We start from the raw sequence: 104,376 nt of genomic DNA, 5'->3' as shown, positions 1-104,376 counted from the left end.
TGAGTCAAGGGAATTGCAGGAAATATAAATAATCAAGGGAATAAAAGTGTGACAATTACAAAGAAATGACAAGCGGAGGAGGAAAAGTGAAGATCAGGAAAAAGAAAAAGTTAGTTGGAGATGAATCTGATGTTTAGCAGGTTTTAATATCCTGCTGTAACATGTCAGCATTTCCTAATTAATACTAAATACAAAGTAAAGCTGAGGCTTATGTGAATGTTATTAGTTTGGAAAGTTTTTTTGTTTTTTGGGGGGGGAGGGGTTTGTGAATCAACAGTCTTGGGCAAATTACGATTCTGACCTGGTGATGGTGCTTGATGAAATGTTACAGGATACCAAACTTTAATCATAATTCATCCTGGGGTGAAAATGATTGTTTGTGATAATACATCTAATAGTTGTCATGACATTTGTTCAGACACTCTAAAAAGCAAATGTCAACATTGTGGTGATGCAAGAAGAAAAGACAGAGGATCAGAAAAGTCATTAGGATTCTGCACAGTTTCATGGTAATCTATCCAGCAGTTGAGATATTCCAGTGTGGAATAAAATGGTGGAACGGCTTAGCAAAACAACACAGCGTAATTACCCTAAAGCTATGCTGCTAGTGTGCATACGTACAGTCTACAATAAGTGCATTGTAATCTTGTGCATATCTTTTCAAGCAATGTGACTCCTTTGCCTTCATTTGAGCTGTGTTGAAAGTGTTACAGAAATGTTAACAGGTCCTCAGTAGGCAGACTGCCAGAGTGACCTTACCAGAAAAATGACTCGAGGGTCCTTCTTGAACCTGACACCAGCATATTAAATTGACAGAGCATTTTATGAATTACATACAGTGCATATCTGAAAGAGGCTTAATGTAGAGAGACAGACTAGCATAAAGGGGAGGGTGGACCTCATAGAAACAGAGAAACTGCTCCTACAGTAAATCAGGCCTGACGGATTGACCTTTGATACCCTCAGACAGAAAAGGTTACATGAACAGTGGAGAAAAGGGGTTTATTTGTCAGCTATCAGCTGTCAGCTAGCTATAAATTATGTTTTGTGCGTATATATGTGTCTGTTTGAAGTAATGCTAACAAAGAAAAATTGGTGTATCTTTCTTTTACCCACAAAACATTGACAATAAATTGCTCTCTACAAAAAAATCACTTTTTCTACTTTCTCTTTCAAGCTTACTAAAGAATACTGAGAATGTTTTCCCTGTAGTTCTGCACACTAGCACAGGTAGATCTGTTAAATGGACTGGACTAATGCATAAGTCACCATATAAGAAAAACAGACAGTATTTTGTACACTGGGGACCATGAAATAAACATAAAGTATATAAGTAGCCTAGATGCTAGTCTTCACTTTACTTTGTGTGTTATATAGTGATACTACCCTTTTCCCAAGTCATCAAAACTTTTGTTACATTTGCTTTTCAAAACATCCAGTCTATGTCTTGGAGCACAACTCTGGTTCTTGGAAAGTGAATAATTCTGCAGATTTTGAACAGCAGACTAAGTTGTTTGCAGATAATAAACAATCACTCCATAATAGAATATGCAAGAAAAAACACATTTTGGTGTTGATGATCCTGTTTGACTGCAGAAGGTTCAATGCCATGACCACAGCCAAGAATAAGGCAAAGGCAGATTAACACCTCTAGAGCTGTAGCAAAATATTAAGCAGCATTTGTCAGGTGGTTCAAATCCTGGTTACACATAATCATATTCACAGTCATTAGCAACTCTAAAGCAGTTTAATAAATAAATGCTTTGTTGAAGTGTATTATGGTTGTGCTCAACAGTTGACCTATTATTCCTGGCATCACTAATTTATATCCCAGGCTATGCCAGTTGTCCATGCCCTTGTTACTCCCTGAAGTCCCCTATGCCCCTGTGGTGCCGAATGTGCTAAATTAAGCTTAGTGTATATGACAAATCTCAGCAGCCAATGCTAGCTAATAAACTACTAATGGAAGGAAACAGGCATCTCATTAGGAGGTTGCCAAAAGACACACACACACACGACTCAGAGCAACTTTCCTCTGGCCCAGAGCCGGACATTAATGATGTTCCAGCTGGTTTTAACAACTATTTATTTATCGGGGGAGACATTTTGCAGTGTAGGGAACCTGATGAAGGTATTTGGGGAATTCTTATGTATTTATCAACCTGCTGTGTTTGTCTTTTTTCTGGAAAGAGAAGAAAAGAGGAGACAAGAGGCACAAGGGCAGGGCTATCCCATTATTCACTCATGTACACACACACACGCATGCAATGGCGCACACACACACACAAATTTCTTGGGTAAACAGAGGAGAAAGGGCTATTTAAATGGTGGCTTGTGACAATGTGCTGTGATTGACAGCAAAAGGAGGGGGTTAATGGGAGGATTCTGTCAGCGACTGATAACAGCTGTCTGCTTCACTCACTGCAGAGACAGAGACAGAAAGTGAGAGACAGAGAGAGAGGAAGAGACACACACACCTAAACAGATGCACAGTAATGCACACTTGCATATATTTCCAATTAGTATTGTCGCTTGCGTCATTCCTGAGTTACGTAATGCATATGGAAAAAGGTAGATTACAGAGCCCATCATGTAAATTTCCATCAGTGAGCATCACTGCTCTGTACCCCAGATGACAAACAGAGATGCAAAGTCTTTCTCTCGCACGCACATGCACCAACACACACACACACACACACACACACACACACACGCACGTACACACATACACACACACACACATGCGTACACACACACACGGACCTATTAAACATTCAGCGGAGTGAGTTTGGGGTAATGAACGGGAGTCAACAATGAATTATGGATCATATTCTAATGGTTGACTTACCCCTCTCATTACTGGCATGCTAATGTGATTGGGAAACAAATGATTATCTTATCTTTTTTTAGAAAGGGTAAAAGAGCAGAAGTGAGCAGGTGCTCATCCTCAAGACACCCCTTGACCGAGGAGGAGGAAAAAAAGATGTTGAGATATATGACGGGAAGGGGTTTACTTTAAGACTCTGGACACCATCCTAAGCCTTCAAATTGTTATATATATTTATTACGTGTATTAACATTATTCCCATTGCCATCTGTATGTAGCTCAGAACATAAAGTACAACACAGATCAGTGGTAATGAACATATTTAACTGCTCTATTTTCCATTAGGTTTGTCCTAATGCAAAAGTGGCTTATAAGATTTTTTTCTGCAAATGTGTTGAAAATAGCAAGTTTCACATAATGAATTCTCTGCAACACCAGTTTCATTTACTAACAGTGGTTCTGCATCAGTCTACACAGCCTCATGGTTCCCAACTGATGTAATACATTGGAGCATGTGCATACGCACCCACAGACATTTATCACAGCACCGGTCAAGGTGGAGACATCGCTTGCAATCCATTTCTCAGCTTATTGGCACCGAAAGACTTGCTTTTATGCTTAGCCCAAAGATTTATGAGCAACTACGTGTGTGCGTGCGTGAATGCATACATTAGCAGCATATGCACACCTCACAGCCTGAAAGTGATCAAGCTGATGTGCTTATTGACACCTCACCTCTCTCTCACTCCTTCCCCTCCCTGTGTCCCGTCTACCCTCCCTCCATCCATCTATCCCTCAATCCATCACCTTCTTTTAAAAGCCTGTTAGGAAACCCAATACCTTTCATTAGCACAAAAAGATTAGCTTTTTAGCAGGAGGGGTGTGAGTGTGTGTGTGTGTGTGTGTGTGTGTGTGCTTGAGACAGAAAGAGTGCAGAAAAACAGTGTGTGGGAGGGATAAATAAAGATAATCAAAGATGTCTGTGCCAGACAGTCACTTAGCTTAACCTACAGCGAGCTGAGCATGTTCACATGTTCACACAGTCACACACACAGTTATCAGACGTTACACACACACACACACACCTGACAACACAGATATTGAGAGGTTTGGAACAAGAATTTTATCCACTATGAGGGTACATTGACAGATTAGTACAAAATGATTGCTGGCATGAAAGTACAGCTTATGGTGAATTATAATTAAAGAGTCATCTTAAATGCTTTCCTTGTTAACTAGTTGCAGTGATGCCAGTTATCTCTGAGTAATCCAATCATTTAGGTGGTTGAGTGACAAGTGATGAATTTCAGATAGCATGTAATCGGCGCCATCATATCATCTTTGATTGAGAAGGAACTTTTATTGTACTTTATGTATTTGCAGCAATATTTTTGTTGAATTACACATCGTATGTAAAAAGACAGCTAATCTTTAATGTTCCAACGCAACCCAGGTTCATTATCGACCCCCAGCTTTCTTTACTGAACTGTTTGTGTGATGTCAGTAAACATCAAAGAAGCCTATACCTTATTCCTGCAGTAAAAGCAGGTGGATATTGCTGCACAAACCCTCACAAGCTCGACTGAGATCTGGCACTTTTTATTTAATTACTGCAGGACTCAAATTATGTTTCCTTTGATGTTTTTATTGAACATTAAACATATAGTTTATGTGATGTGACTATGCAGCATTACTCAAAATGTGCCTCACACTTTATGAATGAAAAAAAAAAGCTTTATTGCCCCTGGGAGAATTGACATTTTACAGTGGGCCCTGAAAACACTGAATACACATAACAACCCAGACATGTCATATGTCATATATATTGACATTTTCTTTTGATTATACATTAAACATATTAAGTACATCTTATTACATAAATCCATACACTAATTCTATATAAAGTTGTTGATAGACAAAGGTAGGAAGACAATTTAGTTACCTGTATTACATGCATTTGCTTCAGAATCAATTCAGGCCCCTTCACTTTTCCCCACTTCACTGTGTTGTAGATTTAATTTTAAACTGATACAATTGTCATTTTTCCCCATCTATTTATAGTCAATAGCCCATAATGACATGAAGTGAAAACATTCTGAGTAATCTTGAAGGACTTGCCACCAGTAAAAACAATACCACTGTATTTCCCCTGGTATAAGACAGTGGTCCTATTAATCTAATCAGACAAATACACCTTACAGCACAGACACAAAGACACACACGCATAAGCAAAAAAAAATACAGTCGTTTAACCCACTATTTCCCTGGAGAGAGGGTCTTTAACAGTAACAAAGCAGTGTCCAATCACTTACATGCTTTTCCCAGGTGCCTCGTCTTTCCATACAAAACAATCTGGAGAACAAGATCACACACAGACACACACATAAAAGCATACAAGCACACATTCACTCACATACACACACGTCTTTACCTAATACCCATCAGTTTTTTTGGGGGGACAGGGAAAAATCTATATTTCATCTGAGAAGCTGAGGTGTTTGTGCACACGCTGAGTTTGTTTGTCATTGCGCCTAACCCCTGTGGCTCACCTAATCAGGTTGCTGTGTATGTGTGTGTGTGTGTTTAATTCGGTGAGGCTTTGAGAAAAGAGACAATATGTGTGTGTGTGTGTGTGTGTGTGTGTGTGTGTGTGCGCGCGCGCGCGTGCATGTAGTTGACAAATGTAGAGGAGTGGAAGGTGTGGGACCCAGAATCGTGCAAGCACACGTTCGAGACCGAATTAAAGATATCGATCGGCCATGGCATGCTCTTACACAGAGATCAAAGCTTAACCCTGATCAATGACTAATCTATTTGTTTATTTGTGTCCGTGTGTTTTTATGCATCATCTCAATTTCCATCTTTCTAGACAGCTGCATTAATATTCTTAGACCTCACCATTATGCTTTGATGTAGACTGAAAGTCTACAGCCTTGCTAGAGGCTCAAAATGAGGCTGCACTTACAGCATCACATACTCACACTGACAATACTAACAAGCTCATGTTTAGCATTTGTAATGTTTACTGTCTTCACTATCTCAAATTAGCATGTTACATGCCTAACATAAAACTGTGGGTGAGGCTGATGTGATTCCAGTTTTGCAGGCATGTGGTCTTACACCAGAGTGATGAAAATTGAAGGGATCACCAAAAATAAAACAGTTCATTAGACACGTGTGTTTGTTCTAAATGTCACAGCAATCCAGCCAATGTTTTACTCAAAATCACAAATGCCAACTTCACGGTGCCACCAGAAGAAACATGAAGGGATCACCAATGTCATGAGGATTCATCCTCTGTTGATAAAATTTTATGGCAATTTGTCTCGTAATTCTTCATTTCTGCCACACAAATGAACAAATTGCTTTCCCTATAACCCTGCCATAGCTTAAAGTGACAGGGTGCAGGTTGCTCTGCTGAGCAGAAAGAACTTCTATCACACAGATGGGCTTTTGGCTACTGTTACAAAAAGCAACCCTCCTGCTGAGGTGTCTTTGAGCAAATTTTGTTCTGTGGCTGAGACAATTCCCTCTCCGATAGTAAAACATCCCAAGAACAAAAAAAATCAAAAAAAATCAACATGTGAGTGAACCCTCTAGCAGACTACACACACCACATGGTAACTGTGTGGAAAGCAGCTTGAAGCCCTTGTGTCATGACCAACCAACCCTGCCTGTGGCCTAAACTCTGCACTCAGCTAACAATTACTCAAAGTTTCCTCAGAGCATTTCAGTACAAAGCTTGTCTACTTTTGTACAATAACAATGGAAGAACGAGTGCTTTTTGCTAACAAGGAAATCAGAAAGCACCACAGTTAACTTATATGCAACATTAAGCTAATTGCTGGCCACTGCAGTAATTGCGAATGAATGGCATCAAAATGACCAACAATCAGACTCTGTGCCCTGTGATTTTATTCATCAGACTAAAACCTCAGTCTATCATTTCCCCACTGCCTACCTTCATTAGCACGACTTCACATGTAATAACACAGTACAGAGGGAGCCAATCAGACAGGTAGTGTAGTCATTTGAAAGGATGATGGTGGTACAGTGAGTGAGTCAGTGTGTGCTTTGTTCTCAGACATGTTTTAATGGTCCCATGGAAAAGCTTCTATCCTTCCACCTCATGCGTCTAGTATGAAATGGATTTGGGTTCCAGTATGGTATTACTCTCAACCTAGCGGAGCTTCTTAAGGAAAGTAGATGTCTTTGAGATGAGACAGCTCTGCACAAGAGCTTCAACTTTGCTCAAAGAGGAATTTTCATTCACTTTTCCCCATCATCTCTCCAAACCTAAAACGCTATTAACCACCTGAGATGACCAAGTATGTGTAATTTGTATTTGTTCAGATGTTACACGGGTGTATTTCAGTCCTCCTTTATTGTTTTATGGTCTTAATATCTCTGAGGTGAGCAGATGAGGATCAAAATCAATAGAAATAATACTTTCTATGTCAAAGACCAAGGGAACACTCAGCGTGTGTGTATCTGAGTCCAAATCTGTGCGAACATGCTCTTCCTGGTTTGTGTGTCCTAGTATCTGTAGGAATGCCTATAGCAGTATGTTTACTACATGTTTGTAGTAGAGTTATATACCAAACTAAGTTCCGCTATTGACAAGGAGCACACATAATACACATGTCTCCAGAGCCCATATGGGCATTAATGGTAGGCATGGGAGAAATTTTGGATTAATCCGGGGGAGTTTCTCTGAGGCCTGATAGAGAAACAGCCCCATCTACAGGATTTAGGCATGGCTTGAAACCAACACTTACTGTACCTCCTTTTTCATACAGGGAAGGTTTTGTACCTAAGTTTAAATTCCAGTGCATCTTTTTGTTTCAGCAAAGCTTAATGAGCCTCCTGAGAGCACGCCCAGGTGAACTTGCTGTAAGATGAAACTATCTACAGTATGTCTACCACAGCACAGTACAATGCTCTCTTTTTTTTAAGAGAAAATACTATATCTGCAAATTTTGGAGGGGACACTGCAGTACTGAATCTAAGGGTGTTCTCTTACACAGAGTGTTGATTTAGTGAACATTATCCTGGAAGTGGTCAGCATGGACTCAGCGTTTCTCAACACAAGTTGCCCTGGCCCCCCTCAGCTAGAAAGTAAAAACATGCATGTGTGCACATGCACACACTTGATATACTCAGAGGAGAGCAGGCTCAGGGCTTATATACACAGACACACACATCCTGGGAGATTGGCCATGGTCTCTAACAACTTCCTGTGTACTCGGAATTGCCTCTCAAATATCACCGAGTCCAGACAGGGGAGAAAGCCCTTTGCAGAACAAAGGAAAGGTCTGATAAGAAAGAGCTCGCTGGTGACACTCTGCCTTTTTGTCCTGACTACAAAGAGACTGCCTGCCCCTGGTGGCTCATCCGAAGTTTCCCTCTTTTTTTGACTCATTTCTGGTTGCAGAAAAAAAACATAGAAACAGAAAAAAAAACATAATGACAGGAGAAGGAGTGATTTTGATGTTGGTCAGATTGGAGTGAAAGTTGAAGTGGAGTGGGGATGGTGAGTCAGGAAATACTAACAGAGGGTTACTGTAGGTTGAGGAGCTGACAAGCATTAAGCAAAGCAGCCATGGCAGAAGGGTCACATTTCATCCGACTGACCACTTTTGTATGTGTCACCTGGCTGCTTGCAATTTTCCTTTTCCTTTTTTCTCAAAACAATAAAACGGCAAGCTTCATAAACGTACAAAATATAAGCATTAGATAAAATTCACATTTATAATGGGGTTTACATGCTCTTACTAGCTTCACAGATCTCAGCCAGCAGTACTTTTGGATGAGTGTGTATGTCCAAAAGAGCTGGCAGCCATGAAGAACTATGAGACAGATGTGTGTGTCGGTCATTACCGTAATCGCTCCATTTACTTCAACTTCCATGGGAGGGACGGCTGGTCAGCACCATCTGGACACAGACAGCACATACATGGAAATCGCCAGCAATGGTGGGTTTTCATAGATAGCCAGCCAGCAACAGGAGGGAAGATTTGAAATGATCATTATGTGTGTGTGTGTGAGTGTGTGTGTGTGTGTGTGTGTGTGTGTGTGTGTGTGTGTGTCTGTGGCAGTGTCTGTGGACTTGCCATCTTTGTCACTGTTTCCATTTCACTATTTCCCTGATGACATTTTCCTCTCAGATTTCTCTTTCTGCTTTACCCCTCTCGTCTATCCTTTTTCATCCATTTCTTTGCCTTCAGAGTCCAGCTGTTTCAGAAATACATGAATCTGTCGCTTCCCCCTGGAGACTACAAGACAAAAATGAAAAAGGCCATGGTGAGTTGGACCAAAGTGTGGACTCTTTAGAGACACCCCAGTGCCCGAGGAGATGATGGTCATCAGGGTGTGGTGGTGTCTGTGCAGACAAAAGATACAGAGACCTTGAGCTCATCTACATGCAATTTCCTCCCCTGACTGAGGACAGGGAACGGGTAGTGAGGAGAGTACAGGAGTGGAGGAGGGAGAGGGGTAGAGAGCCAGGCCGAAGCTCCAAACTCAAGAGCGGCAGACTGATCGTCAAGCAACATGTAGTCATGGCAACGGCAAATGGAGAGAGAGACAAGGAGAAGTGGCAAGCGAGAGAAAAGAAATGAGGGAGACGCTTCAGGTTAAAGCAAAACAGAGATTAAGAACAAATTTAGCACATGCTTTGCAATGTTACACTGGAGACAAATATTACATCCACTTACAGGTGCTATTTCAGTTGCAGAGCCAGGAGTTTAAATATTACCTGAGAATATTTTTTTCCATTTACCAGTTTACTTCTGTTTATATTATTCAGCAATGGCTCTGCTCAGAATTACACTTGAAGCTTTAAAACTAACAGCTGATCAGGTGCATATTTCTATTTTTCTGTTGCTCCCATCCTCCTTCATCACTACTCTGGCTCGTTTGTATTCTGTAAGCTCATCGCCACTCCTCATTCTCCACCCCAACACACACCCTCTTATTTTCCCCTTTGTCTCTCTATCAGCTCCTGCTCCAGCTCCTCTCGTAACTCCATCGTCCTAAGATCTTTTTTTCTGGCCTCCATCCCTCTATCCCAGCAGAACAGAGCTGACATTGGGCATGAGGTCATAGAGATGGGAAGTCATGCTGCTGCTGTCAGAAGGCTCAAATGGGCTAAATACAGTATGCACTGAGACACCCAAGAGACACCCTAAACTAGCTGTGGGCAGCAGACAGCCATACACACAAACCTCACAGCTTCAATCACATGCTTTTGTAGGCACATAACAAAAGGAACACACACACACATGAACCTATTGATATCAACAAAACTGCACTGCAGCATGACGCACACACACACACAAGATGAATGTGTATAAAGCGTATACATGCAAACACACGCATTCATTCCCTTATGCAAACACAGCGAGATGTGGCATTACAGATTCCAGAAAGGACAAATTCCCTTGGAGAAGTGCCATGGATTATTGGCTGGTATTGTCAATGTTGTGAACAATGGAAACGTTCACTGTAGATGAATGCTGAGAACTTACAACATGTTAAAAATAAAGGAACAAAAGCCTCAAAGGTCATGTCAATCCTTCAAGCATATATACAGTATGTCATGTGAGGTGAAAAATCCCAGCCATCAATGCAAACATCGATTGTAGCAAATTTTTAATAATGAACATTAAGCCAAAGAAGAGTGATTATAGAAAGTACAGTGGATGTGTGAAAAAGAAAATCTAGTGTAATGTAATGAGGAACACTTAAACTGCATTTATACATTAAATCATTTTGGTTTGACAAGCTTGTGTTTAGGCAATGTTTAATATTTGTAGATATTGCTTAACCCTGAAAAATATATGATTTAAGTATTTGACCATAAGGTTAGCAATACATTCAAATGTCAGATGCCATACGACCTCTGCACTCTCCAGTTAGCCCGTTTTTAAACTGCGATGTGATTACATCCAGTGTATTGAGGTTAAACTTTGAAAGTCGAGGATCTTTAAAAGGGTAATCATTGCTGTGGTATTTTAAGTAACACAGTTATAGAAATGTCCCATTTTTCCATGTTTTTACATAAATGGCATAACATGTGTAATTGGATGTCATGGCTAGGGTCACTTTGGATTACAGTTGATGGATGCTGTCCAAAACACTGTACCACACTGCCCCCATGTGGTAACGATACACACTGCAGAAGAAGATAAACCATAGACATCTTACAGCTGGGTGAACAGGAATGAACAACATGTTTATCTTTTCAGTAACAAGGGAACATTTGTTTCTATATCAAAATAAGGCAGTGCTAGGAGTAAAACATAACTAAATATACTGCTCCTGAACACACATACAATTAATAATTTCTCAAACTATCAGTGTCTACCAAGTCACAAATTCTGAAAACTATATTGTAGGTGCAATAGCATTAACTGCTCTGGAGGTGACACTGTAGTTAGTTCTCCTCTGAAGACTCAGGTTACAGGATTGGGTTCCAGGCCATGCAGGTTACACAAATAGCTCCCGCCATGCAGGAAAATGAAGCCACCCCCCACTGCGTTGTCACAGTGACAAGGCCACCTGTCCATTAAAGTGTGTATCACTTTTCCAGCTGACAATCCTCAGACTTGGAGAAGAGAGTAAAAACATGACGTTAGCACAATAGAAAGAGGGAATCATTGTTATGCTTGGGGAATGGTTTTGAGGTTTTGATCTTGACAAGAAGGATCAAGGTGAGTCTGTACTATTTATTGCTATCCATGTTTTTCTCTTTCATGGTGTTACATCCCCTACACAGTGAATCAAAAAGTAGCAGCCTTGATATCTTTCTTCTTACCATCAGCGAACTCTACATGGCTGAAGCCACTGGGATGAGCAGTAACAGTGGTGGTTTAGTTAGCGGAGGGGCTGGAGGAGCACGTGGCCCCCAGGAACCCTCTTTCAAAGCTGGGGTGATGTTGTCAGATGAGAGGGTGGACTTCCTCCGCGAGCAGGCCTTTTGTGTGCTGCGAGTAAAGACAGACAAGTGGAACCGCTTCATCGGAGCAGAGGAGAACCAGAAGGCCATAGTGGATTTCCTGGACCACATCTGGACAAACAGACTGCTGCTATTCACTGGACCTGGAGGGACACTGCATGCAGGTGATGCTCAGGTAAAAAATATATACACATCCAAAAATGAATACACACAGTTATAAAGTGAGTGTATAAAAACTGCAGGCACTTGCTTTCATAAATGTCATTTTATTTTTCCATCTTGGCTAAAGTCAATTTTGAAGGCACATTCAGTTATGGTTATATAGCCTTGAGTAAATATTTAATAGTTTAGTTCATCTATTGTCTATGCAGTGTATGTCGGATGTTTTTGATACCAACATCCCTGAGGTAAAGGTACTGCGGAACAGACTGATGATGAGCCACATTTCATCTGTTTGCCTGCGTGGCATAAACACACAGTTCATTAAAAATACATAGCTGCGCAATTGTTCACATCCTGAAAAATTTTATATAAACACCACCATGCATGCATGCATAATTATAAAATGAAAAGTTAATGGAGTTCTCAACCAGGACTATAAGCTGACATCTAGGCATTTTAGGTTTTAAATTCTCTCAATCTAACCTACACATTTTTTGAAATAAGTCACTACTTATTTCTGGTGCTTTCAATGCGGTTGAAAGCATTCCTACTGTTTTTGCCCCTTTGAAGACTTCTCCACCATGGAAGACCAAGCTGCTGTGTGTACTAAAGAAGGGCGTAAAAAGAATCTCCCGACAAGGATTCAGACACCAACTCCGACTTGGAGAAGTGCCTGGATACCCCATGGAGCATCTACCTGTTGTCATCTCAGAGGTGTGTATGTGTATGTGTGTGTGTGTGTGTGTGTGTGTGTGTGTGTGTGTCCAATTCCCACATTTTCTGCTTGTGGCATAATGTTTCTGTATATCATAAGTTCAAGGTTTTCCATTTAGAGCACCGGTTGCATGTCCACTCCATGCACAGGTCCTGGTCTGTGTGCTGTCCAATGGTCTGAACCATGAGGACTGGCCACAGGTGGTGTCTGATGACATCCGAAGGCACCTGGAGAAGCTGAGGAGCAGAGTTGTGACTCTGAGAGGCTGCGCAGAAGGTCGCACACTGCTGCCACTGCCTCTGTGTGTGGAGAGAGCACGTCCTCAGGACATCATACTCAGGTCTGTGTGTATTAATGTGTATAAAAACCCTGTGTATTGTATTTATAATAACTAGCCTATTATTATATTGTCAAGATTAGCCAGTAATCCTAGTTTTAAAAGTAGTGGAAAATCCCCACTTACGATTTATACTTGAATAGACAAAGTCAAATGTTGTAACTGACCCCATAACAGGGGGCAGTTGCAACATTCATTAAAAAGTAATTATAAAATTACTTTACAAAGTTTTTTGCAATTTTTAAATTTCATTTAAGCAAAATGTCTTCATTAAATTTTAAGTCAGCAAACTCAGCATCTCAGCATCTTGGAAGATTTCCCAATTATATTATATGGCCAAAAAACAGTGCACGTAAAGCCTGACTGCTGCCAAAGGGAGGGCCAACCTAACAATGCCAGCAATATCATAAATTGACATTGTCAGGTCTGTTTGGCTCTCCATCTAAGAGTCACAGAAAGAGTTCACTGCCCGTTTCTCAATGCTCACCTATATCTCTCCTGTATTCTATGGACGCCATAATAAAACATTTTTTGTACCTATTTAAAGAAGAAGTTATTTTAGTGAGGAGACTACAGGCATCTGTGGAGGCAACTATGGCAGCAGGCAACTAATATCACACACATCCTTTAGTAAAATAATTGAGAAATAAAAGCAAAAGAACATGTTATTATCAGTCACACGTGTATTCATTACATCTTATTGTATTTTTCATATTTGTCTGTCGGGTTTGACTTAGACTTTGGCTCAGCAGTTTGCTGTCTGAACGCAAGCATACCAAACATGAGCTCAAAATGAACCACAGCAAACTAATACTTCAGTGCTGCTTGTATCGTTTGTCTCTTGTATACAAGAAGAAGAATCTGTGCATTTTGGACACAATGAATTTGACTGCGGTGCAGGAGGCTATCAGGTCACACAATACGTAGGCTACATCCTGTCAACACGCCTGTTATTCCCGGGAGTCTCCCACAGTTTGTATGGCCCAAACCTCATTATATAAATAATTACATCAATGTATTATTACGAGGTCGCTCAGTTGCCAGATCTTGTATGAAAAGTATCATACTCACACAATCGACACATCATCCAAACTTCAACCCATTTGTGGCCTCTACCTGGCAACCTGCGACCCAGTTGCGCTGTTGATACCTGAGCAGGTAGTAGGCCTGGACGCGGGAAGTTGAATTAGCCGTCAGTAAATGGGAGAAGACTCAGGTGGGAAAGAATAAAATATACATGCTCATTTAAAAACAGCTGGATGGAAGAATTTATTCTCATATCTCAGAGTCAAACTGACAATGTCTCCGCCTTTTGCAAAGTGTATCGCACTATATCGACTTTAATCTCGGACACGGTGGAACAAACATGTTAATCAGCACATGAAATCAAAACGGCACAATCGCGCAGCGGAGCGACGGAGGGGCACACCGGCCACTTCCACCTTCATCACTAAAGGCAAAAACCGTGTTCCAGACGGTTTATGTTTTAAAACTTGTAATAGTAAGTAAAAAATAAACATAGGTCACCTTATTATCATGTCCTCTCTCTGTTTCCCTCAGCTCCACTGGTTGGCCACTTGACTATGGCTTGTTATACTCTATAGAGACTCTGATAGTCCAGTGGTCTGCTCAGATATGGAATGTGCTGAAGAAAGACTCTGGGATGATGCTGGTCCAGGGAGAGCATCCAGGCCCCAGTGTGGAGCTTCAGTTCTGGGCCTCTCAGAGAAAGAACCTGCTTGGCATCCAGTCACAGGTATGAGAGCTGGTAATTAAAGGGGCTTTTTTCATGTGTACACTGGATATAAGACAGTGTTATTCCTAAAGACCAGATATTTGGGACTCCACTGTGCTGGAGAATAGCTCAATGTTGAAATATTTAATGTCAGCTGAACCTAAATGTGTTGCATGACAGGGCATAAATTCCACTGAAGGAGTATTTATTTTATTTTATTTATTTATAGATTCAGAGCCCCAAAGTGGGGCAGATCATGGAGATCCTGAGAAGAGTCAAGAGCAGCTACTACTTCTCCTTTATGGATGTCTGCTGCAAAGTCAATGAAGGTCGATCAGCATAACTCATCATTTGTTAGTGCTAATTAATACACTGTCATTTAGTCTTAACTAATCTGATTAAGCAATTATTGTCCTAATAAATACTGCTCTTACATTAAAAAGTTTACAGCGAGAGTCTAATTGCAGCACAAGTTCTTCTTTCTTCAAATATACAAAAAACTTTTTGTATATTATCTGTTCAAAGTGCAAAAATAACTTTTTCTATTGCAGATTTAACTTCCCAACTTGTTTCTCATCATGCTCCATTCAAAATCGATGCCAACGTAGCAATTACATCGCTGTTTTTTTCTAGAAAATATCATTTTGGGAGCACAGCTGTTAATCTACGGTGTGCTGTAATTTCTGTCCCTGTTAGGGCCATGTTATAAAGTGATATTTCTGTATGTGGTTTTTATAGCGGTGCTGGAAGCAGAGGACATAGACCTGTACCTGCGCCCACTGAGGAGAGTGATCAGCAGCCTAGAAGAGAGGAGTTTCCCACAGGTGGACGCTCTGCTGCCTCCGCTCTTCCACACACTCTGTCTCATTTGGAGCCATTCCCAGTACTACTGCAGTCCAAAGCGCATGGTGGTCCTCCTGCAGGAGTTCTGCAACCTGATCATTGAGAAGGTACAGCGATGCATCTATATCTACATGTGAGGAGAGGATTAACTAAGTAACTTAAATTTCTAAGTTACTGTGTTTGTCTCCAGGCCTTTGGGTACCTTATCCCAGAAGAACTATTTAAGATGGAGCTTGAGGAAGGGGTGGAAAGAGTCCAGATAACCATCTCAGTTCTGCGCACCTTAAAGCAGTTGTTTCACACTCACCGCCAGCAGATCCCCAAATACTACAAATGTGGCCAGACCATCAAACTGTGGGACTTTCCAGCCACACTTGTGTTTCAGCGTTCAGACTGTATAATGGAAAGGCTGCTCATGATTGAGGTGCATGGGTTAACAAGCATAGCTCTGGTGTGTGTTGGTCTTAGAGAAAAACTAAAAATGTGTATATATTGACTCTTATTCTTAAAATAACATGCCAGAACAATTTCGCCTCAAGATCACATCATTTTTGACATATTTACATCATGTAAACTGCTGTACATTTATTAACATTTATATTGTGGATTTTTCAATGTATCCAAACTCACACCTCCAAGAAATAGTTTTTAATTCTCCGTGTCTGCATGTTGTCACCATGACCCATCAGTGGCTTTTCTCCACTCACATACAGGAACTTTTTGCCACAGCGTTGGACTTTCTGAAGTTGGAAAAGGTTGAACTTGGTGGATCCAGAGGGAAAGTCCTCAGTGAGATGGTCTTCAGCATGAGTGAGGAGTTTCATGACCGCTGGCGGGCCCTCAGAGAAAGCAAATATGACCCTTTGGATTATACGAAAGATGTAAGTTTATATTGCCCTGCTTTTTAATAAATATACCCCAACATGCTGTGATTCAACACAGACATTTGAAAGTGGCATTGACAGGCAAAGCTGAATAAGCTGAGAAGTAGCAAAGGAAAATTTTTTTTAACACACATGAACCACTAGCAACAGTCATTATTAGTCTGTGCATCTAACTTACTACATATTTTACAGATATTTTATGTCTTCAGGTGTGACTTATATGATTAAACCTCAATCAAAAAATCTGGTTTTTGTGCAAAGTTTTTGTTATTCTACCCAATAATGATCAACTCAGCTGAGGAGAAGTTGACGTACTTTACTAATGGAATAAAATTGTCTAATAAAAAAAGTAGACTCAAAGCTTTATAATCAGGACAAAGACTGGAAATATCCACCATGTCCAGTCACATGTCATCTTGCGTCCAGGATTTTGTGCATCACTACAGACATTTCATGGAGCAGAACAGAGATTTTGACCAGAGGCTTGGGACTATCATTAATCTGGCTTTTCAGCACTCCAAAAACCTACAGTCTTCCTTTAAGGTGTGTCTTACTCCTTAAGAAATCCCCTTACTTTTTATCAGTATATGTTATTTCATTATCCTTTAATTAAAAGGCAGGGAATCTCTGCTACATACTACATCAAGGCCTAAAATGAAGACTATTAAAACTATGTTATTCCTCTTCTAGTTGTTGAAGATTTTCGGCATGCTCCTTGAGAGACCCAGAGTCCACCAGCTGTTCTCTCCCAACTACAAAGTATTGTTGGCCATGTTCAACCAGGAAGTAGAGCACTGTCAGTTTATACTGGATCAACACAGAGATGCGGTGAGACACCTAGAACATAGCTATCACCCTAAATATACATGGTGATATAACTCACAGACCTAACTAAGCCTGTGTCACAAATATTTTTGGAAGACGTGTGAGTACAACCCCTTTGTGTTTTAGCTGTGGTCAGGCCATGCGTTCCTGGGGAAGAATATGCCATCAGTAGCTGGCAACCTCAAATGGTCACAGGAGCTTCGGAATCGCATCCTCACTAACAGAAGCAACCTTTGCCAGCTGGCCCATATGTATGGTCCAGTCCTATTCATTCATTGGTCCTATTTAGACAGAAATTATAGCATAGACACTGCCAGAATGCTGTTTACCTATTAAATATGTAGAGGCTTCTTCCATTCCCCTCTCACTTCCAGGCCTCTGGGCTGTGCTGAGGCAGATGATGTCCTCCAGAAGTGTGAGCATGTTTTGGAGGCTCTGGACCAGCATGATGAGGAACTGTTCTCAGAGTGGACTGAGGGCCTGGAGGAAATCTGTCAAACCCACTTGAAGGAACCACTGCTCACACTTGACACTGACACAGGCGTGTTCCAGGTCAACTTCAGTCCTGCTGTAAGCACAAAAAGGATGCAGTCCCCAGTAGACATTTTAAGGATATGAACCAGAATTAAAACATGTCATGTCTATTTATGTCAAGTGTACAGAGTTTAGTCTTGTTTAGTGTGCTGGTGCTGAACCATGCCTGCAGTTATTCCTCCTAGTCATACCACCTCTTTCTTTTTCTTTTTTCCCTAATGTTCTGTATGTGTATGCATGTAGTTAAAACAATCACAGTGAGGCATATTGCCTCCTAATGTGCTATCCAGTTTAAGATACGGATCCTTTCTATTCACATTTTTGCTGCCAAGGTAAACAAAAATAAAATTATAAACATCAAATTTATACTGACATTTAGAATGACATTTTGCCTCCTCTCCTTTTTCCAGTTGACATCAGTACTAAGGGAGGTGAAGTATCTGAGCATGTTGAAGAATCAAAACATTCCTCAGGCAGCTCTTCATCTCTACTCCAAACAGGAGAGACTCTATATGGTGGGTACTGTAAATAGGCTTCTAGGGTTGCTCTGGGTATAGTGTCAAACAGCTACATTTGCAGGAAGTGTAGCTGTAAATGGTTCATTGATTTGTGAATTATGCTGAAAGGTTGTTAGTTAGAAGTGTTAACACTGTGTTATGTCTTGTAGCACACACAGACACTGACCTTGGTGACTCAGTGGTACAACCAGCTCCACAGTACCATCCTGGCTGTAGAGCTGGGATTGGTAAAAGATGAGATGGATGGGATGAAACAACAGCTACATCCAGCCCTTGAAGAGCTTACCTGGGCTCAGGATGACCTATGGGACTACATTCAGAGCACACAAGATCTGGTAAAGGTACTGAAAATTTCTTGCATATTTAAAAGAAATCCCTTGTCTGTCTCATCAACAGACTTCAAACTTTTTAATGTCACTACAAGGCTACCTGAATTTCCCTTAGGGGATTAATAAAGCTTGTCTCATCTCAGACAAAAGGTGCAACGTAATACCAGAGAATGAGTTTTTGTTTTTTTTTTTTGTTTTTTTTCAGTACACTTGTTAACACATTTTCCAGCATAGTCAGACCCTTCTGCTATATTTAAAGCCTGTCTCAGCTGCATGTTGAGCTGAAACACACTGGTGATTTATTATAGAGCTTGCTAAATAGCAACATTAAAAGCTGCTGTGAAACCATCGCCTGCCAGTGTGGCATGAAACCTGGCATCCCCCCTGTGTGATTCAAACCAGTTTTTCTGTTATAGCGAACACTATAACTAAAAGCAACATCCAGCTGTTAACCAAAGAGAATGTAATTATTGGTAATAGCTGCTCTTTCTTGATCTCACCAGAGCATTTCTAGTCGTGTTCAGAAGAGCAAAGCTAATGTGGAAGCCATCCAGGCCCTTATGGGTAAATTTAGCCACCAGGCCTTTATCACCAGAAAGAGCCAGGATTCTTCTCTCCTTGTCTTTTCTGAAATTGAAGAGTGTGTTGCCAAACAGCATGCTCTCATCACCAGTACAGGGGAGCAGATACACAAACTCCTGCAGGTATATGCACGCCAACACTGCAGAGCTCATTCATATCTATGGTTATCCACTTTTTTCTTAACTCCTTCCAACACGTTATTATTCCGCTCTACTCCAGGAGAACCAGTCTTTGCTAGGTGTGGCAGACCTGGGCAGTAGTGAGTGGCAGGCGTACACAGACTATGTGGATAGGATGGTCCTGTCAGGCTTCTCCAGTGCAGTACGTTGTTCCCTGCAGTACCTCATAGACAACACAGATCCATCCCAACGCATTGCACCACTGTTTGAAGTCCAACTGGTACTCAACAGCAGTGAGATGACCTTTGACCCCTCACTGGACTTCAGTCACAGTGGGAACTTCTGTGATATTGTGGATAAGACGGTGACCAACATCAGAAATATGGCATCCTTCATTCCCAGAGTGGCCAGTCATAAACAGCTGGATAACTATCAGGTGCTGTACAGATCAGGTTTTAGGCTTCAGCATGCATGTTGTACATATACAGAAATAAGTGTCTGGGGATACAGACGTTATTACTACCACATCATATGTTGTGTTTGCTCATCTTATAGTGTGACATAAATGAAATGGAGGATTTGTCAGAAATGTGCCATGTGATCCTCGCACGAACACGTGCAGCTATCTCTAAGGTAAGTTTTTGTTTTCTGTCCATACATAAAGGTTCATTCATTACGCTATCGAGCACTCAAATGGAATGAGTGTTTTCATTTTCAGGTTAAGGAGTACCAGGGATCATTTGACAGCTACCGCTATCTCTGGACGGATGACCGGTCAGATGCAGCTTTCTGTTGTCTTCCTAGTTATCATTTTCATCACTTAAAAAATTCTAAGTACAGTTTGAAGAAAAAAAGTAAAGTCTTCTTTTCTTATCTTCTCACAGGTCTGAATTTATGAGGCAGTTTCTGCTTTATGGCCATGTGTTGAGTACAGAAGAAGCTGAGCTGTATGCTGACTATGAGCTGAAAAAGAATCCACCGACCCTGGATCACTTCAAAGAACAGGTGTCCTTCACCAGCCTTTGATCTGCCATGTATATAATCATATTTTTCTGGATTTGGACAATAGTCATAGTCTGTGGTCCTGTCAAATCATCATTACTCTAGATCAACCTGTTTGAGTCTCTGTATGTACGAGTGAGCAAGATGGAGGATAAGAGGGTATTTTGTGGCTGGCTGCAGCTAGACATCAGACCCTTCAAGCACACACTAATGAATGTCATCAAAAGGTGGAGCTGGATGTTCAAGGAGCATCTACTCAACCATGTAAACCAGAGGTGAGTCACAAGAACAGAAAAGCACAAACACTCTTGTGTATTTTTATTTTAAAATGGACAAAACCTTCCTAACATTTTAATAATTAATACAGTGTTCAAAAAAATTATGGGCCCTCTTCCTTCCTCTCTGAACCCTAACATCATCTATATTTCTCTCTTTCCTGCAGTGTGAGGGAATTATCCACTTTTGTCCAGGAGACAGCCTACGGTCTTTCTAACAAGGTGTCAGATGGCGACTATGCAGGACTTGTGGATATCATGGGTCACCTCATGGCCATACGAGACAGACAGGTCAGCAATGAACACCACTTCAAACCTCTCAAGTCGACTGCTGAACTCCTCAAGACCTATGGACAGCAAATCCCTGAGCGCGTCTACACACAGCTTGAAGTGGGTACCAGTGCACAAATACACACACATCTCCGTGGATGCCAGCAGTACCGCCTCTCACTACATTACATTGTTTATTTTTATCACTACAAACCACAGGAGCTGCCAGAGAAGTGGAAGAGTCTCAGGAAAATTGCCTTCACAGTCAAACATGAAGTGGCACCCCTACAGTCAAATGAAGTCTCAGTTATACGTAGGAAATGTGTCCGGTTTGAGGTGAGGCTGTGTGTGAGTGGGGTAGGATGTCAGTGTAGAAACCCCTAACAAAGAGCTCAATATCTGGCATATGAACCTTCTCCCTTTCTGTCCTGCATTATACATGACTGGCGCCACAGATGCAGAGGTGGAGGCAAATATACACGGAAGTTGCAGCTTGTATGAATCCTGAATGTGCAGCTATTTTTCTATATTTTAGGTCAAGCAGCATGAATTCAGAGAACGTTTTCGTACTGAGGCCATTTTCAAAATCAGTGTGGAGGAGCCATATAAACTAATTGATAAGGTGAGATAAGAAAATTAAAAAGAAAAGGTCATTATTGGTGCAATCATACAGTACCTTACATCATACGATTACATAGCAAAAAGCTTTTATATAAAATGTGAATGTATATCATTTCAAAACATTCTTGTCTCCAGTCCAACCGAGCAGTGGCAGTGATGGAGGCAGAAATGAAGAAGCTGCAGGACACAGCTGATCTATTTGAAGTCAGTTTCCCAGACTTCAAGCAGCTGCGTCAGTGTCGCTCTGACATCATCCTGGTCAAAGCGGTCTGGGACATGGTCATCTTTGTTAAGGTACCCATTAATCACCACAATATAAATAGTTTGACGTTTTTCTGTCTTACCCCTCTCTTTCCCTATAATGGAGCTCCATAGATTAATTATTAAGGCAGCAGGTTCAGCATTGTAAGACTCAGCATGTGCCTACATACATTGTATTTTTTTTTTTTTTTTTTTTTTTACGCAGCTCTGATTTTCCTTTTAGAATGTAGGAGAGAAGAGCATTTTGAAGTTCATGAGTGAATAAAAGACTAAATATTTCCATTCCCCTCTTCATGCTAGACCAGTATAAAGGAATGGACCAAAACTCCATGGAAAGAGATAAATGTTGAGCAGATGGACATGGAGCTAAGACGATTTGCCAAAGTATGGCAAGCTTCCACGAACAGACATTATAATCTTAAATTTGTACTAGGGTTGAGAAAAAGGGTACAGTTTTGTCATAATTTCTGACTGTCTTGCAAATGAAAGGAAATGAAGATGCTGGATAAGGAGGTGCGGGTGTGGGATGTCTACATGGGCCTGGAGTCGACAGTGAAGAACTTATTGACCTCTCTGAGAGCTGTCAACGAGCTGCAAAACTCTGCTGTCAGAGAAAGACACTGGCAACAGCTTATGAACACCACCAGGGTATGATATTATCTCTGCTGCTGTTTCACAGTGTCTCATACCATCTGATTTAATAATGTTTCCTCAATGACTGTGTTCTCTGCTTTATATGTGCTACTCTATTGTGTTTATTTCTATATTTCTTCAGTACTGTACATTTACTCATTTCCTGCAGACTCTTGTAATGACGAGCAGAGTTCAGTGAACCCCAATTATCCTGATCTGAAATCTGATAGTCATGGTTGCCATGTATTGGTTTTGGTCCTCAGGTCAGGTTTGTGATGGGGGACAGCACCACCCTTGGGGACCTGTTGGAATTACAGCTTCACCGAGTGGAGGATGAGGTCAAAAACATAGTGGACAAGGCTGTGAAAGAAATGGCCATAGAGAAGGTGAGACTGTTGAAAACCAACCGATAACAGGTTGTCATCAACTTCAAACCTTTATCTCTCTGTTGTTTATGTTATTACTTCACATATTAAACCCAGTACATTTCTCCTAGACATTATTCCATCACGACTATATACTGTGTGAAAGTCCTGGACATTGTAGGGCCCAGTATATTTTGAAAAATATATTGCTTCCTGGTCTTTGGATATGTTTCATCTTGTCTGAAACAAGGAATCCAAGGAATAAAACTGAGGTCCTTATCTTCAGCCCTACAGAGTACTCCTGAGCTGCAAAAACTATGTGCATTAAATATTAACACCCTTGTAAGAAATGTAAAATGTTTAACTTTGTTGTCAACTTCTTCCTTCCTATATCACTTGCAGAATTATTATGTAATATTTTAGTCTGCTAACAATTTGGAAATCATAGCTCGTGCCTTTAGTTCCTCTCACAGACTATTGCAGCCCTCCCTCTCTGTCCCTAAGTCTCTGATCATTAATTGTAAATACACTACAACCATATTCTTGAATGAAGAGTATGAATAAAATAAAACATTATTAATTGATGACCAGTGTCTAATTCACAAGAAGCTGACTTTTATATAAGGTAATGTAAAGGAAAGACAATGCACAAACACAAACAAATACAGATTAGAAATTTAGGAATATACTGGTTCATTTTTATACTAATGCTTTTTTTTTTTTTGGTACTTGACAAATGACACACACCACATTTCTAAAAGCAACATTTTTCATTTTGCCTAGGTATTGGCTGAGATAACTCGGACATGGAGTGTTATGTCGTTGTCATATGAGACTCATGCCAGCACAGGAATCCCTCTGTTAAAAGCAGATGAAAATCTGATAGAGACACTGGAGGACAACCAGGTGAGTTCATGGTGACTGTTTATTCTCCACACCATTTAAGATGTAGTTGAATTGATACACTGAACCTTGGTGACATGGAACATCAGACGTCTTTTTAATTTCTTTAAAGCCCATCAGATACACTTTTTACTGACCACTATGTGAATATTGAAATAAATATTCACTTCATATATTTTTAGGTGCAACTGCAGAACATCTTGATGAGTAAGTATGTCGAGTATTTCCAGCCAGAAGTGAGTGGATGGCAAAGGAAGCTGATGGTGGCTGACCTTGTCATCTCCTCCTGGATGTCTGTCCAGAGGACCTGGGCACACCTTAACAACATCTTTACCTACAGCCATGACATCCGGTGCCAACTTGCCACTGATGCAGAGCGCTTTCAGGGAATACACGATGACTTTCAGGTAAGATGTAGACAGAGACTGTTGTTGGCTTCATAAATAAACAGTGGATCCTTCTCACTATACAATTGCACTGTATCTCCTTTACATTTTGTGGTCTTTTTTTTATTTTATTGCCCTTTGCCCCCCACCCCCAGAGTTTGGTAACTGAGGTAGTGCAGAACAGTAATGTGGTAGAAGTTACCAATCAGCAAGACTTCCTGGAGAATCTGGAGACTTTGCAGCGGAGACTGGGTGTGTGTGAGAAGGCCTTAGCTGAGTACCTGGAGACCAAAAGGCTGACTTTCCCCAGATTTTACTTTGTCTCTGCCTCAGATCTGTTGGAGATTATCTCCAAGGGAACACAACCCAAACAGGTAACAGATTTAATCCTTTTTCTAAAAGAAAACATATGAAGAGATTGTCCAGACATTGTACTTGAATTTATCAGGTCAATATAGTCTTCAGTCTGTGTCCCAGTGTTTCGGAGCAGTGAATGTTTATAAAGATAGGAATGAAAGACAAAATGGAAATTTGACATTGATTTGTGTTGTTTTCTTTTTCTATTATCTCAAATTGCAGTCTAGTGATTACGATCTGTAAACAACATACTGGCAATCTTTAAACAGATATTGAACCATAGTCTGCCTTTCTGTTTGTGTGTGGGTCTATTGCAGGTGACCAGACATTTGCTGAAGCTGTTTGACAACATAGCAGAACTTCGCTTTAAGGACTCAGAAAAGGGTGGAGGAGGAGAGGAGGATGGGGAGGCAGTTGCTATAGGGATGTACAGCCGAGAGGGAGAGTATGTCCCATTTTCTGAGCCATGTGTCTGTGAAGGACAGGTATTGAAAAAACTCAATTCTTTTCAAACATTTTAAATACAAATACTTTTAAAGCTAAAAATCAACACTCAGGATTGTTCATTCTTTTCTTTAATGCACAGTGAGTGTATATATATATATATATATATATATATATAATTGTATATGTATATTTGTTCCATGCAACAGTTTTCAGGCTTTTTGCAAACATTACAAAGCATTGAATTTTAGTTGCTATTTTGTGTTTTTCTTCAGGCAGAGTTTTGGTTAGGTTCCTTGGAGAACACCATGCGCTGTACAGTTCAAAAAGAGATCCAGGAGGCTGTATCTGCCTATGAAGACAAACCACGAGAACAGTGGCTGTTTGACTACCCCGCACAGGTCTGATAATGTATAAACTGTAGAATTAGCATTTTAACTTTATAAACATGTAATGAATCTGTTTTCCTTCCACCCATAGGTAGGGTTGACTGGTAGTCAGGTGTGGTGGGCAACAGATGTGGGCATTGCCTTTGAGAGGGTGGAGGAGGGATTTGAGACAGCACTGAAAGACTACAACAGAAAACAGGTAGTTCTAAAAAAGTGTTAGAGTAAAACATTGTTATGATGATGGTTGAACTCGTTTATTCAGTGAAGTTTACTGGATTCTGGTTTTCTAGATCACACAGCTGAACTCACTGATCCACATGCTGCTTGGAGATTTAACCCCTGGAGACAGACAGAAAATTATGACTGTCTGTACTATTGATGTCCATGCACGAGATGTGGTTGCCAGTCTAATAACTCAGAAGGTAAAGCTTAAATCACACATGAATTTGTGGAATGATGAACAGCATGATATTCCTTTTTGATGCTGTACGTGCCTGTTAGGTGACAACAGGTCAGGCCTTTGCGTGGCTGTCCCAGTTACGCCATCGCTGGGATGATGAAACCAGGCACTGTTACATTAATATCTGTGACGCCCAGTTCCAGTTCAGCTATGAATATCTGGGGAACACAAACAGACTGGTCATCACTCCACTCACTGACAGGTGCACACACACACACACACACATACACACACACATACATATGAATGTTATTTTTAAAATAGGGGTGGCATGTGAACTTTGTTTAGACAGGGTGCAGACAGGCATTAGTAATTGCTTTCCTCCATAGCAACAATCAAGGTGACCATAAGCACCTAAGTGCTCAGTGAAGATGAGTTGTGGTTGAAAATCAGTTGATACTACATAAATATAATAATGTAGGAAACAAATGTGCTTGGTCTGTGGACAAAGGCAAAAATACAAATACGTTGTGTATCATAGACCAGTACATACGCTGATACTTTTATGCCATACTGCATGTCTTTCAGGAGTAGTTATTACATTTTTTTTTAAATTATATTTATTATTTTATTTATTTATTTATTTATTTTTATCTTAAATATGTTTATATTTCCACCATTCTTTTTTAGGTGTTACATAACCCTGACCCAGTCCCTTCATCTAACTATGAGTGGGGCCCCATCAGGCCCAGCTGGCACTGGTAAGACAGAGACTACTAAGGACCTTGGACGTTCCCTTGGCATCATGGTGTATGTATTCAACTGCTCAGAGCAGATGGACTATAAGGTAGCATGAACTGTACAGATATTATATTTTGCACCACACTGTCATTATTGTTTTCATTTGACGTTACCCTTTTGCTTTATTTCTTACATTCCTCCAGTCAATAGGCAACATTTACAAGGGTTTGGCTCAGACAGGAGTTTGGGGATGTTTTGATGAGTTTAACAGGATCTCAGTGGAAGTGCTGTCTGTCGTAGCTGTGCAGGTCAAAACCATCCAGGATGCTGTACGCAACAAGAAGCAAAGGTAGATGTGGAAATGGTTACATGCATTTTAAATTATTGGTATACATATATTTACTTACACTTTCTTTAACTAATTTGATCTCTAATTACTGTACACCACCTAGCAACCTGTGATATATGTATTGTGTGGGTATAGGTTCCATTTCCTAGGAGAGGAAATTGAGCTGAAGCCAACAGTGGGAATATTTATCACTCTGAACCCAGGTTATGCAGGCAGGGCTGAGCTCCCGGAGAACCTCAAGGCTCTGTTCAGGTCTGATGTAAAAAATGTGGAGGCATTAAGTGATCTGTGGACTAATGTTAAAGATGACTAATTGATTATTGGTTGGCCAACTATTCAGACCGTGTGCCATGGTGATCCCAGACTTTGAGCTGATCTGTGAGATCATGTTGGTGGCAGAAGGATTCATAGATGCTCGTCTGCTGGCACGAAAATTCATCAGCCTCTACACTCTTTGTAAAGAGCTGCTGTCCAAACAGGTACATGCATAAAACCAATTTGTGCAAAAATCTACAACACTACTTCGTTACATTACTACCCTTTATGCTCTTTTAGAATGAGCATATACTATATAAAAAGATAGGATGGATGTAACTTGAAAGTGATGGGGCAAGAGGACCTGTGTCATTTGTCTCATTAGTCTGAGTCTGATTAGAAACAAAGTACTGTATATAATTTATCTAAACAGTCTGCAGCAGTGTCTGTTACTGAATTGAAATACACGTCAAAAGCTATTAAATATAAAATGTTGTGCAGTATACCTATTTAATGAATTACATACATTTATTCTTTTTATCTGTCAGGATCATTATGACTGGGGTTTAAGGGCCATAAAATCAGTCTTGGTTGTGGCAGGATCTCTAAAGAGAGAGGATCGTAGCAGACCTGAGGAGCAGGTACACATCAGTTTGATGTGGATGTCATGTAGGTCCCACAACTTTGAATTTTTAGTTGCATTTTGCAATGTGACATGACAGCTGTCTTTTTATCCCCAGGTGCTTATGCGGGCACTGAGAGACTTCAACCTGCCTAAGATTGTGACCAATGATGTGCCCATATTCCTTGGGCTTATCAGTGATCTGTTTCCTCAGCTGGATGTGCCCAGAAAGAGAGACCCTGAGCTGGAAAAGGCAGTTCGTCAGTCAGTCAGTGAACTACGCCTGCAGGCTGAGGAGAACTTCATACTTAAGGTGTCTCTTTTTGACTGCATTGATATGGAAGTGCCCTTATTTTTGAAAAAATTTAATTCTTCCTTTTCGTTAGTGTCACCACCTGCTGTTTGTATGTATTTATACTGAAAAATCTGCCTGAGGATCCCAGGACAAATGTATGTATATAATTATGTAACTGTAGATGAATAGAACAGGGCTTATTGTTTTTACAGGTTATTTACAGTATATACAGGTCAATAATAGTATTGAATTTATTGTTTTGACTTGACAAAATTTCATTCATGTATAGTACATATATTAGGTCAATGAGTTCTCAGAAAGAAATGTAAACATGCAGGTAACAGCATTAATTAGGTCAAAAACCATGTATAATGCAATGTATTTGTTGCTTCAGGTGACTCAGCTGGAGGAGCTGCTGGCTGTCAGGCATTCTGTATTTGTAGTAGGTGGACCAGGAACTGGAAAGAGCCAGGTTACTTTCTTTATTACTCCTGTCTCCATGAAGTCACAGACAAAGCAGTATTTGCCAGTATTTTAAGAGGTGGCTTATAGACACTGCCCTTATACACGACAAATACAGTTTCAGGTTGAAACTGTACCGTTTGGGAATTTTCTGAATTTTTATTAAAACATAGAGGGAATGTCAAACACAGTTTTGGGTTGGCACTGTCCACTGCACAGTGTGTCATAGTTTTATGTATGTTTATCAGATCTTGAAGACTCTCCATAGAACCTATGCAAACATGAAGATGAAGCCTGTATGGAATGACATCAACCCTAAAGCTGTGACCACAGATGAGCTGTTTGGATACCTACACCCTGCTACCAGAGAGTGGAAAGATGGTGAGCAACACATAATCCGTGTTTTCGCCAGATTTTGGGTCATTGCCAAGTAGATGTTTTGTTCAAGCCCGTCATATATTTGCATCATCTCAAGCATCTTGATATTCCTGTGAGCACTATTGAAGTCTAAGACCTATGGGACCATTCAAATGCTGGAAATATACCAAAGACGTAAAAACACGTATATCTGACCTCCACAGTCAAGAAGAAACTGTGGCCAGCTGTACATGTCTGTCTGAATAAAAGTAGGCTCCATGAAAAAACCACCATCTGAGAATTGTACAGGTCTCGTTACAAAAAGTACTTGATTGCTGTAATTCACAAGGGTGTGCAACAAAATATATTGTCCCTGGAGGGGTCCAGTATTTTTGCCCATGACATTGTCTTTTGTTTTATTAATAGTGGATGCCAGTTACCTTTGTCAGTTTGCCCCTGATATATAACACTTTATGTTTTGCTCTTCACTTTAGGTCTGTTCTCTTCCACCATGAGAGAACTGACCTCACTGAGCCATGATGGACCCAAATGGATTGTTCTGGATGGTGATATTGACCCTATGTGGATTGAGTCACTTAATACAGTTATGGATGACAATAAGGTCATAGTGCATCTTTGTTTTCTTATATTGTAATTCTTTAAATGTATTTTTTTCATTATCTGAGAGCTTGAGTATCATTATTGAATTAACTGATCAAGAAAAAAATTAGCATTGCAGTTTTATCAATGCCAGTCACTCTGCATTTTGCTAATACTGTATGTATTTAAATAAAAGTTTGGGATCCATCAAATCTAGCATTTCCTCTCTTCTGTCCAGGTTCTGACTCTTGCCAGTAATGAGAGGATCAGTTTGTCCTCCTCTATGCGTTTGCTCTTTGAGATCTCTCACCTGAAGGCTGCTACACCTGCCACTGTGTCCAGAGCAGGGATTCTCTATGTCAACCCACAGGACCTTGGCTGGAGCTCGTAAGACGCACACAGCCCCATACACAATGCACATTTAAAATCATGGAATTCATTTTTTTGCTTTTCTGAAACAGATTTTTGGCTACCACTGCCATCTATACTGTGTTTTCAGTTATGTGACAAGTTGGATAGAAACCCGCCAGGCCCAGTCAGAGCGAGCAAACCTCACCATCCTGTTTGATAAGTATGTACCGTACTGCCTGGAGCAGGTTCGCTGCAACCTGAAAACCATCACTCCCATGCCAGAAAACAGCATGGTGCAGGTGAGATTGCACATTATTTTGTTTCTCAGTGTGTGTGGTAAAATACTTTTACATGATGTTTTCACAGTGTTGCTCTGCCAGATGTTGAATTTCAATGCACCATTTTTGTCAAAATATGCATGTTTAGTATGTTTTGTATACTGTAATCAGATGTTGCTTTTCTGTGTTTTGTTCAATCAGACTCTGTGCTCCTTGTTGGACTGCCTGCTGACAGAGGACAACACTCCAGCTGACTCTCCCAGAGAACTTTATGAGCTTTACTTTGTCTTTGCCTGCGTCTGGGCTTTTGGAGGGGCTCTCTTTCAGGATCATGTGTGTGGTGATTAAATGTTTGCTTTGGAGCATTACCTTTATTGCAGTACTGTTGCACCATAGAGAGTGAGACAAATCTGATTATTACATTTAATAATGATTGTGTTTTTTCAACACTGGGTGCAGCTTAACGACTACCGTGCTGAGTTCAGCCGCTGGTGGTCTAAAGAAATGAGAGCAGTGAAGTTTCCTTCCCAGGGCACTGTCTTTGACTATTTCATAGACTCTGAAACTAAAAAATTTACTCCGTGGAGCGAGAAGATGTTGCCATTTGAGTTGGAGCCAGATGTACCTTTACAGGTGTGTATGTGTGTAGTGTGGAATTACTGCATATTAACTCACTAATGTTCAGTCAGGTCTCACATGACATGAGATGTCTGTTTCAGAAAGTGTTAGTACACACCCCAGAAACCATCTGTCTGACCTACTTCATGGACCTGCTGCTCCACAGAGGGAAACCTATCATGTTAGTGGGCAATGCAGGGGTGGGCAAGACCATCCTTGTGTCTGATAAAGTTGCCAGGCTGAAGGAGGATTTTATGGTGGCCAAAGTCCCCTTCAACTACTACACTACATCAGCCATGCTGCAGCGTAAGACTCCCATCAATGAGAACAAAGATTTTTGTCAGTGCTTATAAAAAATGAACACAGATTTCTCTAAGTCTTTTGATTTGTCATATGGTAGATTGCAAGGGCAACACAGCGATTACTCTGTCAATACTTTTATCTATTGATGTCTAAGGTGCCATAGTCGCTGTTGTATCTGCTAAATTATTTCTCAGGAAGGACACTGTGTTCGTGTTCAGGTGGAATACTGTATGTATTTTTTTTTTTCATAAATCCTTGCCCGCTTTATTTGTTATATATTAAATATATATCTGAATAAAATCTTGACCTTTTCTCAGTGTACTTTGTCACAATGTATAGCATCTTGTAGTACCTCACTGCATTTGCCCTTTAATGCTGCCTGAATTACACAGCATTTATTATAATTCAAACTGAATTTGAAATTGATTAAACCTTGTGTTTTTAATTTAACTCCTTTGCCTTGACACATTTTCGGTTTTAAGTGATTATCATCTTGTTATTGCAGGTGTCCTGGAGAAACCGCTGGAGAAGAAAGCCGGTCGTAAATTTGCTCCTCCCACCACTAAGAGACTCATTTACTTCGTAGACGACCTCAACATGCCTGAGGTGGATGTTTATGGGACTGTCCAGCCACACACGCTCATACGGCAGCACCTTGACTACAACCACTGGTAACACTGCTTAGTCCTGCATTGTGGACACACTCTCTCCTAAGTCTACATAATGCTAAAATGGGTGGAGTTACATGTACTATATAGTGAATAAAGGCTATACAGAATTTGCTGGGTGGGTTGAATCTAAATATACTGAAACTTTTTAGGTATGACAGACAACGACTGGTTTTGAAAGAAATACATAACTGCCAGTATATCACCTGTATGAACCCAACAGCTGGAAGCTTCTCCATCAACCCCAGACTACAGGTACGGACATGCATGCACATACTGTACACACAGTACCTACTCTATTTATAAAACACTATTAACAGAATTGCTCTTTCTGCTAAAACTGCTTTTTTACCATGACTCTCATGACCTGTACATGATTAACATTGCAAACATAACAAGTATAACAAGAAAGAAAGTATAGGCAAAATCAGTAGTAAAACAAGAACCAGTCTAAGCACAGCAACACTAATACAAGCGACAAACATAGAAGTTAAAGCAAAAATTTTATTATCCTTCAATAAGAATAAATGAAATCAGCTTATTTAAAGTCAGCTTGTAGAGGCAGTTTAGAAATTGATGTTGGTTAATTTTGGGCCACCACAGGTAAATAATTCTTAAATCAGCCTGTCTTCATTTCAGAGACATTTTTCAGTGTTTGCAGTACATTTCCCTAGTGCTGATGCATTAGCCACCATCTTCTCCAACATCTTGTCAGCTCACTTCCTCCAGGGAGGATTCAGCTATGGGGTTTCTCGGTCAGTCAGCACCCTCATACAGGTAGGTACATTTACGGTATTAGTGTAGAATCTGTGTAAATAAAATGGCTCTAATCAATTTATCCATAGTATCACTTATGCATTTGTATTTTCCAATATCTCTTCAACCACTTCCACCTCTATCTGTATTTTGGTTCCTCCCATCTAGGCAGTTATCTGCCTGCACCAGAAAATCTGTCAGAACTTTCTCCCTACAGCGATACGCTTCCACTACATCTTCAACCTGCGAGATCTCTCCAACATCTTCCAGGTAATACACACAGTCATGTGTGTAAAACACCAGTCGAATGATTGCTGTGTAAGACTCACACTAAACTAAGTGGTACCTTAAAAGCTAAAATGCCCACTTCAGCATTCAAACTACATTATCATATATTGTAGGCATGATAATCTAGGAAATAATTTTCATTATCAAGTGTCTGTAATCTCATCATATGGTTATTTACTCTATGTGACCTGGCATGTAGGGTATTCTGTTTGCCCTGCCAGAGTGTATTCGATATCCCACGGACCTGGTTCACCTGTGGCTCCATGAGAGCTCCAGAGTCTATTCTGACAAACTGATGGAAGAAAAAGATGTTGAACTCTTTAGCAAAATCCTGCTGGACACTGGCAAGAGATATTTTGAGGTAAGAAACAAGGAACAAAACAACCTTATCTTCAAAATGTACACTGTATAGCTCAAAATAAAGTGTCTATTTTTAGCCATTGCAGGGTTGTTTAACACCCTTGTCCAATATTTCCCTGTTTTATGTCAATTCTTCGCAGGGAATAGATGAATCCATCTTTATCCACCAGCCTTTGGTGTATTGTCACTTTGCCCAGGGGGTGGGAGAGCCTCGTTATCATCAGGTAGACACATTCATTCACACACAAGCTGCTCACAGCTACTCCATCTCGTCACCATATTGCACCTTTCAAGCATCAATTTATTCTTTATTAACTGTGGTAATAAACTTGGGTGAGTTTAATTGTTTTGGACTTTGATCACTTTAATATGTGGATTATCTGTGGCTCACAAATTCAAAAATGCTATGGCCCAAATTCTGTTGTCATGTCTAATCTGTCAGGAAATAAATGAGGATAAATGCACTTTCATTAACAGACTAATTACCTTTCATTTCTATATGGGGTTTGAATTGAAATTTAATCAACTCAGGTCTTATTAAGAATTTAATTTCATTACACTGTATGTGTCAGGAAGTTAGCACATAGTGGCTCGGACACTGCTGCAGTTACTCAGAAGAGGCAAGTTCGTGTTTTTATTTTCCTGTCTTGTTAGGCTTCAGACTGGGAGAAACTGCAGAAGACACTGGCTGAAGCTCTGGAGCATTATAATGAGCTGCACGCAGTGATGGACCTGGTACTGTTTGAAGAAGCTATTCAGCACGTGTAAGACATACACACAGATACATGGATGCAAAGTTAAACACTTTCCATCTGCTGACATGCACAATAGTGGATTTAGGTCACATCTAAACCTCAGACCATACACACACTATTAATTCCGGTGTTTGTGTTCAGGTGTCGCATCAGTCGTATCCTGGAGGCCCCTTATGGTAATGCCCTGCTAGTTGGGGTCGGCGGCAGCGGGAAGCAGAGCCTGTGTCGGTTGGCTGCCTTTCTCAGCATGTTGGAAGTTTTCCAAGTCACTCTTCGTAAAGGCTATGGGATAAATGACCTTAAGGTAAACATTCATGCCCAGTAGATAAAAAAAAAAAAATGTCACTCCACTCCATACATATAACATTATTGTTTTATGTTCCCTATTCTACTTTCATTAGATTTATTTGATGCGGTATTTATTTCTTCTTTGTCCCTTTTTTGCTGCTCGTCATATCCAGAGTGATATAGCAGCATTGTATATAAAGGTGGGGGTGAAGAACATAGGGACCGTATTCCTTCATACAGATGCCCAGATTCCAGACGAACGCTTCCTGGTGCTTATCAACGATATGCTGGCCTCAGGTTGGGCTGCCTTATTGAGCATGTTTGTTCTAATGAATGTTAGGGGGTCTCAGTTAATAGTGTCAATGACTCTCAGAGCATGGATTGTCACGAAACTGTCTATGGAGTAAAATTGTCATCAGCTGTGGCATATTTAAACAGAAAAAAACACATGTTCTGAGTTTTCATTGCTTGTGATGTTTAGGGGATATTCCAGACCTCTTTAGTGACGAAGAAGTGGATATGATTGTTACGTCCATCCGTATGGAGCTCAGGGGACTGGGACTCTTAGATACCAGAGACAACTGCTGGAGCTTCTTCATTGAGAGAATACGAAGACAGCTCAAGGTCTGAAACATCATTTGTTATGTACAGTAATATTAAAACCATGGAAGAGTTATTTCATCACATTTTACCACATCATTGATTTCTTTCTTTTTTTATCTTCATCTCATTCTTTGTTCATAACCTTCCATCACCCCATCTCTTCTCCAGGTTGTCTTGTGTTTCTCCCCAGTCGGGTTCACGTTGCGAACACGTGCACGGAAGTTTCCAGCTCTGGTGAATTGCACAGCCATCGACTGGTTCCATTCCTGGCCTCAGCTCGCCCTGCAGTCTGTCAGCTCTACTTTCATAGAGAAGATACCTGGACTGGAGGTAACAATACATTTAACTACAATTCATTATAACTTTATTTTACATACTAACTACTTCAGTTCAGTTTACAGAGAAAATTTTGCATACTTTAACCAATGATAGCCGGTATAATAGTTCCATTAATCTTATCCAATGCAGACAAATGTAAGGGCATCCATCAGTGAGTTCATCTCTTATGCCCACACTAGTGTCAATGAGGTGAGTTACTGCAATGATATTGTTGATAACCACTCCTGGCACCGTCTCTGACAATATCTTGGTACCCTGTTTAATGACACGGTCCAGGTGAGTGTCAAGTACCAGCAGAATGAGAAGCACTTCAACTACACCACTCCAAAGAGTTTCCTGGAGTTCATGAAGCTGTATGGCAACCTGCTGGGGAAAAAACGCACAGAGCTGGCCCAGAGGATGGAACGATTGGACAATGGCCTACAGAAATTGCAGTCTACTGCATCACAGGTCAAATAATATACACTGTACTCACAATAAACTATCTTAAAAGTTTTGTCCATAACTGTTTGAATCAGTCATAAGATTGATTGATTGATTGATTGATTGATTGATTGATTGATTGATTAGGTGGAGGATCTGAAAGCCAAACTAGCAGTGCAGGAGGTGGAGCTGTGGCAGAGAAACACAGATATCGAAGCTCTCATTGCTAAGATAGGACAACAGACAGACAAGCTGAACCAAGAGAGGGCTGTGTCTGATGCTGAGGAGCAAAGGGTACGAGATGTGTGTTTGTTCTAGGGCTGCTAGTCCAGAATTAGAATAGATGTAGCCTTAATCCTTAATCTTTAAAATGACAGCATATTTGGGATTATTTAATGACACTTGTTCAGCCAAAGGTAGGTTCTGAAGGCTTTTAACATATTTATAATTAAATTAAATGCGAGGAAAACATAATTTTTCTAGTTGATTTTCAAATCCTCTAGAAGGACGATTAAGAAGGAGCATAGGAATCAACCAAATGTCCATTTACTGTACATATGTGATTTCACACAGCTTTTTTTTTTCTTTATTCATCATTCAGGTGGCAGCAATTCAGGCTGAAGTGACCAAACAGCAGCAGAACACTGAAGACGACCTGGCAAAGGCTGAACCTGCTCTACAGGCAGCCAACGCAGCCCTTAATACACTAAACAGGGTAAAACACGCTGGTCATTAAAGGCTAGGTTGATTTGTTTGTTTTATTTTATTGAGCCTTTTTTATATGTACTTAACTGCACAAAGAAAATGATGACTTCATCCCAGCCCCAACCCACAACTGAAAGTGTGTGTGTGTACATGCATGTGTGTGTATGTGTGTGCATGTCATCCAGTTGAACCTGACAGAGCTGAGGACGTTCCCCAATCCTCCAGCTATCGTCACCAATGTTGCAGCAGCTGTTCTGGTGTTACTGGCTCCCCAGGGCCGAATCCCCAAGGATCGTAGCTGGAAAGCTTCCAAGATGGTCATGAGCAAGGTGATATTTACTGTGACAGTTTGTAATGTTTCTTAGATTAATGGCCTGCAACCATGAAGCCAACAAGTCCATCACATATAATTTCTGTAAACTGCTGAAATAACATCATTTCACTTTAAAATAAGTCACAGCTGCTTTATTCCTCATCCCTCAACCTATCATCTGCTGCGAATTTACATATATTTACTGTGTTTCTCCAGGTTGTTGTAATTGTTGTTTTATCAATCTGTTTCAGTGCTCTTTTCATATTTTCATATTTTATCTGTTTAAGTGTGCATTCATTTGATAACCCATAAATTGAACCCAATTCCATAATAAATACAAATAAAAATATAAAACTGAAAAGAGGTTTTATTTAACATTACATTTATTTACACACACACACACACACACACCTCTGCACACAAATGCACGTCCAGGTGGATGACTTCCTGCAGGCTTTGGTGAACTTTGACAAAGAGCACATCCCTGAGGCCACGGTGAGGTGCGTTAGGGACGAGTACCTCAGCGACCCAGAGTTCAACTCTGAGTTTGTACGACAGAAGTCCTCTGCTGCTGCAGGACTCTGTGCCTGGGTGATCAACATCATACGCTTCCACGAGGTACACACACGTACTCCGGGCGTCACATATTTTAGTGTCATCCCAGCTGTTTGATGTTTTTCATTTCACAGCAATGTGTTTCCATTGTTTGATAGAGCAATGCTTTTCTACTCAACTTTTGTGCTGCCTTTGGATAGATTTTTGTAAGTACTCCACTTTTTTATATTTTTTCTATAGTTATGTATATATGTACATTAAGAATATGTGTGTCACTAACTACAAAGCTCATAGTGTCTGAATTTTTGTCTACAGACCTCAAAGAAATCATTTTTATATTTTTTTTACAATTTAAACTATAGAAACACTTTTAAAATTAGCTTTATAGTGACATAACCAAAGTAACGGCTATGTTTGGGCCAAACTTCGCTATGTTGTGTGTGTGTGTGTGTGTGTGTGTGTGTGTGGATGTGTGTGTGGATGTGTGTGTGTTGTTTCTCCAGGTATTCTGTGAGGTGGAGACGAAGAGGATGTGTCTGTCTCAGGCCAACGCTGATCTGGCAGAGGCTGCTGAGAAACTAGAAGCCGTCAGGAAGAAACTTGCTGTGAGTCTGTTTTAAAACTTATTTCTCTCTCTTGCACATTTCTAAATATACATAAACTGCAGGAGGGCAATATTTACAGTTGAACAAAAAAAAACTTGTTTCTTGTCAAATTGGCGAGCACTGCTTCTGGCAGTGACCAACTGCAAGATTTTTCACAAACCTGTAATCATATCCCTTCTTACATGCATTTTAGTCTTCATATTGTCAGCTGTGCCTATACCTGTCTCTCAGGAACTGGACACTAACCTGGAAACTCTGACGACTGCATTGGAGAAAGCAACATCAGAGAAGCTACGTTTTCAGGAAGAGGTCAACCGCACCACCAAGACAATAGAACTGGCCAATCGGCTGGTCAAAGGGCTGGAGGTGGGCACAGCAGCAACCAATAGAAAGAAGAATGTTGGAGCAGTATTCTTCATGCCAATATATTGTAATCAATCCCACATATATTTGTCTATAGACTGTGTGCTTGTTTATTCGTGTGTGCTTTATAGAGTGAAAATGTGCGATGGGCCCACTCAGTGGCTCAGTATCATGAACAGGAGAAAACCCTCTGTGGGGACGTCCTGCTAACTGCAGCCTTTATCTCCTATGCCGGCTCCTTCTCCAAGAAGTACAGGAGAGAGCTGCTAGACAATCTCTGGATGCCCTTTCTGCACAGCCAGAAGGTCACAATCCTAAATACGCTTAATCCATTCTCTCTGAGTTATTCTACAGTGAGCATCTTTGCAAGTATATCTATGACAAGAGGTTTGACAAAGCACAAGTAAGCTCTCATTACTCAAATGTTACTCAATCAGCAAATAAACATTTAAAAGCATGCAGGAATGGATTTGTAAGTGCAGAATTAGATTTGAGAATGAGGGAGGACCGTGACAGATGATTTGAGTGTACACAAGAAATTATGTAGCAACATTTGAGCAAGCACCAGAGATTCTCACACTCCGTGATCAAAGACACTCACACTCATTTTTGGCAAACTGAACGCCCTGAGCAAGAAATCAGAATATGAACAGAGCATCACCTGTTCAGTCATTCTGTTTTTGCCTTTTATTGTTTGCCTGGTTTGGTTTATGATGATCTGGTCTGACTCCATAGTTCAGTACCAGGCTATCATTAATATGAACATTATCATTTTGTAAAGTCTGAGAAACACATTACCCTGACCCCGAGATCTGTATGTGTGTGTGACTGAACAGCACAAACCAAAATCTGTTCAGAAATGACCTGTGTGATTTCAAGGGATCGGAAGCTGCCACAGCATGTGGCGAAAACAGAGAGAGCAGAACGGACTCACATCTAACGCTCCTCTGACAAATCCATTCCTACTCAACAAATGTAGACTGGTATTCTGCGTAGTGCTTGAAATTAAGTTGGTGCTCTCTCAAACCATTTGTTGATCATACACTACCATAAAAATCTGTCTTAATGTGCCTTTCTGTTGCTCTTTCTTTTTCTTCCTTCTGCCTTTAGCTCTTTGTCCTTACAATCATGTCTTCTAATGTCGCTCGTTTCTTCATATCATATCTCTGTCAGATGCCCATCCCCATGACAGAGGGCTTGGATCCAGTATTAATGCTGACTGATGACGCCACAGTAGCCCAGTGGAACAACGAAGGCTTACCAGGAGACAAAATGTCCACTCAGAATGCGACTATCCTCACCAACTGTGAGTAGTGGCATTAAATAATACTAAATTGCATCAATATGGTGCAAGCTGTTCCCATTCTTACAGTCAGTAGTTATACTAGACAGCACACTGCTAATTTTGCTTCACAGTAGTGACAGATGTTCACATGTGGGTTGTTTGTGTATTTCTTCAGGTGAGCGCTGGCCCCTCCTCATTGACCCTCAGCTGCAGGGCATCAAGTGGCTCAAGAGCCGCTACGGTGGCTGCCTCAAGGTTGTCAGTCTCGAACAGAAAGGGTGAGTGTTTTCTTATTCCGGTTTTACTGTCCTCAGGTGGTGATAAAGGCTTTCAATGTGGACCAAGCTAAACTACTGTAAAGTCTTGACTGTACTATACTGTAGTTACTGTACTATTTCTTTATTGTTATGATTGATGATTATCTTAATTTTCATCTTCTAATATAAAGTTTTATTACAGTTATATAGATGTGATAGAACAGGCTGTAGTGGCAGGGGAAACCGTCCTCATTGAGAACCTCGAGGAGACCATTGACCCTGTTATTGACCCTCTGCTGGGACGACACACAATCAAGAAGGGCAGGTAAGACAGTGACCTGAAGGTGAGCGTGTTTACAAACAAAACCACCAGCACTTCCTCTTAGCTTCCTGCTTTTTTCCTTCTCCCTCTCTCACAGTTGTATAAAGGTTGGGGACAAGGAGTGTTTCTTCCACCCGGGCTTCAGACTGATCCTACACACTAAATTGGCCAATCCTCACTACAAGCCAGAGATTCAAGCCCAGACCACCCTCATCAATTTTACAGTTACCAGGGATGGACTGGAGGACCAGCTCTTGGCCCAGGTGGTGAACCGCGAGAGACCAGACCTTGAGTACCTCAAGGTGAGTCAAATTAATTGTTGAGTGGATATTTCATTACTAAGTGCGTGTTGGTCCATCCACCAATCACAATCTTAACACACAATCTTATTGTGCTCTTCATTGTCGGTGCCTCAGATTACCTACCCTTATTCCTTCAGTTAAAGCTTAACATTTTTAAATCATTTATTTTTATCAAACATATTGATGATCAAACAGAACTGGCTACATCCTTGCTGTTGTTGCCCCCCTATATTGGTTTATTATTTGTAATACCACTGTACATTAAAACACAGAACAGTCCATATAATGATTTAATGTTAGTATATCCTCCTGGCAGAGTGAACTGACCAAACAGCAGAACATGTTTAAGATTGAGCTTAAGCTTCTGGAGGACGAGCTGCTAACCAGGCTGTCTGCGGCAGAGAGCAACTTCCTGGGTGACAATGTGCTGGTGGAGAAGCTAGAGACTACCAAACACACTGCTGCTGAGATTGAGATGAAGGTACATCCTGTATTTTATCTTACCTCTCACACCCACCAACCTATTCCCTCCATATCTCCTCCCATTCATTCTATCTCTTTTTTTTTGTCTTCTGTTTGTTTTCCATCCTTTGTTTTTAGGTCCTAGAGGCCGAGGTCAATGAGGTGAAGATAAACGAAGCCAGAGAACACTATCGTCCTGTTGCTGTCAGAGCGTCACTTCTCTACTTTATCATGAATGATCTGAACAAGATCAACCCCATGTACCAGTTCAGCCTCAAGGTAATGAGAAGGAAAAGTTAATAACTGACTCACAGCCCAGAAAAATCCCATTAGCAAGAAGCAGAAGTTCATACTAGCTGTGGTTTATAGCCAAAGTATTAAAAAATGAAGTACATAATAATAATAATATGAAACAATAAACAAAGAAACATTCCCCCATATTCATTCCATCTCTTGTTCTCAGGCCTTCAACGTAGTTTTCCACAAGGCGGTGGACATAGCAGAGGCCTGTGTGGACGTGAAGAGCAGAGTAAACACTCTCATAGACTGTGTCACCTATTCCACCTTCAACTACATCAGCAGAGGACTGTTTGAAAGGGACAAGCTCACCTTTGCAGCACAGCTAGCCTTCCAGGTGTGTGTGTGCGTGTGTTTGTGTGTGTCAGTATCAGTGATCAGTATTTTGTCCCTGACTATGTTCTCCCTCTTTTAGTTACTCCTAATGAGTAAGGAGATAAATGTGCGAGAGCTGGACTTCCTGCTACGTTTTAACATTGACCAAAGCTACGTCAGCCCTCTGGACTTTCTGTCCAACTCTGTGTGGAGTGCCATTAAGGTGGAAACACACACACACACAAAGAAATACATGTGCGGAGGAGTTATTTATATATTCCACTATAAGTCACCACCTTTTGTTGCTTGTCTTTGCTTAGGTGATGAGTTTCACTGATGAGTTTCGTGGTCTGGATCGGGACATCGAGGGCTCTCCTAAGCGCTGGAAGAAGATGGTGGAGTCAGAGTGTCCAGAGAAGGAGAAGTTTCCTCAGGAGTGGAAAGGGAAAAGCTCCTTACAGAAACTCATCATGATGAGAGCTCTGAGACCTGATCGCATGACCTATGCTCTTAGGTTGAATTTATTATTTTTTTTCCATCTTGTGTTGCTCATGTTTTTTATGTAATAACTACTTTCCCCCCAGTATATTTGCATATTACTGGTAAATGTCTGTTTTCCTCATAATCCTCTGTGGACATGCTGTAGGAACTTCGTGGAAGAGAAGCTTGGGGTGAAGTATACAGAGGGCCGAAAGACTGAATTCGCAAAGTCCTTTAGAGAAAGTGGTCCAGCTTCTCCTGTGTTCTTCATCCTCTCTCCTGGAGTGGACCCACTTAAAGATGTGGAATCACTGGGTACAAATATATATTATTATAGCCTTACACTGTACTAATTCATTACACATGCAAAAGGATATTTCCCTGTTAGAGAAGTGTCCAGAGGGGATTTTGAAGTATTATTCCTTTACCATGCAGTGAGATATATATATATCTAACAAGGAAAAGCAAAGTGAGATTTAAAGATCTGAAAACTGTGTGAATAGTGAAGATGAAGACAGTATTTTCTCTCAAGGTTTTTTAAGTCAGTCGTGTGTCCACAGGAAGGAAGCTGGGTTTCACGATCGACCTTGGGAAGCTTCACAACGTGTCCCTGGGTCAGGGCCAAGAAGCTGTGGCTGAGGTTGCCATGGAGAATGCTGCCAAACAGGGCCACTGGGTTATACTGCAGGTCAGAGCGCAACAAAAATGAGTTAACTCTGAACGTTTGTATAGATAAAATAAATGCTTTGTATTAACAAGTGTTTCTTTTTCTTCCCCTAATACTCCATTATCCATGCTGCAAAGCACACCCTGTTACCGTCTGTGCTATGATTTCTGTTGTCTCTGTGCAGAACATTCACCTGGTTGCTCGCTGGCTGGGTTCACTTGAGAAGCTCCTGGAGCGCTGCTGTGACGGCAGTCATCCTGACTACAGAGTGTTTATGAGCGCTGAGCCAGCACCAACACCCCAGGAGCACATTATCCCACAGGTAGAGATACAGCGCACATGCAGTAAGGTTATGTATCCATTTATCGTTGCACTGAGCACGTACACATAATGAACACATCTACCCACAAAGTAGGCTGTTTCTGCTACTGTGTGACTTAAATACTGGCACTAAATATAGATTGTAAATCTTTGTATCTTACCTGCTTTACTCAGGGCATTCTGGAAAACGCTATCAAGATCACCAATGAACCTCCCACTGGCATGCATGCCAATTTGCATGCTGCTTTGGATAACTTTGACCAGGTGAGTATTTACTGTTTGCTTTGTGCTACTGTAATATTGCATATAACTTCACTGATTTATTTGTTCATTTATTGCCCCCCCCCCCCCCCCCCCCCCAGGACATCCTAGACCAGTGCAGCCGCGAGCAGGAGTTTAAGACCATCCTCTTCTCTCTCTGTTATTTCCACGCTTGTGTGGCAGAGAGAAGGAAGTTTGGTCCCCAGGGTTGGAACCGGAAGTATCCCTTCAACACTGGAGACCTAACAATATCAGTTAATGTCCTCTACAACTACCTGGAGGCTAATGCGCAGGTGGGATGTGCCACAAGATGACGAGGAGGATTAAGATGGTGATTGTATGAGCTGTGGTTTTTTTCATTTTAATTCATTTTAATTATTATGATGAAGGTGCCGTGGGAGGACCTGAGGTATTTGTTTGGGGAGATCATGTACGGAGGACACATCACTGATGACTGGGACAGACGGCTCTGCAGAACCTATCTGGAGGAATACATGCAGCCCAACCAGGTGTGTATGTACGTAGGTACTGTAGCCAGAGAACTGATTGTGAACTGGCTCTGGTACAAATGTGGCTGTTAAATTTGACCACAGTGCAGAATCAGCTCCACTTGGTTGTGGTTATTAGTTGTGCTAGTGCACCAGCTTTAGGCTTCTGTTAGCAGTTTTGGCAGCCTTGGTGGCAATCTTTTTTTTTTTTGTATTGTGTTACTGTAAAATCAGAAGAAAAACATTCTCCTTTCTCTTGCTTGCTCCGTTTCCCTAGTTTGACCGGAAGCTTTCTTTGGCTCCTGGTTTTGTCGTCCCCTCCAATCTGGACTATCAGGTAACTAGAATCCATCAATTCAAAACACTTCCTTGAAGCAGTTTAGTTTTCACACTAATGTTGATCATTGTTGATCAAAAATAACTGTTGTATGACTTGTCAAATTACAGAAACAGCCATTCACCATTTTCTTTCCACACGTCTCCAGGGCTACCATAATTTCATTGATGAGATGTTACCACATGAGAGCCCAGTGCATTATGGGTTGCACCCTAATGCGGAGATTGAATTCCTGACAGTCACATCAGATAATCTTTTTCACACTCTTCTGGAGCTGCAGTCTCCTGAGGCTGTGATGGGGGAGGGAGCCTCACAGACTCTGGAGGAGAAGGTAGATACACACATGTTCAATAACTGCTTCATAGCAGCAGTTTTAAATGTCTCCCAGTTACAGAACCACGTTAGAGAGAACTACATCACTAACTCTTAACAGCTATGGCAGATTCCCTTTCTGTGCTCTTAATGATTGCTCACTCCACTGGCATCCAGGTGAAAACTATTTTAGATGAAGTCTTGGAAAAGCTACCAGAGGAGTACAACATGTCCGACATCACCTCTAAGACGGCCGAGCGGTCCCCGTATATTCTGGTCTGCTTCCAGGAGTGTGAGCGCATGAACACACTCATCTCTGAGATACGACGCTCACTCAAGGAGCTCGACCTGGGACTCAAGGTATGCCTCTGCCTTTGTGCGTGACTGTATGTTTCTGTGCAGTGCATCCCTCAGCATATAAGTACTGTTAGGTTACTCCAAATAAAGACTGCATCTTCCATAACTCCTGTCATCTCCAGACTTTCCTGTGATGGTGCCCAGCAGAGCTCTATGTGTTAACGCTGGTGCCATTTGTATTCTCAGCGATGTAATGATTAAATGTCTCTCTGTCAAAGGGGGAACTGGCCATCTCCTCTGAGATGGAGAAGCTACAAACAGCGTTGTTCTTTGACAATGTTCCTGATACTTGGACCAAACTGGCCTACCCCTCCACCTACAGCCTGGCTATATGGTGTGTAGATGGCTATGTAAACTAATGCTCCACCTTACTGTAAATGTACTGTAGGTGAAATTCAAAACTTGCTCCCTCTTGTTGTGTTTGTGTGTTTGTGTGTGTGTGTGTGTGTGTGTGTGTCAGGTATAATGATGTGTTGCAGCGTTGCAAAGAGTTGGACAGCTGGACTCAGGACCTGTCACTGCCCACTGTTGTGTGGCTGTCTGGACTTTTCAACCCCCAATCCTTTCTCACTGGTAAACACACATCTGTGTGTGCACAGAGAAGATCACATACCTGTGTGAATATATTTTTCGCCCACCTCTGTCTCTTGCTCTCTTTCTATGTCCTCATCAAAAATCCATTGTTCTTTCATGGTGGTATTGCTTTCAGCGGTGATGCAGTCTCTGGCACGTAAGAACGAGTGGCCCCTGGATAAGGTGAACCTGACCGTGGATGTCACCAAGAAGTCTAAGGAAGAGTTTAACCAGCCGGCCAGGGAGGGTGCCTACATTTATGGACTTTACATGGAAGGTAGTCAGACTAGTAATAGTATCTGTTTTTTAATGTTGGAAAGCCTCAGTTTTAAACACGATAATCCGATTTTTTTTTTTTCTCCTTTTTTCATCTATGTTCTACCACAGGTGCAAGGTGGGACACCCAGGCTGGGGTGATCACTGAGGCCCGTCTAAAGGAACTGACGCCTGCCATGCCCGTCATCTCCATCAGAGCTGTGCCCAGTGACCGGCAGGAGACCAGGAATATCTACGAGTGTCCACTGTACAAGACTAAGATCAGAGGACCCACATACGTATGGACTTTCAGCCTCAAAACTAGGGAGAGACCTGCGAAGTGGGTGCTGGCTGGAGTGGCTCTGCTGCTCAGTGTGTGAGGAGGTTAGGGGTCATGATTCATAGTTGAGAGTTGTTATTGGAGAGGGACCTGACTGCAGACAAAGATGGCTGATAATAACCAAGATTGTAAACTCTCAAACCTCAGCCAGAAGTTGGTTAAAGTTAACATTAACCCTTAACCTGCCAAGGTCAACAACAAGGCTAATACTGACTATTTCCTGTTGAGGTCAGCAGTCCGTCATTGTCTGCAGGCAGGTTCTCATGTTATTAGGAACCACATACACTTATTTAACCATTTGTTGTCCATAGCTACATGTGTTGTTCTTACAGAAGTATATATACTGTGTTTCCTTATGTTGGGGAGATGGAAACTAACTAGCAGAGTCACAGGAATTGAATCAGTTTCTTTGTCATTTTATTGAAAAATGGTAAAATATACAGAAGGAAATCCCAAAAATTAACACACCAGATCACAGTTAGAACTGATAAAGTTAAAGCTCATTTTGAACAAATCACATCTATAAACTATAAGATACTCTATAAGCAGGAAAACAAAACTATCAGACAGTGCTGCCCATTAGAGCTGCTTTCAAGTGTGTTATTTTCTAACACTTGTACCTCTAACAGTGTCTTATGCAGCAGTTTAGTAGCACATTAAATTACATGGGTGAAGTTATTTTGACAACATGGCAAGACAACTTCTAATTGTCCTTTGATCCTTCCTACTTCACAGTACACATGTGTGTAGTTATCCATTTATAAAAAAAATAAAGTGTGTATACCAGCCTTTCTTTCATCTGGAGAGTCTAAGGCACATACTGTAGCTCAGATACTGCATGTGCTAACACGTCAAAATCTTTTTAGTTTGGCCTCTGTGTTTTCTGTGCGCACTAATGTGTTTTCTAGTCGCTGTCAGACCAGTCGAGCTCCATCATGTCCATGGCTGCAGTAGCCATGTTGATTTTGGTTCCATGCCGAACACTGCAGCTCTTCACAGAGTTCTGATTGGACGACGCTCGCATGCTCACTTGCACCCCTGAGTGGCCGATGACACCCACTTCACCTCTAATATTTTGGCTGATGGCCTCGCTGAGGTCACTTCTGACTCCCTGGACAACCACGCCCCTGTTACTGCTTTGACCCCTGACCCCCACCTCACTCCTGACTCCATGACCTATGACCTTCATGACCCCCAGGTCACCCATGTTCATGTCCACATCACCTAGTCGCTCCATCTCACCCATCTCATCCATGTCTAAGGACAGCATGTCCCCCAAGCCCCCCAAGCTGCTGTGGAGACCTTTAAACATGGTTGGGAGCCGCCCACCTTCTATTCCTCCCTCCAGCCCTCTCTCATCGAGCCTGTCCCCCAGTTTCTCTATCTCCCATTCTCTCTCCTCCTCCCGCTCGCCTTCTCCCTCTCCAAAACCACCTGAGTATCCTCGGACTATGGTCACCCTGCTCCTCTGCATCCCACCTCTCTCCCTGTCCCCATCCCCCCACGTCCTCTCCTCCCTCTCTACTACGCCCCCTGGGAAGCTCCTGAGTGTCACCTGGACCCTTCCTCCATCCATGCTCCCACTGTCATCTCTCTCCCTCTGCCCCCAGCCTTTCTCCTCCAGGGTTCCTTCCTGTCCCTCATCTTCCTCTCCGAACCTGCCCTGCAGCCCTCGGAGCATGGCGTGCAGCCTCCCGCCATCAAGCGAACCCACCCCTCTCTCTAGCGCCGCACTGCTCCCCCTCTCTGTGTCCCCATTGCTGAGGGTGCGGAGGAGGCAGCTGACACCAGCACTGCTGACCCCTGCACTGCTGACCCCTGCACTGTTGGAGTCCTGAGAGTGCGAGCGGAAGAAGGAACCAGAGGAACCGATGGACAGTGGTGTGAAGAACTGAAGAAGTCAGAGAGGAAAGGAGTGGAAATAAGGGTTGTAAGATCGTAACAAGGTATTTGATTATTTTACTTTCACCTCTCTAAACAGATTTAATTTTTCCAACTTCTACTTACTGGTGAGATGTTTGTGCGATCCATGAGTAGGGAGGTCGGACTGGGAGTCATGTTGGACCTCTCAATAAGCCTCTCCTCCCACAGTTTGAGCCTTCTCTCTCGCTCCTCCAGCTCCTTCTCTTTGGAGTAAAGCTCCCTCTCCAGCTTCCGAAGGCGCTCCAGGGTCGACTCGATCTCACACCTGTAGTACGTGCAGGCATAGAATATCCGTTATCTGTTACAAGCAGGTGTGACCTAGTTGTTAACACCGTCACTGTAGCCACTAAAGAGCAAGTGGAAAGTTAAGTTCTAGGAAAGTTACACAGGAGAAAAAGAAAAATAATTTCATGACCAAAGCTGTACTTTGCTTTAGCATTGGAGTATCCAGATCAAATATTGTAGATCAGTATCAGGGTCGATCAAGCTCAGTAAAAATGCCAGCAGTCACATAATTTCTTTTGTGCAGTGCATTGTGGCATAATAATGTATTTGAAGCGCACAATCAAAAAATAATAATAAAATTTAAAATATATATATATATATATATCCTACCGGTGGCTGGAAAAAGCTGGACTGAAAGACAGCACAGAGGCACTGATCGTAGCGGCACAAGAACAGGCCCTGAGCCCAAGATCGATAGAGGCCGGGGTCTACCACACCAGGCAGGACCCCAGGTGCAGGCTGTGCAAAGATGCCCCTGAGACAATCCAGCACATAACAGCAGGTTGTAAGATGCTAGCAGGCAGAGCGTACATGGAACGCCATAACCAAGTGGCCGGCATAGTGTACAGGAACATCTGTGCCGAGTATGGGCTGGAGGTCCCAAGGTCAAAATGGGACACGCCTCCAAAGGTGAGGGAGAATGACCGAGCTAAGATCCTATGGGACTTCCAGATACAGACCGACAAACTGGTGATGGCTAACCAACCGGACATAGTAGTGGTGGACAAACAACAGAAGAAAGCCGTAGTGATAGATGTAGCGATCCCAAGTGACAGCAACATCAGAAAGAAGGAACATGAGAAGCTGGAGAAATACCAAGGCCTTAAAGAAGGGCTAGAAAAGATGTGGAAGGTGAAGGCAACAGTGTCCCCGTGGTAATCGGCACCCTCGGGGCTGTGACCCCCAAACTGGGAGAGTGGCTCCAACAGATCCCAGGAACAGAGATCTCAGTCCAGAAGAGCGCAGTGCTAGGAACAGCTAAGATACTGCGAAGAACCCTCAAACTCCCAGGCCTCTGGTAGAGGACCCGAGATTGAGGAAGACACACACACCACCCATAGGGTATAAACTATAAAATTACACACAGATGGGTTTGAACTACCAATTGACTTTGTTTTTGTGGCTCATGGACTGGCAACATTACAAGTCAATCCAATATCAAAATTATTATATCCTCATTTCCTTCATGACAACTATTGCTGCAGTACCTTAGTCTCGCTGCAGTACTGTCTGCTACCACAAGAGGTCACTGTGGGAGTGAGTGAACAAGTGTTCATTCAAACACAATCACCCCACAACAACTAAATATAGACAGATGTGACGCAGCCATACCTCCTCCTGTGTTCCTTCCATACCTCCCTATTCATTCATCCCGCCCCTTCACTTCCCTCACTCTGCCCCCTCCTCCTCCTCCGAGTTTTTCCACCCATACCCAAAACTTCACTCAGAATTGATTGCCTTGCTGTACTCATGTTAAATATGCACGAAATCTCGCACCTTCTCTCCTCCCGTGTCCCCCACTGCTCCCTCTCCTGTCTCACCCATGTCATCTGTCCACTGTCCTCACCGTTGTCTCTTGCTCAGCGTTTGAGAGTTCACATGCACACAATACATTTCTGTGCCTCCTTCACTTCATACTTGAGTTCTCCGCCATCTCTCCCCTACTCCCTCTCCCCACCCCTCCTGTCTGTCTCCCCATGGTGGAGTGAGGGCAGAGTGGAGGAGTAGCGGAATCTCTTCCATGGACACTTTCCAGGGAGCTTATTATAGACTGAAGTAGAGTACAGGGTCACACATTCAGCTTCTCCCCAGAGCTTTAGAGCCCCCAGAGCCATGTATGCATGCATACATGTGATTTGTACTGAATTTGTGTGTATGCATGCTGACTTTTTTTTTTTTGGAGTAAAGTAAACCACAGGTGTTTACAAATAGTGAATGTATTTGTGTGTGTACCTCCACTGGTCCTTGTTATGTAGGAAGGAGTTGCACTGGTCCGGTAGTCTGCTGTCATTGGCCATGGTCTCGAGGGTTGCCAGCACCTGTTTGAACTGTGGACGCTCCTGTAGGTACAGCAAGCACACAAGCTAAAATAACCACCTGTTATACCTATTATTACCATCTTTAACAGGATTCGGCTGAGGCAAAAATAATATAGTCATTAAAATATTCTCTGTACCCTTCTGGAGTTTACCTTTGGGTCGGCTTGCCAACATTTCCTCATCAGTTCTGCAAAACTTGCTGGACAGCTGGTGGGTATGGTCAGCCTCTAGACACAAACAAGAAGCACAAGCTTTGATTTCCTTCCAGAAGACTCATATCTGACCATGAATCCTGCTAAACGTGCCTTAATGTTCTTCTCTAAAACAACATTCATGATAAAATAACTTTTAGCACTGTAATAATATGCTCACAAAGACAATGTTACCATGCTGATGTTTAACATTATGTACTTTTAACTTGTCCTTTATTTCTGTGAAGCACTTTGAATTACTCTGTGTATGAATTGTGTTGTACAAATAAACTTGCCTTGCCTAGCAGGTCCAATGTTTACTATGTTCACCATCTTGGTTTAGCATGTTAGCATGCTAATATTTGCTGCTTTGCAATAAAGTTAAAGTACAGTTCAGGCTGACATAGTAAAATTGGGGCATCCTTTAGGCCAATCCATCAAATAGTTGTCGAGCTAAATGTGTCAAAGCTATGGTGACACTGTGCTGGCTAAAAAGATTTTAAGCGTAATTTAACAGTGTAACACTCATATAATCAACTTATGTGCCTGATCAGGACCATGTGGGTGTGGTTTGATCAGATTTGACTGACAGTGGCCTGGAAACAAGCATGTAGCTCCACAGCTTTGAATTAGACATTGCTAAATCCTGATTGGTTGTGTGAAATACAGAACTTTAAACTGAATCCCACCTACTTCAAACCAGCGAGAAAAGCACAGAGACAAAGGCTGAAATAACAAAAAGTGTTTCAACTTTAGCTGAAAACATTGTTTTGTTTTTAATTCCCATCATTCAGGTTTTCAGGGCCTTTGATACTAACACAATTCCTGGAAAAAGCAGCATATTATAAAGCATGGGGCCAATTAAACAGGTTATTTTTTTATGTGTGCTTACAGATTATAAATAGTATTACAAATAGACCAATAACACTAAATCATCTGTTGAATTGAAAAAGGTTTACTCTCGTTTATGACAGATAAGATTTTTAGTATCTAGGCGCATGTTTATCTCTCTGTTATATAAACTGCAGCACCGTGCCCCTGAGACAATGTCCCTGCATTAAAGATCACCTGGCACCACCTAAGGTCTGAATGAGTCCAGACAGCTCCATAGTACAGCAGGGTAAATGGAAACAGTTTTTCTCTAGGGATTAATCCTAAAATATCACAGAGCGTGAGTGGAGAGAGGGCACATTAGAGAGTCAGGATGAGAGGTATAGCAGCGGAGGGGAAATGCTGAGGGAGACTGGGAAAAGCAAAGGGAGAGAGTTATTTAGGGAGAATATCTGGAGATGAGCCAACCACTACGCAGGAATCATGTTCTGCGAGTTGTTTGTTAGCCCCCAGTGTGTGGCTGTCGAAGGGGTTGCATGCACGTCAATAACTGAAGCACATATGCTGTGTAACCATCATCCCCCAGCACCCATAAACTCCCTATCGACCCCCAACCCACCACCCCCACCCTCTCTCGTAAAAGCTTTAGCAGGGGGGTGTGGGTGGGTGTCTGGCGGAGCGCCACTGCTGTGTATCCAGGCCTTACAAGAGCAGAGAACTGACATCAGGCCTAAAAATACCCAGCATCAGCCTCACCAGCACACAGTGGAAATCATGAGAGCATCGCATTGTTCCTCCAGACTTCTCACACTCCACTGGGGCTACATGTTCGCAGCGTGTTCAGAAAGGTGCGCTCCTGTGTGTTTGTATCTTACCTCCTGTTTTTCCACTACCAGCCACGCGACCTGCAGCCCTTCGAAGCCTTTGAAAGGAACCTCCCGAGTCAGCATCTCCCACAGCACCTGGACCACAGAGCAGAAAGACATAAGACTGGTTTGAGGTGCTGCTTCTTGGGTGGTTGTAATGATGTCTTAATAGAAAAATGCAGGAATATTACATATAATACAGAACTGACAATAATATCCAATCTGGTGGCTGGATTATAGATGGAATTATCTTAAACCCGAAAGGAGACGAATAAAGTAAAGTATTTGGTCACTAATGCAAATAGGTGCTGATAGCTGTTTGCATTGGTGTTTAAATTTGCCTTACAACTTGTTGATGCTAATAAAATAAAATCAAAAGTAAAAGCATCAATCTTAAGCTTTTGATTCTAGCAGTCATTACCTTACAGTTTGATATTCAGCACTAGAGCAGCACTGAGGTTTGATTCCTGACCTTGCCGTACAGGTGTGCATACAGTACTACAAACTCACCACACCATAGGAGTAGGCGTCACAGGTCTCAGACACAGGAAGGCTCTGAATGACTTCAGGGGCCATCCAGGGAAAAGTCCCCACCACTGTCATATGGGTGGTATGGGAGAGGAACTTGGACGCCCCAAAATCACAAATCTGAAATCCCAACACAGGGAGAGAACAGTGAAGCAACCATGTGCCTGAACTAAAATGATATATGCTGTGGTACGCATGTCACGAGATCACCATTACAAACCTTCAGCACTTTGTCTGCTGTCAATACCACTGTAAAAGAGAGAAAGAACACAAAAACCGGTCACGAACTGCTTGGCAAAATATTCTGTAGTTGAGAGACAGAAAACAGAAAGAGCCCAAGTTTGGCCGTGCAAACAAAAAGGAAGCTCTGAAATAAAACACTACCGTTTCGTGACTTGAGGTCTCTGTGAATGACTTTGACTGGAGCTTCTGCATGGAGATAATGCATCCCTGAAAGAAAGACAGTGTTGAATAAGAACTTCAAAATAAAAGAAACTACAAATCTTTCACTTTTGTTTTGTGATTTGTTTTGATTCTCTAGTCACAGTAACACAGTAACATTTCACAGCATATTGTGGGTTCTGGTCAAGATGAATGAACACAAATTTTTAAAAAGGGGAAAATACTGTTTATAATAATGTTTATTCTTAAACTGAATATGTATCAGGCTTAACTGAATAACCACAGATATGGCAGATACTGCATGTCACCTATTAGTCTTCAAGTACCTTAAAATGAAAATATATATAAATCTGCCTTTATCTACCACTGTCCTGGAGTAACTCAGTTAAAAAAAAAAAAAAAAAAAAAAAAGATCTTACATCTTGCACATAGATGAGAAAGAGAGAAGGTCCTTCTCCTACAGAAATTACACAATAGACAAGGGCATACTATTCAAAAGTTAAACTAGAAATTATAAAAATCTAAACAGACTAACATAAAAGTACTAAAGTAACATGTTTTTTGTGTTTTTAGTTTTATTTCATTCATTTCTTCATTACTGTGCCTGGAGGAGCAGTTGAAACTCACTGATTAAAAAGACCAATGAAAAGCTGAGTCAGCTTTTACCCATGGAATAAGAGGACACTACATTGCTATTACTTGCTCAGCTGTACCTTTGGCTATCTGAATGGCCCATGTCATGATCTGCTCCATGTCCATCTCCTCACTCTGCTCGCTGGAGAGGTACTCGTACAGAGAGCCTCCACTGGCATATTCTTTAAGACACAAACCAGCAGAAACAATGGGCATTAATGCATTAATGACAAGTACAGTTTCACCAGCAGACTACATTTAACCTGTCACAATGAAAACATACATACAACATACACAATACAAATCTGGTCTCATAATGTAGCTACAGCAGGTATTGCAGTATTTATTATCTTATTTTATTTATTTATTTTGTTTTTTTTTTTAAAGAAAAGTGAAATAACCAAAGTTGTTTTAGTCTCTTTCAGGTGAAAAGCATCACAGAGTTAAGCGCTGCACAGATCAGACATAAACACAGAGAAACTAGCTCGCATCAGTGGAAAACCTTCACACCCTGACCATCTAATCCCGATTATCTCTCAACTTTTAACCTTTCCCATTTTCCTGTAATGTTTGGCTGCTCGAAGAGAGAGAGGTTTACTGTCCAGTCCAAAGGAGGCCTGTGTATCTCCGGTGGGTAGAGAACAGAAAAATCTCTCTCTTAAACCAAATGTAAATTTGCTGTCCTTAAGATATATCTCCTGAACCACTTTTTATTTATACCTCCTGTGCTTTCTGATTTATTTAGTAAGCTTTGGAGCAAGTCAGATTTGGCTGCAGGGAGAATTATTGCTGGACTGGGCTGCAGTGGTGTGTCGGTACTTTATCTTCACCATATGACCCCATCCAGCATTACAACCACATCTAAACATGCTGGTCTCAGTTACAAATGTCCTGCCAGGAAACTCAGCAAGAACCAGGAGTCAGAGTATACACCAATACTTTAAAACACACACTCCAACACCGGTCAGCCATCGGAGCATGTGCTGACATCTCCGTAAGTGGCAGGTCTAGGATCATATACACACTGATGAAGATAATATACACACATACACACACACACTCTCTATAGTTTTATATATAATAGGACGGTCTGCCCTGACCCTAACCCCTTCATTCCCCACCTTTGAACCTTGACCTAATTCTGACCTAACATTATTTATATCCATTAACCCCAAAGATAATAATAGAGATCTTCATTTGGAGAGCATGTTTTCAAAAAATAACCCTTATACAAATGAGATTAGGGCTTACACTGGCTCCCACAGCCACATGTTAAGATTTTATGTTCTTGTGAGGACAACTGAAAGGCTACATGAATCTCACACACGCACAAGCACTCACACTCACATGTGGTCTGACCTGTGACAATGGCATAGTTGGGAGATTCCAACACGGCTCCATAAAACTGAATGATGTTCTTATGACTCAGGACGCTGAGAATCTCAGCCTGGACAAGGAGTCGAGGAAGAGAGAGAGAGAGACAGAGGGATATGAACAACTTCATTAGCAGCTGCGGTAACTATTTGAAATATCTGATATGATACCATCATGGAAACATAACCTTTAAGAAAATAACCATTCTTGACAGGCTGTAAACCTGAACGTAGACCTTTATCTCATTTGAAAGTGATTCCAGTGTGTCCGGGATGTTCAAACTGGGGACTGAACTTCTTTCATGCCACAGGTTGAGTCTCCAAACAAAGATCTTCCATGCCACAGCGACAAACCATTAATCTGAACTGACATACAGCGTCATAAGAGGTTTTATGGAATCACACAAAAACTGCAACTGAACACCAAAATATTTTCTTAGAAAACAGTTTTTCTTCCAAAGAGCGATTTATCTTTCTACTTTTATTCCCATCATTTCTTCCACATGTGAGGTCATCAGTGTGTAGTGTGTAGTGTGTGCATGCACTTACACATAGAGTTGCAGAGTTGTGACTGCAGTGATGAAAAACATGTAAGTACACTTTTGTTTTTTATTCTTTCATTTCATAGTGACACATTGTTCCCTAATCCACTAAGATCTTACATCCAACTACCTATTAGTTGATTTTCAGATCACATTAAAAATATACCATCTGTTTATGAGGAACTAAATAATATGAGATTAACTCCTCATCCACTTATCACTTATAGATTCCTGGAATAAATCATTAAAACAATCCAACAATTATGACACAAAGGTTAGACTTTTGATACGTTTTGCTAAATCTTGTATAGTTTTACTTTTACTCTTATATGTAATCAAAACTACACAGAGAAGGGTTTTTATATTTACTTAAATAACCGATTTGAGTGCTTCTTCCATCACTGAGTTGGTGTAGTGTTTGAAATGTGATTATAGAGTCTTAAAAAGCAGCACCCAATGTGTTGCAAAAAAACTGGAGCCACTTAGCTGCATGATCCATCAGTTTGTGTTTACACTTGGAACTGCACTCACAGTTTTCTGCATATCTGTCCACCCTGCGTGTGTTTGTGCATGGGTGTGAGAAAGTGAGCGTTGGAGAAGTATTTCCTTAAAACCGAATGTTCATCAATGTTTGTGTGAATTTTACACTGTGAGGTTTAAAAGATGCTTGAACAACACAAACACCATGACCTCTTCAGCCACAGGTCGCCCTAACTTCCTGACAATGGGCTGTGAACTCCTACCACTCCAGTATTTTTAACATGGAGAGAAATTCTGTTTGGATTGTCACTGGGGTCATGTGCAGGGAGAACCACCCGTGCCTGAACTACAGCGTGAGAAGGCTGAAATGACCACACACCTCGCCCTAACATACAATGGGAGGAACAGGGGAGTGCTGGCATAAATAAAACTGCTCCACAAAGGAGTGTGGGGGTGGAGAGGAGGAGGGGGGACATGGAGAGGTATGTTTTAGATAAACACATGTTCAATGCAGAAGACAGCGAACACGGGAGGGGGCGGCTTTTGATCCACTAGTCTGAAGAGAACCTGAGAAATTAATGGAAACTGATACTGAGGTTTCATGTTGAGGTTTAGAGCCAGAAAGGAGAGTTCATAACCAATTACAGTTTTTGGATCTCACAATTCCTTGTGAGTACAAACGCTCTCGTGTTTGTCAGTGAATGTGTGTCTTCTCCTTACCTCTTTGTCAATCTTCAGGAGCTTCTTCACAGCCACTTCCTTGTCCTGGGATATCCAGAGGGCTCTGTAGACACTCCCAAAGCTGCCTCCTCCACAGTTCTCATAGAAGAGCAGGTCCTCATGCTTGATCTGCACAAACGACGAGCCAGGGGACGACATGGCATACTGACTGACTCACGCACGCACGAACACACACACACACATACACACACACAGACGCACGCAGCCCAAAAGCCTGTACGCTCAAACACCAGCCGCTGCCCTGAAAGTATACAAGTCACGGATCAGCACAGCACAGAGCGAGTGAAGGATGAGAAATAAAGAGGCGGAGTAGTTTCCTCCACAGGGTCAGAGTGGATGTTGTCAGTCAGCAGAACAGATTGTCAGAGAGAAGAAACCAGAAAGTGCTGGAAAGAGAGAGAGAGAGAGAGAGAGAGAGAGAAGTTTGCTGCCTGTGAATCAGGGAAAGTCGAAGCCCCACTGTCACTACTAGACAAGGTATTACATTGCCTAATAGTGGTGATCCAGTGTAACTGCAACACACACATACACACAGCGTGAGGATTAAGGGGAGGTGAGTCTAGGTTTTGCGTGTAGTCTGTCTGTAGCAGACACACTGTTCAAATATGGTCACTGGCATCCAGGGCATTCCTTCTTCCTGGATAACTGGAGCTATATAAAGCTGTCCATGCACTACACACACTCGCACACAGATGCAGATACACAGCTCTAGCCTATAGCGTGTCACATCCAGTAAATCAGTTAGCAAAGAGATCCCTGCCACAGATACCTAAATCCATCTGTCCCACACACCGCAGCTAAAAACACACTCACCAGAGAAGACATGCAGGGACTACTCACCCCGCCAGGAATGACCCAGTGACATCACCAAGCAGGACAGCCTTGCTGATGTCACCGTGCAGGGACAGGTGAGATCAGCCATGGAAAGTCAGTCAGTTGTTGACAGTAGTCAAGTGCACATGTATACTTTATAGTGATTCACTGAATAAATAAAGCATGACTGCATGCTGGCAGCTTCTAGAAGCTGTGGTGAATCACTACACGCCGTACTACAAAAGTGTTGGGTAAAATAAACATCTTCAGTTTTGTCACTTAAGGATATGACATTTTCTGAAGTCTGGCTTCAGGAAGAGGGTGTATCCAATCAAACTTGAATGAGTGAGGAAGACATTTTGATAAAGTTTGAGGACTGAGATTTAAAAAAAAAAAAAAAAAAAAAAAGTCAAAATACAAGCAGCAGAAGTCAATACAGACAAACATTTAGTCTCTAGTGTGAGTGAAAAGAAAGAGTGAAGCTGCAAAAACCCCTGATGCACTATGACTTCCCAAGATTCAACTTGATGTAGGCCCTCCCTGTCTAGTAAATACACACACCTTTTAAATTCTTTGTACCACATAAAAATGGTGACCTCCACTTGAGTTACTTACTCAGTCCTGACACATCTACTGCCAGAGCCACACAATATGCTGCTGTTTCACAAACAGTGCAGGACCTCACTAGTAACTGTCACATGTAAAATGTAAAACAGGTCCAGTGCCACTTTACGCAGAAGCCGATCTTTATAGTGTATGTAATTACACAGTCCTGACACACTGCTGTCTCTTCTTTCAGTTCAGAAAGAAATGAAAATTCAACCAAAACTCGTTTTCAGTAGATCAAAATGTTGGATGGACCAACTGAAAGACCAGCATCACCGAACATAGTAAAAAAAATTTTAAAAAAGCCACTGTTAAATTAGCTATTTTTATTTACAAGGCAGACTACACATACAGTTACAGGCTGCTCTGAGGGAAGCCAGCCTCACGGCAGTTCTCAACACGCGCCACCACATCAAGAGCTCCTGAGATCAAAGGAAAATGAATGAGACTTGTCAAGAACACACTCAAATCTACACCCACATATACAAAAATAAAATTACACAGACTGAACACAACTGGTAGAGATGGCAAGACGTCCCCTCAAAGCATACGTGGTTCATAGACTCCATATCTGGGGTCAAACCTTCAAAATCAAAAAGGAGTGTAATGTGGCTATACAACTCAAAACAGATCATATCAAGAAACTTCAGCATCTAGAAGGACTCTTAGTACACAGTTTGTACGCCAATGCAAGAAATAAAATGCAACACTTCAGTGAAAAACCAGTGTCCAATACTGTTTGGGCTTTAATCAGACTAATACTCTGTTAAGTAGTTTTGAAAGTGTCTAGGGAAGGACATTAAATCCTAAAGACCTTGATAAACTCATGTAGATTATAAGGTAGATAAGTACTTTCAAATTTCATATTTACCTGTATATTCAACAGGGAGAATGAAGAGTCTAGATTACTATAGCTTGTGGGGTTTTCTGTCTATAAGTAGGATCCTCAGAAGAGTAGTGTTTGTCTTACAGGCAGGTACAGTAATACATTGTAAAACTAGGGCTCATTTGGGGCAGCACAACATTACAGGACACCCTGATAGAAATCCACTGTATAGAACACTAAGCCTATGAAGTTCAGTCATGCAGGATATTGATTCAAGTTCTATACATTACAGTTCTATCTGACAGGTCCCAAGCAGTAACAACTAGAACGGTATAAACCCTCAGTTTTGGGGGCTGAGACACAGCAACAAGAGAGCAGCTGAACAGTTTCTGTCTGTCCAGGAAGAAGAGGCTTTTAATGGCACAGTATACGTCTTTGATCCATAATAGTCCATAAGAGTGCTGAAGTCATTGACCGCTGCGATTTGCTACTGAATGTCCAGTTGTGTTGAGTTGCTGTATTTTGTCCACGTAATGTGTGTGTGTGTGTGTGTGTTTTTTAATGTTAACGTCACACAGAAGGCGATGGTGGTGGAAGCTACGGATCTCAGGTCCGCCGGGGCTCCAGCCTGTAGGAGAGCTGTGTTAGAGCCCTCTGGTTGTCAATCACACAGAGCTTCCTAACATAACCCCGCACCTCCGCTTGGTTTTTGTTCGGTTGGCATATCTCAGGATCTAATACAGTAAGAAAAGAAAGAGTGAAAATGTCTATGGAATGATTATTAGAGTTGGATAAAAGTGTGTTAATGGATTAAGAAGGAGACTTACTGAATGGTTGACTTCTACAGTGCCTCACTTGCCGAATAGTGTTAGCTATAATACGCTAATAATAAAAAGGGTGACAAGACAAACAATAAAAAACAAAAATTCCCCAAAATGAATAATTCTATTTGTTGTGAACAAAAAAACTCACCATTTTCTCAAAATTGACCATATTGTCAATAAATGTCTTGTTGCCCTCATGTGTGAATGTCATATCTGTAATGAAATGAATTCAGTTTAATAGAAGTTCTTCCCATTATTAATTCTTGTGTGCTACAGTGACATATTCTGCCTCTGCTCTGACTCATACCTTTGAGAAGAAGTGGCATGAAGGGGATGATTGGTGGCTCCAGTTTGGTAACAGTGAGTCGGTAGGATCGGTGGTTTCTGGATGGGTCCTGTCACCACACATAAATAGAATACATTCGTAACATTTTTAAAAGTCATTTTACCCAAATTACCAAAAAAATATCTGTGTATCTATTTAGGTGAACTCACTATTTTTAAAAATATGACAGAACTGAAAATGTTTCTCACCATCATGCTCTCAAACTCAGCATAGAACTTCTTAAACTTGGTGGGAAGTTTCTGCCAATAAAAACACAATCACAGACAAGAGACAAGAATGTAGTATTTCAGCAACAGCAGACTACAGATACAGTTCACTGACGATCCTTTGGAAATGTTTACCTCCCATGTCTGGCTCAGTCTGCTGACAGCAGGGTTGCTCATCCCCATAATGATGGCAAAGAACGAATTCAGGTTCTTAAACTCCCGACAGCTACAACAAATACACACATGCAAGCAAGAAATGATGTGAATGCAACCAGCACCAAGCTTGGTGTCTCAATGTATATGAGAAACTTTCCATCTTGGCACAGCAGGCTGACTCACTGTGCAGCTATCTTGATAAACTTTTTGAGGAGCTGGACTCTCTTGCTGAGCTGTCCACAGAGGCAGACCTCAGTGACCACCCACAGCTGAACCTGGTTGAACCTTCGCAGAAACAGGTCCAAGTTAGCCTTGGTCCTTCTGAAGCTCTGGCAGCCAAACGTGTGGTAGAGAAGTTCATGCTGCGGAGAGGAGGGAGGAGACATTAGGGAGGGCAGGTGTGCACTACTGGCCTAAGATTTTTTATTTTTTTTAAAAACTGTGTGAGTCTGTATGTGAGATACCTCGTGCACACAGCTGAAGAGCTCCCAGTCAAACATGGTCATTTGGTAAGCCAGGTCTTTAGAGCTCATTAGCTCAAAGGTTGACATGGAGCCTGCAGAGGGGCCCTCCTGGTCTGGTAGAGGAGTCTGAGACACACAATCCACAAATGCACACAGACTCACAATTACATACACAAACAGAAACAGCAAATACGGGTTCACACACACATCTAGAATAGTAAATAAAAGTACTAAAAAAATCAATTCATTGGGCCGGTACTGTATTACATTACTGCTTTTGTTGTCATATTTCCTGTTCTTGGTTGCTTTTGATTTGAGGGTACAGTATAAACTACAGCCTCCAGACATAAGGATGTACTGCAGGACTGTCTTTAATAGGCATAGGTGTTCTAGCTGGTGTATCTAATAAATGGACAGATAGATATGAATTATTGCTCAAAATCCACAATATTCTGCACAGTAAAATAATCAAAATGCATAGAGGTAAATGGAAAATGTTTGTCTCTTACCAGACTGTTGAGTTGGTCTCGAGGACAAGCAAATAATCGTCCATTGATGCTCACAGCAGAAAACACTGACACGTCATTAGGCTTCAATATTTGTTTATCTGTAAAAAAAAACAAAAAAAAAAACAGAGTATAGTTGAGCATTACCACCCTGATATGCCCCCAACATTAACATACACACATTGGTAAGGTACACTTCTCTACAAGAAGCTGCTGAAATTACTAATGTTCTATATATCAATAATCTAACATGAACTGACGTCTTACCTCCAGAAGAGCTGAGGTGGATCAACAGTAGCTCCTCAGTGGTGCCTAGTTTGTCGGCCACAGCGCTGATCACTTCTCTTCCTGTCGCTGCCACAGCAACCCGGATAGTCGTGTACGTCTGATCACTGCAGTACACCTTTAGCAGGACTAGACAAAAACACAGTTATTCAGGAAGTGACCACGTCTGATTTGTAATGAATAAAACATTCTGGATGAAAAACAAGACTAAAACTGAGGCAGGTATTGCATTTCAATGTGAAGCAGTTAGATGCAACAAGCACCATCCTAAAGACTTTGCCCATATTAGTCTTAAAATATGTGAATCAAAATATGGGAACCTCTTCATTCTTATCAAAACTGCTGACCCAGTGTCCATACCAAAAAATGCAATCCTGCTTCTGTTCTGCGTCTTATAACGTTTGAGCATTAAATAACCTCTTCATAGGACCCCTTGCTGTCTTTTAGCTTTCACTCAGAAAATTGCATGATAGTGTTCCCATTTGTTGTTTCTTATGTAAAAATATGAATTTTCATGGGAATCTGACGGCTGTGACTAGCAGTCACACACACACATGCACCAACTTACTGTCATCTTGATTCCTAATGGGCTGTTTCTTTTGCAGCCTTTCCTCTCCATTGCTGAACTGTCGTATTAGGGTTTTCTGTTAAATTACATGGGACAGTGTCCCCACATCATTATGACGCAGCTAACATGAAGGAAATACTATAACATAAAACAGTAGACAGCGCATACCTTTTTAGCTGATTTGGCTTCTTCTGAACTAGAAAGCAAAAATATACATAAAGAAAAAATTGAATTGAATTGAATTAAACAAATTGAACTTAGGTCAGGACACAAAACATCAAGTGAAATTTTAACATGTAGAAGCTGGGAAACATACTGTAATTTGACGATTTTCTCCAGATCAGGAACTAAGTCTTTCAGAGCTCTAAGCATCCGTGAATCATTTGATAAACTTCCATACAGCTCCTGAAAAGAGAGAGAGGAAGAACCACACCCAGATCACACATATAACCTGCGTAAGGGCTATAATGTACTACAACAGAAAGCTTTACCTCCAAGAAAGAGATGGCAGCAGGCTCCTCCTGCAGCAGGTATGTGTGTGTGTTAGCCCAGCGCAACACCAGGATCAGGACTCTTCTCTTACTGTTGTGTGCATACTCCAACCTCTCCTGTTCAGAGCCAGGCGGAGATGCGGCATGATAGGTGAACACAATGTTAAAGATAAATACAAAGATGATACAAAGATCTATCAGACAGCAACATCCGATTTGTGAACTTCTGATCCAGCCCATAAAACCTTACAAGCACAGCCAATCTATATTTTTATGGAGTTTGTGACAGCAAACAAGGGACATGTCAATGGAACATGCTTGATACTGTTTGCAAGTCTACCTGATAAGCAAATATTGTAGACAGTGTGAACAAAATAGGAAAGAAATACCATATTTCAAGGCAGAGAGTAATAGAGCTTAAAGGAAGGAAGGATATTGTGCCATGAGTAGAGGGCACAGCTGGCTGTTGGGCATGAAGACACAGTGCATGAGGACAAAATCATCCACTGCTGGGTCTAACAGATACCGAGAAAAACAGAGAAAAGGAAAGAGCAATCAGAGGAAAAAGGAAGGAAATTAAAGAATCAAGTACTCAAAATGCCATTTATCATTAATCTTGATTGTCTACCTATTTATCCATCCTTCTTTCTTTCAATGAAATGCATTTGATATAGCATCGGGAATATCTCTGGTAGCAATCGATTCAAACTGTATTTAGGCTTAATAGCGTATACATTTTGCATGATATTCTGTTTACCTGGTTCACTATGATGGATGTCCATTCTCATGGTCTCCAGAAAGTGTTCAAGAATCTTCTCTGGAGTTCCTGATATCACAGTGTACCTGCAAAAAGGTGAGATGATGCAAATAACTCCAATTAAAAAAAGAGATGAACACAGAGAGAGTGAGCAAGTAAGAAGGGCAATATATTCTACACACACATACTTAATGCTCCCCAAAGTGGAGGCACGAGGACTTTTTTCTAACACCAGCACAGCTTGTTCATGCTCCTTCAAACGCACCGTGTTGGCTTCCACATCCTAAAAAAAACCCAATTAGACGCATGTACAAAATTATTCAAACCAATGCAAAAAATGATTTGACTTTTTAAATGTAATAGATGTCCTCTGCCAGCAGAGGGAGGCAACTATCACAACCAGCCAGCATTAACTAGCAATATTATGTGGTATAATACTTCATACGGTCTAAATAATTACGCTGGATAAATCTCCAGCTCTTGTCCACCTACCCTGAGTATCCTGTTGAAGTCTTCTTTGTCCACACGAAGGAAGTGGCAGTTGTCCTCTCTCAGAACGATGGAGGCAGCACGAGGTGAATCTGTAACCAGGGCGAGCTTCCCAAAGTCATCACCCTCATGGAGTGTACACACCACTCCCTGAGACATAAGACACACGTTCGTGATTGCACACATAAAAACATGCCAAGTTACAGACAAGATCAGACACAGACACAGTTTACTAGTCATCTTAAGCCCTGAAGAAGAATCAGCAGGAGAACTCAGGACTGGGCTGAATTACATGTGCCTGTGTGTGTGTGTGTGTGTGTGAGGGTGTGTGTGTGTGTGAGGGTGTGTGTGAGTGAGAGTGTGTGTGTGGCCAGATGAACATGTACTGTACATCTCCATGTACAGTACATGTTCTGCAGTGTGAATTTGTGCATGCATGCAATCCCTTAAGCCATTTAATCATAGTGGTGAGTCATGGTGAGTCATGGCAGCAGACACTGTCCAGTCCCTCTGCTGGTGTTTCCCAGCTCCACTGGGCACTTTCATCCAGCCCAAAGAAACTTAAGCAGGTTGGTTGGTCGGCACAGTCAAGCCATTCACCTTGCCATAGATAACCACATTGACAGAGCCCTTCTGGATGATGTACCATGATGTGCCCTCCTCTCCTTGGTTGAACACTGGAAGAAAAACACATATTACCTCCATACATATGACTAACAGACACACTCAGATTAGAAAAAAAACCTGCTGTACACTATATACATAAAGAAAAATGCATCCTAGGACAAATTGTAGACTCACACACGGTTCCAGCTTTTGCATGTGACTCGAAGATCACAACGCTTGCCAGTTCCCTCTTCACCTGAAAACAGTGTCAGAGCTCTGGTTATTTTGGATTTAGGCACTGCAGATACCTGTGTGAGAACATGAAAACGCATAGATCAGGGTTTTTAAGGGATTATTTAAAGCAGCCTGGGAGCCTTTACAGTGCATCATCAAATTAAAAGTATCTTTGCCTTTTGAAGATATAACTTTTAGAAAGACAATGGAGGTAAAAGTGACTAAAAACTAATAAAAAGAGTTTAAGAACTTGATTTAAGCTCTTTGGTCAACTCCTGGAATGTGCTTCATGTCATTTCCAACACTGTCGTAATGTGACCGTATCTAATGTTTGTGCATGTAACCGCTGTTATAGATTGACAAGACAACTCCTCCCTGTGGTCTTAAATGCAAAAAGACTGCAGCAAGTGGTTGTGGTGAATTAGCAGCCTTCCTGAAGACCTGTACTGTCCCTTTAAAAGAGAAGCAGACCAGATGACTCACAGTGTTGGAGAGGTGAGCTAAGGCCTTGATGTGAAGCAGCTCATCATAGATGATCTCTAGGTCATCCCCTGTCCTCTGACCAGGCCTACAGACACACAGAGGTTTGTCAGAATGAGCTCACCATGGAGATTTCACCTCTGATCACACAGCATTTAAACCAGTAATGGCCAATCCTAATGCTAAGATAACGTTGCTGTTTTGAAAGCAGTCATTACAGACTTTTTCCGATTATTTCACAGGACAATACTGTTTGTTACATATCACAGTTTTCTATTATTTTTGATTCAATATGCCAACTCTCCATCAAAACTGAAATGTCAAATCACTTTGCATGAAAAGTACCAGAAAGGGAAAATTGTGAAATGAGCTTTCTTGAATTACCTGAAAATGAAATATATAATGAATTACAGTGTTTAACTTTGCATTGTAAGTAATGCATTATTAGCGATTGTCACTGACGATTTCCTGAGGATCATGCGCAGCAGTGCGTCAGGGCCAATCTGAGCGAGGAAGAGGATGGTCTCTGGCAGCTCTTCCTCACTCTCCCTCTTCTCCTCCTCACTAGGCAGCGGTGTGTCCTCCTCCTCATCATCAAGAAAACGGTAGAACAGGTACTTGTCCTGGAAACCCAGCTCCTGGTCCACTGAAGAGCAGACAAGCACAAGCACAAACATGAGTGTTTATTTTTCTGAAAATAATTTTCACATGATTTTAAGATCACTTCTCTTAAGTGTATGAAGTGTGTTAGGCTTACAATTCAATCTAGAATTTATGTTCATGGTAAAGGATTTCAAATTAGTTTCCATTCTTTGCTTTTAGTGTGAAAGTTATTTTCAAAGTCAATATCAAAATTCATAGTCTGAATGGCACTTTATTCTGATTATTGCACTGAACAATACATACAATAAAAATATTGATACTGTGGAGAAATGAATTCTCAAGTCTTGGCACCTATGTAATGTATGGAAGTTAACTAAACAACATGAATTATAACAGGTGAGCTGTATAGAAAACTAATGTTTTATTTACCATGGTTTAGAACCCCTTCTTCTAGTAGTGCTTGCCACATCCCAACAGCATGGGACCGTGTGAGAACACAGGCACTCTGCAAAACCAGCCAATCCACCAGCTCTGTGCCTACACAGCATTGTCTGTAACACACACACAAAACACGTTATGTTAGGAAATAGAATGCACAGAAATTAAAAATAGCCCCTGTATTTTTAGCAACCCCCAAAGCCCTTGAATCTGCTCATAATTTCATACAAATACTTACAGTTGGAATTGTAGACAATCATAGTCTAACCTGTATGTCTTGAGGTGGTATTTCCTGTCTCGAATCATGTGGGGAGCTCGGGACAGGATGGCGTTGCGGAGAACCTTCCCCGCTCTCTGTAGCTTCTCTGAGGGAATCTACAGAGCACAGGGACATCAGGTGTTGGTTTGAAATTATGGTGAACTGTATTCCAAGATGCCATATCTGTAATACTTTTGTTAACTCAGAGATAGTACATTTACACTACAGACAAGAGCAGTACCAATCTGAAACCACATTTTGAAGAAAACAAGAATGACACATGAATATAAATAACCTTAGAGAACTATGCACTGACTGAAATAAGCAATAAGTTTAATGCCAACTTAGTATCCAGAAACTAAAATATTACAAATCACAACTGCATCATATTATGCATCTAATATATTTCTTTGTAAAACTGTGAAAAATATCAGTAAATTCACAATAAAAGTGATCATTTTTTAATTATCCTTGATTTTGATTGGCATGTTGCAAGTGATGTACTGTATGTGCATGAGAGGCTGTGGTTAAGTACCAGCACAGAACATGCAAACATGTCTAATACAGATCACACCTGCATCTCACAGAGCTGGGGAAATGATGTGTATATATACACACACACAGCTGCAGTTGAAAACAACAAAGGAAGGCATGCTAATTGGGCAGATGGGATCTTTCTTCTATGTGCATGTATTAACTAGCATTAGCATAACTACAGAGGATCACAGCTGTGTGTCATCACTTGTTTCTTCTCAGAACATACACACCTCCAGAATCCATTCTGCTATCCGGTTCATTCACAAACACAACAGTATGCACCAGTATATGATTTTATGACACTGTGGTCTGGTTCACTATATTGTCTCTCACAACCTATACCTTTTAAATTTAAATAAGCTACAGCATTAAAAGCACTGATCCACTGGCTAACTATAATAATCATATGAGACTAAAAAATATTTTTATGGTGGCTGGTTGTGAGTTTGGTTCATTCACCAACTGTGTACTGTGATGAAGAGCACAGTTCTCTGAAACGTGCAAGCAGAGTTTATTCGAAGGCTCGTCACCATGTTAACTTTTTTTTATCAACCTTTAGATTCAACACTTAAGCTCGAGTCTTTACCTTGTTGTGAGCTTTGTTTGTAGAGTCGGAGTTCGCATTGTCTTTGTCTGTGAGTCCTAAGAGGCAAAAATCAGTCTGGCTGTTTTGCACATATTTTTAGGACAAAGATCATTTTCATTCATAAAACATCAAAAAACATATTCACTCTAGATGCTAAACATAGAGGGATTTTCTACTACACAAGACATCTTGATACACACAAGAGACTGTATAGTAACTTGAAAGGCCGAACTGTAAAGGTACGCAGACTCTACAGATAGGGTAACTGATTTAACAAAAGGTTATCATAGCCCCGATAGACAGAACATTACTGTGGAAACATAGTATTGTGCTATAATGTTATTTTATAGTGCTCTGGCTTCCCTTTCAAGATATTATAAAGTTTCCTGATGGTTATCAAAATGTAACTTAGGCTGTGACCTGTGCTGCACAATGTCACATTACTATTCTAATTATGCTTTTGTACAGCTAAAAACAGCATCAGCAATTGACCATATGAGCTATATTTACAACAGTTTCTCATTCTAGTGTGTTTGTGTGTGTTTGTCTGTGTGTCTTCTTACTGTCATTGTTGGATCCACTCTCCATAGCTCCATAAGGAGGGGCCAATAGTCCAGCCAGACTGTGACGATACTTCTACGAGACATAACAGACACATAAGCATTCGTGTCAATCTTGAAAACATATACATCTCTATGGTGACACATCATTTGTAACCACCTCAAATCCTGTCATGTTTCTGTCACTCTAACACAGTGTTCATTTCAAACACACACACACAAACTCAGCAAGTGGCCCTCACAACAAAGCCCTTTGTACAACCAAGATCATTTACATGCAGAACAACTAACATTATATAACACACACACACACACACACACATACACACACACACACACACACACACACGCACACACACACACACACACAGCAGCAGCATTCAAACCAGGGTTAATGTGAAAAGCCAAAGCTGATAAATATGTACCGATGCTGTTTTTAATAGCACAATGAAGTCTGTTTGCATTTCTATAGAAGAGACACTGAAATACACACATCTGGTAATTTTGAGCCTGAGAGTGCCACTGCTCTCCTGCAAGGTCATTACCAAGTAACCAATGCCTTCTGAGGACTGCCAGGAACACACACACTTACAGAGAGACACACAGAGAGTATCTGTTTGACCTAGAGACACAGACATACACTTTCTATGGAACCAGGAACACAAAGTATCGATTATAAAGTACTGCATTATAGCAAACTAAAGACAAGCTCTGCAAGGTTCCATTTTGCTTTGTGAAAAATCAACAAAAATAAATAAAAGGAAAAATTATTACACTGAAAGACTGTCTTGATCACATGCACACAGCAGACTACACCATGGAACAGTCAGACTCACCTGATGTAACACACTCAGCTGCCTAATCCTGGAGGGAGTGAAACCCCAGAGAGCTGCCCTCTGCTCCTTTACAACTCTCACACACGCCACCGGATAGCATCCTGCTCAAAACAACCTGCTCTCTCCCTTTCTCCCTCTCTTCCTCTTACACAGTTGCCTCAGTGTCTCTCTCTCTCTCTCTCTCTCACTCTCGCTCTCTCTCACTGTGCACGAGCCAAGAACCAAACCACTTTCCCATCACAGGTTACCAGGGTGATTTGAGTCTCTGTATGACCGAGCTACTCCAGTGTAGGAAGAGAAAGAGGGAGAGAGAGAGAAAGCAACAGAGGAGGGAAAGAAAAGAGTTGTGAGGGTGAGGATGGAGCAGGAGGGAGGGAAGGATGCTGGCAAAGGACACAACAGGCCTTACAGAGGAGAGAGGAAGTGGGCAAGAGAAATATAGCGCAGGTAAAAAGGAAAAAAGGAGAAAGGCTTACAATAACAGCTTGCCACAGTCCACAGCCGTCGGCTGTTTGATATACTGCTATATGTTTACACTTATCTGTCAGAAACAACAAGGCATTTTACGTTTACACCCTGTTTATTTGTCTCACTGTCACTTGCTGTCAGAATTATGGGAGAGCGCTTTTTTCTTTTATCCTTTCATCAAAAACATGACTGCATTGATCTTGTAGCTTTATAGTCCTTGCCGCACACATGCACACAAATTAGTCCATGTACACACACACACACACACACACACACACACACACACACACACACACAGAAACATAAAACCAAAGATCCTTGTATTATGAGCTGAATAGGACTCAAAAGAAGAACACCTCAGGCTATGTTGTCTGCTTTATGTCTACTGTCCTAAATTAGACAGTAAAGAGACTGAGTGCACTTAACTGACAGACTACAAGCCCAATAATAAGATAGTATGGACCCTTTAAAAACCAGTTATAAACCTCATCTTAATAATAATAATAATAATAATTACTATTACTTAATTTACAACTAAAACCTTTATTGGTGTGCAAAATATTCCTACGATTAAGTGATTCGTAATTTTGGATACGACTTGTCTCATCAGGGCAGTAACGAAATCTACATACACAGGATTTTCATTTTTTCAAAAAAAAAAAAAAAAATAGTTTCATGTTAGTAAATAAAAAAATTAAACTCTCTACTTGGGGTCTCTGACTGAGTAAATGTAATCATCTTTGGGGTGGATATAGATTTTGGGATGCTGAAGTGTCAAAACACCAAAAATCATTGAGTAGGACCTCTACCCTCAACTTCAACGATAAAAAAAACTGTTTCCCTACAACTAGAAATAAAATGTCCTGTAACATATGCCAGTGCGAAAACCATAACAGAAAAACTGTTAGTTTAGGATGAGTGTTAGTTTATAAGGACTGTTGGGATTTGACAGTGCAAAATAACAGACAGCCTGACCAAACACCAGGGTGGATACTTTGGTGCTGACTGTGAAACAAAAAATAAACTGATCCACTGCTGTGCCAGGACTTCCTCTCTGAGGGTGACGCAGCAAATAGAGAGGGAAACCTCAACAACGAGGCCCACAGAGAGGCAGCCCCTACAATGCCAGCTCTTAAGTCATTCAATACAACAGTATTATTTCCCCCCTCTTATCTGTAATATACCAGTATTATCCAGGAATATCAATATTTTTCCATGTTAAGGAACAAAAGAAGTGATGGTCACTGCAGCATCTGTCTGCACTGCTTTTTCAACTGTTTCAAATAGTTTCCTAAGAACCATTTTAAGTATCATGTTGGACACCAATTGTGAGAGTTTAACACATGCTGATTATTTTAAAAATAATCATTTTTGATGACAGATTTTTTTTTCCAGACAGAATACTTTCTGTCTCATGTTTGCATGTATAGGGACCACTGCAGATGTGTGATTTATTTTCTTTTTTGACTTGAACGAGCCATTTAGACTAATCTTTTTGACTTGTCTTAGCACATTAGTAATGATGGTTTTTACTGGAATAAAAAGTTACAGAAATGAATGGAGTCACTAATGTTAAGAATTTTATCTGCCATGAAAAAGGCAGAGCCGGACTACATTTACGCTAAGAAAGACCAAACGATTCTGAAAACAATACAAATCTAGTGCTACTCGCTTCTTCTTCTCTCTCTCTCTCTCTCTCTCTCTGTACTGATGAGTGTCACCTCAGGTGCATATCTAATGTGTGGACACAAGGTACAGGTTCAGTGGACAGCCCTCTTGTGGTTACCAGCAAAATTACAACAGAAAGCTCATTGACAAATAAGAGTCTCATGAGGGGAGTTCTTTCCCAGAAAGAAACATGCTGAATCATGTAGTCCAAGCTCATATTTACAGCTACATACAGATTTTAACACACTTGTTCTCACCTCCCAGAGGCTCTTGAACTCCCTCTGCTCGATGCGAAGCAGCTCGCTGGTCTCTCTGCTGACAATGGTAGCGTGGCGTGGTGTGTTGTCCAGGATGGACTCCCCAAACGCTGTCCCAATCCCCAGGGTACAGATAGTGACAGCATCCTGCATCCAAACAAATCATATTTAGTATGTATGTATGTATACTTGTGAGAATAACTGTCTCAGTAAATAAGTCTTAATTTAAGTCTCAAATGAGCTAGCTGCCAATTCATTTTCTGTCAACGCCCAGACACTACACAGCAGTAGCAAAAAAGACATAATATAAGGTTTGCTTTAAAACATGACAGAAGCGAGCAGACAAATCAATATGTTGATTAATGCAAATAAATTCAAATATGACTAACTTGGAGAAACAGTCTCCGTTAGGGAAAAGAGCTCTAGATGCTGGATATAATTGGAGAGGCTAGACACAACACATAACTACACATAAACACATAAAAATGCAGATGCTGTCCACTGATTTAAACAAATATCCTGCATGGGTGTCCAAACTGACATTTCAAATACAGGCAGAGAAACTAGGCCACCAGGAACAAATCCTCTCGCTCACTTTTCTCCCACAAGTCATTCTTCCCCTCTAAATGTACAGTATAGCCCTATTTCCAAACTATTGCATAAAAGGGATCAGTTGTAGCGGAAAGCACAATTCTCAGTGGACCTATTTTCTGTGCTGTAGCAGCTTTGCTCTGGCACGTTTAAGCAGAGAGACATAAGCTAATGTACTAGAACAATGTCAGCATTCAAGAGAGTTGTGCAGGATCAGCTGTCTAACATAAGAAGCACTTGTAGAGCAGTCTGGATATTAACAGAGAAGATGATGATAGAAATATGACAAGAGGAAATAGTAAAGTGTCAGCCATAAAAAAACTAATAATCTTCATAAAAACGTAGAGAAAAGAATTGTCCACAACTCATTATTCAAGTATTTATTCAGGGAGCTACAGGGTGCATCATGTGGTAAACATTGTTGCCTCACAGCAAGAAGGTTATGGGTTCAAATCCTCTTCGTTTACCTCAAATAAATGAATCTTACTTGGTGGTTGGCAGTTTCTGACACTTTAACATCCAGAGAGCCAGACAGGACAGCATACCAGCTGGTGCCTATGTCTCCCTGTCGAAACACTGCAGACAGTAGATGGCAATTACAAACCATACAGAGTAAACATTTTACATTGACACATTCATAAATGTATGTTGCTGTGTGGATACCTGTTCGTTTGTGTGAAATATGTACTAGCTGTAAAAACAAATCTCCCTTGGGGACAGTTATGTTCATCAAATTATTGCTTTGATGTTCACAGTTTAAATAAAACATGTCATTTCCTATTCTTAATAAAGAGGAAAAGATGAATTTTGATAATCAAATAACTCTTATTTATGAAGGAAAAATTCATTTCTGGTTGCTGCTTCTAAAATGTGAGGATTTTAGGTATTTATCTGTTTTCTATTTCAGTGTGCATTGATGTTCTTTGGGTGCTAGGCTTTGATTTCAATCAAACAAAAGTTATTTAAAGACATCACTTTGTAATATAATTGTCTTCTTTGTGTTATCCTGAGTTTACAGGCTGAAATAGTGACAGGTTTTGACTGGCTTTTTAGATAAAGCCTTACAAGAGCTCATACAGAGCAGATGTCTTATGTTCAAACATTGATATCCTATGACTGTGTTAAAATAAGGTTTGCATAATTTGTCTGTGAAAGTTGTGTACACACATGCAGTAACATTATCAGCTTTTTGCATCCCAGTGCATCATAATTCAAACAGTGTTAAGGAACAGAAAATGCAAAGTGACTGTAATAACAGCATAATGTATATGTATACTCAGTCAATCAGAAGTATATATAATGAAACACAAAACTAGAATCATTTGTGTGTGTGTGTATCGGTGTACATACACGTGATGCCTTTCTCCAGGCATTCATAGAAGGCACAGGCACAGATCTGCAGTAAGAGTGGAGGTGGGAACCTCTGAAAGGCTTTGACTTCTCTCAGTCTGGTCAGAATAATGTCCACATCCTCTCCTGAGCGCTCAGAGGGCCTGTGCAGACAAGATTTACCATAAGATTTTACATTTGGTGTTAAAGAACCATGTCGGTAGCATGGCAAAATGATTAACTACATAGTGTAACATGTTCATTGTGGTGAATTATGTACTTCAAGCAAGCACATTTATGTCTGCAGGGCAGGAAATCAATCGGTCACCTACAGTATGCTTGGAAACCATTAGCAGTAATGGTAAATATCCGAAATTAGCAGTTAATGGACATAAATGTGAACAATCTGTGGTACTGTCCTATAATTTAAAAGACAGTGCTAATGTTTTAGTGTCATCTAGGCATTTCTGTGTGTGTGTGTGTGTGTGCGTGCACTGCTTCATTGTTCAGCCTGGTGTCTTAGTGATAACAGTGCAGAGCTGCAGGCGTTACTTCTCCCGGCTCAGACCCCCTACAGGGTGTTGATGTAAGATCTCATTTGTACTGCTGCTATTTCTAATAGACTTAAATCTGAGCACACACACACAAGCACATCACTGTTGGACTTCTATGTGAGATTAAACATTCTGCTCTGAGATATGGTGCTGAAAATCTACAGAGCCAAAATGTCTCAGAGTAAAACACATTGCAGTTAGCCCCATTCATTCACCTACTTCCCATTTGCTAGTGAATCATCTTTGCATGTGTGTGTATACATTCATACAGAATAGCTAATGCACTGTGTGCTTCTTCTTTCACAGACGGGAGGCTCTCCAACCCCTCTCCTCCTTCAGCTCCATCCTCTTCTCTTGCTCCCAGCTCTCTCTTCATTCCTCTAATATCCATCCATTTTTCTCCTCTCTAAGTATTGCCCGTTTCTCTCAACACGATAAACAAGATGGAAAAGAACAAATGACTCTTTCTTTCCTCTTCAAGCTGCACATTTTCTCCTCTCCATTAGTGGCACATTCATGCTTTTCTCCATCCATTTAGAACCACCACTTACACACTGCCTCACCTTATTATCCCTTTTTTTCTGCTTTGCAACCTCACAGACAGAAAAGATTCTCTTTTTACCCACATGCATATGTACATACAGTGACACATATTCGCATCCCCAGGCAATAGGTTGTACTCCACTGACTGGACAGTACTAGACCTAAAGGGCTGCACTGCACAACACATCTTCCAGTCCCACAACATCTGCCATGTACTCAGGGCATATACAGACAGTTTTTTTGCTTTCTCCCTGTCTTTTTTGTCTCTGAGTCATCGTCCCATCATCCGACTACTGCCTGCATTTTGGTGCTGAGACAGAGCGTCACAGCCCAGTGTAGGCTGGGTTAATGGTTTAGACAGATCTACTCCCACACACTGCAATAGGAAGAGACAGGGAAGTTAACTCTGTAGAGGTGAATGGGTAAAACCATCATCACCTTTCACCTATTCATCTGTCAGTCAAAATGCCCTGGTCAAAGCCTTTTTTTTCCTCATTCTTTCTCTCTGTCGTTGTGCTGTGCTTGCTCCATCCCTGCCTGTCCAGAAGAATCTGCCTCCCCACCCCGCTGGTGTGAGACGGATGTGACCTAAGAGCTGTTCACCTCACTCCCTCACTCTCGCTCTCTGCCTCTCCTTTTTCCTTCTCTTCCTTCACTTCATTCCTCAGCCTTTCCACTTCCCCCACTGTTCATGTCAGCAGAGAGGTCAGCTTTCAACCACACAGTGTATAGAAAATTCAGACGCACAGAAGGTCCTGCAGATTGGTTTAGAAAACAACCATCTGGAAAATGTCTTTCCAGACAAACATATCATATGCTGATTTGGGGTGGACAACCAAAATGTTTGACAGGCTCAACACAAACAGATTCCTGATCTGGAAGATTAACAGTAGCATAGACTTGAACTGTACGTACAAAGCTGCTTCAACACCCATCATCACCAAAATGAGATCCTGTTAGAAACGCTGTGTGTACACAGCTAAGTCTATAATTTACTCATTTACTCTTCTAACCTTCACATATTTGGCATAAACTTTGTCTTGTATTATTTTTATATTGAACTTACTGACATCTTTCATCAACTTATGTCATCTGAAAGTGTGTGAACTGTCCACTTTGCTCTGTGCTTCTGTTTTCCTGGACTAACTGGACAGTGAACCTCAACTGGCATCTGATGTTGTGTGCGTTTTGACCCTGTGTTACCTGCCTGGGGCAACACTGAACAAAACAAATCAGATCTTATCTCACATACTTCCCAGTCACTGGCTATAAACGTCTCCAGACAAATATATTAGAGTCATATCTTAACCTCTGCCTTTCTTTCACCCACTCTCCTCGCCGCCTTTCACTCTTCACTTACATTAACAAATACAGTAGATGAAAGCTCCTAAACACACACACACAGCTATCTCTGTGAGGACACTCGCTGACATAATGTATTCCCTAGGCACTTAATCTAAACTTAACCATCACAGTCACAATTAATCCCAAACTTTACCCTAACCTAAATGACTCCCCAAAATGTCCAAACCCTTAAAGTATAATACTCAATCTGGTCCCTGTACTCTTGGCCATACATTTCACCAAACTTTACCACATCTAACAACAATTTACACTTAATTAAGCTGAAACTATTATAATACTAATCAAATGAATAAAACAAGCAATTTAAAGATGGCCCATTAGCCTTTTGCACTATCATGGTCATCTGGTACCGTTTTCTAACATCTTATAGACTTAAATCTGTTGTGTTCTCAAATATAAATGATGAAAATTATCTTTATTTACAGCATTAGCAGCACATTTTATTTGGATCAATCCAGCATCCAGCTGTATTACAGGTGAGGCTGGGAAGATGGTAGTTTCAGGTTGCCAGTGGTAACCTGATGTGCCACAGTGAGATGTGTACAGTGTGCGTGGGTGTATGAGCTGTGGGATGCATGTCTTAGACAGTATATCAGTTTATTTTAGGCATGAGGGGTGTCATTACTGAAATTGGTATTTCATCTTTATTTAAATAAAGCCCTCTCTCCCTTTGATATAATGTTTTTTGGTGGCTGTATGATGGCAGCAGAGAAGCTTTACGTGTACTGGACGGGTGCAGTTTAGACTCAGTCCTAAATCAGCTTCTGAAATGAGGATATGGCTTCTCTATAATAAAACTGTAAAGTGGCTCTTTGGTGATTGTAATCAGTAGACGACACAAATACATCCTGGCATGCAGCATTGAGGTAAATATGGAAGAAAGCTGCGCTGACCTGCCCTTTAACGCCTATATTGAGGGAAACACAACATTTACGCCACGGTAGTATTTTAAAAATGTAACGCTATCAGATCTGAGCAGACTGACACTCCATGTGCGTCTGATCTGCAATGTATCACAGCCCATGCAGCGCAGACACATCCCAGTGAACCTCGAAGCCACCAACGCCTTTTTGAGCGAGTAGATACAAAAACAGGAATTTAAAAAAAATAGGGTGTGTATTGTCATGCACTGCAGTCTTTATCAGCACTGGGCGAGGGCTGTATATTCACTGAAAATAAGACAAGATATAATACGCTGAAAACAAGGCGCAACGTGTTATTATTGCACACACATACATACACATACACACACACACACACACTGCACAAGCAGCGATCGCCGGTTCCGATTAATCACGTTGACGCTGGTGAATGAAAGCGGCTTAAGAAAACAGAATTAGTGGTCGTGTGTGGTTGCACGGCGTAGAGGTGAGTGTTGGAAGTGTATTCACCCACCTTTTATCCAGACAGCAGATCCACTCCGCCGACGGAGACGAATTTGGGGACGTCTGCACCGCTACCATCTTCCCCGGCCGTGTGTGATGCTGACGGAGGAGGCTTCCCGGTTGTCGGTGGTCGTTAATGAGTGTGAGCTTCGGATGCGCCCCCTCCCCGCCCCTCTGCTTCAAACTGGCTCACACAACCACAGACTGCTGCTGCTGCTGCTGATGCTGCTGCCTTCATCACGGCATGCAGATGACTTGTGTCAGCCTGACTTAATTGGCTTTCTGAGGGCAACCAGAGGGCTCTGAAACAACAGCATAATACACACACTACAATGCATGGTTTTAAGAAATGACCCACCTTTACATTTTACCTACTTTGGCCCAATCCTTAGCAGAGAACAGCCAACAACAACCTGTCACAGGAATATCACAGTCACTACTTGACTTATAATATAAAGCTGCAAAGTACAATTATGGCCTAATGTTGTGTTCAGTATTCAGCAATAACACATGGGCAGTTAGCAACATTAAATGCAAACACATTGTTTCACCAAATACTTAGTGCATCCACAACATAACAGTATTTTGAGGATGTGACTAGATACAAGTGCCCCCCAGGTGTTTCTCTGATCAGCCGTAGCTTTTTATCATCTCAGGTATATTATATGTCACAGGTGCAAATAACATAATGGATGATGGCTGAATCTCATCTTGCTGCTTCAGTTTCACAGATTAGATATGCTGTTGCTGCTTACTGGGACACCTAAATGGAACAGCACCATTGTTAATGTTGTTAGTAACACCTCTGCTTTTCCTGCTAATGGCAGCACATGAAAAAAAAAAAAAAAAAGCCGACTGGATAAATGTTGAGGACAGCAATGAATAACTGTGATGAACGTTAAATTTAGGTATGCTTGGATTAGAAAACTTGGCAGGAAATCGTGGCTGTGCATATCGCATACCACCAGCAGGAAAGGGGAACTGCAAACTCCACTGAAAGTTATAATCCTGTGAGAAAACAGGGGAAAACAGGGAATCCCCACACACTTTTTATTCCCTGAACATGATAGTGTATAGTGGAACCCATCCATTCCGTTCCTATCCAGTTTTTTGATGAACACAAGTTTCTATCTAGGGCACTAACCAAACAGCTGGATGTTGGCCTGAAATGTGAGAAAAACACAAAAGTGTCTGATAGGAAATGATAAACTGATCTAATCAGCGGCTGAGGGTTAAAGTATCTTTACCAAGCAGAAATGATTATTCAATCTGTCCAGTCCAACAGGACTGTCTGAGAAATGGATGGGCTCTTTAATTACACATTGCTTTGTGACAGCCGTTTAGGTTACACACAACTGCATAGTGCTGCAGCAAGTAAAAAGCTGCAGAGACAATGTTGCACAGTTCTTTACTTCAAGACAAATATAATTAATTAGAACAGAAAACGGACAAAGATCAACATATGTGTGGCAGATTATAATGAAATACAGGATTTAGTTGGAGCAAATTCTTGGGATGAGAATTAAGACAAGCAGCCCAATCACTGCTGTAATATCAAGCACAGCAACACAAGTCATTTTGAGCATAAATGAGCAGGGAAATGAACACTGTTTCTGCTCTGATGTCACAGATCTGATGGAATAAAAATAACCAGTAGAATAAAATCTGTACATGATGCAAGTGTTGTGACAGCAAAGCAGTTCTAGTTTCACTTGTTTTGTTTCAGTTCAGTGTGACCAGGATGACTGGAGCAGCAAAGAATGAAGGGCAGATAATGAGGAGCGTGGATGTTCGAGAATTAGGGCACCTCATAGGCCATCTAAAACCATAATGTGTGTCCAAAAACATAAGCAAAACTAAGGACAAGACAACAGAGAACAGAAGATACACAAGGTATTTAGGGATACACTGGATTTAGAACCTGCTCTGGAAAATCATGGCAAGTCAGACAGAAAATAGAAGACAAAGATTGTTTATAACATCAGGAATCAGACACAGTGCTGGGGAATTACTGCTGCAACTTGGATTAATTCAACTGCATCAGGTGAATTAATATGTATGAATGTGTGTACCTGTTGCAGCTGTGTATGTGTGTGTGTATGTGTGTGTGTGTGTGTGTGTGTTTACACTTGCCTCACTGCATGACTGCACGCATGACTGTAATACTGGAGGGTGATTGAGTGAGTTTCCTCCATAATGTTAAAATGAAGTGTATTGGTGCATCAATGCCAGCTGTCTCAGAGAGGGAAAGGTCTATTTTTAATGTTCCTTAAAAATGTGGACAAGTGAAAGCTAAATTAAAATAACATAAAAAAAGAACATAAATGCACACATTAAAAATGACGTGACCTAACACACACTTTAAAAAGTCCAACAAAAATCATTAATTCATTGTCTTAACTATAGATTATTAAGAAAACCTTAATCTTTCAATTTGAATTTCACTTGGTCACACAATTACAACATATTTAAGTAAATAATGTATGAACATGGTTATCTTACTGTACAGGTCAAAATATCTATGCAGAAGGAACTAAATTCATAATATCGTCAGTCTTAATACCAAGCTCTATATATTAATTTATGCAGGATCACATCATTATTACAGATGTTGTATAAGATGATATATATGCAGTACACACATCTTGACACAAAGTGGCAGCATCAGTGTTTACTGATTTACATGGAGATCACCAATCATTCACAGCACTACACAAACCAACTGTGAAGAGCTGCTCATTTAAACTGCTGACTGGCATGTTCATCCCAACCATGGGTGAAGAGTGTGTGTGTGTGTCTGCATTTACATGTTCAGAGGACTGAGTGCAATTCCCTCATGAAACCAGAAAACTCATAAGGTTGACTGAGCCGATGAGCATATGGGGCATGACTGTCTGCCAAACGCAGCCTACGAGACACACACAGAGCTGATATCGTCAGCTGTCAGGCTGTATCTAAAGAAAGCATCTGTCCTTCCCCCCAATTTGACTCTTTAAATTAGCTGTCAATGCAGCAGAGGCTCATTCAAGCAGGACTGTAATTAGTATAAAATACACACAGACACTGGGATTATGAGACAGATGCCATTATTAATATTTACACTAAAAAATACACAAGGTAATTTTTTTAATTTACACATAAACATGTTTAAAAGAAACCATTAACTAAAGATTTTAAATAATTTCCTGAAAGAATCACAACCCACAATATGTAATACCGATAGCCTGTAACTGTGATGACTGAAATCAGCTGATATTTATCATCAAAACCATAATCAATGGACAGCGAGAAAACTGTGCTGGTGTATCATAAATCTGTCTTCTAGCTTTGTGTGGAGACACTTACAGTATCTGATCACAATAATATCACGTGATAAATTACTTCAATTCATTCCTTAGCCTCCATTATCTCTCCACACCATAACTTTCCATAAAGTCCAGAGTAGCAGTGTTGTGAATACACTGTGTGTGAGTGTATGTAGACATGACAGTCATAGTGTCCAAACTAAAAATAAAAAGCCAATGTCAGGAGAAAAGAAAACTTCTGTAGCGGTCAAGGTGACCTGCTGCTGCTGAGAGAAATTGAGGATTATTACACCACCACAGGCACATCCATGTGTTTCCTGTTCACCATCACCAATAACAACCACTGCTGAGTTTGATAATTTGCCATTAATTAAATAATTCATTCATTATACCTATTATTTACTGTTTTCTCTGCATGTACCGATCAATAGATGATTGACACCCCTTGTCTATTTCACATTTCCAGTGCTTTTGTCAATCCAGGTTACATTTTTTACTCTGTTCTTTGTCTTCTTGTCTGCCACGTTCACTTTCTTGCCACCTCTGTCTCATTAAATTTACTTTGCCATCCACCCTGACATCACTCCCTCATTTTCCATCTCTACTTCAATTTACTTTCCCTCCCTCCCTCCCCACCCTCTCTTGGTTAGCCTCATTCAGAAATAAGCTTTTTTCATTGGCCACTATTTATATCAACTAGGTCCCGGTGCCACCTGGGACAATGGTCTCCAGTCAGATCCAGGTCACAGCAAGCAGAACCATTCTTTGGCTCTGCATGGATCAGTCCAGTCCAGTCCAGTCCAGTCCATCTGCCACAAAAGCCAGCTTCACAGACAGACATAGGTGCTGCACCGACTCATCCACTGCCATCACACACACACACACACACAGACACACACACAGGTAGGCGCGCACGCGCGCACACACACACACACACACACACACACACACACACACACACACACACATCACTGCTCTTGTTCCTCACACACAGGTCGACAGTGGGAGAACCTGCAGACCTGCATCTGAATATTCACACAAAGCCCAGCTCAGGATCAGGACAGCCTCTATCACAGTGATTCTGGGTTTCACAGCAGATGGCAACGCTGGCAGTGATGCTGAAAGGTAAAGGTAAGTGGATGTACTGTAGCAGTAACCTGCGTGTTTAATACTCCAGCACTGTAAGATCCAACTGGGTTATGTTTGCAGTTTGAGATTCCAAGATGACAATTAATGGCCATTGTGGAGAGAGACAGTAGTTAAAAGCATCAGTGGTGCTAAAGGAGCCTCCATGCTATAAATAGTCATTTTACACAGTGACAATACTGGACTGTAACAACAACTAACCAGTGGTCAAAATGATAAAGCTTCCTGCTGCAGGTAGATAAATTATAGGGGTATACAGAGTAAACAGCTGGCCCTTCAAATGTAGGCTAACTTGCCCCAGCGCTGGTACTCACTCACCGTCCGTGTTTCACAGTTAGTGGAGTAGTTTACACAGGATTACCGGGGGATAATCCATTTACAGTACTTAGGGACATGAGTCGCCATCTGTCTGTATTTATCGCAGTAAGGGAGCCGTCAGCAGCGTCTGAATGCAAACAAACAGCACTTCCACGGTAGGACCGAGCTGTCGGGAATAGTTTAAGAAGACACGACGGAGCCGCCACCAGAACCTACAGGTTAGATACTTGTTCAGGTTAGTCAGCACCTGGTCGCGACCTTTAAACTGCGCGCGCACCGCAGCCAGGTAGATGAGATTTGTTGCCTTCACGTACCCTCGGAAACTCCTGCTCTGAACTATACGTGTCAGTTTTACCTGAGTTGTTTGTAGAGAGAGAGAGTATGTCTGTGTGTGTGTGTGTGTGTGTGTGTGTGTTAAACAGTACGGGTTTACCTTTAGGATTCAAGACGAGGGTCACTCGCTGTAATTAGCTCAGCTAAATAAACAAGACGACTGCTCCAAATGCCATCGCCTTTTCGTTATTGGAAATTAAATACCAACAAATTAAGAACAAATAAGTTCAATCACAGCTAGTTAGTATTGAATGACTGGTTTAAGATGCTGCGCGCTATTATTTTCCCGACAGTACGTGAAAGCAGCGACAGTGAAAAACAGTGGCGTCAAACAGGTTAATTATAAATACCTGTGTCGATTAACGATTATAAATACCTGTGTCGGGTTACCAAAACGCTTTCTGAGAACGTTTTGTATTATTTGGTGGAGCTGGTCCTCCTGTTGCCCAGTGAGTATGAGTCCTCAGCCTGCAAATAGCTGATTTTAATCGTAGCACTGCTCGATTTGTAATAATCGCCCGCTGGGTTGCGCAGTTTCACCGCAGGTAAAGTGCTGTAATGTTCAAAACCTGATCTTTTCGCAGGCTGCTTTCCGGGAGGCATCTGTTGTGGAGTAAGTACCAGGCGTCTACCTGAAGACTATGAAGTTCACAGGCCATGAGTATGCCTTCGTCACCTGCTACCATCCAATAAATCCACTTACATCTTAAAACACCAGCTCTATTGTCCAGCACATGTCCTGCCTTATTGCAATCATTCCACTGTACCAGCAAATCCTCAACCTTTATCTACCTGTTCAGCACTTGACAAGGTCCAGTCATTAGCTGTGAAAATCTAAATCTACTTCCCCAGCTCCTCCAGCTTCCTCTAACTTAATAATCCTCCATTCCCAAATGATGCGGACGGACAGCAAAGGCAGAAGTGCCTCCCCTCACAGGATAACCTACAAGTCAGACTTCCATGCCATTAAATGCTCTTTTGACACTGGGACAAGTTTACAATCAGGGACCAAAGCTGCTGCTTCCCAGTGCACTGCTGTGCAGTTGGACAGGCTACCATCCAGCTTGTCAGATCCCACAATGTCCAACACCAGCACCAGTGGCAGTACAGGTAGCAGGGGGAGGGTCCACAGCACCAGGGGGTCCAAGATCAGAGACAACATCTTTCTCCAAATGGACAGCCAGCAGCTGAGACCAGACAACGGTTCAGGTCTGAGTTCTGGCTCCACACCCCTCCTTTCTCCCCACAGTCCTAACCTGCACATTCAGACTTCACCTTTCTCTGCATCCAGACGTTCAGTCATCAGTTCCTCCTCTGTTCTGAGCGCTGTGGCCAGCATTTCTGCTCCAGAACCCTCTCTGCAAGATAAATCTTCCAAATCAGAGGAGATAAGGGATATTGACAGAGCTGCTCTGGCTCAGAAATTCTCTGTGACACGGAGGTTGTTTGAGACCAAGATGATGGAGGTTGGAGGTGATGGAGGACAGGTTTCAAGACTTTTGACTGGCAGCGGGAGGAAGGGGATGGCCGATGGTAGAAGGCGAGTCAACCAGGAAGAAAAAGAGGAAGACGCAAGTGGGGCAGGGAAGCACACAGAGATGGATGGGTTTGATAAAGACAAATCCATAAACCTTCCTGTCATAAATATTTCCTCACCAAAGCCTCCTGCACTGACAAGGCTCCCTAAATCTCCTGTATGGGATGGACCTGGTGAAGTGTCCAACAAATCTCTGCTCTTTCTTGACAAGAAAGGTCAAACCACAGGTACACATGCAGACAAAGAAAAGGCCCAAAGCACAAATTGTGACCTCTGCTTGACCCCCGAGGAGCCAGTAAGGGCAGAACTTGTTGACATAAAGAACGAGTCATCAGAAAGTGATGAGAGTGAAGAGGAAAAACAACGGAAATCAGACAAAAGCTGGTTTAAACATGAGAACAATGACAGGGGAATGAATATGACAAATGTACAGGAAATCAGCATGGAGGACCTAGTGGATGATGTTTTTGAAGAACCCAGTATAGAATCAACACTAGGACCTTTTAGGCTGGAAAACCAAATACAACTAAGAGAAGGAGAAGGTAGGCCAGTCCCTGCCTCAGCAGAACACCAGAAGGCGTTTTCTACCAGAACGCCATGTAAAAGCAGGACTAAAGATGACGGGGAAAGTGAAACAGGCAAGTATCAGCAGGTGAATGAACAATGGGAGGGTGGAAGGGAGGAGCAGAGAAGAAATTTCATTGCACAGTCTAAGAAGTCAACAGAAGAGTGGGGCAAGAAGGGGGAAAGGACAGATGCACAAGGAGAAGAAAGGGCTGGTAGGAACGACAGAGACATGATGCAAGAGGACGATGTCAACAAGGAAGTGGAAGGAGAGCAGAAAGGTGGAGATCAAGTAGAGGAATCTAGGCAAAGTCAAGACAAGGAAAGAATTGATAAAGAAGAGAGAGAAAAAGAAAGTACAACATCTGGACATGCCAGTGCGGAGATTGAACATTCGCCAAGCAGACAGAGCAGTGATGCAAAAAATGATGTAGGAGGAGACGAAGACAATCATACAGAATCTGCAGTAATCTCTGGGATTGACAACAAAACGTTTGTGTATGATCAGGAATCCCAGTCTCATCCAGAGCATTCAACAAGACACGACTTCAAAACCTCTCCACACACAGAGAGTCAGCTTTTATTGGAATATGAGGAACTTCCTGGTATTCCCACTGAGGATGATGAGCATGCACCAGAAGTAGCAAAACGAAAGGTCCGGTTCTCATCAGCACCAATCAAGGTAAGGAAACTATTCAGAACAGTTCAGGCCTTCAGCATTCTTTAATCACTTGCGGGGTCTCATGTAAAAAAAGCTTTGCACTGTAAATTTGCAGGTGACATATGAGAGAAGTGTTAGACCAAGCCCATGTTTCTGATCAATTAAGAGGAGAAAATTCTATTTCTGCCACTCACTTCAGAGCTAGCCTGATATGAATGCACAGGAAACATTCCTGTGTGTAGGTGTGTGTGTGGCATCAGTCTGGCACAATTCACAAACAAACTTTAACAGTAGCGGTCAGTGTGGTAGCAGCATATGTACACTGAGGTTGTTGCTTTTTTTTCCTAATCCAATAATAATGCTCGTACAGTTTGCTCAAGTCTTTGCACTTCCCCAGTGTCTCACTCTGACTCTCACACACTCTCACGGACAGATCTGCCAACACAAACAGTGTAATGTTGTGTCAATAGCAGCAGATGGTTGTCTTTCCAGACTGCTCTGTGCCAAACATGTGTACTAGCTATCAGTGTTAAAGCTGCTGCAGCTTTTTTTTATTTTATTTTTTTTAAATAAAAAATGTACGTCGGCTGCTGTCTTTCAGGTCTACAGCACTTATTCTAACGCAGAGTATGACAGACACAATGAGGATATTGACCCCGTGTCTGCTTCAGCTCAGTATGAGCTGGAGAAGAGAGTGGACAGGATGGACGTCTTTCCAGTGGAGATTGAAAAAGGTTTGTTTTCCCAGTCTTTCTCATTTCTTATGTTTTTTTTTTATGTCCATATTCAATATATTTAAGTTTCTTCTGTAAGCTCTTTTATTCTTTTGATAAATACCTTTTGCTTGTTTATGGTGCAAGGCTCCTTCCATGAGTAATGCTAGTCGGAGGGTAAATGTGTTATCCTTCTAGGAAACGATGGTCTTGGTATCAGTATTATAGGAATGGGTGTAGGAGCTGACCAGGGACTGGAGAAACTGGGAATCTTTGTCAAGACAATAACAGAAGGGGGCGCAACACAGAAGGATGGAAGGTGCGTTTGTCGTTAGTCTCAATTACTGGAGATTCAGTTTGGCTCTAATCACATAAGATTGTCTTTTGTTTGTGTTAGGATTCAGGTGAATGACCAGATAGTGGAGGTGGATGGGGTGAGTTTGGTTGGAGTCTCCCAGCTGTTTGCAGCTACAGTCCTCAAGAATACATCAGGGCTTGTCAAGTAAGTCTGCATGTTAGTGTAATGTTGGCGTGCATAGTAAGAGAAGCATAAGTTTACCACTCACACCTGAGCTTTCAACAGTCAAAAGCATGTGTGTTCTGGGATGTGATGATTGCTCGCAGCTTGGTCTGATTTTCTCCGCTGTGCTGCAGGTTTCTGATTGGCCGAGAGAAGGAGGGGGTGGAGAGTGAGGTGGCACGCCTGATCAATGAAAGCCTGGAAATGGACAGAACATCCAGAAAGGTGTGTTGGCTTAAAGAAGAGTGGATTTTCAATTAGCACCTCCATATGTTTAAACCTTTCTGTGTGTGAGCTGACATACAGTATGTATTCTAAGGAGGGAAGAGCTGGTGGAGATGAAGATGATGGCAGCAGGTCAGAAAAGGGTTCAGTGGTTGAAGAAGAAGAAGAGGAGGAAGATGAAGAGGAGGATGTGTCTATTCTTTCCTGCCTGGACAGCTATCAGTTCTGCATCAAATATATGCAGGTGCTTTACATTCAGTATGAATTAACTGACATTTATTAAAACATTGTGAAAGGAAAAAAAAAAACCTGAGGTGTTTTTAGAATTTAACATTTGATTATTTTCACTGTAGTTTTATATTTTTAAAAATAATAGATTGCCTTTATCTCTTTGGTAATGTAGAAGTGTATCTACCTTTATTCAAAGAGATCCATGTCTATTTGGTTTTTCGCCGTCTGTTGTTGTAGCTCCAGTCAAAACTACGAAGCACAACAGCCCAACTTCACCATGCTAAAGAAAAGGTAGGTCACTGAAATTGAGATTTCTCTCTCACACACACAAAGTGATAACTGTACTCATTTTAATACACTACCTTTGCATCCACATTTGGAACAGTCTGACCCATTTAACTGTATGAGGTGGCTTGGTGTGGAGTTATTAGGACACGGGCCACGTTCCAACACTTCACTACGTCAGCCCTGCTTTTCTGCCTTTGCCTTGAAGTAATCACCGCTGTGACATAACTGGGTTGGAGAAAACCTTTCAGTAGAAAGTCTGGATTTGTTCTGTCAGTGAATACTTCATTATTTTTTTTTTTTTTTTTAATCAAAACTCTTCAAGTGGCTTGAAAAAAGGAAGTGTAGTCTAATTTTTGGCCCGTCTGTGTCAACAAAAATGTGTTTGATTGAATACTTTTCTTGCCCCAGGGCATGTGACAGTAATTGCAGACATGCATATGTAAACACATACATAATGTGTTGCTGTTATTTTCTAGTTAAAGGCATCAGAGGAGCAGCAGGAATGTTTGGAGAGCCAGAAGGCTGAGCTGCAGCAGAGAGCAGAGGATGGCGAAGAGAAAGCTGACAAACTAGAGAAGTACAGGACTTTGTCTGTGTTTGTGACCATTTTATTGTAACATATGATAGATGTGTGTTTTGCAATGATATATCAAATTTGTCTACACACATCCTCAATCTGGGTGGGAACTTTGAGCCTGCAGAAAGATAATCGTGTTGGGTTAAAAAAGGACGTATGTAGATGATAATGATGGTTACCAATGTGTTAATGATCCTTGCTGTATTTATCAGGTATTGGCAAGAGGCCCAGACACTGTGCAGGGTTGTGAGCCAAAGACTGGCTGATGCCCAGAGCCAATCAGAAAACCTGGAGATCAAATACAACAAGGCCAAGAGACTAGTTAGAGAATACCAGAGCAGGTGTTTATTAAATTCCCCCACTCCAATTATTTCTATGACATTGTGGAATATTAGTCCAATTAGATTACCAGGAGTTTATTTTCCAACAATCTTTTTTTTTTTTTCTTTCAGAGAGGAGGAGATAGAGAAGAGAGAAGCAGATCTGAGGAGAGAAATGGAGGAGAGAGATGAGCAGCACAGAGAGACTGTTGAAAGGCTGCAAATCCAGGTGAGAGGAGACTGCTCAGTCTCGTATGAATTTAATTCACCAAGCTGCCATTAATCTTTTAGTCATTGTTTCACACTGATCACCACAGATAGCGCAGCTAGAGAGAAAAGAGTCGGTAGCTGAGAGAAAGAAACAGTCTGTGGACTCTTCAGTCACAGGTATGAAGACGAGTTACTCTAATTGTAGAGTTCAAGCTTTTAGAATAAAAATGTCTCTTTGACTAAGCAAAAGAAACCGTTTGTGTCTCAGGTCCAGACTGGTATATTCCAGTGCCCGATACAGGACGTCTAGACTCCAGCGCTCACAAAGCCCGAGCTCAGCTGGCACAGAAGTCTAAGCGCCACCCACCCTCACGGGACAAACTCAGAGAGAGCTTCAAGAAACAGGTAAGACACAAGGCTGAAAAACTGACACAGACACTAAATTTGCTGTTTCACTGTGAAACTTGCACTAAAATGGGCATTTGTTGCTTTTAGGAAGACAAAGTCCAAAAATCACAGGAGAGCCAGTCACTGTCTGCTCCTGCAGTGGCACACAAAAGCAGCGCAAGTGACATGTCCAGTACCTCGTCATTTCCAGCCGTCAGTCCTCAGCCTCCTATTGGCTCTGTCTTTAGCCCTCCCATCTACATCACTGACACCATCACTCCCTCACCATGCAAATCCTCTGCTTCCAGAAAGTCCAAAAGGAAATTTCCTAACTTTAGGTGCAGATGTGGATCATAGTAGTATCAAATATTTGTTTGTTATATTTGTCATTTCAAACATAGTAAAGTATTTATTTGCCAAAGTGGCTTATAGAGTAGGATCAACTTTTTTTTTCTTCTAACTTTAAACTTTTTTCTTTCAGCAGTCTTCGCAAATCTCTCAGCAAAAGGAGAAGTGAGAAACACAGTAGAAGGTCAATCAGCAACAGGTGTGATATTTTTGTGGTTAATATTTAATAAAAAATTCAGGCATTTGCGTTAAAAAGTAATTTCATTTGAACAATTTTGACATAACCTATTTCTACCAGTGGGTCAGTTGGTGACCTGGTGGATGAGCCAGGAGTATCTCCAACCGGTTCAGTCACCTCCATGCCCTCTTGCTTGCCATTTCCCTGGTTTGGGGAGCGAGGGAGGGAGAAAGAAGAGGTGGAGAGGGGCAGGGAGCGGCTTCGGTCTGTGTCCAGCAGCAGTTTACCATATCTGACCACCACTGGCAGAAGAGATCCGGTAAGAAAAGTTGGATGTGTATCCTGACAGTTGTACACGTGGCTCCATGGTGACACTCTACTTGGAATAAAAAAAGATGCACGTTTGTGAAAACCGTGTTGCATGCCATCCTTTTATTCTGCTTCCTGATCTAGATTGTTCTTTAGCTATGTCACACAAAATCTTCTTTGAAAATAATCAAATGTGCATGGGTAAGGATCAGCAACAGTGGAGTATTTAGGCACTCCAGGTTTGTTTTTGTTGGTTCCAGAGTATTGGCTCTCCAGTGGGCAGCTCCAGCATGGTGGGTCATGTCTCTGATCACTCCCTCTCTGGACACTCTCACACTTTTACCTTTTCCTCCACTGAGGTGAGCCTGTCATTCTCCTCCATTTCTTCACTCCTCCTTTCCCCATGGAGCACTCTTAGTCCTACTGATTTTTTTTTTTTTTTTTTTTTTTTTTTTTAAACCCCCAGCCTACTCTATCCTTTAATTTTTAACTCGTCTCTTTCCCCCTCTTCTCCTGGCATTGACTTTGGTTAGACATTGGATGATAATCCACTTCCCACCACTAACAACAATCAGTGGCAAAGTCAGCCTGTGTGGGAATGGAACAGCCAGCAGGTGTGTCTGTGGTTAATCGCAATGAACATGGATCAATACGTGTCTGAGTTTGCTGCCAGAGGTGTGGATGGGACACAGCTGCTCAACATGGACAGTGAAAAACTCAAGGTGAGTGGTGGCAGCAGTGATGATGTTGATGGAAACAAAATATCTAATAAAATGTTGCAGGGAAGGATGCACCGGTTTGTACTTCTAGTACAATTTCTCAAACTGTGTTATGATCTTCATTTTAAAAGTAGTTGTTGGCTTATTTCAAAAGTTCAAGCATCATAATCAAGACCTAAAGAATTAGCACCTCTAAGTTTCATAGTGGTTTTACCATTTAAATTTAACTGAGAGCTCAATAAAAGAAGTGCACTCAGTTTAAAGCCCCTGTCTCCTATTTATTGGGCTTAATTCAGCAATGGAACTTTTACAAACTGTCTAGTTTCTTTCTTTCTGTCAGGCTCTGGGTGTGTGCAGTCATAGTGACCGGTCTGCCATCAAGAAGAAGCTGAAGGAGATGAAGAAAAGAGAGGAGAAAGATCAGAGGAAAGGAGAGAATAGGCTGAATGAGGAAAAGGATAACAACAACTTTTTGGAGAAAGATAGTGAAGGTAAAGAGATGGCTATGATGAAGTCCTTAAAAGACGTCAGACACAGTGGCAAAACCGTGAGAACTGAGTCACTCTTGTAAAGGAAAGACGGAAGTAACAACGGAGAAGCACCACCAGCACGAGGGTGCATCTGCAGTCTCACCCGTGCACAGAGAAATACCTTTGAATGTTTGATGTTGAATCTGTTGCTAGTTCTCATTTAAAATACAGAACACTGGCTGGTATTAATAGACTGGGACCAGAGCAAAGTGACTCCAGCACCAAAGGTCTCACTCACAGCCATCCTGTTTCTCTGTCAACTGTAAAGTGTGAGAATCTGGCTCTTTTACATTCCTGTTTTGTTGTTTTCTTTTTAATCATGAACCTTAAATTATCCTTAGAATGATTTTAATATATAACAATGTGCTGATTTAAGCACTCAGGTATTTGCTGTAAATGCATTTTTTATGTATTAATAAATAATGGTTTCAAATTCCTGTTGTTGCCTTAAACTGTTTTCAACTTGGCCTTTTAAAATGACACACAGAACACATGAATATAACAACAAAGGGTTTTATCAATACATCTGTTTGCTCTCTTTGCTTCTATTTTCCAGCCAATTCTGCAGAGGCTTTGTAGTAGGTTTACAAATCTGGATAAGTTGCAGTGTCTCCATAATTTACAACTTAAGGCACAAAAGGTGTAAGATTAATAATTAAGGCAGATGCACAGTAGAAATAAAACAAACTACACTTAAAAATTGGGGAAACTAAACACACTTTAGTTGGTGTATGCATGGCATGACTCTTTGGCCTGTAGGACACAACAGAAAGTAACAGAAAGTACTCCTCATGAAGAATAAATACAATCCTGCAAAACAGTCAAAAAATGTACAAAAAAAAATAGAAACAGTCCCTCCCTCCCCCAGTCAACACTGAACACAGTAAATGTACAAAACAAGCTCCGAAGTTCAGACAGTAGTTGTGCAGGACCTTCTCCCACAATGCACCTCTCCTTCCAGTGGTTTATACAGACTTCATCCAAGACCAAATCAGCCCCAAAAGCAGAATGTTTGATCAAGTTTTTAGTCCTGCAGGAGTTTCTCTGTAGCAAATGCTTTTTTGAATCTTAATATTTACAGTCCATGTTGTGCAAAGACAGGGCAAGAAAAATCTGTGAAACTGGGAGTTCATCAGTAAGCGATGGGAATCTGTTTGGAATCGGATCTAATTGGCTGTTAAGAATAATGTTTGCTGTCATGCCAGGTTGTCATCCAGGGCTTCTTTTCCAGGTTTTCCCAGTCACCCTTCCCGGTGTTTATCACCCTTTCTTCCCGTTTGATTCGCACTGCGCTGTAACTGGGAACCTTGTCTTCATATTTTGCACGTTTAAAAAATCCACACTGCAGAGAAGAGAGTGGAAAACAAAATCAGCAGTTTGTTTTGAGACGAGGCTATTTAAAGGTGTTCAAAGAAAGCAAAGGAGGTTTTAGGAGACATTTGTCATCAGTCTGTTTCACAGTCAAAAGCCAAGATGCAGCAAGTCCATTAAGAGAAACCCATCTGCACTCCTCTTAAAGAAAGGAAACATATTCTAACGCCTGTTTATGAATGGACAGAGAAAGAAACTGTCAGACTGAGATACTGCATGTGCTAGAGCAACAGAAAAAAAATGGAAAACAGAGGAAGAAAGAAAATCAGAGAGATGCAGAGCAGCCCCCAGGGTATCGTTCCTCAGAGTATTAAATAACACAGTTATTGCTTATCAGCTATCACCTCCCCTGGCCATGCAGGCAAACTGTAATGATCCACACATGAACATGTGTGAAAATCGTAGGTGAAAATTCTTTGCAGAAATCATCAGCTTTTATCACAGCATTCCTGTCACAGTGTGAGAATTGCCCACTGCCTGCCAAATACCAGAAAGCAGCACTTTCGCAGCAAAGGGAGCAAGGAAGGAAATTTCACTCATTGGTAGCAAGCCAGGTAATTTTACCCTCTCTCATTTTTAAGCATTTGATGTCAGTGTCGCTTTTTCTGAAGGATCCGCTTTATTCTTTTTCCCAAAGACTCCACACTGAGGAAAGGCAAATTGTTAAATGTTGTGTGGATAGTAAATAGCAGACTACGTGATTTCAAATTAAAATCATAGTTAAAGTGCTTTCATTTCAAATCACAAAGACATAAATGTACTTCTATGATTTCTTGTAGCACGGGTGTCATGTTTTGTCATGTTTTCTACCTTCCAGAGAAGGAAAGCCAGCAAGCCCAACAACAGCAGTCCGAACAGGATGGACAGTACGATGATCCACCAGGGAACTCCTCCATACTGAGCTGAACGCCTCTCTGGGAACACCGTCAGTCTCACCTAGGGAGCACAATAAGGTCGAAACTTCAAATGTTACTTACTGCTACTTCATACTCTATTTGTGAAATATTAAACTGCTGGGTAACTGTAATGATGTACATCTGAACAAAATGATTATATGTATTAATGATTGCACATTTTTTGTGCACATATGAGAGTAAAACTGAAAAAAAAGAGGCGATTCTGTCTTTAAGGCCTGCTGTAAGTTTAAGAATCCACTAGATGTCACTGTAGTTTTTTTTCTTTAAATCCCCAAAGCTTAATGAACAAATTAACAAGAATAATAAATAACAAATGGAGAGAAAGCCCCAGAGTTTCATAAGCCATCACCTGCTCGCTATTAGTATTAACATTCTGTGGTTCACAGTGTAAACTACATTTTAATCAGCATTAAAGGACTGTTACATAAAACTGCCTAATCATTTTACCTTTTTGTTCCAGTACATAAAATACATACATAAAATCTTTTTACTGGTGTGTTTAATTACCTGCGTCTCAGCATTTTCCAGCACTGTGTTCAATGTTGTGCTATGAACATGTAGAGAACCCTTCACTATCACCTCCACATGATGTAACTTGGAATAATCCTGTTAAAAGAAAAAAAAAAAAAGAAATGGTGCAATAAGTGCTATTTCTAAGTGAAAACAGCCAGAGATCTGTGTGCTGTATGAGCTGGTCTACAAAGACAGATCAGCCAATACCATAAAGTTTCTACTCATCTCAAATCTTGGCATGAAAGCTGAGTAAGAACATTGTTTTACCTCTATGAAAGTGCCCTTCCAGAGGCGAGAGTAGAGTGTGATAACTGCATTACTGTCCAGACCTCGCAGGGGGCAGGTTATGGTCATGCATTGCGCCCCATTGTCACAGGACTGTCAAAGAAACACACGCAAGCTTACTACTGTTTTCCCCTACTGCATATAACATATAATAATGTAAATCTAGAGAACAGAATAGTACTCGTGCAGTGTTACCAGTGTTTTTGAGTTCTTGGTCTCAATTAAGCGGGAAATAATGCCATCACTCTCATCTTTGTTTTTGGCTGCTCTTCTTATCCTGGTGTTAGTTGTTTCCTTAAAGCAAAAAAAAAAATACTTGTAAGAATTAAATTTAACTCAACTAATTTATTTATCTAAACAAAATGTAAACTTCTTCCATCTCTGTTGCTATTTAATAAGAAACATCATGAGGAAAAACACAGTATATGTGTGGGTAGAGTGAACACCACACACTGATTTGATTCACTGACCAGGCCAAGACGGTTGATCTCATTTTTCGGAGAGCACTCTATCTTCTCCACTCCTGTTGAGCTGATCTTCATCAAGTAGAGCAGCCACTTCCCATTCTCTGTCAGCTTTGGCCAGTGGATCTTGAGGGTGGCTGTGCCAAAGTCTGTCAAGCGGTTGCCCAGGTTGATTATCTGTAAAACAAGACAGGGACAGTATTGTACCTCAGCTGATGTTGTATCTAACTTAAGCACATGTACATCTAGTATGTCGGATTAATGAAAATAAGTTCCAGAAATAAAGTCCTTCTGGTCCAGTAGTTTTTCTGTACTCACTCTGAACTGGTGTGTGATGGCGCTGCCAACTTCACTCTCAGTCTTCATGGCTGCCTCACCTATGACCTCTCCTGTAAAATAGACCTGAGATGGCTGCGCTTGTCTGGAAAGGTAGAAATGCATAGTTAGTAGCATGAACCTGCGTGTACTTTTGTTTCTCACATATCTACAATATGTGTGTTTCTTACCCTGATATAGACAGCTGCAGCACAATGGCCACCTTTGCCTTTGCAAAGACAGGAGGTATATTCTGCTGGTCACTTGTCCTGTCAGATCAGAGGTTACACACACTCAGATATTCTCAGGAACTAAAACTAGATTCGAAGACAATATCTCAAGCTTTGACATACTTACGTATTAGGCTGAAGCTCAATCTCCAGTTCAGTAGTGTCAAGAGAGATTCCTGATGTATGCATTATAATGTAGAAGGTTGTCTATATGCACACAGACATACACAGTTTCAATGTATTACCAGTGATGCTTGTGCAGAGGCAACACAGAGTGCAAGTTCTTTTTCTCACCTCTGAGTCACGTTTGAATGGGTTGCCAAGATTACACTGAGTCTTAGAACCGTCTTTATTGGCTTCGCAACGTACCTGTTGATCGTGAAATCAGTAACAAGTCGCAGTCAGAACCACAAACTGGTATATTTATATCTGTGTGCATGTGAGAGAGTGTCAGAGAAAGAGGGACTCACATTAGGTGGTGTATGGGAAGAAGAGTAAGTAAGGGAGGGAGGGAAGGAAGCTTTCACATAGGCTTCGTACGCATCGTCACCATTGAGATTGGTCACTGTGACCTCCAAGGCGATGTCTTTCTGGTCACTGAGCGAGATCACCGGCACACCATTCTCCCTATAAACAGACTGGAGTTATGAGCCTGTACAAGCCTGGCAAGTGTGTGTGCATAGATGGTGTTGGGAGGCAATATAAATCCCCTCTGAAATTAGCCAAAATGGAATGATACACATATGAAAAACAGGTGTGTGTGTGTGTGTTTGCGTGTGTATCCTCTTACAATTCTAACGGCGTGAATGTGTCTTCATCAGTCGACCTGTGGCCATAGCGATATTTCACCTGCAAGTTGCTCTGACACACATTGTCACTGCCACAACCCACCTTCAGGAAATTCACCTACAAACACATTTACACACACAATGGATTATACAGAGACAGTGGAAACATCTACTACGTGTCAAAGAGATACCATCCATCAATAAAGTTCAAACAGCAAGTATCGCACACACCTCTGATCGAGTTGTCGTTGACTCATTGTCCAGGACAGGTGGAATTTGAGGAACTGAGCTCTGCCTGCGTTTACGTGTGGTGCCCTGAATGGCCACAGACACATCGATGGGGATCCCACGGAGCTTGTCTTGAATATTTTCCTGTGGGGCGACGTCTTGCAACATTAAACACCACCCACAATGCACTTTAACCAAATGAGAACGGGGAAGTTCAAGAGACGAGTCACTACCTGTACAACGAGCTGACGTGTGACACACTGTTTTGTCCCTTTGCTGTCTATGTTTATGGTTCCTTTGGACTCGTAGCCGTTGTCGGAGGACTGAGCGAAGATCACTCTGGGAATAGCATTCAACTTCCTGTAGTCAGCGTCTGCCTTAAGGATGTACTCCACCACTGGATGGAAGGGAAGCAGGGACATAAAAGAAACAAGGATGAACAATGACAGATGAAAATAAAAAAACACTATGCAAAGTCTATTAATATTCATCATTACAATTTACTACGCTAAAAGTTTGAGAACACCTGAGTTTTTATTGAAATGTTTGCAGTTTATATGGAATCATTTTAAGTCATTTTTTGACTCACAAAGTAGCCACCTTTTGCAGACATAACTTACATACCTCTGAAATACTGGCCATTTCTAAAAGCTCTAAATGATCATGCAGAAAACGTTTCTTCATGAGGTCAGATAGTTTCTTTAGTAATTACAGCTGTCATTATGATTTTAAACAGAGAGACACAGCTTCTACGTGTTTAGTTATATTTTGCAAAAGTACAATTAATTGGAAAAATGTGTGTTCTCAAACTTTTGACTGGAGCTGTTCCTCGCTTGTAAATCTTTGTATTTTCTGATAAAAGGAAAAGAAAATATGATAAAGATGAAATCTACTTTAATAAAGGAATAACATGACTCAGCTTACTCAGTTTGGAAGAGTAGCTACTGGAACTGGCGGTGCAGGTGAAGCATGCCTCAACGGTCAAGCTGGGTACACAGTGCAGATTATCCATAATCAGATATAGTACTGACATAGTTTTTCTACATAAACTGATTGATGCCTAGAAATTAAAAGAAGCATCTGCTGAACGAAACATCTTAAGAAACAAACCAAAAGTTGTTGCCACAATTCTTCTTGGTGAGGTCGATTTCCTTTGGTGAGAACTTGATTTCCTTCTTGATGTTAATAACTGGACTGGCTCTGGGAGGAAAAGTTCTCAGTAAGCATCGCGCTGAACATGACCAGAATCATATGATCAGATTAACGTGCCAGTTAACTCACCTATAGACAAACACGCTGTCGGAGAGGGAACCGACAGCCAGGTCGGGGTAGGAGTTCTTATCCAGGTCCATGTTGCCTGCTAAAGAGTAGCCAAACAGCCTCACGCCTAAAGGCTCGCCGGACAGAACCTATAACAAAACAAACGCGAGGTCTGATTCCAGCCGCTTAGTGTACAGCATGTCTGATGTGACACAGAACAAGTACATTTGGATAAAATCAGGATCACATTTTTTGCAAGCTACAGCTACAAAATGCTGCAGCAGAGTAATACTTAGTTCAAGTCAATTGTTTGTAAAGCACCTGTGAAGGTTTTTCAGAGTGGAGTCCTTTGGCTGATCCAAGGTAGATGTAAACCTTCCCAGCAGCACCATTCTCATAAGGAGCTCCCACTGCGAAATCTGCCAGCAAGAATGACAGCACTGGGTTCAAATGTGGTAAGGCAGGTACACACATTTCATTCACAGAGGGGTGTCAGGAATGACCACCGCATAGTAGTACCCATATGGCCTCACCATGGTAACCATCCAGATTGATGTCTCCCAGGTTTTCCACTGCCAGGCCAAACATGGAGTCCTTAGCTCCATTTAATCTGGTGGGTGTGACTTTGGCCCAGTTTCCAGCTTTGTTCACGAAGACGTAGACAGCTCCTCCAATTTCTCCATCCTTCTCGAAGTACTGAGGTGCTCCCACCACCAAGTCCTGCCAACTAATAAACAAGAAGCATCACTATTGTGAGTGTATGAATAAAAACTACAGCGATGGCACCTTTCAAAGAAAAAGTTACAGGCTGTGTCCGTCACTTTGCGTTACTCACCCATCCTTGTTTAGATCCAACACAGTCAGATCATAGCCGAAAGACGAGGCCAGGCCCTCCCCTTCCAGGATCAACTCTTCCAGCAAGATGTTGCTCGATTCTGGTCCTTTCTTTAGAAACACCACCGCCCCGCTGTGATTCGCTCTAGGAGCTCCAGCCACAACCATCAGCTCGCCCTTCTTGGTCAAAGCCTTCCCCGAATCCAGAGAGAAACCTGAAAATGGAAAACAAAGGAATGCTTTATTTAGGATGGTTAGGTACTTGGAATATGCATTTCTGTGTAAATGAAACAACCACAGTCCTGGTGAAGATTGAGAATTTTACCCAAGTAGCTATTGGCAGGAGCAGGAACAAGTTCAGGGTTCTTTTGTCTCTCATCTCCTGTCTCAAAGGGACCATCGTCAAAGATGCCCATCTCTAACAGAGTGTCATTCTTCTGTTCCAAGCGTACCACGCCTTATAGAGGAGACACCAAGAAAAGGTATAAAACAAAAGTCAACTTTAGAGATCATATAAACTGTAAAATAAAGAACATGTGCTTGTGGAGCATGATGCATGTGCATGCCATTCACTGTCACACATCTACACACACATCACACATCACACATCCACACACACATCACACTACCTCTCCAATTGTATGTTCCAGGAGCCCCGAAGATGAGATAGTGGTAGTCCTTGTCAAAAGTCGCAGAGAGGCCCTGCTGGCAGGAGCCAAACATTTCATGGCCTCGGGGCCGACTGTCACAGAAGTGCCAGCCACCTCCATCCTCACTTGAGCCAGGATTTATTGTCAAGTCCTGACTCAGCACATAGCAGCGCCCGATAATGTCACGGGATTCGAGCTGTGTGTTCACATTGGCACGGCGCTGGTAACGATGGGCACAGGTCTACAAGGAGAGGAGGGAGGTGTTGAGGCCCATAAAACTGTAATTGAAGTGGCCAAGCCAAATCTGTTTGGTTCTTGGACCTTATCATCATGTTGTCCAAACAAGTACCCCTAAATCATAACCACTCACCTTTCCATTAAATATTATTAAAAAACAGATTTCAGATGTTGTGTAGGTAGCTGTTTGGACAACTTTAAAATAATGAGCTGAGTCTGATACAAAGACATACGATCTTACCACAATCTTTCCTCCTGGCCCCTGACTTTTGACCGTCACTCCCAACCACTGGTTCTGTTTGCTTTCTTTGTTTAAATCCTCTACAGGAGAGAAAAATAGAAATAAACAAAGATGGTATCATGACTCAGTTCTTGGAGAAAAAGTTCCTGAAACTGCCAAAAACATATGAGACAAATGCAGGTGTTAGCAGTTACCTCACCTCCATTATCAAAGTTAACTCTGGTGCACCGCTCTGAGGTGGCGCTCATGTCACAGCTGTAGAGTCCTCCTGTTACTTTAGATTTTTGACCTTGTGTGGAAGAGGCTCTTGGAGCACCAACCAGCAGCCTGAAACAGACACACATGGATCCATTAGGTCAAACAACATATAGAGCTCAATCAAATGCACATCGTAAAAAGAGGCTCAAGCACTGACACTATTCTGTCGTCTCTGGGACAGAATGAGATGTGCTCTGACATTTCTTGCACTTGCACATTGTATTATCACATATTCCAGTAACAAAGCAGCCGTATTCACACACATCTGTCAAAAAATTATGTTCCATGTCCTCACTGCCCAGCTGAGTCAAAAACCCCTTTCAAACGCCTGCTGTTGATTGAACCAGGCTTTCAATCTCTCTCCACAGATACACACACACAGAGGGTGTCTTTGTGGACCAAGGGCAAGGGCAAATGCCGCACCCAAGCCTTAGAGATGAGGATCCAGCTCCCAGGGTTTATGACAGAGTAAATCAAACAGGGCAAGGATGTCATCTTTTGTATGGAGGTTCACAGTGGAGAGTAAGGGCATATACACACTGTCAATATGCTGATCTCTCTATGTTTCCTGGTGCTATCTCGGGTTTGCTTTGTCTGTCCGATGACCCTCGGAGCTAACGCTGTACAGCAGGCTGTCTTCAGCAGATCAGACTAATGCAAAGCCATTTTTAGCTGCAACACAAAGCAGCCTCAGATACACAGGCCATCTGAAAGGGAATTTCCAGAGACGTATAGTCAGAGTGAAGAACTGAGCCCTAATGTGATCAACATGTTTGCAGTGAAAATGTCAACACTGCAGACACTAACTGCATATGGGAGAAGATTTCAAACAGTAAGGTTAACGTTTTGAAAAAGCATAAATCAGCGTGAACAGTGACTTCAGTGGGCGTGACAGGGATTAGCGAAGGATAATAAATCCATTAATATGACATAACATTCACACACAGGCTGCTGTTCTTAGATGGATTTAAATGTGATTTGTAGGAAATAGTGAGGAAATATGATTTTAATTCTCATCAATAAGAGACATTGTCTCTATGAAAACACACTCCTGCATGATGGACCAGTGTACACAGTTTACTTCATTTTAACCACTGGTTTTGCAATGTTTCAAAAACCAAAGTAGTATAATCTGTGCTGTTATCCCACCCATTCAATGTCCAACCAGTCTTAGAACTACACAGAGAGTGAGTGACACTTGACATTTGATACCACACAGTCTTAGCCAACTCTCTATCGTACTGAGTAAAAAACATGTTTTCACACTAATAGAAGTTGTTAGGGCATGTGCCTTTCCACTAAAGACAAGACTGATTCAAACGAGTCATCGCATTAAACAGCAGACTCGTGACTAACAATGAATCCCAGGTGGGCACATCTCCGCTCCGATTATCCTCAGAGAACCAGGATGTCAGGTGAATGGACAGAAAGACCACTGCCACGGCATATGGACTCTGGGGAACGGGGTCACTGTGTCTGGGATCCCTGCTGCATTATAGAATAGATACTGTAGTTCTTATTTCAACATAATCACTCTGTGAAACTCCTTCAGATCTTACTCGGTCCAAATGCAACTATAGTGCTCAAACGGCAACAATGATGTGGTAATGTACATGATTATTTTACTGACCTACTAGACAGCAGAAATTTGCACTAGTTGTTTACATAGTTTCCAAAGCTGAATTGAAAGCTACTCTCAATGGACACACTTTATTTTTATTGCTATGGATTTTTGTTATTTTCTGACAGGGAAGAGCTGACATGATGCGCCTGAGGCATGATGAGCCTGCAGCACTGTGGTCAGCTTGGCATGCTGCTCTTCTGTCAGTGATCCAGCTGTTTTTCTAATCTTTCACCAGCAGCAGAGGAAGCTCCTACACATAGTCTGAGCCTACAGGAAGGACTGAGACAAACAGATATAGAGAAAGTGCATTAATGTTCAGACGCATGGGTGGTCTCTCCCTGTGCAGTGACCATTAAAGAGACCATTGACAGGTGTGTTGTTGTTTTTTTTGTTTGTTTGTTTTTGTTTTGTGTCATAAAATTGGCTGATGGCTAGGGCACTGCCAGTCGCTTAGCAACGGCCCGTGGCACCGTATCAGCTGGAGGCATTGCAGATCCAGACGTTCATGACGTGTTGCCCAACTTCTCCTTCCATCCGTCTGCCAGGCTTGAGCTCACGTGGCTGTATAACAGCTTATATGTGGTGCCCAGATGTAAAACTGAATTATGATCCTCTCAGCATTCCTTCACCAATCCTCTTTCTTCTCGCTATCTCTTTGATGTTGAATGACCTGAAATAACCTGAGTCTCTCATGCTTTATCAGATACACTCAGACAGAACACTGGCTGTAGCATCAAACTTCACACTCCTGCCTCCAACATTATTTCGGAGCCAAGCCATTACCCCTTAACTTGTTCGTCCTTACAGCATGTCTTTATACCTTCTTGCGACATTTCTCCAGCGCCTGTTTATTTCTCAGCAGCACATATACATTTACTTTCCCCCCCACACATTTCTCACACTAAATCCAAGCTCTTAAAACCTCCCTAAATTCTCACTTCCTCTCCTTCTCCTCTTCTACTTATACTTTTGTACTTTTCCTCTTGATTTTATTTTATAGACAGGTCCATCTGGCAATTATGACCAACCATGGAATGCTCACTCACGCTCACAGACACATGTATATACTTGATCCCATCAGCTCCTGTCCTCTCCTGCAGGTACATGTAACGCTCAGCCCCGAAGGGCACGAAAGGCAGTGGAAGACACAAGTCTGAATAAAAGTTGGCATGCATGTCTGGCAAAGGACTGTGACTCACAGAGCACACCCATGTGTGAGCCGACACACATGGTGGGGGGGGGCGAGTACACACACGCCAACACTCACATTTTGTTTTACTGTAAGTTAGTAAACTCTTGCAAGGAACAAAAATCACTGTCAGCACAAAGACTCAATCTATTATTCTATGAATTATTATATCTATCTCTTGCCGCGGGTTAGGAATGTATCAAGCAGCACACTGAGCTCTCTGGTGCGCTTCCAAATGACTGACAACAAGGCAACGCCTCAGTGCGCAGCCACAGCATGCATCAGCACCGCTAAAACACACCAGACACTCACACATACACAAAGAACACCATGTACAGGCAGCACACATAAACACAAATACACAGTTCACAGAGAGAGCACATCCCACGTATATTACAGCAGTGTGAGCACCATCAGATGCAAAACAAACACAGCTTCAAGCTCAAAGACGGACACACACACACACAACGTTGCATCCTAATGGAACACACACACATGATCACGATGGTTAAAGCTTGACTGTTTTGTCACAGGAGAATATGAGATTGCAAAAGACTTGTGAAACATAATTGTATTTTAACAACTTATCAGGACAAATATCATGGTGTGTCATCATGTCAAATAAACCCACTGAATATCTGCCTTCAATAACACCTCACACCAGGGCTACATATTATGGCAATCACAATTTTCAACTCAGTTACTGCAATAACAACTCAGTCCACGTTATCTGACCACACACTGGTACGACCTGTTTTCCACTTCACAGAATCCAACTGAGCTCCATTTTAATATTTAACTTTACAACCTGAAGCACAGGGACTTTGTGGTCTCATGCTGATCATTTGGACAAGGGCTGAGACCAGGACACAATCTGCCACTGCGGGCGCGAATGTGTAGCAATAGGACAAATGTGTAAATAACTTTAAGAACTGTGTTTGACCTCGGTGGTAGAGAGTAAAAGCCTCAGGAATTCATATAACTCTGAGCCTCAGTTGTCCAGGATGCATTGATAGATAAACACACCATGGTTCCCTTAAGGTATTAGTTAAACAATCACAAATCACTAGTTACAGCAGAGGTTTCATCCCATCTGCTCATCTGTGTATTGATCATGCTTTAAATAAATAAACCCACTAAGCAGCATCTATTGCTATATCATGGAATATACCAAAATACATTTAGTACTGTGATCAAGTATAGTGTATATTTACAGTATTTGTACTTTACTCAATTGCAATTTTTATTATTATTGTGATTCATATTGTAGATCAGAGAGAAATCCTCTTCATCGACTACATTTATTTGACAGCTATAGTCATTGCTGACTTTACTACATGAAATCACAGTTTTACATAGAAAATCTACAATAAGCTGATAAATCATGGCTGGACTACTTCACAGTATATAAAGCAGTACTTCCATCTTCACCATCTCCAATAATTAAAATGGTACTTACATATTTATCCATCAGTAATAATAATAATAATCAGTAATGAACTCAAATATATTACATAACACTCACATGGGGGCATTTTCTGCACTAAACCCTTTACTTTAAGTACTTTAAGCACATTTCGGTACTTGAATAGTATCTGAATAGTACTTCACTGACTGTAGCGTTGTAAACAGGACACTATGTGAAGGATATGAAGGACGTTTGTTGAGCTTTGTGAGAAAAGCTGCAGCTCTGAAACCACCTGCGACATAACATACCTGAGCCTGAGCCATGAGACTAGCTCTGAGACTAGCTCTGAGCCGAGCCCCCCTGTCTGTACTCAGACTTTACTGGCTCTCAGAGCAGCTTTAAAGCCGTTTCTCATCTCATGAAGCAGCTCTGGGAACCTAAAATTAACTCTGTATGGTCGGAACTGCTCTGACATTTTAATTAGCAAGCACAAATGGTTACTGGAGTTATTTTAAAGGCGTAAAAAGCGTGTCTCTAAGGCTAGGGCGGCGCAGGAGTAAATAAATGGGCTCCAGACATGTCCCCAGTAAGAACAAAACTGTGGCTCTTACATTCTTTTATCCGCCGGAGAGAGCTGCCTGTGCATGGCGAGGGAGAAGCCGAAAAGGCTGTCTTTGTCTCCGATCTTCCGCTGGACATAGTTGGTGTCCAGGTTGAAAGCCGAGAGTTGCCCACATCCCAGCAGAAAGCCGAGCAGCCACAGTCCACAGGTGATCCTGTCCTCCATGGACTACAATCAAATGCAAAGGTGCCCTGAAGTGTGCAAGGTGACTTCTCCTGACAAGAGGCGCAGAGACTGACTGCTGGAGGCTTGGTTGACTGTGGTCCACTTTACTTGTGGCTGCTCCTCCCACTGGCTTCTCCTGGCACACGCACACACACACACACACACACACACGCACGCACGCGCGCACACACACACACACACACACACACACACATACCCACCACACCTTAAACTACTTGCTAACTCACACTGGCCAAGTACATTTTAGTTGGGAATAATGAAAAACTTATTCTGTTGTCAGTTTGCAGCAGATCACTGCTGTAGTCTGAG

General features: G+C 41.5%; 5 protein-coding genes across 16 annotated transcripts; 2 read left to right on the top strand and 3 right to left on the bottom strand.

Annotated features, from left to right (window-relative positions):
* The first annotated feature begins 12,632 nt into the window (after window positions 1–12,632).
* dnah9l (dynein, axonemal, heavy polypeptide 9 like) lies at window positions 12,633–45,598 on the top strand. The gene is given in 91 exon segments (XM_026313305.1): window positions 12,633–12,662; window positions 12,813–13,003; window positions 14,561–14,756; window positions 14,965–15,064; window positions 15,474–15,685; window positions 15,769–16,002; window positions 16,292–16,459; window positions 16,889–17,005; window positions 17,153–17,290; window positions 17,414–17,538; window positions 17,662–17,857; window positions 18,232–18,336; window positions 18,489–18,680; window positions 19,172–19,372; window positions 19,470–19,805; window positions 19,925–20,002; window positions 20,088–20,143; window positions 20,254–20,374; window positions 20,477–20,646; window positions 20,814–21,036; window positions 21,136–21,252; window positions 21,452–21,538; window positions 21,673–21,831; window positions 22,099–22,182; window positions 22,288–22,446; window positions 22,695–22,817; window positions 23,580–23,702; window positions 23,882–24,106; window positions 24,241–24,459; window positions 24,760–24,927; window positions 25,162–25,287; window positions 25,367–25,474; window positions 25,566–25,697; window positions 25,777–25,937; window positions 26,366–26,522; window positions 26,620–26,787; window positions 26,869–27,017; window positions 27,106–27,244; window positions 27,569–27,661; window positions 27,761–27,955; window positions 28,332–28,409; window positions 28,648–28,780; window positions 29,251–29,378; window positions 29,595–29,743; window positions 29,856–30,006; window positions 30,187–30,318; window positions 30,445–30,618; window positions 30,705–30,909; window positions 31,412–31,577; window positions 31,727–31,829; window positions 32,214–32,351; window positions 32,499–32,600; window positions 32,818–32,979; window positions 33,119–33,202; window positions 33,633–33,742; window positions 33,875–34,037; window positions 34,195–34,318; window positions 34,503–34,645; window positions 34,793–34,954; window positions 35,093–35,152; window positions 35,240–35,413; window positions 35,534–35,680; window positions 35,988–36,101; window positions 36,277–36,420; window positions 36,840–37,022; window positions 37,160–37,165; window positions 37,463–37,564; window positions 37,796–37,930; window positions 38,059–38,232; window positions 39,101–39,233; window positions 39,388–39,490; window positions 39,672–39,794; window positions 39,889–40,093; window positions 40,410–40,574; window positions 40,694–40,834; window positions 41,019–41,189; window positions 41,268–41,390; window positions 41,488–41,681; window positions 41,814–41,962; window positions 42,208–42,335; window positions 42,499–42,636; window positions 42,810–42,899; window positions 42,998–43,189; window positions 43,286–43,405; window positions 43,662–43,721; window positions 43,870–44,052; window positions 44,211–44,393; window positions 44,609–44,724; window positions 44,851–44,963; window positions 45,100–45,240; window positions 45,351–45,598. Coding segments are annotated over 91 exon segments (13,146 nt in total).
* Window positions 45,599–45,953: 355 nt separating this feature from the next.
* Window positions 45,954–56,831, bottom strand: LOC113134081 (mitogen-activated protein kinase kinase kinase 7-like). Its single transcript, XM_026313304.2, has 11 exons — window positions 56,372–56,831; window positions 54,616–54,703; window positions 53,337–53,438; window positions 52,606–52,671; window positions 52,442–52,470; window positions 52,204–52,341; window positions 51,703–51,789; window positions 49,958–50,032; window positions 49,720–49,826; window positions 47,566–47,746; window positions 45,954–47,449 (listed from the first exon to the last, which is right to left on the bottom strand). Exons 1-11 carry the CDS (start codon window positions 56,528–56,530, stop codon window positions 46,463–46,465), a joined length of 2,019 nt encoding a protein of 672 aa, XP_026169089.1. The 5' UTR covers window positions 56,531–56,831; the 3' UTR covers window positions 45,954–46,462.
* Window positions 56,832–58,122: 1,291 nt separating this feature from the next.
* Window positions 58,123–82,624, bottom strand: LOC113133752 (rap guanine nucleotide exchange factor 4-like). 7 transcript variants are annotated; one of them, XM_026312616.2, is made up of 32 exons: window positions 81,798–82,057; window positions 77,039–81,196; window positions 73,203–73,345; window positions 72,340–72,428; window positions 71,262–71,408; window positions 68,036–68,108; window positions 67,473–67,528; window positions 66,359–66,465; window positions 66,082–66,203; window positions 65,512–65,695; window positions 65,053–65,137; window positions 64,531–64,591; window positions 64,330–64,406; window positions 63,733–63,879; window positions 63,429–63,523; window positions 63,241–63,326; window positions 62,920–62,998; window positions 62,484–62,634; window positions 62,309–62,397; window positions 62,161–62,188; window positions 61,993–62,068; window positions 61,407–61,553; window positions 61,143–61,240; window positions 60,634–60,759; window positions 60,353–60,531; window positions 60,149–60,239; window positions 59,996–60,046; window positions 59,769–59,856; window positions 59,610–59,674; window positions 59,465–59,519; window positions 59,205–59,371; window positions 58,123–59,146 (listed from the first exon to the last, which is right to left on the bottom strand). In XM_026312616.2, exons 2-31 carry the CDS (start codon window positions 77,104–77,106, stop codon window positions 59,244–59,246), a joined length of 2,991 nt encoding a protein of 996 aa, XP_026168401.1. In that variant the 5' UTR covers window positions 77,107–81,196; window positions 81,798–82,057; the 3' UTR covers window positions 58,123–59,146; window positions 59,205–59,243. The 7 variants fall into 7 exon arrangements, 6 of the variants coding, with proteins under 6 accessions (XP_026168401.1, XP_026168403.1, XP_026168400.1 ...); XM_026312618.2 differs by lacking the exon at window positions 81,798–82,057 and adding an exon at window positions 82,507–82,624 and having other exon boundaries at window positions 58,123–59,371; window positions 77,039–77,441; XM_026312615.2 differs by having other exon boundaries at window positions 58,123–59,371.
* LOC113133750 (neurabin-1-like) lies at window positions 81,334–90,901 on the top strand. Of its 5 annotated transcripts, none has more exons than XM_026312609.2 (19): window positions 81,334–81,464; window positions 82,715–84,913; window positions 85,494–85,626; window positions 85,804–85,924; window positions 86,003–86,107; window positions 86,260–86,350; window positions 86,445–86,594; window positions 86,819–86,872; window positions 87,346–87,446; window positions 87,659–87,787; window positions 87,899–87,995; window positions 88,084–88,153; window positions 88,245–88,381; window positions 88,472–88,701; window positions 88,845–88,910; window positions 89,010–89,208; window positions 89,459–89,557; window positions 89,732–89,920; window positions 90,258–90,900. In XM_026312609.2, exons 2-19 carry the CDS (start codon window positions 83,024–83,026, stop codon window positions 90,486–90,488), a joined length of 4,092 nt encoding a protein of 1,363 aa, XP_026168394.1. In that variant the 5' UTR covers window positions 81,334–81,464; window positions 82,715–83,023; the 3' UTR covers window positions 90,489–90,900. The 5 variants fall into 5 exon arrangements, with proteins under 5 accessions (XP_026168394.1, XP_026168393.1, XP_026168395.1 ...); XM_026312608.2 differs by lacking the exon at window positions 81,334–81,464 and adding an exon at window positions 81,906–82,015; XM_026312610.2 differs by lacking the exon at window positions 81,334–81,464 and adding an exon at window positions 82,261–82,579 and having other exon boundaries at window positions 88,848–88,910; window positions 90,258–90,901.
* Window positions 90,902–90,946: 45 nt separating this feature from the next.
* On the bottom strand, window positions 90,947–104,142 carry itga6b (integrin, alpha 6b). Of its 2 annotated transcripts, XM_026312614.2 has the most exons (26): window positions 103,871–104,142; window positions 98,980–99,107; window positions 98,781–98,860; window positions 98,282–98,543; window positions 97,978–98,109; window positions 97,654–97,867; window positions 97,352–97,545; window positions 97,140–97,237; window positions 96,840–96,967; window positions 96,669–96,758; window positions 96,483–96,544; window positions 95,792–95,955; window positions 95,562–95,702; window positions 95,333–95,448; window positions 95,013–95,169; window positions 94,837–94,911; window positions 94,670–94,749; window positions 94,504–94,581; window positions 94,316–94,418; window positions 94,004–94,174; window positions 93,729–93,827; window positions 93,516–93,626; window positions 93,243–93,341; window positions 92,629–92,754; window positions 92,383–92,463; window positions 91,648–91,789 (listed from the first exon to the last, which is right to left on the bottom strand). In XM_026312614.2, exons 1-25 carry the CDS (start codon window positions 104,044–104,046, stop codon window positions 92,395–92,397), a joined length of 3,153 nt encoding a protein of 1,050 aa, XP_026168399.1. In that variant the 5' UTR covers window positions 104,047–104,142; the 3' UTR covers window positions 91,648–91,789; window positions 92,383–92,394. The 2 variants fall into 2 exon arrangements, with proteins under 2 accessions (XP_026168398.1, XP_026168399.1); XM_026312613.2 differs by lacking the exon at window positions 92,383–92,463 and having other exon boundaries at window positions 90,947–91,789.
* Window positions 104,143–104,376: the final 234 nt, after the last annotated feature.

Source organism: Mastacembelus armatus, chromosome 17 (assembly GCF_900324485.2).
Source record: "Mastacembelus armatus chromosome 17, fMasArm1.2, whole genome shotgun sequence".
Lineage (NCBI taxonomy): Eukaryota > Metazoa > Chordata > Actinopteri > Synbranchiformes > Mastacembelidae > Mastacembelus > Mastacembelus armatus.
This window is presented reverse-complemented; position numbering and strand designations above follow the sequence as displayed.

What these genes read in the sequence shown, in the direction of transcription:
- LOC113133752 (XM_026312618.2), bottom strand. Translation starts at nt 77,106, where the DNA reads ATGGTAGCGGTGCAGACGTCCCCAAATTCGTCTCCGTCGGCGGAGTGG. An exon ending in TGCAAAAGCTGGAACCGTGT is followed by an intron (nt 64,407 to 64,530) that starts GTGAGTCTACAA and finishes TTTTTCTTCCAG; the next exon opens with TGTTCAACCAAGGAGAGGAG. An exon ending in CTGCCATCTCTTTCTTGGAG is followed by an intron (nt 62,398 to 62,483) that starts GTAAAGCTTTCT and finishes CTCTCTTTTCAG; the next exon opens with GAGCTGTATGGAAGTTTATC.
- LOC113133750 (XM_026312609.2), top strand. Translation starts at nt 83,024, where the DNA reads ATGATGCGGACGGACAGCAAAGGCAGAAGTGCCTCCCCTCACAGGATA. An exon ending in AATACATCAGGGCTTGTCAA is followed by an intron (nt 86,108 to 86,259) that starts GTAAGTCTGCAT and finishes GCTGTGCTGCAG; the next exon opens with GTTTCTGATTGGCCGAGAGA. An exon ending in AGAAGGTCAATCAGCAACAG is followed by an intron (nt 88,911 to 89,009) that starts GTGTGATATTTT and finishes TATTTCTACCAG; the next exon opens with TGGGTCAGTTGGTGACCTGG.
- LOC113134081 (XM_026313304.2), bottom strand. Translation starts at nt 56,530, where the DNA reads ATGTCGTCCCCTGGCTCGTCGTTTGTGCAGATCAAGCATGAGGACCTG. An exon ending in CAGCAGACAAAGTGCTGAAG is followed by an intron (nt 52,342 to 52,441) that starts GTTTGTAATGGT and finishes TTGGGATTTCAG; the next exon opens with ATTTGTGATTTTGGGGCGTC. An exon ending in ATCGCACAAACATCTCACCA is followed by an intron (nt 47,450 to 47,565) that starts GTAAGTAGAAGT and finishes TGACTTCTTCAG; the next exon opens with TTCTTCACACCACTGTCCAT.
- itga6b (XM_026312613.2), bottom strand. Translation starts at nt 104,046, where the DNA reads ATGGAGGACAGGATCACCTGTGGACTGTGGCTGCTCGGCTTTCTGCTG. An exon ending in GGCCAGGAGGAAAGATTGTG is followed by an intron (nt 98,544 to 98,780) that starts GTAAGATCGTAT and finishes CTCTCCTTGTAG; the next exon opens with ACCTGTGCCCATCGTTACCA. An exon ending in TGGAACATACAATTGGAGAG is followed by an intron (nt 98,110 to 98,281) that starts GTAGTGTGATGT and finishes CTCCTCTATAAG; the next exon opens with GCGTGGTACGCTTGGAACAG.